The sequence below is a fragment of the Chanodichthys erythropterus genome, chromosome 16, assembly GCF_024489055.1.
Source record: "Chanodichthys erythropterus isolate Z2021 chromosome 16, ASM2448905v1, whole genome shotgun sequence".
In the NCBI taxonomy this organism is placed as follows: Eukaryota; Metazoa; Chordata; class Actinopteri; order Cypriniformes; family Xenocyprididae; genus Chanodichthys; species Chanodichthys erythropterus.
In genome coordinates this window covers 22,444,236-22,588,414 of record NC_090236.1, presented here as the reverse complement: position 1 = coordinate 22,588,414, position 144,179 = coordinate 22,444,236, and the positions used below count along the sequence as shown (strand labels likewise).

Below are 144,179 nucleotides of genomic sequence, written 5' to 3'. Positions count from 1 at the left end.
GTCGGACACATTCTGCTTTCCTTAGTGACGCTCGGTTTGCATACTTTATCACAGCTGAAGTGAAATGAATGCAATATTTGACTAATACACTGATGTTTCAGAGACCTTTTCATTCAAAACTTTATGTACTGCTTACAGCGTCTGTTTTTACAAGAATAAAGTTCAACATAAGCATATGTTATTTAAATAGCAATGTAGTGGGGTCTTTGTTTTTTATCCGTTTTATCTTGATAAACATGACACAATACAACATCGCGACTACATGAAAAGAGCTTTAATTGTTATAAAAACACAGATTTTTGAACATTAGTGGAGGTGGAGGCGTGACAATAAACACGAAACACACGTGATCGTTGTCATGTGGTGAATCCGGCCGATCATGAAACAGCTGTGTCGTCATCAGCGCTCGTGCAGCTCCTCTTGAGAAACTGCGCTGGCTAACTCCAGTGCCCAAGGAAGTCGACCGGAAGTTGAAGTCGGCCGTGTGCCGCCATCTTGTAGCAGAACTTCACTTGCGTTAGCATCTCATTGACCCCCATTCATTTTGGCGTCACTTTGACAGTGAATAACTTTACATCTGAGGCGTTTAAAGACTCCATTTGTCCATTATTTATTTCTAAAGATACACGACAATGTATAAAGGGCTCCATTACCTTCTATGTTACATTATGGCCCCGTAAAAACAGTTTTTGTAAAAATAAGCTAACGATTGCGTCATAACCACTCGACTCTCTGTCGCACAGTAGAGAAATTACCGTACAGACAGGAGGAGAAGCTCGCAGGCAATAGTATGCATTAACTTAATATGGCGTATTGGCGTTACATTTTAAAATACTATACTAAATAATTAATCAGAATACTTACTCCTGCTCACTCACGCAAAAGAACTCCCCGCTCAAGCTCGCCGTCTCTGCAAGATTAATGATGGCAGTTTCATGCACAGCTGCTAGAAGATTTACATCTGTCAGACAGGTTGCTGACGTCATCAAGCTTAGTTTGAGTCTGCGAGTCAGAAACAGAAGTGCTAAAAATCGCTAAAAATGGGCTTCACTTGTCTCAATTGAGTTCCAATGGGGTCGCTGTGTCCATTTCTTGTACTGTCTATGGCTAACTCAGGCGGCTGATGTCGAATCGCTCTCGCGGTACTTTAAAGCCATACGTCACAGTCACATGACTTCAGCGCTATCTCAAGTCGGACAACATTTCTTACCGGCATGCACTGCTTCAAGTCAGCCGCCGATCGGTCTTTGCGGCGCTGCATCAAGTCGAACAAGCCTAAAGACTATTCGGTTGTTAAGTCTGACGTCACACGGCAGCGCTTCCGGGTCCTAACGCTCTATCTCATACCACAAGAAAACAACAAATAGTGCTAATATACACACACGATGTGGTGTAATACTACAAAAATATGTAATTATAACCTTTATGTCCACACCAAAATTCCAGATGGCCAGACAATGATGCATCTTTTATAAATCGTTAAAATATTAATATCTGTGACGCTGTGAGCACAGAGACTATTGTGTAGACTGTAAGTATCTAAAATGTTTAAGTTTTTAAAATGATTGATGTTTAAAATGAATAAATAGCGCTCATAAACGGCCGTCGATGGCATTCTCAAGTGAAACGAGGCTTGGACCCGGAAACAACATTTCTTACGTCACGACTTAACAAGCGGATAGAATAACACAAGATTATTGTGTTGTCACTCCTATTGTTTTGAATGGGAGAAAGTGTAACGCGCAATATGGCTGAATAAATACCGCCTTCTAAATAAGAGCCAATCGCCTACTGGTAAAGTCATCGCGTCACTGCAGCAGCCATTAGAAGTGCCGGTTTCTATAGAAACAGTCAGACGCGCGCCTCTGAAACATGGCAGAAGAGACGCGCATTTAGGTCTGCGCATGGGCATTAGCTTGATCCAGCCTAAAAAATAGTTTTTTTTGTCATGATTCGAGCGTTTGGATAAAACATTTATAAGACAGCTGTTGTCAGATTTCATTGGTGATTTCCAATATGAAATGTAATTGTAAGGTTGGCGAACAGTTTTGGAGAATTTGATGTTTCCCTATTCAAAGAGATAGGGCATGATGCCCAGAATGCCCGAGAGGCGTTTCAAAGATGGCCGCCGAGTGAAATGACTTGTCTTAAAGGGACTTTGACGTAGCACCTTGGGTTAATCGGAGTCGGAATGAACCCAGAACATCCAAATCTCAAACCTTTTATCCTGTTTACAGTTCACCATTCTTCATGTAAATGTAGTTTCTCATGTTTTACCAGTTGTGGTCTGTATGTTAATGAAGTTGACACCTCATTGTCTGAGATGGTTCTCTGTGTCCCACACCCATTCCCATTCTTTTGATTACCATTTGCTCAGGATTTGATCAACCAAATGGTACATAAACAATTTACCAGTTGACTTGTAAATCTTATCTGTGATAATTAAGACATTTTGGGGATGAGCTCATTCTAAAATATACTTCGGAGTGGAATCTGGGTTTCTATATGTAAATGTATAAAGTATACTCTGCATAGCATAAATGAGTACACCCCCTCTGTACAAATATAAAAGATCTATTTTCTTTATGATCACTAATACAATTCATGAAAAGATAACTAAAACTAAAATGTATTAAACATATACATAATAAAAACTAAGAAATATATGTTATTAATAGCCATAAAATAAGTAAATTAGCCAATTTTGTTTAAATTAAGGATTGCAGAAATGAGTACACCCTAGATTTAATTCAACAAATGTATAATATTCTAGCACTTAGTATGCCCTCCATAATTTTAAATATACTGCACTGACCCTTCTTGGCATGGAGTGCACAAGTTGATGACAAATTGTCACATCTGTCCTGTTTAACTCCTAGATGATGAGCTCCTTAAATGCCCTGATCTTTAATGGGGAGTGTTGCTCAACTCGTCTGCATATCTTCATTGTCATGTTGACAAAATGCCCAACAATGCAGGAAATGAGGAAAGGGTATAACATCTTTCAAGTTTGTGTATTAAATTACACAGTGGTGTGGGAATTCATGACAGCATTGATAAAGCACAAGCCCTCACACCTTCAGCACTCATACATCCCTATATAAAAGCTTTACTATCACTGAACTTTACTGTGGGAACCAGGCACTTCTCACTGTACTCCTCCTCTAGCAACACCATAACATTTTGGATGCTGTTAGATCCCAAATGATTGATTTGGTCTCACTGTCTCCTGACAGTTCTCTCCCAAGTGGTTCCACTGTTGTCAGCATTAAGTCTGAGAATGCTATATAACACTTTTAATTGTCAAGAAATTACTTCTCTTTAAATTATTATTATTATTATTAAATTTATTTAGTAACGTTTCGGAGGGTGCACTCATTTTTGCTACACAACATTTTATCACCTTGATAAGAAAATCTTAATTTCCTGAATAATTTTGACATGCCTCTTTGGTAATTGATTAAGCAGGCTTGCTGGAACATTATATCTCTAAAGAACCCTAACATGTCTTCTAAGTAATTGAGTAATTGCTGACTTTCAGAAGTTTAATAGGGGGTGTGCTCATTTATGCTGTGCACTGTTATGCACTGCAGACAGCATTTATGCTGTCTACACAGGTTTGTGTAAAATTCTGAGATTGAATTTCACTGTTTGTATTCATTTTGAAGAATACTGAATGTTTTTGTGCAAGTGAGATTAGTAAATGCATCTTCAGATTTAGTGTAGAACTATGATAACCATCATGTTGACACAGCGCACACAAAACCTCTGCACTATTTCTCTCAACATGGGGACAGGAGAGCTGTCAGTCAATAAACGTGAAAAAGTAACTTAGATATTTTGTTGTAAATTGAAAAAGTAATGCATTACTTTACTAGTTACTTGGAAAAGTAATATGATTACGTAAATCAAGTTACTTGTAATGAGTTACCCCAACAATGGCAATGACTTTGATAACTTATTTTGTGTTCCACAGGGTGTAAAGTCATATGTTGAGCGACGTGAGGTAGATGAAAACCAAATTTTCAGTTTTATACAGGAAAAAGTGGTAACACTTTACAATGAGGCTAATAATGAACTGCACTTCTACAGCATTTATTAATCTTTATTAATTTCAACATTTACTAATACATTATTAAAGAGTTGTATTTGATAACATTAGTTAATACGCTGTGATCTAACATGAACAATGAACTGCTGTATTAACAAAGATTAACAAATGTATTGCTCATGGTTAATTCATATTACTTAATACATTAACTAATGTTAACAAATTAACCTTATTTTAAAGTATATACCGAAAATGTTTAAATCCAAATGTAGACATGAGAATTAATGATTTCGGGTCACTGAATTTCTTTTTGTTCCATTTAAAGTCACCATGGAACAAAAATCTTTTTTTTTTTTTTTTTTTTTTCTTCATTGAATGTTGCAGTGTTCATTATATCTTATATGTGCTTTTTTTAAATTCACATCTGCCCCCATTTAGTTAGCAACGCCCAACTTCCTGCGATTCCTATGACAGCTGACTTTTCTCCACTCAAAGAACTGGCAAAAACGGTCAAGAACGTCCATCAAGTGCATGTTTACATTGAAAAACAATGGAAGAAATAGCGCAGAGAAATGCAAAAACGCGTTCTGTGTGAACAGGCCTAGGAATTCATGTGTCTTGTTAACAGCCGCAAGACATTGCTATACTTATAGTTACCAACTTACCACTATGACAATAAACCGGGATCTCCATTAATTCATCAGTGCATTGATTCAACACAATTCTAGTTACCGGTGTTCTGCTCGAAAACGGCACGATCATAAAAGATTCACTTCTCACATTTAAATACAGGTTTTCATTTACAATAAGGTATTCCACTAGTGATTTTCTCTAAATTTGAAGCAGGGTTTTTTTTTTTTTTTTTTACTATTTTTTGCCACCTCAATGAAATCACTTGGTCTTACCTGGTCATCCTTGAACAAAAGTTCTGGCTACCCCCCTGGTTTGATCTAAACTCTGCAGGCCACCTGATTTGAGGAACCCTGGAACTGAAAACCACTACTTTATGATTGTTACAGCACATGGTCTCTCAGTGCATGGGAAGCTCATGTATTTAGACCAGTCATTACTTAAACATCCGTTAGCTTCTCTTTTGTATTGCTCAGGAAGTGAATTCTGAAGCGGTGTCGTCTTCTCAAACAGTAATTAGACACGCTTGGCATTAAGACACAAACAGAGCAGAGCTGCAATGAAAGCTGTATTGGCTTTTAACTGAGGAGCATGTATACAGGCAAATCACATCTGTTTTGACTGACACACAGATGCTTTATTGTGATTGCAATGCAATAAATTGGTATTGACATATCAGATAACCTGCGTAAAGCACTATGTTGTACCTTTCATGAACACAGGCTTTGAGCCAGCTGGGTTGAAAATGGTCATACCAGTCAATGAACAGTGTGGTTGTATGCTATAAATAAAGCATGTTATGAACTATAATAAGAATGTTAACCTGCTGAGTGTGCACTTGGTGAATGCTGACTGCACTAGTATTCCTGAGTGTTTGTGTACTAACACACTGTGATTGTTTACCTTTGATTTGAACATATCAGCACATTAAAAGTAAAGGAATATGAGATGCCTTTGATAGAATTATAAGGTCTATATACATCTTGTTTTACATATATTGTGCTAAATGAGATTAAAGACTTTAGTTAGGGTGATATTAGATTTGATTCATGATTCAAATGAAAACTAGACTGTGAGGGACAGACATTCTCTTTCAATGTCTTAGGTCAGGTTAGCTTAGGTTTAACAGTGGAATTTTTGCTAGTGTTAAAAGGTGAAATTGAACATCTTGGGTTTAACATCTAGTAAGCCTCAGCTCATGACTGGCACACTCAGGCCAGATTTTGTCTTAAAGGGTTAGTTATCCCAAAAAATGAAAATTCTGTCATTAAGTATTCGCCCTCATGTCGTTCCACGCCCGTAAGACCTTCGTTCATCTTCAGAACACACAATTTACACTTTCAGATGCCCAGAAAGCTACTAAAGATATATTTAAAACAGTTCATGTGACTAAAGTGGTTCAACCTTAATGTTATGAAGCGATGCGAATACTTTGTGCGCCAAAAAAATCAAATAACGACTTTATTCAACAATATCTAGTGATGGGCGATTTCAAAACACTGCTTCATGAAGCTTCTAAGCTTGATGAATCTTTTGTTTTGAATCAGTGGTTCGGAGAGCGTATCAAACTGTCAAAGTCACCGGATTTTAGTAAACGAGGTTTCGTTATGTGTTAAGTGTTTCGAAATTTCAATGGTTCACCACTGGGGGGGCGTGACTTTGGCAGTTTGATTCACGCTCCGAACCACTGATTCAAAACAAAAGATTCATTAAGCTTAGAAGCTTCATGAAGCAGTGCTTTGAAATTGCCCATCACTAGATATTGTTGAATAAAGTTATTTGATTACTTTGCGTTATGCGAATACTTTGTGCACCAAAAAAATCAAATAACGACTTTATTCAACAATATCTAGTGATGGGCGATTTCAAAACACTGCTTCATGAAGCTTCTAAGCTTAATGAATCTTTTTTTTGAATCAGTGGTTCGGAAAGCGTATCAAACTGTCAAAGTCACCTGATTTTAGTAAACGAGGTTTCGTTACGTGATAAGTGTTTCGAAATTTCAATGGTTCACCACTGGGGGGGGCGTGACTTTGGCAGTTTGATTCACGCTCCGAACCACTGATTCAAAACAAAAGATTTGTAAAGCTTCAAGCTTCATGAAGCAGTGCTTTAAAGTCACCCATCACAAGATATTAGTTGAATAAAGTCATTATTTGTTTTTTGTTTTTTTTGGTGCACAAAAAGTATTCTCGTCGCTTCATAGCATTAAAGTTGAACCACTGTAGTCACATGAACTGTTTAAATATGTCTTTAGTCGCTTTCTGGACATTGAAAGTGTTAACTGTCTTGCTTGCAATGCAGGCCTCACTGAGACATCGGATTTCATCAAAAATATTCCGAAGATGAACGAAGGTTTTACGGGTGTGGAATGACATGAGGGTGAGTATTAAAATGAGTATTTGGGTGAACCTGCTTTGATCCATTGAGGTAGGGTGCAGGGGCTTTGCAGGATATTCTCCACATTCACTCAGTCTCCTTGGTATTAGAGGGTTGCAAGAAATAAGAGAGACTGAAAACATCATGGGGAAAAGCTTCAGTTGGATCAAGAGTGATCCATGGTGTGGTGCGCTACTTGGGTCCCCCAGGCGAAGGTGTCTAATGATCTAAAACCTGTAACGACCTTGGGTTCATCAGTGATGATGAGTCCAATTTAGAGCCATTGGGTTTTTCGGAAATGGCTAATATTTCAAATTCTAGGTCAGTAATAAAAGTAAATTTGTGACATTGATCAGGTGAACTTGTTTGGGCTGATGTACTTTCTTATGTAACAAGATACTGGAGAACAAGATCAGCAGGTTTTCGACAAACTTGTCGAGTTCATGCAGCTTACGTGCCATTTTCAAAAAGAGCAAAAGAAGAACAAATCAAATACTGATATTATGTTTTTATGATATGATTATGAAACATTCAGTATTTTGTCTGTATAATCGATCAAGGCCCACAATGATGGTGTATGTCTGTCCCTCACCTTGTTTTCATCTGTCAAAATACATTACAGTGTCTTTCTGACTAAAGGAATGCAATACTGTAGTTTGTGTTCTTTCCAAGTGGCTTAACTTCAAGCATGCTTTGTAAATTACTGACTGTATTTTTTTTTTTGTCTATTTCCTCAACTTCTTAAAATCAAATGTAGATACTTCTTTTGAGCTCCAGTGCTGTATTAAGTCATAGTAATGCTCTTAGGCATATGGCTTGCCACTCATATTTGTGCCACACTGGTATAGTGATATGGTACGTATTATTCAAATATAATTGATCTTTTATTTATTTCAACATTTGTCTGCCACTATCTAAACACTAATTTTACTGTTTCATTTGAAACGCATGAAAGAAACTACTGCATATTATATCAAATATTGATATAATATGCTTTCTGTATTTCTCAGAACATGGTGAGGGTGGAAACACAGTTTATGCGGTAAGATTATTTCTCATTCTTCTTAAAAATATGTGATGCGAAATATCCAATGCTATTTGGCTGAAACTATTGGAACTAAGCATTTCTGCAGGCACACTGTGTCTTTGCAATACAACCACTCTGTTCTCATTCTTTGTGTGCAGTCTTTAATCTCCAGGGGCGTAAGCAGCTCAAGAGCCTTGTGGGGATCACATGGGGGTCAGATGATCAACAGTGAAGACCCTCTGGTGTTCCTCATTTGGGAGTCACACTCATGGGGTGCGTCTCAATCAGCTCCCTGGTTCAGTACTTAGGGCACTGATCAGGGAGTCAGCCATTTTAAGGGCTGACTATTTCATGCATTCTGACTTATTTACACTGTTAAAGACTTGCATTCTCATTGTCACGTTCCTGTTCATTCCGGACTCCATTTCCCATAATCCTCCCTTGCCTATCACATGCACTCACTCCACCAATCACCTATTGCCACATACTCCTGAAGCTCTTTACCTGGACTATAAAGGACTCTCACTCACACACACACGTTTCGAGGTCTTGTTTACCCTGTGTAGCAATTCTGAGCGTTTGTATCATGTCTGCCTGCCTGTTATTGATCCTGCCTGTTTCCTGTTTATGATTCTCTGCCTTCTGCCTTTGGACTGTTTATTGTTATCTGGACTGTGAACGACATCTGCCTGCCCTGATCTACTGCCTGTATCCTGACCACGACTCTGCCTGTCCCTTGCTGTTCCTGTTTGCCCCTGCTTTGACCCTGACTGTACGACCACGCTCACCTTTCAATAAAGCTTGCAAATGGATCTCTGCCTGAGTCCCGTCGTTTCGTTACACTCATGCTAAACATGGCCAAAGTTTCAAAACACAAGTTGGACGTATGACAGAGTATTTCTGTGCCAAATCCACTACTTCCGGTTTCAGGATTCTGAGAATTTTTTTTTTTTTTGAGTGTGTCCTGTAAAGAGAGCGGAATTCCTATCTGAAATAAGTTTAGATGAAGAGCATATTTAAATGTTTCATGAAATCTGCATCTTTGCGTTGGCACTGTGCTTTATTACTGTGAAAATATTCTGAAGTACCATCCTCTCATCATGTTTGTATGTACACACACACACATTTATGAAGGCACTGAGACGAAAATAAGGGATTGCTGCGGGGAAGGGTGACTCACATTCCATTTACAGGTGAAAACATCCACTGAACAAGCTTAATTTAATAATCTAGCTTAATTTAATAATAATTAATAATATATCATATAGTCTACTATATTCACCAATCCCCACCCATTAAGGTGCTACTCCTGTCGTCTCTTGGTTTATAATTGATTTATTGTCGGTAACATTATTGTTTATATTCTATCAAGAGTGTGTCTGCATTTTGTATTTATAATACTTATTTAAAAAATACTAAAAACTACAAACTAGACTGTACTTAGGCTGGTATTGGCAAAGCTGGCAGAACATTCTTAAAGTCAGTCCAAGAGTGAAGGAGTTATTTCCTGGCAGTGTGGAAACTATGTGCTGCTCAAAAGCTCATTCAGCAAAGCTCTAGTCGACTGTCCATTTTCCTTCATATTTTATATTAATATTTCATAATTATGTGCCTCAAATTCTAAAATAAAGAGGTCTGCAGGTTTAAGGTGGTCCTAAGCAACTAGCTCCAGCTCAGGACCAACTTAAACCAACTCATGACCAACTAAGGACCAGAATAAATCAGCTCACAACAGCTGCATATGCTTCAAAACTGCCAGCATATTCTGTTTTTTCAACAGGGTATTAAATTCAATTCAATAAATCATCTAATTTGATCATCTAAGCTCTCTCTTTGCAACCACATTTATGCCAATAAACTGCAAACTGCAAATTGCCACACTAACATAATTATGTATTGATCGCGAAAGTGAAAGTGCCCTTTGTGGTCGCATCGCGGTGCCCCCACGTTCCTTTTTTTCTCCCCCCTGGAATGCGATTTCTACCGAGGGAGGCCCACAACCACAGCCCCCTAGAGGTCTGTGCACGCTACTGCTTACATAAGTACAATAACATTAACTTTCATTGTATGCAAGTAGCCAAAAGTCATAGCAACTACCTTTCTGAACATAATCTGCACTGGAGGCTGGAGCAGTACTCGCCTCTCAACTTCAGAGGTATTCAGCAAACACATACCCTTTTGATGAGGCTCCAGTGGGTATGACAGCACAGATTATTCATAAAATTATATTATAAAGTTATTTATTTTACACTTATAAAACACTATTGATGATCCATTGACAATATATGCGTTTCAATTTGCATACTAGTAGTTTTTTTACACTGAAAATTCCAAACAGAAAAGTGAACTTTAAATACCTGGATGATGCACTTAATTAACTGAAGAAGAAAAAAAAAAAACAAAGTGTGGAATGTCCGACACTCAACTGTTGCATCTTTAATTACATAGCAGAAGGGGAAGGGCTATCAGACTCCAATGTTGACTGACAAAATAACCTTATTAACTTCATACATCACATGCTTATGTCACATGTATGCTCTGTTTTGTTTAGTTTCTGTGTTCCCATTTTCCTTAGTTCCTTGTTAATCCCTCCTTGGTTAATCTCCAGCAAATGCAATGAGTATGCTTCCTTTTTTTCTGAGAAGATCACTGATATCAGAAATGTGATCAGCACATCCTCAAGTTGCGCAGAGGTCAGACAGAGCCAACCACAACTTCAGAAATTGTTACTATGTCTGATTTTGAAGCAATTTGTGCCAAAATTTTGGAAGAAACAGTACAGAACCTTAAAACGTCAACTTGCTGCCGTAACACACTTCCCACATCTTTTTTTCAAAAGTGTCTTTAACTGTTTAGAAGTGAATTTCTTAGAAGTGGTAAATGCCTTGCTTCTTTCTGGGACATTTTCCAAACTCCCTGAAAGCTGTAGTGGTTAAGCCTCTCTTGAAAAAGAGCAATCTGGATAACACCATATTAAGAGACTACCAATCTCAAATCTGCCTTCAATAGGCAAGGTCTCTGACAAAGTTTTTTTCAATAAGCTGAACAACTTCTTAAACTCATATTGATAACTGGCCCATTTTCAGTCTGATTTCCAACAGCATCACAGCAGAGACTACTACGTGCTAATAAAGATAATAAATTACATTTGCTTAAATACTAATACAGGCAAAATATCAGTGCTGGTACTCAATCTCAGTGCTGCACTGTTGATCACAACACTTCTCGAAAGGCTGGAAAACTGGTCCTCAAATGCTTCAGGTCATACTCAGAAGGGAGAGGTTACTATGCAGGAATGAGTGGAGGGAACATCCATGACATGCAGAGTCCCTGAGTTCTCAATTCTTGCACCACTCTTATTTAACCTGTATATGCTCCCACTAAGCCAAATAATGACCAAAAAACAAATTGCCTATCACAGCTATGCAGATGACACCCAAATTTAATGTGAGAACATGAGAGAAACATGTACATGCTTTTATCACCAGCAGGGTAGACTACTGTAATGGACTCCTCACCGGCCTTCCCAAAATTACCATAGACAGCTGCAGCTCATAGAGAACGCTGCTGCCAAATCTGAGAATATGACACCAGTCCACCAGTCTTTACACTGGCTTCCAGTTACATTTAGAATTGTTTAAAGCATTTTTGCTTGTAGATCACTTAATGGCCTCAGACCTCAGTACATTTCAGATATGCACCTGCAGTTGGAACCAGCTTAGAAGAGCTCAGATGTGCTCCAACAGTCCACATTAAAATCTAGAATCAAAACATATCCGTTTAGCTGTGCATTTACTGAATGAGCACTGTGCTACGTCCAGCTGATTGCACTGTATTTTATTCATGTATGCTTTTTTTTATATTCTTAACTGCTTTTTTTGCTACCAAACTAGAAAACATGAAAAAGGACAACCCACTTTGTCTTGGTAAGTCTTTCTCTGCAAGCATGTGAAAAAATTAGCCGTTCTGATTTTGCTCCCCCTTTTGACGTAGGAAGGGGATCTTATTATAATATATGTTTCCACCCACGGCGCCGCCATTTTGTTTTCGCAAGCGACAACGGTGTACCAGTAACACTGGTCCAGGAGTGCAGCTCTCCTGCACAGTTTAGCTAAAACCCTGATCAAACACAATTGAATGTCCTCAGGATTACTAAAGCTATGTGAAGGAAGGTGAGTAGGGTCGGGGTAAAAAACTCTGCAGGACAGAGCTTGTGATATGTCTGAGCTTTGTGAACATTATCACTGATCTGTGATGCGATCTGGGAAAACCCGTTGGATGTCGTGAAGGAACGTTTTCAGTAAAGTCCAAAAATAGGTTGAATGTCATTTTTTTTTTTTTTTTTTTGTCAATATTGGGTTTTCATTAAATGATTATTCTATAACATCTTGTCTATAATCTCTGAAAATATCTTGGCAAAATTCCTCCTAAGTGCAGAAAAATAGCGATATATTGGTAAGGATGTCTTTCTCTAACGTTACTATTTAAGAGCACACCCAGCAGAGATAAAAACAAAACAAAACAAAACAAAACAAAACAAAAAAACAGCCATAGCTTTCCCTCTCTTAACACAAAAAAGACAGTTCACCTATCAAAATAAACCACATAACATGTAGAATGAAGGTGTATTAAAGCAAATTTCCCGCCAGTCCTGTATAAACTACGGCACGCAAATATTTTTTTTTTCGAATACAACAATATCGTTAGAAGGCGGAGCACAAGAACAACGGAGCTATAATGAACATACATGTTCTAATTATGTGTTTATTAGAGCTTGAATTCAAATCAAATACGGTTAAACTGCCTATACTACTGAATCGGATGTCTACTTAATAAAATGTATGAAAATATGGAAAATATGGTTTAGATCACTCAAATAAATGGAGGCACCCTTAAATGGTCAGTAATGAGCTTGGGTGTCATCTAGTGAAAAAGTTTGGTAGGCTACTGCGCCCAATCAAAATCTTACTGAAAGCTAATTTTTGAAATATTTCAACCTAAAATTTGGAATGAATTTCTTGCAGTTTAAGAGTAAAACATGCTTTGTAATATATTATTATAAAATATAAACAATTTTATAATTTTCAGAAACTTAAACTTCTATAACTTTTTTTTTTTTTTTTTTCACTTTCATAATTTTTTTCACTTCTACAATAATCTGTCTTCTTTAAAACAAGACCAACTTTAGGTTTATATTCCAAAGCATTCTTGAATTACAACCATTTATGTTTGGATAGTGCATTTTTATGTCTATGTGACAAAGGGGGTTACAGTTATTTAAACCTGTTTTTCTTAAAATTCCGTTCCTGAAAATCATAGTGATCAGCCGACTTCAGATAACCATAACTTCTGTTACAGACAAGCTATGAAATAAATAAAGATTTGGAAAGGGCTCATATGGTATTGAAAACTGTGATAAATGTCTGGAAACTGTAAAATTTCACCATGTGATGGGTTTTCGCAGATCACATCACATAGTATTAGTCTCCATAAACTCCTGGCATCTGAGCCACTAAGGACACAGCGGTGTAATTGTATTTATGAAGGGAATGTGTCCAGATAAATTCATATACCAGTATGTGCAAGTCATTTTAGACTGCTTTTCACACGAGGGTCAGTAAAACACAGGATTTGCACATAATTTGATTCTCAAAGATGGATTGATACCAACTGTTCATGACCCAATTTCATATATAGCCTATTTCCTGATGTTTGCAAATTGTCTTTCTGAATGTGTTTCATTTGCATGTTGCTAATGTACTGTTAAATGTGGCTAAAGTTACCATATTTTCTTACTGTATTCACAGAGACCAGAGCTATATTGTTATTTTCATTTTTAACCCTAAAACGCTTGCAGTCTGTATAATTCATAAACATTTCTCCATTCATATTGAATCTCTCCAACAGTATGTAGCTTTAGCCACATTAGCCATGCAGCACGTTGTCAAACTAATTCAGAATCTAATGTTATCAAACATCCACAAAATACATGCCATGCCTACGTGATCTGATATGCTGCATCACTAACAGTTTATAATGATCCATTTTGAGACTTATATTTGCTGTGCGAGTTTCTCCTGTATTGTTTATGCCTCAGTGAATGAATCGTGAGCTTGGGGGGCAGGGAGCATGAGCTCATTTGCATTTAAAGGTACACATACCAAATCAGCACATTTTTTCTACCACCTAAAAATTAACATGGTATAGTAAAAACCCATGGGGTATTTTGAGCTTGCTGGGGCTATAGCCGCCCAAGAAATGTGCTTAGCACTAGCGCAGCCCCCCCCAAGGATTTCCTAATGATTTTCCTGTTTGTTACTCTGTGTCACTTAAAGTCAATAAACACCTAAAAATATAATAAAAATAAAATAAAAGTTAATAAATGTTGTAAATGCAGCATTGTTCTTTCTTTTTTTCTTTTTAGATCTTTTTAGACTTTTTAGATCTGGTGTGCCTAACTCACTATCCGGGCCACTCAGTGTGTTTTTTACCAGCCTTAGTCCAAGGCACACCTTCCAGTGAACCGTCCCAGAGAGGATTTGTGGAGTGGGTGCCCCACTCCGGACCCAGAGCCCAACCAGCCATAACCCGTTGCATGGATATGATGCCAGAGCCCACCACAGACAGAGAGCCTGGGCCTGCCACGATGCATGAGTCAGCGCCAGAGAAAAGGACTGAGCCAAGGATCGCCCCAGAGCCTGAGCTCCACAGAGTGTCTGACCAGGTGCGTGAGCCGGCAACACCATGTGTCATCTTGGGACTTTGAGTTTGATGGAGTTTGAAGGAATGGAGGAAGACCCACCCACATTCCCACCACTGAGAGTGAGCTGCTGCTGACCTCTGCAAGATAATTTGATTTGGAAGAGGATATTTCTATTCATTTTCTGTCCCCACTGGATCTGTCCAGCTCAAAGTCTCCTATGCCCCTACTGGTTCCACCTAGCTTGAAGTTTTCTGTGCCCCCTCTGGTTCCACCCAGCTTCAAGTCTCCTTTGTCTCCAGATTCCCCACCCAGCCTCCTCTTTCAAAATTAGCCAGTTCCTCAGCCCTGCCTCCGCTGGTTCCCTTCAGCCCCTTGACTTCTCTAATGGCACTCTGTTGTGTGGATCTGCCTCAGGTCTTTCAGGCTCCAGCTCTGCCCAGTCAAGAGGATCCGCCTCCAGCCATTGATCCCATCATTCCACCTCAGCTCATAGACCTGTCGGAGTACTGTCACATGAATGCTCTGTTTGTTTAGTTTCTGTGTTCCTATATTCCTGAGTTCCTTATTAATCTCTTTGGTACATTGTGTATAGTGCATCATTTAGGATTGGGACACAACTAATGCCTTTATGTACTCAGCATGAGTTAACAATGGGTTACTAATTGGAGGTTGATTGTACTAAATCTTCAAAGGCATTTTGGAACCAACATCCCCCGAGTAAGCAAGGTTTAGGTTAAACAAACTAGAGTTCAGTGTATATGTGATGGTAAGTCAACCTTGCTTCTGGGATACCCCCTGGTATGGCTTTCTATCATATAGTATGTGAAGAGAGGTCAGAGGATGGTTGGGACATCCACTTGTAATAAGCAATATTGCACAGTTGGATGGAAATTGATTCAATTAGAAAAAGTGAGCACTAAATATCCAATAGGCAGTATGGATGAAATAATGTCAGTGGAAAGGTCATTATGGGGGAAGAGCAATTTGGTTTTGGTTAAATATTAAGAAATAAACACACATGAATGGTTCACAATAAGACTTGGAATGTTCATTAAGAAAGAATATCAAAAACAACTGCAGGCAGTTGAAACTTTTCCTATTCAGCAATTAGCACCCAAACTCTGGAACAGTCTTCCTAGTCTTCGGGAAGCAGGCACAACCTGTCAGTTTAAATCAAGACTAAAAACGCATCTCTTTAACCTGGCATACACATAAGACATCATGTTTCTATAATTCACATCCATTAAAGGATTGTTAGGCTGCATAAATTAGGTCAAAAATTAGACTAACACTTCCCATAACACCCAGTGTACTTGTTACATGTTAAGAAGCATGGCATCTACGCTAATATTAGTCTCTATGTTTATCCCGAGATTACTCAGCCATATCCAGTCCGTATCCAGATCAGATGGTGGACCTGCACCTAGACACAACCATAATGCTGAATGTCAGCAGAGATCCTGTCAACTACAATCCCCTGCAAAGGCCTCGTCGTCACGACAGCCATCAGCACAGAAAAGCACAAAGGAACCAGACAAGCCCTACACAGACCTTTGACCAGCTCTGTCTCTATACTGGTGTGATGAATCCGAACCTCAAGCTAAAGGGCCACAATACGACTTCTGACCTGTGATGCAGCCTGAATCATAACTGCAAATAACATGCAATTAAGTGTAAAAAAATTACATTCAGGTCAAACTTTTGTATTCTTTTAAAGTAGGCCTACTCTTTTTAAAATTATGTTAAAGTGTACTTTTTCACAAGGGTTAATTTCAAGAGTTATCCATAAAGTTTAGTGTTGTTGGAAAGCAATTGTTTTGGCAGAAATATGTACATAAGAGAAACTGCACTCAGTGCGTTGTTACACAAGAGCACAAATGTTTACAGTTTTTGAACAGAGGAAATTTAAGACCATTGGTTGGCTTTCCATCTAAAATAACAGTACAAACTAGAGATTTGTACTTTTCAGGATATATGTAATCTTATACTGAATTCATGACGTCACAACCAATCCCAGTTAAGAATCTACTGACTTCCGTTGTCTTGGCTAAAGTCAGTAAGGGACAATACATTGTGTAATATAGTAATACACATACCATTCAAAATCATAATATGTTTACAAACTCATACACTCCCAAAATGTACAACCAAATAGCAAGAGATTGAAATGCATGTATAAATGTGGATGACCCAAATTATTCAGCAAACAACATATATTAAATATTTATGGTCATTTTGTAAAATACAGGGATAATCAACAGGGAAGATATTCCAGATAACACTATAAATAGTCAAAGCATTCGACATATGGCAAACCCAGCTCACGGTTAAAGGCTCACGGTGAACAAGTCATTGCTGTTGGAGGTTACAGTACTACATTTACAGGTTGACATACTTAGGTTTACCACCAACATGAATGTTCTTATTGTCATTTTCATGAATAACAAAAGACGTGAATAACATCTACTGTATCAAATGTCATTGTTATTCATACTTTTGTTTAAACAAAATGGAAACAAAATGAATCTCACCCCAAGTCGAAAGGCCTATTGGGAATCCCCAACCCCCATGGCTCTTGAGAAATCCACCTCCGTGTGTGTGTGCTGTCAAGCACGTAGTAAATGCAACATGATATTTATTTAAATGGTGGAAACTCTATATTATTAATTTTTTTTTTTTTTTTTTTTTTTTTTAAGTATAATCCTCAGGTGCACTGTTTATATAAAACTAGCTCCATGAATCAACCAAATAGAGAGGAACATACAAAATCTCACCTAAAGTATCACATTCTGGATATAGACAAAACGAGCACTAATGAGTTAATTACTAAAAGAAGACTTAACATTGATTATTTCGGTAGCATAAAAAAAGCTTTTTTAAACTAGGAATATAGCCATTACATTAAAGTTTGCATGAACCGGAAGTTGCAAACGACTTTCTCCAGTGTTGTGACGTATTTCCAAGTGAAACAGAATACTGAATAGAGGGCAGAGTTTTATTTTAGTGCTCCTCCTCTCCATCTCTCGCTCATAGCAGACTAACCGTTGGAGGGGAGTGGTTTAAGCGATTTCAACCCAAGCCGTCAAACTGACGTCATTAGAGAAGGGGCACTGTTACAGAGGGGAGGAGCATTTTCAGATTTTGATTAAATATGAAGCCAAACTGTATTTTTTGTGTGGATTGACTTGCATGGATGAATTGTTCACCACAAAACTAGCAATTTGAGCTAACAAAATAAATAAGGTTGATTTTGATTTCATGTGTACTTTAAGGAAGCGATCAATTTTTCATATTTATAGGTAACGTTTCATATTATGGGACTAGGCCTACTTTCTTTGACCTCCACAGCATTTTTTTTTTTTTTTTGTCCTTCAGGGTTCAAGCCTTCATTAGGGGGATCAGAACCCTTAAATGTGCAAAAAAATTAAAAGTTCTATTGCAAATGGAGCAACAAGGAAGCCCCTGGATCATGATTTAAAAAATCTAATTGGCATTCATAGTTTGGTTTCATACTTTCGCCTGCTCACCAAGGGTGCATTTGCTTAATTAAAAATAAAGTAAAAACAGTAATATTGTGAAATATTATTACAATTTAAAATGACTGTTTTCTATTTGAAAATATTTGAAAATATAATTTATCCATGTGTTGGCAAAGCTGAATTTTCAGCATCGTTAATCCAGTCTTCAGTCACATGATCCTTCAGAAATCATTCTAATGTCAATTTGCTGCTCAAGAAACATTTAATGTTTACAATTGTACAAAATATTTGTGTACAATATTTTTTTTTCAGGATTCTTTGATGAATAGAAAGTTCAAAAGAACAGTGTTTATCTGAAATCTAATCTTTTGTAACATTATAAATGTCTTTACTGTCACTTTTGATTGATTTAATGCATCCTTGCTGAATAAAAGTATTAATTTCTTTAATTTCTTTTCAAAAAAATAAAAATAAAAATTCTTACTGACCCGCAAACTTTTGAACATTAGTGTAAAATGTTACAAAAGCATTGTATTTTAGATAAATACTGTTCTTTTGAATTTTCTATTCATCAAGGAATCCTGAAAAAAAGTACTGAAAAAAAAGTAACTGTTTTCAACATTGATAATAATAACAAATATTTCTTGAGGAACTAATCATCATATTAGAATGATTTCTGAAGGATCATGTGACACTGAAGACTGGAGTAATGATGCTAAAATTTCAGCTTTACCAACACGAGAATAAATTACTTTGTAAAATATATATTCAAATAGAAAACAGTTATTTTAAATTGTAATAATTTTTCACAATATTACTGTTTTTATTGTATTTTTAATTAAATAAATTAAGCCTTGGTGAGCAGACAAAACTTCTTTTAAAAACATTAAAAATCTTACCGATCCCAAACTTTTGAGCGGTAGTGTATATAAAGAGAGAAGACTGGGCGTCATTGCTTGAGTCTGTTCCAAAAGAATCTTGCTAAATCAATTAAACCAATATACGGTTTGCTTGCCTTTATTGATGTGCAGTAAAGTCTTTAAATCTTTACTTTACAATACAATATTAAAAATGTTTAGCATTCAAAATGTCCTTAAAAACCAGGATTGCATTGAATTAATATGCAAAATTATTAACATGACAGGCTGAATTGGAAAACTGATGGTTTTTGTTTTCTAAATGTCTCTACAACAGCAGTAGTTTCATGCTCTAGTCTAGACAGTCAACAGTTCACAAAACACATTAAATGTGGTTGACGCAACTCATGTTTACACTCACTGAACCTGTATTTTATGTCTCCTGGGTTATACTTTCCTGCCTTGCAAAGTTTTGTTCTTTTGACATCAAACTCAAAAGCAATGAGATGTATTTTCTCCATTCTTAAAATTTAGATGCATTTTTATAGTTTGCAGTGTTGTTGTTTCCCCTGATGTCAGTGACCAGATCAGAGCAAACTTCTGATCCATTTTTGGACCCAGCAATTGAGAACTTTGAAAAATTAAAAATTGCATATTAATTTTTTTTTTTCTTACAAAAATGAGGAGAAAATTTGTGTGGACTTTGATCTTCTCTGTAGTGCATCATGTTCACCAATCTTTTTTTTTTTTTTTTATGTTCGCAGCAGAACATCCTAAAATGTATAATAATTTTGCTGTCTCTGCAAGAGTTATGTTATACATTAAATGTGTTTGTGTGTTAAACATACAAGAAGTCATTTGGGTGTGACTCACACCTCTTTTCTAAATGTCTCCCCTCCCCTAATGCAAGTTCACTCACTCACTCCCACAAAGTTAACATCCCTTTAGCCAATAATGCTTCTGAGGATTGTGATCACTGCTGTTCTCATGCTGGGACAGAGGTTGGATAATTAGCAGTCCCTTATTAGCAAATGTATTCATTGCAATGTGTTCATGTTAACCGTATTAACAAGTGGACAGTAGTTTGCACATGAAAGTCATGAATCAAAAAGTTTTTTGTCTGCTAACAACAAATCATCACAAACATGTGTTGTCATTTCAAACTATGTTTATACTCACTGCAATTAACCCATATTTAATGTAGTCTGGGTCATATTTTTCATACTCGCCAAAGTTTTGCTCATGGTTTTAGAGGATGAGGGCATGTCACATCATGTGTATGTTGGCATCTGACTAACTTTCTAATATTATATTATATTATATTATATTATATTATATTATATTATATTATATTATATTATATTATATTATATTATATTATACTATATTATATATTAGTAATATTTAGATTAAACCTATTGATTGGGCTGCCCATCTATCCTGTCTGTTTCAAAAACTTTAGAGTTCAACAATATTTGCATTATCATTTGCATTATTGAACCTGTAGAAACTTCAGCATGGATAAAGCACAGGGGTTGTGTGTTGCGTGCATAATACAATATGACTGGTCCAGGTGTGTTGACCTAGAACACAAAATATCACATTGCATTTGTTTATTTTTGTAAGCAGTCATTTAGCAGACACTTTTACAGAGAGGAATGTATAGTATATCTATTACAGGGACAATTCCCCTGGAGCCAATCTGGTGTTACATGTCTTCATCAAGGGAACAACAATAATAATCCATTGGGAATTAAACAAACAACCCTCCAACAACTTAATGTGGTGTATATATAGTTGTTATAAATACCCACATGTATCATTTGCAATTATGTGAAAAAAGGGATGATTAGCAGGATGTTCATGCTATCTAAGTGGATGGTGGCCAGGAGCAGTCAAGCTCAAAAAATGAACTATATGAAGATAGTGTACTTGTGCATTATTTTCCAAGATTTATGATAGATTTTTGTGAAGAAGAGATGGAAATAAAAGTTGTATTGACTGAAAATATTCCTCCTTTTGTCACATTTATAAGCTGCTTCTTGGAAAAAACTTGTATGGCTTCAGAAGAAATGTAACGTGCTGTGACAGCACCTTGTCATAATTCACTTTCTTTATATTAACTTAACTCTATAGAAACTTATTGAAAGAAAATTTCCCCAAAGGGATAATAAACCTCCTCCTCTTGCTCTAGGCCTACTATGAAGTAGAGAACTTACAGTGTCTCCTGCCTTGAAAAGAAAACAACTGGCTTTAACTGTTACATAATCAGGGGAATATACTGTAGCAACAAATCTACCTAAAATTTCTAGTCTTATTATTAGCAAAATATCAGTGACTTCATTTTTATTATTCCTATACACCTGAAAATATCTCATAAGTGAGTAGCCCTATTTATTTTCTCTTGGCCCATGTTAGCGTTCCAATGTATCTTATGATGTGGTTTTTATAGCAAAGTCATTCTGAAACACATGGACAGGACCATTTCAAATGAATGTGCAGTTTGCCGTTAGAAACTTTATTTGCCTGAAGAATTTATCCTTTTCATTTTTATAATTATGACTTAATTTCTTTAAACTTAAGTTAATGTGTAATGTGGCTGTTAGAGCACAAACAACATCTGCAAAGTTAGGATGCTCAAAGTTCAAAGCAAAGGGAGATATTTTCTTTTTAAAGAAATTGCTTTTTAAGGACTACAACAAACGGCTGATAGGGACTACAACAAGCTTCTTCCCGGGGTAGTGACATCACTAACCCTACAATTTACATAAACCCTGCCCCTGAGAACACGCAACAATAACATGAGTCCATATTATTGCAATACAGTATGCAACACAAATGCAGAAGCATGTCATAAAAGCAAGATGACAACTTAAGTTTTAACCGTAATTAAACTAAATTATACCTGTTCAATCTTCATGCAGCATATATTCTCTGGCTCTGTGTGATCATACAATAGTTCCCACATGAGAAATTTATAGATTATCATGACAGAATATGCTAATCAATGACTTTAACCCTTATGCACAACATGGGTCAAAAATGACCCGGCTGAATTTTTATTTTCTATATCTTTGCATGAAATTAATTTTATCATTCAGCATTCCAGTTATTCCTCAGTTAACTTGTTTTTGATCATCACAAATCCTCATTTTCATTTTTTCTTTCTTACTTTTTGAATAAAAATAATTTTTGTATCACTACCCTTCTAATGCACAACATGGGTCAAAAATGACCCGTATTCATTTCCTATGTAATTTCAATCATGGTTGAGTGTTTCTTTGCTGAATCTTTCAAAGAAATGTATTTCATCATTCATTTATTCCATGTATTTCCTTAAATATCTTGTTTTTGTTTGTCAAAAATCATTATGTTCATTTTTTCTTTCTTACTTTTTACGTACTTTCTTACGTTTTTGTATGTCTACATCAATTTTACACACATGGGTCAAACGTGACCCGTATTCATTTCCTATGTAATTTCACGTCTCAACATGGCTGCTTTTGTATATTTGATGGATGAAAGTTAAGAATTATATTTTATTATTTTCATTATTTTCTAAGAATTAAACAGCCCATCATCAATTATTCCTTATGAAGTAAATAATAATAATCATAAAAATTTGTTTTGCTATTGTTGGGGATTAAAGCATGAATTCAGAAGAAACAAGAATTTTAATTGGTTGCAGTTATTAGCTAAATGTAAGGTTGCTTTTTGTAGCACCACCTTGAGGCTTGTAACAGTATAGGCTGTTCAGATTTGCTGTTATTAGCCACTGAAATTTAACTGCCTTGCCTGTTTTTTGAAGTATCCGAGTCATATTAGAGAATATGTTATATCATATATGATAGGCTTGGGCATTGCGTTCAGCAGCTATAGGTCAACTCCTAAAAATGGGCATTGCCTCACCAATTAATTAATTATATCTTTGCAATGCTCCAACAATCAAAGTTCTTTTGAAAACTTTTTGCCTGCACTCTCTCTAGTGTGCCTATTTTGGTGAGGATCAGACCAACGGCCTATGAGGAGTTTGAAAAAGTAGCTTAAGAAAATAACAAAATAATGTAGCCTATATGTGGCTTATGTATGTAGGGCTTGACTCAAGGATTCAGTAGCGGTGTACGATTGGGACCATACTGTTGAGTTTAGGGTCTATTAGGACAGAAAAATAAGAAACAAGAAAATCAATACAAACACAATAGGGTTCCAGGACCTTTGGTGCTTAGATCCCTAAGAATAGCAATTTCCAGCAAAAAGGCCTAAAACATAGAGCTGCTTCAAACAATGGTGGAACTAAAATGCTGCCCAGTAGCATATATAAAAGACAAACAAGGCCCATCATGTGTACAACAACTGCAAAGATATAATGCTGACGAGGAGAGACTACCACGTGAGAAACAGAAAGACAAAACGCCTATGAAAAGATGCATTCATTGCGAAACTGCCAGATAACACTATAAATAGTCAAAGCATTCGACATATGGCAAACCCAGCTCACGGTTAAAGGCACTGACATGTAATGTAAACTTGACCCTCAAATCTGATTGGATGATTTTATGTTGTTCCAGGATCAACAAAAAAGTTGACCCAGGAACATGTTGAACTCAGCAATATCAGATTATGCAGCCTATATGGGAAGTCGGACTCTTTTCCGCGAATCGGTTCTTTCAAATATAGCTGCGTTCCGTTCGACAGGGTCCCTACGCAGTTTTCAGTGCTCCCTACTACCTGAGCACGGTATATCAGTTGAAGTGGACTACGCTGACAATAATCGTTCATTTGGAACGCCCTGCAAACGTCATCAAAGAAAGTCGACAGTGTCGCGGAGATTGATGACATAAATAAATAAATAAATAAAAGATAGATAGATATTTTAATTTACTTTCGAATTTAAAATCGACTCTTAACAGAATTGAAGCTGTAACTGTCATGCCATATGAAAATAAATTCTCATTTGGTTAACTGTATAAATGTATTCTTAATCCATGGTCTCATTCGCTTTCTTTTCCACGCGCAGCCGCATAAACACTCCTGAGGTAACATTAAATTAAATAAAATAAAATAAATGATAGAGCCTTAGCTGCTTTTCAACACTTTTACTTTGTCATGCCTATTCATACAATAAAATACAAATGTAACACTCATTACCATAAGCATTCATACTTTCGTTCGTATAAAATGTATGAATACTCAAAACCAGAGAGCCGTTAAACTCTTTCAACAGCTCTGCTTCGTCGTAGTTCTGGTGACGTGGTGCGCAATGACAGTTGGGTAATTTTACCTCTCTACTTCCTGTGAAGCGATGTATCGATGTTCCCTTATTCCCTATGCCGTTCGCAGTGCCCTTCGAACGGAACATGTTCGCTCCCTTCGGAATGGAATCTCACTTAAGATGGCGAAATACAGTGTGAAGTCCACTTCGCAGTCCACTTACGGTCGAATGGAACGCACCTCTAGTGTTTCAAAGAATCCTTTCTTCTTTTTTTTCAAAGAATCCTTTCAGAAACTGATTCAGTGATTAACATGACGTACATCATCACGCATGCGGTGTGACATACAGGGGCGGTTTCTTCAAGTGAGAAAGGGACAGATTTTTTCAATCACATTCAACCACAGAGTTATGCTAGCTGTCACTGCTAGACTGTTTGTTCTGCCTCTGGATCATAGACTGTAAAAAAATGTATGTATCTGGATGTAGTCCAATCAGCGTCGAGTCACGCTCTGTGGAGTACCGCCTCTTTTTGGGCATTTCAGTCTGGCGGAGATTTGCCCCGAGTGCTCCCATAGACTTCCATTCAAATAACTTTTTTTTCGAACTGCAGGCACTGCAATGCAATCTCTATTGGTTCCGGGAGGGCTGACGGAGCAGTCAAACAGACGGAGTTCAATCTGAGTAAAATACATTTTTTTTTTTTTTTTTGGCGAACATAATAATTATAATAATTATGCCATATGTAGAATTTCGAACCTACAACTAAGTGTATTTGTATGATAGCAGTAGCTGTGTAAAGTGACTGTTGTAGGGTAATCAAAATAGCCTAATAATTAGTCTGTTATTTTGTTTTTATTTATTTTCATTTTTAGTTTAGTGTATTTAACTTCTGCTTTAAAAAACATTTTAAATTTTAGAATATAGCCTAGGCCTAATGTGATTTGACCCCTTTTTTGCACATAATATAGCATATACATTCATGTTTTGTATTTTTAATATAGCCTCCAATATGAACATTGTTTCAAGGACAATATTGGGCAGGATGTGAAATAACATTTTTTTTAATTAAATACAGATTTTTTTTTTTTTTTTTTTTAGATCCCAGCCCTATGGCATGCTTTAAATACTGAATTTTCCCTGTTTTAGATAAGCAGTAATGATACATTATTATATCACTTGTTAAATGGTTATTCAACAATTAGCCTATTCATTCCTGCATTTCTAAATTGTTTTTTTTTTTTTTTTTTTTTTGCGCCCCCCCCAAAAAAAATGTTCTAATTGTAGACACATATTGTTTTCCGATTTAGTTTTATTATATTAATAAATGTGTTTATTGTAACTTCAAGGACTGGATGATTGGCTCATTTAAACAAATTCATTCAGAAACATATAGCATAATCTGCATTGACATTAGAATTTACGGTGACCGGGAGGGGACATGTTCGGTTCACTTAGTTTTGTCGTGGCCACGACATAGGCTGCGTCCAAAAACATAGCTGTCTTGCTGCCTCGCTATCTTATAAGAGAATGACTTGTACGGCAGCATTTGTGCATGAAGGTACCTCACGAAATTGATTTCGGACAGACTTCTGAGGCAGCGTAACAGTTTAATGATCTACAGCAATATAGCACGAGCTTTGGTGAGAACTAAACAAATATTTAATTACTACAGTAGTAATTTCTCGATATAAATGATATCAAAATTGAAATATGTTGATCAAAATTGTACATTTACACACAAACTGAGCAGCAAACGCAACTTTCGGACATCTTTATTTTTCTAGCTCAACTGTCACAGAATGGAAAGCACAGGATTGTGGGATACCAAAGGCAGCTAAGGATACATCCATGCTTCCTTCAAAAATCGATCTGAGGAAGGTATCTCATGAGACAGTAAGTGAAGCTAACATTGGATTCGGACGTGCCTTGATGCCTTAGTACCTTGAAATGTGTCCTCCGAAGGCAGCATTTTCCAGTTTTCGGACGCAGCCTAATTTATACTTGCTCCCTTTAGCCAAAGTAAAATAACTCCAAATCAGCTGCTAGCTACTCGGTTCTCCATATTCCAGAAAGAGTTGAGTCGGAAAAACCCGGACTTTTTGTGAACTAGTTCACTCGATTCGGTATTTTGGGAATTACATGTAGTCAGACATTCACATTTGAAAACGTAGGCACGTAGCAAAATGCAAATTTGTAATGCGTCTTCATGCCGTCTATGTAGTCGGCTCAATAACATTTGAGACACGGCCGTGCTAGGACCAGACCTCCCACTTAAACGGTGCGGAGTAGAGAGAGAGAGAGAGAGAGTCAGAGAGGGGAGCAAAGCGAAGCGGAGAGTGATTCCCAAATAAGCCACCACGCACACGCAGCTTCACTCTGGTTGCTTTGAGGAGGTGATAAAGTATCCTCGCAATTTTTTACTGAAAATGGATGGACGGTAACGGCGGAGGAAAAGGAAAAATGTGGTCGATAACGTTTTAACCAGAGGGTTTTACGACTGGTGGGGACAGGTAATGTGAAAGTAGACCGGTTGAAGGGGGATATTATCGTTATAACGTTATACCGGACGGTTGTTTTACCTCAGAGCTACTGTTCAATCTGCGCGACTAACTCACTCGGCTGTGTGCTAAACATTTAATGTACGATATTTTTTAAATTCTTTTAAAATTGTACCAAATGTTGTGTGCTTGAGCATGAGTTTTAGCCGTCTGGACTGTGTTTGTGTGTGACTGGCTGGCTAGCTGAATGAGCGCAAAGAGGCTGCTTTGCTTTAGGCCCATGAGCGCGTATTATCCATTGCGTTTCACTCATATTTTCCATCATGTGTGTTTTAGTCAGATTTTCTAAACATGTTCTCCTTCGAGACTCGGGTGACGTGTCGAAATGTGTCGGCGATGTTGTGTTTATCTTGAGAGCTGGCCGTTGGTTTGTGTGTGAAGTAAAGGGGATGGTAAACCGTTAGCCTGTCTGCGCTCTCAGTCTGAGAAATGCAAACATGCAGTATCTGGACATCACTGTGCCTTTATCACACAGAGGTCTGCATACTTTTGGATAGATAAAACATTTATCGCACTGTGCTGTTGCTGCAAGTCCGTTGTGTTTGACGAATTGAATAGCCAGATAAAACCGAGGAGTGACTTTCCAGTCGTTCAGTTGTTTAAAACGCCACGTTACATTAGACTGAATTACTGGTATACAGTGTGACAAAGTATATATTCTTAAGCTAAGTTATATGTATATAACATATGACGGATGGAATAAGGAAGGCTGTTGACAGTGGTACATTTTGTGGGGTGGTTTTGTTGGTCCTTAAAAAGGCATTTAATGCTGTATATCATTCTATTTTATTGTATAAATTAAAGGCAATGGGAAAACTATTAGGTGGGTATACAGTCCTATCTTGAAGATGGAAGTCATTGAGTTGATATTAAGGGTATAATGTCTAGCTTATTACCAAGTACTTGTGGAGTTCCTCAAGGGAGTTTAAGTCCCCTATTTTTCTATTATATATAAATGATCTAGAAATAGCATAAAAGTGGCAAAAAAGTGGCTTTTCAATTTCAGTAGTTTTTTTTTGATAATAAACTTTACACTTAGGTAAAACCTGAGGTCATTATTTTTGCTTCTAGAAGGGAATTTAGCAAGGATGCTTTTTTTTTCAGGGATATTGTAATAGAATCAAAGAATGTTGTAAATTGTTTGTGTTGTCTTAATAATAATAAATGAATAGGTGATTTTTATGGCTAGAAAGGTCTTAACTAAAATATGTGGTCATTTAGCAAGGCAAGCTGATTTATTGGATGTCCATACCTGAAATTTGTTGGCTGGTGCTTTGATTCAACCATATTTTGATTATGCAACCTCCTTTTGGTATAGTAGCTGTTCCCAAGGTATGAAAGATAAGCTTCAGAAGGCTCAAAATAAATGGGTTAGAATAATAGGTTCATCTTTTGTAAACTTCTGAGTAGTGGATGTTTTATAGGGGTAGGCTTGTTGACTGTGGGAAAAAAAGAGGACTTTTTTTTTTTTTTTTTTATATTGAGTGACACAATTTTTAATAATATAGTTCCTAGTTATTTAAGACATAGTTTTTTGCTGGTGAGAGAGCAACATATGACACTAGGAGCAGGAATTACAATATTTGTCCATGTAAATTTAAATTTTTGGTGGGCAAAAGCATGCTTTTGTATACTAGTGCAATTGATTGGAATAGATTACCTTGGACAGTAAAGAGATTAAAGGACAATGGTTTTAAAAGAGTGGTAAAAAGATGGCTGTTTGGTGAGTTTAATTAGGTTTGTTGTGTGTGTTTAATGTAATTATTATTTGTATTTAGAAGATATTGCCTTCATTTGTACATGTCTCCATCCATTTTAAATAACAACGAGAACCACAATGGAAAAAGACATAAGGCTTTATTGTGTTTTTATCCTCAACAGTTTTTTTAAGTGTATGGGACACTGGAATTCTTTTGTACAGTTTGTAAACTTGTCAAATAAATTAAAATCAAATGACATTTCAACATGTTTAGATGTCATTGTTATCAAACCAAGTGGTATTTAATCTTTTAAAACAGAGCATTAAAAATAGGTTTTAACTTTTCAAAATGAAAATAAAGGTATTGAGACACTTTCTGGTTGTCAAGTGTTGGTGGAACATGTTTATTTACATATTATGAAGAACTTCCCCTGGGAAACCTGTGCGAACTTGAGGAAAAAGATGCTATCACCTTCTATATTATATTTACTTTATTTGTATGTTTTTTGTGGACTTGCATTCATCCTGTGTAATACAGGGGAACATAAACTCTATAGCACTTTATGAAGTTTAAAATTATTGTTGTGCTGCTCATCTTAACTAATTTTAGTGAATTTGACCAATTATCATGACAGACTTTGATCCACCTTAAACTATTCCCTTGATAGGCTATACCATGCAAGCCTGTATGATTTCCAATCATTTCAAAAAGGGATAGTTGGCAGGATGTTCATGCTTCTCTTTTCCATATACAATCTAATTGGATGGTGACCATGAGCAGTCAAGCTTCAAAAATGAACCACAAAAGATATATATATATATATATTTTGTTTATATTTTTTACCAACTCCTCTTTCCTCATACTTTCATGTTTGTATTTTCAATAAATACCTTTTATTTACTGAAAATTTTCCCCCTGCTGTCACATTTGAATGTGCACACAAACATGAATGAGACTTTATAGCTGTTTCTCACACAAAGACAAACAAAACTTATAAGTAGAATGGACTACTTTTATGACACATTTGACAGCTTCTGGTCATCATTCACTTTCATAGACGAAACAAAAGCAGTGTGCAGTCTGTGCACATTCTGATAAACTTCTTGGTGATGAAAGAATGAAGTCATACAGGCTTGTAACGACATATTTATATATTAAGTATTATCAGTGCTTCCCACACATAGACTACTTGGACGGGCCACCCCAGGGATATTAACGGCCGCCCAAGATTATTTGGGGAGACATTTTTTGCTTTTTAATATTTTTATCCTGTTATACTTTTTTTTTTATCCACAGATGTGTTAAAAACAACACAACTTGCGTTATATCTTAACACACCTGTGTGTCTAGTTAAGGACAACACATTTTGTGTTACTTTTAACTCAACCATGTGTTATTTCTGCTCATTTTCTACACACTAATGTGTTATATTTACACAATTTGTGTCGATTATGTACACAAAATGACACAAAACGTGTCATAAAAAAAGAACGCAAAAAATGTGTTATTAATTAACAAATCTTTTTTGAGAGTATAATGAAACCATTCGCGATCGATTAACTAGTGAAAAAATCTCCCCTTGCCCTACGTGTTTCTTACCTGCTGTTTTTTTTTTTTTTTTACTAAACAACATACAGGGGATACAACAGTGACATGGCTCACACAACAGTGCTTCAGACTGTTTCAAAGTGATTCCCAATCAATGAACAGCGCACAATTATGCCAAGCGATTGCTTTTATATAATATGATTTAGAGACGGTTGAAGGAAATCATATCTTTCTCATCTGAAGAATCAGCCCGTAATATTGTAGACATTTCAAAATAAGAGTCCCGGTGTATGTCAGAATTGTTTATAATTTAAAGTCACACTCTTAAGTTTTTTTTTTTTTTTTTTTTTGGGTATCATTGGTATTTTGGTTACACAATAAATTGTATTTATTTTGATATCCATTTAATTTATAGTAAACTGTTGTAGTCTCTGGCTGTGAAAAGCCTAAGAACATTATTTGACACATTCAATAATATTAGTATTTAATTAAATGTAATAGTAGCCTATGTAATTAAAAAGAATTTCAATAAATAAAAATATTGTTAAAAATACGGCCCTTGATTTATGCAGTTGATGAAGTAGTTTTAACTCTTGAATGTGGTAGTTTTGGATGGTGGGTCAGTTTGCTTGCATCTCTTATTTTCTTGATGTTCATTTCTTAAATATTATGGTAACATGAAGTATGTTCTTTTAGACATAAGTATTTCGCTTTTTCCATGTCAGCATACAAATGTTTTTAGTCACTCACTTCTCGTTACATAGTAACTTCTGCTTCTGTTTAGAATGAATACACCATGCTACTTACATAACAATAGTATATACAGTCAAACCAAAAAATATTCAGACATTTTTGACATAATTTTATTAGTGGGTGCAGGACACTATTGTTCATTTATGTTAGTGAGGATAGCACATAAAGTAAACTGTGACATATTATACCCAAAAATCTGTATATTCTTTGGAACCAAAAATTATTCAGACACTTTGACCTGACCATGTTTTGCTTAAGTGTTATCTGACATAATTAAGATAATTTTTTCTGACACAGTTTAACTCTGAGATCTTGTCATATTTTATTATTAAATATTTTAATATTTTTCATATTTTGTATAATATATATATATAAGCACAATATTATTATTTTTTTTTTGTTAAACTTTTTGTTTTACAATGTAAGTTAAAAAAGATTGGTTTGGAACAATGTAAGTGACTTTACTGTCACTTTTAATCATTTTATGCATTGCTGAATAAAAACAAATAAAAAACAAATATGCGTGTGTGTGTGTGTGTGTGTGTGTGTGTGTGTGTAATTTTTTTTCTCTCAGCTGACAAACTGACTTTGCTTGTGTACTTTTAATAATGAGAGTCTGTCTGCTTGAATGCATGCTGTGATCATGTGATTCATTTTCCCTGGCTTTTCTGTCCTGTTCTTAGGTGATGTAAAAACACGGTACCATGTGAATGGTTGAGGAACATGAAGCCTGCACACAAACTACTGTTCGTCCTGTGTCCCATGCTGGTCTTGGGGTTCATCTACTACTCTTCTGGGAAGCTCCATTTGCACGTATGGGGCCAGAAGCCACGTGAGTAGTTCTCAGGCCTCGTATTGCCATCTATCTGTTAATGTGAGTCCGGTTGTGACCTCTCTGTACGTGGGCACTTTTTGCTCAGTCAATATGTATGTTTGCCACAGTTTGTTTGTTAGACCCTCTGTCAGTTGAATTATTAAGCTTAACAGTCTGCTTGTGTGCTTGCCTTACTACTGGTTGTTTAGGTCAGATCACGTCTCAAAGTGATTATTCTCATGTGGGTTCACAGGGTTTGCAGTTGTTTTCAAAGAGCTCACGTTTTGTAATTGTTTGCTCAAAGTAGTGTTTTTATTTTTATTTTAGTTTTATTATAGTTTTATTTTTGATTAACTAAAATTATAAAAAAAAATAATTTGTTTAACTTTTTATAATATTATGTGCTTTTGTCATTATTACTTTTTTAACATAATAAAATGCTTTTGTCATTTTGTTACTTTTTTTTAACATTACTATTTAGCTTTAATTTATTTTAGTTTAGTTTTAGTTTTTATTTATTTTCAGTTAATAATTTTAGTGCCTCCACTTAAAATTATTTCAGTATTTGCCAAGGCAACATTTCTAATATCCATTTAGTTTTTTCAACTAATATTTATATTTTATTTTATTTCAGTTTCAGTTAACACAAATGTTTTTAATAGTCTGTGATAACACTGACTCAAAGTAAATAATTCAGGGTACATTTGACCATAGGGCAAGAATTAAAAAAAAAAATGCTAAATGCAAGATATCCTCATTTTCAATTCCATGGTTTAGAGGTACTTTAGGCATTTGTATGGCTAAATATTTGCTGTTCAAATGTTTGTGCAGGCATTAGCTCATGGACTTTAGTAGCTGGTCTAGGGTTGTCACAGTTCTAAAATTTCAGTAGTCAGTCCCAATACTAGTACAATTTTGCAGTTTCATAATATCAGTTTTGGCACCAAAGCAAAAACTGATGAATTAAGTACATTTAAAAAATATTGTTCCATTATGTCTCTCCTTTTGTCTTTTTCCTATTGAATCATGCATAGTGTACTTAGCAGCATGAAAAACTTAACGTAATCAAGTTGTGAATGGGTAATAAACTAAAAAAGAGAAGAGCCCTCTCTTTACTTTTCTCTAAAGCGCAAGCTCACTGAATTCTGCACTGGCCTGAAAATTTAGCTGCACGATTCTGGATAAATTGAGAATCACTTTTTTTTCTTTTTTTTTTTCTTTTTTTTTTTAAATAGAGATCACAATTCTCCCATGATTCTGAACAGGCAACTAAACAAAATAACATGCAAATGATTAGATTCTGATAAAATGTTAATTGCTGCAGTCTTTTTCAAAGTTTAATTAATTTGAATGAATCATTTAAAAAAAAATCTGTTTGAATGAATGATTCAATGACTCACTCATAAATACTTCACTTGTTTTATTACTGTATGAATCCACATTTTTAAATGAATCTCTTGAATTAATTATTCAGTGACAAATACATTTTTAACAGTTACTTGTCCTGTCTTAGTGGCATAACAAGGTAATCAACGGAGTCGTTATTTGAAGTGCCAAGTAACTTTCAAAAGGTGATTTGCTCTATTTTGATACTGTAGACATCAGTGGTTATGTCCGAACTATCAACTTTTATCCCAGTACTTCTGTGATAATTTGAATATTTGTAGCACAGAAATAATGATACTGTGTGGTTGAAAAGATTTTGTGAAGCGGTTTAATACCTAACTGCTTTCTATGGGTCAGTGGCAACCACAACACAGATCTGAATGTTCCGATGTGATTTTGTCAGAGGTTTAATCGGAGTTGCCAAGGTTTAATTGAGATCGCATTTTTTTAATGATTAATCATCATCAGTTGTAAAATTAATCTCTTATTTACATTGTTTACATTTTGTTGGTTATAATGAAAGGATTCTCGAGCTGTTTAACAAAACAAAACGTTTTCAGCAGTGTTAAGTGGATTCTGACTAACTTACTGACTACCACCTCTGATAGGCCATTGCGTTCACATGCTCAACAGATATGATTGTAATTGTCTACAATGCTCATCACTTGTAAAAACTCGCTGTAAATCAGTGGTTCTCAAACTTTTTTGGTCATGTACCTTTAATTATGCAATTTTTTTTCAATTTTACTGTATCTATAACTGATTGAGCATATGTTTTTTTTTTAAACATAAACATCTTTCACATAGACATTAAACATTGTGAATTAGCTTGAGTAAAGTGAGCAAAGTACAATTAAAAGCAAGTCAATAACTGGGTAAATCAAAACAGCTTCCACAACTTTAACCTCAGATATTTTTACTTTCAACTTTTTTGTATTTTCAAAATACGTTTTTTTTTTTTTTTTTTTTTTTTTAAGCATTAACACTAATATTGGGCAATTTTTTTTTTTTTTTTTTTTTTTTTTATGTTGTTAAATGCTTTTAGATTTGTTTTTTTGCATGTTTTAGATGTTTTAGTTTTTCTAAAGTGAGTAAAAAATATGTAATTGTAAATGTTATAGATGTTGTATTCCAGATAAAGGGGACAAGAGATTTTTTTTAAGCCACTCAAAAATTCAAACGTTTAAAAACAAATGTGTGTAAAATAATAGTCAAACCATTTCACATGATGTTAGGTTTTTAGAATTATTTTAGATTGAGGTTTCCTTTGAATTTATTTTCATGACTGAATAGTCACGTTTGTCATATTCTGAGAATGACCCAGATGTGATTCTATCAAAAAAAAAAAAAACACTATTAAATATTAGTATGATTTTATTTTTAAATGTATATATTATTTATGATTTAATTATTTGAAAAGTTGATTATCATGCACTGAAGCAGAAATCATGCTAGCTGACAGCAACAAAGTTTATTAAGTAAGGCTCTGGTACTTTCCCCAGAACAAGAACAATTTAGCACCACTGATGCCAGGTCATTATATTTCTGTTTCATCTGTTATTTCTGTAGGTGGATCAGAGCAGATATATTATAGTCAGGGATGTGCGAGACTATTCGAGTAGTCAATTAAATGATACTGCACATTTAAGGCTCCGGTATACTTCAAACAAACTTCTTTTTTTTTTGTTCTTTGTTTAGGGGTAAAACGAAGTTCGAAATGCATGACCAGCGATATACTGTAAACGAACATCTGACACCGCCCACACTGCTGAGAGCGATTGTTAGATGAATATGTAAATATGTACTGTGCATTTTCTTCTCATTAACAAAATAAACACAACAAAAATAATAAAACAACAAGCATTTATTATAGAAAGCATAAGAACAGCATCTGATCATAACAGCATGGGAATGTTAGCACGAGCTCTGCAATGTAGCACTCCAGTCACATCACGTCTTCATATAGTACGTTATTCAATAGATTGCTTAAAATCAAGCAGCTTTACAGTATCAAACATGGAAAACAGTGTTACTGCCTCATTTTTTTACAAGCACAACCTCATTTTGTACTATAAAGCAGCTATCTAGTGTGTTCATGTTTTTACCAGCGAGATCTTAAATCAACAAAATCTACAGACGAAATGAGTCAGAGACGCGGTCCACGTGAGTGAAGGCGGAGCCTCAGCGCACACCTCCTGTTAAGTTATAGTCACTGACCAATGGTAGTACGAAGGTGTTTTGGTGCTGGAACGAACTTTTCATGAAAGTTCGCTTTGGCAAGCCATTTCGAACTTCCAAAAAGAACACAAAACGAACTTCGTTTTGGCCTGATTTTGTTCGAAATGACGTCACATCAGTTCTTTCTTCGATTTCGTTGGAAGTATACCGGGGCCTTTAATAACTTGCTTTATATTTTTACAGAGACTACGTTTCAAATACTGTCATGTTAATGTTACATTTTACAATTAATATATTATTTTGAAAAATGTATCTCTGGAGCAGAAAAGGAGAAACCTGGACATGCAAGTGGTTGCTGTGGTATCAAACAACAATACATTAACAGTCTGCTGACTTATGCTGACTAACTTTTATTTAAGGAAATCTGTTTATAATATACTATTGGGTTCGACTTCATTAGACAGCGCATTGATTCAGTTGATTGAATAAATTGCTTATGTTTATAATGGCTAACAGTGCACGGGGGTTAGACTAGTCAACTAGTCGGTTGCAAAATTTAAACGTCATTGAAATTAGTCATTGCACACATTGCTAATTATAGTATGGCATTCCTGTAGCATCTTTAAATAGACTCGCCTTCATTGTTGATAAAAATCGAAATGCTTTAAAATAATCTCTTCTCGCTTCTTTATTCAGGGGACAAATCAGGCATATGAAAAACAAGTCATTATCATTTTCTAGCAGGGTCTTTAAATTAGATCCGTAGTGTCAGCAAAGGGTTTTAGGGTACATTAACACAACAACAATTTACTAAAAATGTAAAAAAAAAAAAATTCCTTTGTGTTTTTCGTGTACAGACGACAACGTTGTAAGAAGTTGATGATCTCACTTTGTAAAGAAACATGCCTATAGACTTTTACAAATTTAGATGATGATGGTATCTTTTCCAGAAACCTGCACTTTGACATCTGAAATCAGGCCCCCAAAACACTGTTGTTGTGTAAATGAACGACCAAAACGCATAAAGTTTTCTGTTTTCAGTTGAAAAGGGTGTTGTGTAAACGGCTCCTTAGATTTAAAGATGAAGTTTTGCACGAGAAAAATATACTTTATGAAATAAGTTTCAGGTGGAGTGAATTCAGTTGTTATCTAGAGGCTCCTTGATTGTTTAGGCTTATCAGATTGACTTAAGTGGAGGACATGTTGTGTGTCTCAAAAAATAATTGTGTGTAAATTATAAAGTGTGTATTGCATGCCAAATGATGCATACAAAATTATTTTGGAAATAACTCTTAGTGATCAGCTCCATTTACTTTTATGCATCTAGAGAGGGCATACTGTACATTTAAATGTTTTGTTAAATCCAGCACAGTTAATACAGTATTAAAGAGTCCACCAAGCAAATGTTTCAGTGTATGTTGAAGTTTTTATTTTATTTTTTTCTAAATGGGATTGTTTTAGCCTTTATTTATAGGACCAGAATCAGGAAAGTTGATTGCCAGTAAGGTGAATGAGATCAAGACATGTAGGACTCGAAGCATGAGTCAACAGCTCTTATGTCACGAGCAGGCATGTGACGGTATTACATTTTCATGTTGTGATAATTGCTGAAGCTTTTATCATGGTATACGGTATTATCACGATATTGAAATAAGTTGCAAAAAAGTGTTATAGTAAACAGGTTAAAGAACTCTTTTTTTTTTCTTATAACAAAAATAACATTTAAATACAATAACGCAGTACACGCACACAAAACAATTTAGTAAAATGTTTCAAACAGATTTAAATTGCAAAAGAATTAATGATTTTCAATCATTATAAGACATGTTGTTGTCCAGATTAAAATAAAAAATGTTTGTTTAGAAATAAATGGCCTATTAAGTATTTGGTGCTGTGATGAACATTTTGAATACAAAAAAACTGAATGGCTGTTTGAAGCATTTTAAAAACTGGTCAGTAGCACAGCTGCTTTGTTTATTGGGTTTCCGGGGTAACCGCTGCATTTCTTCTGCTCCATCAGCACCCTATGCTGTCAGAGAGTGAACGTGTACTTTCATTAAGTGCGTCTCCTTCACTTGTTCCACCATGTGCTTCTCGTGCATGTTGTGCTTGTTTACATGAGTGCGTGTGTCCCTTTGATGCTGCATACAGTGGTGATGTGCATTTTATACGGTTGATGGGGAAAAATGTATTCCTTAAATGCATTATAAAAATTTGAATAATTTGTAATACATAATTATTCACAGTATTTTGAAGTGCCCACGATAACAATATTCAGTGCATATTCATTATTGTGATATATCGTATTACCGAATATCAGCACATGTCTAGTCACGAGTGCTTTACAGTACTAAGACATCATGGTTTTGATGCAAGCACTTATTGTTATAGTACATGTTTTCTGACAACACTGAAATAGCCTAGGTTTTGGACATATAAAGTAATAAAAATTAAATAAAAAAAAAACCCTTAAAGTAACTACAAATGAGCATGTAAAGCAAATATCTTTAAAAAAAACTCCCCGCCCCATACAATGTTCTCCCCCTTACCTGTTTGCATCCCTGGTTTTTCATTGGATGAATCCAAATAAGGTACATTTATTTGCGCTTCCACTTGGCTGCAACCTTTTTTCAGTCACTAGAGGGAGGGAGAGCACCACACTACAGGGTCAGATTTACAGAGGCTGCTGGTGGGTGATGATGGGTCTCACTTCTCTAAGAAAGTAAGGTCTTTACTTGCTTTGAGAAGTGAGACCCATGCTTGCATGGAGTTAGATCTGCTTGCATGGAGTCAGATGGCAGGTTCTATTGGATAATAGACATTAGTGGATATTATTTATGCCTGTGGTTTCCAGTACATGACAGAGCCAAAACCAAAGTCCAAAGAACCTTTGTTTAGTCATGAAAGATAGGATTGATTTAAGGGAAGTTTGTGAAGTCAATTTGGAGTCCTGTATTAAAAAATATATATATTTTGCTGATGTTGGCTCTGTTTTTCACTCAATGGAATTTATATATTTTTTTTATATATATACTATTGTGCTGAAGCGTAGCGCTTGTGCTTAGGCTGTGTGCACTCAATGAGTAATAACTACTACATTAATGTCAGTACTGACACCAGTCTTTTCTTATTTGTTCATTATACCAACCATATAATTATTCGCTGCTAGACCACTTGTTAAAAATATAAGATTAGTGAAGATCAAAGTGAGAATTTCCAATACTTTTCACTATTTCTGCAAAATGGGCAGCAATGAATATTTATGTTAGAATCAATAAATATTTTTTTGAAGTAATTATTTTACATTTGAGTAGTTGTTTACATTATATAGCCCTGAAAACCTATTATGTTTTTTCTGTCATTTGTTTTGTGTGGATATTTTTATGTTTCGTTCATTTTATCATGGTGAATAAGCGGAGGATAATGGCTGCTTCACAAATGATTTGAAAGGTCCATGCAACTGCCACTAGGGGGCAAAATGCGACAATCAAATGTTGAATTTTGGAGATAGTGGAAAGGCAGCTTCAGTCCACACACACACACCGCTGTAGCAGGATGTTTATCATGTACAACACTAACACTAAAGTACTTTAGCATGCTGTTGGAAAACGGGTCGGTCCTGGTGCAGACAAGTCAGAACGGTCCCCGTGTTTCTGATCTGCAAAAGGGCCCGAAATGTGTAAATAGTGTAAATATGATTGATGTTCTACTTGATAAGACAGAAGAAAGTGTTTTCATCCCATGTGGAAAAGAGTCTGTGGTACAGACTGATGATGAAGCAAATAACTATTTGGTTGCTGCAATTATTTTGAAGTTTTATTGATTAATGGTTTCTTATTGGCTCTTAGAAACGCAGCTGAGGAAATGGATTTGGCAGGTTTCTTCATTCATTCCACTCCTTATGTACAGTCTCCGAGATTATTTAGTGTTCAGCAGGCAAGTTATTCTCAGTTTGTTCAATTCATGTTTGCCTTCGCTGACTTCGGTATCTTGAACCTCTGTGGAAAAACTTAGATTAATTATAAACGGCACATTTCGACAGCTGCGCCCAGTTTATTTTGGAAAAATTTTGTGAACCTGGGATGGGTTTTTTTGAACCTAACCCCTGTTATGAAAGGCACTTCAGGACACATTGTAAAGACAAATCACAATAAATGGCTCTGAAACGGGTACGAGGGAAGGAAACACAACCCTATTTTGATGATAAAAGACAAAGAGAGGGCAAGAACAATTTTTTTACTTTTTTTTTTTTTTATAGAAATGCTCTTTATAAATCATGTTACTGAGCTTTAGTGGATCTGCAGAGAGGAATGAGAGAACCCACCCAAATCCAGGTTCATAGTAGGGATGGGCATTTTTGGCAGTTTTTCATTTTGATCATCAATAGGTTTCAAAAACGAGTAATCGAGTACTCGGGGGTGGGGCGGGGGCGGGGCAGGGCATGGACGTCATGGAGATAATGAAAAATCTGAAGACTGTTAGGAAAATGAATGTTAAAAATAAAAATATAACATAAAAACCTGTCTATGAAAACATGAACACGTGATTAGATTATGATTATGATGAGGTGAAGAATGACTTTATGCCAATAAACTGAAGCCTGTTCAATGACACATCCTGTGATATTAATCATATAACTTTGATACATAATATAGACGTAACATTACAACTGGTATCTGCACAAAAGCATGCAAATGCCAGTGAACTTTAAGTTGCGCGCTATAGAAAGAGTAAGAGAGAGAGAGAGAGAGAGAGAGAGAGAGAGAGAGCTCCTGCCGTGATGCGCTTTCATGACAGCACAATGAAACATGGGCAAGGACAGAATTTACTATAGATTTCTATAAAGTTCTCAATATAATGCCATGTTTGTGGCAGATTTGTGCTATATTTTCATTTCAATTTCATTTTATGAAGTGATTCCTTAAATCGCCTGTGCGTTTTCAAAGCCATACAAATTATATGAATTATGCCATTGAACATATATGACAAAAAAAGCACTGCTGCATTATTATAACATCATGCAGCACATTCAGCATGTTAATAAATATTGATATCCCAACGCATGCTGTATTAGATTAATCAGATGTAGCTATTACAACTTTCATCTGCAAAAGGTTTGCGAATGCAAACGAGAGCTTGACTGAAAGTGTAACTCCGATTTGGCTTTAAAACCACAGCCAACGAAAGCACAACAAATTCACAATCTATTAGCAGGGTCCTGATTGGTTGTGGTTGTACCTTTGTACCTATAGAGGGGTCCGGGGGCGTACATTTTAAAGATAAATTCATTAGTCTGGTGCACTTTGAGAGTTCAAAATGAAAGGATCAGCTCTAACATCACCTAAATCCGCTGTTAAAAATAAATCATCCATCCGCCAACTTCCCAAACCTACGATATTCTCTGATTTAGATATCTGCACCTGATCATCACATATAGTTATTCAATAATAATTCTCAGTGGTAAGCACGGTGATATAATAACATATGACACGTAAGTAGGCTGCTTTTAAATAAATATCTAAAATAAAAGTTCTTCTTTGGCAAAATTACATTTCCTTAATATAAAATAATATAAAAATATGTTGTCGTTCAAAACTAAAGTAAAAGAGTGACGCACATTCCTTGCATTTTACCAAATTATAGTTCTGTGTCTTTTTATTAAAATCAACACATTAATGATTTATCTCTCATCCACCCGCGACCCACCCTCAATTACTTGGAATGTTTTTTTGTATTTCTTGACCGGCCCAACCCGTGGATTATCTGACGCGGATATAATCGCAATCCGCGCATCACTTTCGTGTGCTCTCGCAGAATGTCCTGAGTGGCTCCGTTCGAGGCCAGCAAGTTGTAGGGCCGGAGTGAAAGTGATCTTTTCGGCACAGAACCCCATTTTCTGTGGTGGGGATGAGCGGAACGGTTTGAGAATGGACACATGCCGTGGTAAAGTGGTATCTGAGCATGTGACTGCTGAGTTTTGTCAACACTCGACAGATGGAGGCGGCACGATATTTGACGGAGGCGGCCACCTCGTAATTCTCTATGCAGGAAAAACCCTGTATTAGACTACAATAGTGTAACTATTGTAATTTTTTTAATTTATTCTAATATTTCAGCAGTTTTGCAGTATGAAAATCACTGATTATTGCTTAATTAATTATGAATGGACTTTAAAGGATATTTTCAGCACAAGATAAAAGCTTGGCGCTGCACAGCTTGCATTTAACTGTGTTTTCATCTTGTCAAAGTGAAGCCAGGCATCACTACGTGACTTCAAGTCCATTCTCTCTTATCACGTCTTTTGACGCATGCTGTGGAAAGCTAAACAATCAGAGCTCAGGGCGCCACCCAAAGTGCTGCTATAACCAATCAGGAGAAGAAGAAAAAACATTTCGATAATGATCAATGGTCGCTGTCACGGTCGAGTACTCTATCGCTGTTGCACATCCCTAGTTCATAGCTGAGCTATTACACTGTTTGCACACCGGACACGAGCCTCATGATGCATCCAGACAAAAAAGAACCCATAATAATCAATGAAGATGCCTGCTTTGAAAGTTCAGTTGGTTAAAGTAACTGATTTTTTTTTTTCTTTTGATGAGCTGCAGAGCTGCACTATATTTTCTTGTTCATGTCAAATAAAATTGTTTCAATTATAAATATTAAGTTTTTACTTAAAGGCACAGTATGTAAGTTTCGCTGCTAGAGGTCGAGAAAACAATCTTAGGTCTTATTCAAAACGATAACAAAGGCGTAGCTTGATAACGCTGTGAATTAGCGTGGAATCATGAGAGTTGTCATCTTCACCTCCACAGCCAATGGAAAGCAATTCGATGGGACTCAAAGCAGAAATCATGTTCATGAATTAGCTAATGTATTAAAGTTTTATTAATGTTGTGGTATGAAGCGGGGTGGGGCCAAGAGCCGTGGGAGCAGAATGAGGCCCGTGGAATGAATACTAATCATTTAAAATTCACATTATTTTCTTCTTCTAATTAAGTAGCCGCAAGTGCTGCATTACTACTCATCACTTTATTTGACAAATTAAAATTGTGGGGTAACACAGTGCTATTTTACGTGATGTATTGCAAAAATCTTACATATATTGTGCCTTTTAATTAAAATTAAATATCTTCTTACCATTATTTCAAACTGAGCTTGTGAATAATTATTTATTTATTTATTTTTATTTTTTTTCTCTCTGGCTTTCTAATTTAAATCATCTTTGTTTTGAGCTATATATGCAGTAATAGCAGTAATAAATGGTGTTATATATGCTAATCTAATAAAACTTTTTAAAAAGTCTGTTTTTATAGGCTCACAAATGGATTTCTGTTAAAACAATAACGTAGGAATGTTTTAATTTTACTGTTGCATCAAACTTACAGCTGACTGGTCCATGTTAGAGAATATTGTGAGTTGGGGTGGGCGATATATTTAGGTAGACATGATTAACCGGTAGAAATTTGTCGACCAGTAGAGATTTTGGACTTTCGTCTCTATCGCGGTTATGCTCATGTGACATTGCCGTGCTGCTCCTTCACAAAGGCTTATCATTTGCATGTGTTTTGCACAGTGAAGACTAGCCTATGGAGTGTTTTTTGTACATTTAATTACTTTATACAATTTATGTAGTATTTATTCTTATTTAGTTCTCTAAGTTTTTCAGGTACGTCTATTTCATTTTTGTCTTTGTCCTATTGTAGTTTTTTTTTTTTTTGTCCCATTGTAATTTTTTGCTTAGGATTTTTTTGTTTATTATTGAAAATGGTGATGAGAATTATGAAATTTCAATGGTATTAAAATTGTGATGTAAAAAAACGTATTTAAAGCAAAAATAAATATATTGTGATCTATATCGTTATCGTGAAATAAAATGACTCCTATAGAGATATACGATTTTGATCATATCGCCTACCCCTAAATGTGAGATGACATGCTGCTTTGACGCAGTGGAGACGTAGTGTTAAAAGTTATAATACAATCAATGTAGTAATTGTCAAAAGCTGGTTTTGTCCATTTTGAAAGAAGATCTGTGGCATCAAACCTGAAAACTTTCTGATGGCACTGTTTGCTATTGTGTGTTTTGGTTTCCACATGTGCATAAAGTTTACCCTCATTATCATATTCTGTTTGACTGTGCACATATTTAGCAGGTCTGCTAATGTTTAACTCTTTTGTTTCACAGACAAAGATGTGGCGGCCATAATAAAAGTCAGTAAGGTCACTAAAAATACTGTCAAATCCCCTGTGACCAAAGGTAGAAACTCTCCACCGCTCGTTCTGTTGTGGCAATTTTTGGGGACTGGTGAAATAATCAATGGGCTCGCTGGTGGGCACTAACATTCTTAACATCCATCTGGGTTTGTTTGTTTGTTTTTGTTTTTTTGTTTTCTTTTTTCATTCATTTCTTTAATAATAAATTGCACAGGCAGCTAATGGTATCAGCTGGAAATTACGGTGATGGGCATCCTGAAAATTTCAACCTCATGAAATGTAATTTCTGGAACTAATGCAACTTTCTAGTTCATACTGTTTGAAATAGGTTGGCGATTGAGGGTTTGGCCTGAGGGTCATTCAGCATGACCTCCAGAAGATTGTGTCAAGGACAGAATCACCGGGCCTAATTGATGGTCTTGTGTTTCAGAGCCGGTGGTGGAGGGTCCTGTCTCCGTGGGACGAATAGTAGGCTCAGGTACAGCCTTACTGCAAAGAGTGCACTCTGGTCAACATGAGAACCCCAGCAGTTATTATGGGAGGCCTAGTAGTCCAGAGATGATGTCCTCCACTACATTACACACAAAAGACCCTTTCACACCAAATGCAATATGGGAACAAGCAAAAAATGAACCAACAAAAATAGTGAATTCGCCAGTACAGCAGGTGGTGCTGAATGACAGCAAAGCTCACACAAGCCAGGACAGATAACTGAAAGGTGTCCCGATTTGTGCCTGACAAGTCCCATAAGGGTTATTCATCAGTTACTCACTCTCATGTCGTTCAAAACCCGTAAGACTTTTGTTCATCTTCAAAAAACAAATTAAGACATTTTAAATGAAATCTGTGAGATTTCTGTCCCTCCATTGACAGTCCATGCAACTTTGATGCTTCAAATAGTTCATAAAGAGATCGTAAAATTAGTCCATATGAAGCAAGTAGTTTAATCCAAATTTTTCTGAAGAGACACAATCGCTTTATGGGCCTGTTTACACCTGGTCACTTCATGTTTTTTCTCTGATCGGATAGCTATCCGATCGTGAAAAGACCAGGTCTAAATGCCCTCCGAAATGCATTTGAGACGGTTATAAATCCAATTGCTCAAACCACTTCAGGAGGTGGTCTGGGACACATTCCAGTCAAAATTGAACAGGTCTAAATGCATCTGGTTGTTGAAACCACATATGTAAATTTAACTCCTCCAAAAAATACTAAAAGATAAACATGTGAGAGCGTGTTATAGGCTAAATAGCCAGATATGACAGCGCTACTGCATGAAATCTGCATATAGCGCAGGAATTGAAGATCGGATCTATATCCGTTTTGCGGAGACACGTTTATGTGGCCAAGTGTAAATGCAATCGTTTTTATAAATCCGATAGCTATCCGATCAGAGAAAACGCATGAAGTGACCAGGTGTAAGCAGGCCCTATATGATGAACAGATTTCAATCCCTGCTATAAATAGCTACTTAAGAATCTTTCTAATTTATCCCCCACACACTCACCCATCTCATTTAAAAATGTTACTGCTGAACTTTTAAGAAATCTTGTTTCTCTGACCACCAGGGCCATAACCACCATAAAGTGAATTTCAGTTAATTTCAGTAGTATTTTGCTTTTGTGCAAAATCTTTTTTTTTCATAACAGAGTTGAACTTCAACTTAAGGAGACAGGTGTAAGTGTGAACACTAAAAAGTCTCCAAGAGAAACTTATAAATACCTATAAAAATGACCAAATTTTTAAATATGACATCACAGATTATTTTAATGATATTATTTTTAAGAGGAAATTGTGGTGGCAGAGACAGGGTTGAACAGACAGTGAAGTCTCAGAAAGTACATAAAGCATTTTAGAAAAATTACATAATATTTTAATTAAGTAAATCCATTAAAAAGTAAACCAAGTTCAATTTATAAATAATGTAACCAACTTCAGTATCTTGTTAATTATAGGAGTTATTTTATAGTCATGGAGATACTTGAAGAGTTCAGATGCAAAAGCCTATAAACGCCAACTTCGTCAAAAATGAGATGATGATATTGACATTGAGTGAATGTCACATGCCACCAACATTCAGTACACTGTGAATGAAAAACACATCTTAGACTTCATACTTTAGAATGATGTCTTTATGGCTATGGCAGAATGTGTTAGTTATAATATAAATGGGTTTCACCCTTCAAAGACTTGCATTAAAAATCACAGCGATTTGATTTGTAGGCTGTCAGTGTCACACTGTTAAACCAGCCTAAACCTACCAATCCTCAGAGACACTTAAATTGTCAGTTTTTGGTGTTTTTTTTTCTTTTCTTTTTTCTGCAACCTAGTTTACATCCCTGTGAAATTGTAATCAAAGACTTGGGCCACCATCTGAAAGGGATCAGGTCTGACCCCAGCGGTTATCTAAGAGTTTGCTTGCTGTGATTCCACAGTTAAGACACCCTTGGAGGGTCTGTCTGCGAATTGCCAACTTTGAATAATAGCATCTGTTAAACACTCCTTTTGTTTTCAGCAGTGGTCACTTTCTAACCAGTTCCTCCTCTCCATTCTGCAGCATCTGTCTGGAGAGCATCAGTGGAGTTCTCAAACTCTCCTTTCCATGCCTTAGTGCCATATGATTAGCAATGCCGTCCACGCTGATGCCTTATTCACGCTGTGAATGCCACAAGTTTTGCTAATGAGAATGTAGTAGCTGAATTAATGTTTTGATCCACATTTACCTGTTCATCAGTCGTTTTACTGCAGCATATTATTTTATTTGTTTTGTCTTTTGTTAAATGTTTATTGTGTCTAGCTGCACTGCTCTGGCTATCACGTTAAGCATGCTTAAATTCAAACATGTTACTTTATTTATTAAAAAAAAAAAAAATGAAGTAGGCATTCTTAAGTATGCATAGAAGTTTTGGTTTACTGCTTTTTCATTTCCCCCCTGCTCACACTTCTTGTTTTTCCCTCTTCTTTTTTTAAGGCTTAACATCATCTTTACCTCATAGACACACCTATGGTCTAATGAAGCCCGCATAGGTGGAGAACTGCTTTTTAACAATTTCCCAGCTGAAATGTGGAATGTTTTGGCTGGGCTAATCTAATATTGCTGCTGCCTTCCACATGCACTAAAATCCTTTAGATGATGACCTAACCTTATGGATGTTAACGTATTATTAACATGTTTAGTGGTACAAAATGCACCAGTGATGCATTTTGACATGATGATGGCATAGCAAGTAAGAATTTACTTTTGTGTTTTTGTTTGGCTTGTGATGTTCTGAGTTAATTTCCATTTTTCTCTTCACAGTGTTTGATAAGCAAGGATTCTTGCTGAATCTGGAAACAAAGCTGTAAGTATTCTGTGTGATACAATTCTTTCCTTAGGACTGGTTCACACAGAACGCGTTTTTGCTTTGAAAAAACACAAGGTCTGGAGACATGTTTTTTTTTTTTTTTTTTTAAGTTGAACTGATTTTAACCTGAGTGTTGCTTTTTTAGAATGCTGTGTCATGCGGAGACTCAGTGGAATGGAAAAACGTGTTTTGTGTGAACGGCCTCTTATACGTTTCACCAATAGAGAGAAAATTTACATAATGAAAATGTTATTACAGTGATCAAGAGCAAAGTGCCTTTTTTTATTTTATCTGCATTATTCAATTTATTTTTATTTTTTATTATTAAAATCGTGATTTTTAGATTACATAAAGAATTTGTATTATAGATATTAGATGGTAACACTGGTCACCATTTCTTTTTCACCACATTATCTTTCGACTTTCACTTGTGCAGTTCAGTTGTCCTTTACAAATGTTATTGTATTTCCAGAATATATTGCTTATGCTCACCAAGGCTGTATTTATTGGAGAAAAAAAAAAGTAAAAAACAGTAATATTGCGAAATATAAATACATTTTAAACTGATCAGTGTACATTTCTTTTTCAGGATTCTTTGATGAATAGAAACTTTAAAAGAACAGCATATTTGCCAACTTACATTTTAAAATATATTTCAAACACAAAAAAAATATTTTAAATTGTAATAATATTTCTCAATATTACTGTTTTGATAGATAAATAGATAGATAGATAGATAGATAGATAGATAGATAGATAGATAGATAGATAGATAGATAGATCGATAGATCGATAGATCGATAGATAGATAGATAGATAGATAGATAGATAGATCGATCGATAGATAGATAATATGAAGTCTAAGAGATCAATTTGCATCTTTGCTGAATTTCTTTAAAAAAAAAAAACTTTTCAATGATAGTGTATAATATATCAGGTGGTTGTAACAATACAAATAGAGTGAAATATAAATAAAAATAATATCGAGGGGGCTAAAAAGTCTTAAAAGCAATAAAGGCTTTTGACCTCATTCAGTGCCATCAGTGTCTTTGAGCAATCTATTCCAGCAACCTTGTGTGACGTGTTGTGATGTATTATAGGTCTGTGTGTGGTAGGTATATGTTTACATTTCATCTTTGAAGCAGCCATACTCTCAGACTCTCACCTCGCCCTAATTTCTGTGTTGAGCATCAGAGAAGGCATGTCTGTCCACACCATTCACACGTACAATAAGCAAAGCCTTCGACAGGTTTAGATTTCATTGACGCTGTGAGCAAAAACTGTCTGTGTGGTGCACTTCATCATTCAGCTGGCCTCAATCCACCATCCACTCTGCTTCTTAAAGACTCAGAGCTGTCACGACAACAAAATACGACACTGTCCCATTGGGCCAACCACTTTATCAAAGTGAAGGTTTCAGCAAATAAGTGTCTTGTGGCTTTTATGTTAACTGTTGAAAAGGCACTTAGTGTAGGACATTGTGATTTGATGTGAAAACCTGGGGTTGCAGCATTTTATCAACGATGTAAATTCAGAGAACATGGTTTTGTTTTTTAATGTGTTACTGTCACTTTAGTCTAATAGTGATTTTTAATCCAGTATTGAGATTAATACAGTTAATACTTTAGATGCCATTTAACAAGGTGGTCCAGCTAGCATGTGTCCATTGTCACCCACCTCCAGTCTCTGATAGTCCTGATTTCTCTCTCACACACAAACCCATTGGCCTCTCAGACCTGACCTGTGTCCTCTTCACCTGTTTATTTGAACTTCTCTCATTGTGAGCTGCAGGTTATTAATCACACTGCTCAGTTTAGGTGGTAGGAGCATGTCTACTTCCCCCATCCATTTAGATGATTTCTCAATATTTCATTATTGTTACAACCACTTGATATATTATACCTATATGTCCAAAACTTTGGGGTCGGTAAGATATATATAAAAAAAAAAAATGTTTGTTTTAGAAAGAAATCTTGTGCTCATATAGGCTAAATTTTCTATGTTAATATATTTTAAAATGTAATTTATTCCTGTGATAAGCTGAATTTTCAGCATCATTACTCCCAGTCTTCAATATCACATGATCCTTCAGAAATCCTTCTAATATGCTGATTTGCTGCTCAAGAAACATTGTGCTGCTAATATTTCCAGGGATATTTTTTTATTATTATTGAACAAAGTTCAAAAGAACAGCATTTATTTTGAAATATAATTTTTTGTAACAATGTAAAAGTCATCATATTTAATCAATTTAATGCATTCTTGCTGAATAAAAGTATTAATTTCTTTCTCTTTTTTTTAAGTCTTACTGACCCCATCAATTTTGAATGATGGTGTAAATATATCTATAAATAACAGAATACTGTAGGTGTTTTAAAAAGGGTCCTGATTGTTCCAGTTCTGTGCAAGTTTTTAACTTTTTTGTGTTATAGTGACTAAATATTTTTGACTCTTGTATAACCCTACCCTCATAATTAAAACTTTTAAATGAAAAAAAATATATATATATTATAGTAAGGCTCCTACAATGGAGGCAAAAACATTAAAATACAGTTTTTAAAAGTATAACCACAAGATTCTAAGCATTACGGATTTTAACAACAGACACGAGTTACATGGCATAACTGTCTGTAAAGCATTGTTTGCATTGAGAAAACTTCTGTCACGCATAACCAGATGTTTATTCATCTAGAAAAGTAGACAGTTTTATAGTTAGAAAAATAAACTGGCTTTATGGAATAATTAGCGTAATTACTTCACATTTCAGCTTTTAAACAACCCGGAACGCTGGCCCTGTTAAGTTCCATTGTGAGTGTGTAACCGGGTTTTTGCCTTTTTCCTATAAAAACAAAACAAAACTGAGGGGCAAGTCAAAATTGTTTTCTGTGGTAACATCATGCCACAAATGCTTTCTTTAGATCGCTAGCTGTTTTGAGCTTGGAACATTCTTTCAGAACAAAAGTATGCAATAAACACACTCACTGTTTGTGTAGCCAGCAAAATGTGTTGCATTCCTAATGTTTGATTATTTCATTTATTTAACACATCAGCGATAAATGAAGTTTCACAAAGTAATCCATCACATCCTGATCTAGATGTCATTTATCATGTGCCAGGCTAGATAAAAACAATATACCTCAAATTTACCATTACCCCGTAGCATAGTTATGCTGCGTGATATTCCTGTCAGGTTTAACATTTACAATCCAAAATTAATGCCTGCTCTTTCTCCTCCCCTCTAACTGTCTACAGGCCTCCAGAGTTGGTGTACAAGTATGGAAACCTCAGTGAAGGATCCTGCAGACCTGGTTATGCAGCTGCCAAAATGACTGCTATCTATCCAAAGTATGAACAATATAGCTATACATTTTTTTGAATTAACATAATACTTCGGGTTCAACAATAAGAATGGCTCACAGTCTTTTTTGTAACGTATTGAACATGTTGTTGCACAATCTGCTATTTTAAATTAGTGATGCACTGATATTTCGACCACTAGAAAAAAAATTTCCGTTTCGCCTGAAATTATTTAATTGTGCCAGTGTCTTTCTCCTGCACACAACGTGTATAAGCTATAAATATGCTCTCTATAACATATACGTTATATTTAACATATTAATGATTATTTAAAGTGCATGCAGTGTTTTAATATAGCTGTTTGTGAATGTAATAGGTCTGCAAAGTTTTAAAGATGGACGACAAATAGTTGTCTCCTAAATGAACGAAGTGACAAGTCGTCAGCAATTCCAGTTTAACTGCCTGTTACATACATATCAGTGCTTCCCACACATAGACTTTACTTGGGCGGGCCACCCACGTATAATAACGGCCGCCCAAGTATGTTTGGAGACACATTTTTGCTTTTATTCTTTTTATCCTCTTATACTTTTATATCTGCGCAAGATAATGAAACCATCCACGATTGATAAACTAGTCGTTTCATACCTGCTCATTATGTGTGCGTCAGAACTGTTTACTCCTGCTGACATTCCCATGTGCGCTGCATTTTGCAAAGTCACAAGGCGGCGCTGTTGCGCGTTCTACAAGCTCGCGCAACAGCGCTTCAGTCTGCTTCAAAGTGATTCTCAATCAATGAAAAGCGCAGATTTATGCTAAGCGATTGCTAATGAACTCAAGTTGATGAATTATTACAAAGTCTACTTCATGGCCTTCATATAAAATGTTTTATACAATTCTAAGAATCTGAAGGATCAGCCTGCAATAGTACAGACATTTCAAAATAAGAGTACCTGTGTATGTCGCACTTGTTTATAATTAAAATCACACGCTAAGATTATTCTTTTTCTTTTGGGCATTATTGGTATTTTGGTTACACAATAAATTTTATTTAATTTGATTTCCATTTAATTCATAGTAAATTATTGTAGTCTCCCCCACAGGAAAAAAAAAGACTAAGAACATTATTTGACATATATATTATTCATTTTATAAATTTTACTAGTAAAATATGTGTCCCATTCACTGAGAGAGACACTATATGACAACAAGGAGAACATAGGAAAAGGTGAACCATTTAAATCACACATTATTTGTTTGTCACATGTAGTAGACCATTTTTGTGCCGTGGGTCGCCCGGCTACCACCGCAAGTATATTTCAAACCTGTGGGAAGCACTGCATATGTAACACTGTAACAAATTTGGTCTTCATTGACTGCCCACAAACATCTATTTTGACCCTGTACAAAACACTGTACCTGTAGTTGAGACTTGGAAGCGTTTGGTTCGTGTTGTCGACATGTTGAGAAGACACTGTTTTCAGCGCTGTGAGTCCACTTGCAGAGGATGAGGACTTGGGCTGGAATTGATATGGAAAAAACTGACAGCATCATTACTGTTTGTATCACTGTGTATACAAGTGCTGTCGAAGACTCCAGAGCTGAAATTCAGATATGGTAATAGGCGTTTTGTTTCCAACACAGCGGTAGAAAAATCACAAAGGACTGGGCCATCAGAGCGGAGTAGGCTCATGGAAAGGAGGGGTTTAGAGAGACTGAATATTCGAACAAACTGTTTTCAGAGAGTTTGAGAAAAGAGATGATGTGAAATTTATTTTATGAGAAAAGTAAAGTGATTTTTGACTTTGGATGCTTGTAAACTTGTTGTAGGAGATCTCCAAAACAAAACTAGGAACCTTTCAAATAAATTAATTTAAAATTTATATATATATATATATATATATATATATATATATATATATATATATATATATATATATATATATATATATATAAATATATAAATATATATATATATATATATAAAATATATATTCTCTGTTTAATTGTTTACATAACAACAAATTTGAGCAGAAACATAATTTGATTATTTAAAAAAAACTGCCTTGCATGAAGTTTAAAAGTTTGTACATATTGGGTTTTATTTGACTTTGATTATTACATTAAATACGAGTATTAAATAAACTTTAATTTAGGTGTTGGTGTTTCAGTAAAAAAATAAATTAGGTGCATCATAACTTTAAATATGTCATCAAGTTAAAGTTAGCTGTCTGAGATGGGTATAATTTTGAAATTATTAACACAAATGTAAATATAAAATTAATTGTTTATCAAAGTGGCGACTGACAGAAAAACATTCTTATTGTTGAGTCCTGATTCATGAATTATCTATTGGTCTGTTGCAGTTTCACATGAATTGGTTGCTTTGCTAGATGTGGTTGTTTTTTTTTTAAAAAAAAAAAAAAAGTATTCCATATTTCAAAAGAAGGATAATTGAAGATGGCAGATGGGATGGATGTTTGGTTGAAAGAACATAAAGAAGCTTTGGCTGAATGCTCAGTTTTTATTCACCTTTTTATTTTCATCAGTTCAGCTTTTTTAAAGCTGTTTTTCATCTGCACGGCTTTGCAATATTGTGCTCTCTGACGTCTTCAGAATTAAGTACAAACTCTGTGAATGCAGGACCACTTTGTTAAAGATTTACTTCCTTAGCCCTGATTTACCAAGTTCCTCATGTATTCAACTCTCCGTGGTTTCACCCATCACCATTCAAGAGACACTATGTCACTTCTCAGCTACGAAGCCCCTGAGGCCAGTCTCATAATATCTCTGACTGAACAGAAAGCTGCTCCTCTGATCCTTTTAGTCCTTGTTAATTTGTGACCTACCACAACAAACAACCACTTCCGCATGTTCGCCAGCTCCACAATGCGCCTGTTGTAACTCTTTTGGAAGTGGACAGTAATTCTGTCTTTGCGGCTGAGAGGAACAAGCTCTGTATAGCAGCCACTGTGGATGACTGAATGAGTCAACTTCTTCCATTTGACTAAATCCTCAGAGCGCTCCTCGACCCTCGATGATGTCACACAATACTCAGGGACCCTCAGTGATGTCATGGGCCTTTGATGGAACTTTCCGTCTTTGCTGGCATCCGTATTCCATTGTTCCCACATCTTTAGGATAATTCTCTGGCTGGCAGAAGTCATTGTAAGCAGAAGTCATTTTTCCACTACAGCATGCCCAACGATGATAAACATTAAGCATCACGCTTTGGTTTGTTCATGGATATTTCTCTCATCGCCATAAGATTGTTTAGAAATAGCTTTTCCACCAATCAAGCAAGATTATTTTGGAAGGGATTTTAGAAGCTATCACAAAACCGTAACTATCACACAATAGCAACAGCAATATTTTGTGCAAGTCAGATGGTTGCCCTGAATTGATTTTAAACAAAAACTGACTAAACAAAAATATTAATTTATATAACCTTTTAAAGAAGAAAGAGTATAAAGAACTTGAAAAGTTCATGTTGGAGTAGATTTGTTGTGTCGTTATTTGTCTAGAGGCAGTACAAGCATCAAGAGGCCCATAAAGCAGAGCAGTGACTGAATTGGTGCCTGAAACTTTTTAACAGGTCTCCCAATTAACGGCATATGTGTTAACAGTGTCTACAATGTGCCTCTAATTAACATGTGATGGATCAATGTTCTCAGGGTCTCTGTTTATCTTTTGGGGTCAAAAGGCACTGCTGCCACATCATTACAACACAAATATTTGAGCTTTTTTATTGCATGATAAATTATTTGTAATGATGTTTAGGATACATTGATTCAGTTTAGATATTGCCAAAATCTTGATGAAGTTGAAACATTTTATGTACTTTTTGAATACAACAGATTATATGTTTCATGAACTGACATTGTACAACAGTAATAATGAGTGATAAATATACTTGCGTTCAATAATGCGTACATTTTTAAACGTTTAAAAACTACAAAGTATATGTAGACAGTATATGTAGTAACATTACATTAATACATGCTGTGTTAGTGCATGTCCTTCATATCTAATGCATTCATGTACATGAATTGAACTTTGTTGTAAAGTGTTTCCATTGAATGAATCAATAATTATATTAGTTTTGTAATTGGACATTTTTTATTTAGCATCTTAGAGGAATAATTGTGTCCATGTTTGGATAAAGAACCTTAAGACTCAAATTTAAGAATATCACCTAGTATAATTAAAAAGTAAAACAGTGCGGCATTACCCTGCAATTTTATTTAATAAAATAAAGTGACCTGTATGAATAGTAATTCAGCACTTGTGGCTGTTTTCATTAGAATTAAATAAAATAATGTGCATTTAATTGATCAAACATAACTGTAACAAAGTTCAAGTTCGGTTAAGGACGCTAAACGTAACTTTAATCGTAAAATAAACATAAACAACAAAACGAAAGAGGTGGCAGCGGCCGACTGCAACATAAGCACAGCAACTAAAAAATGTCATAGGGTCTTGGGCCCGCCCTGATTTATACCACAGTAACGTTAATAAAACTTGAATACATTAGCTCATCCATGAACATGATTTCTGCCTGAGTTCCATTGGATTGCATTCCATTGGCTGTGGAGGTGAAAATGACAACTCCCATGATTCCACTCTCATTCACGGCATCATAAAGTTACACCTTTGTTGTTGTTTTTAATAAGTGACCTCTAGCGGTGAAACTAACATACTGTGCCTTTAAATTTACTTTTACCCTTGTGCAGTTTTATATTAAATTTCTTCATTAATTAGAAAAGTCTGGATCTGAAAAGTTTTTAATGCGCAAAACCACATATTTTAAAGTGAACATTTTAAATACATTTTTAAATGGTTTTACATGCTTTTAAAATGAAATCATGTTCTTGAAATGCTGTACTCGTGGTGAAATTCAAACAATTAATTTTTTTAAATCTAGAAAAGCTTTTCAGCCTCATTATTCAGTTGTTGGATAAAGTAGGAATGGTCCTATTAGAGTTAAATCCCACTTGGCATGTTCAGAATGTGGTCATTTGGGCAATCGCTTATTTCTCCCTTTAATCAAATCAAAAAAATTCTCCCAGTTTAATTTTATTAGAAAATCCTTGCATGTGTAGAATACCACCTGAAGCCCTGTGATACCAACCTCTGTTAGTTCAGTCGTTGACTAACCCTTGGAATCCACTTTATTTTCAACACCTCCACTCCTTTCCCAAAATTGTTTGTATTGGACTCTTAAATCAAATGTCTTGGTTGAACTTGAGCGGGCGGTTATGAAAATACAGCCCCCAGTGAGAGATAGCCATGAGGAAATGAGCACAATGTGCACAGGCCTCCTGTTCAAGACCCCTTTATGACAAGCAGACCCCTGTCTGTCTTTAGACCTAAAGCTCTCTCTTCCAGTTATTTATAATGCGAGTTAGTCCACACCCCACAAGCCACAAGTTAATTAATCACAGTTTGTTTTGGCAAGGTCTCGCTTTGTCTGCCTTTATCAGGTGGTGTAAGAAGAGGATCTGATGCGACCGCTTTTTCCCTTTTTTTTGACATTGTCGGACATCCTCTGGCCTCAAGTGATTAGTACATGAAATAGACACACTTTTATCTGAGTCTGTTAAACAGTTGCCAATAGTGAGCCCATTCATTTCCTCATCTCATTTCCTGCAGTTGCTCTGACACTTTCTTCAATTGACATCTTCTTTGTCCTAATTTTCCACACATTTCGGACATTTGTTGTAGATTTAGATGGTTTAAAAGCAACTGGAGTTACCAAAAGTTACCAAAAAGGCTTGTTAAAATTTTCTTTTTAATGTGAATTTTGAAGGCCATGAACTCATGACGCTCTGTTCTATGGAAAGTATGTTGGGAAAGGGGTTCTGCTGCTTTTTCTTCCCAAAAGCAAGACCTGTATTTTTAAATGACCCCTGTGTTCTCTTTACTGACTCGTGATTAGTCTTTTAAGTTTTCTTAAGGGGGCCTAATTTTTTCAAACCATCTGTACCTCTCGACAAGCTTTCCTTGTTAGTCATCCGCTTCAACCAATCTACTGCAATTTTCTTACTTAATCGTAAAAGACCTAAGAAAGAAGGAAAAAACCTGAAAAATGATCCAATATCCTCATGTTTGTAAATGAATAATGATCCTGTTGAGTTGGGAGGGTCGTAAAAACAGACATTGTGTGGCCACACTTACGGAAGCAGAAAAGAGGCAGCGTTCACAACATGTTTGTGGAAAATGCTTCTGCTGTCTGAGACTTGCTCAGTTCTTATAAAATGAAAACATTAAATGACCCCTGAAAGTGATCTGGTATTGAAACATTTTTTGATTGTTTGATGGCTTCTGAAAATTCAGACTGTCTACCGGCACCTTTGAGCAGCTCAATGCTCCACTTCCTGGAGATTTCACATTTGAATTGCTTTAAATGTTGTCGAAATGCCCTTTGGTAGCAGGCGGAATAGATAAGAAATGACAGCGAGGATCTGCGGGTCAGAGGCACAGGCATTCATCGTTGCATTTACACATCTAGCTTTAAGAGGGGAGTGTGCTGGGAAATGGCCTCCGGGTAGGGTATCCCCTGACTCCTCTTGAGAAGGGGTGAACGGAGGCCTGAGTTCATGATTGATTGGTGCTGGTTCAGCCACACTGTTTTAAACTTTAACCACAGGTCAAAGCAGAGATGAAGTGAGACCTCTCACAGACAAAAGCCCCCTTTGACTCCCCAAACTCCTGATGTCCGGGAAGGGAATGTGTTGTTTGGCTATATGTAATTAGCCCTTTTGATATGGAATTGACATGTTGATAGGGAGATGTTTTTGGTACTGTGCAAAATTTGTAATGTTCTATTAGATCTGCAGAATGTCTACATCTAAATGTTAGTTGTCCATAGAATATGCATTCATTATATTATTTTCTTATGCTATTGCAGGTTTAGTAAGCCAGCTTCCATGTTTCTGGACCGAAACTTTAAGCGGCTTGCAAAAGTTACCAACTATTTACCTCCATTTGGATTTAAAACACAAGGTATGTATGCATTTTAAATAGATTCATTAAGGTGGACTTTTGCCCTTTAACAACAATGTTCTCCAAATGCTTTAAAACGAGTTAATGGCATGAATCATTCTGAAGCACTTCTCTAGAGGACTACACGGGATGGATTTTTATATTGTATCCCGCTTCCGCCTTCTATTTTGTCCTCTTTCTGTCCTCAAAAGCATGCAGGTAGAGGACTGTGGAGGGTTTTATTTTTCTTCCTCTCCCTTAAGATACGGTCTTGTTTCATTGCCACAGACTAGATTAGATTATTAGGGGGGGGGGGGGGGGGATTTGCGATATTTGGTTTTTCTGCAATAAATATTGTGATATGAAAACGATTTCACCAGATGACTTCAATAGCTCTATTTATAAAGAATTAATCATTCTAGAATGATTGGTGTGAATACAATAAAACAAAGATTCAAATTAAATAAACAGTGCTTTATGTTTTTCAGATAAGTCTAACAGAATTCAGATACAGAACTTGAATACATTTATGTAAATGTAAAATAACACTGCATAGTTTTCGTTGTATAAATTACATATAAATAATCTTTGTTAAAGCTACAAAAGTGATTTTTTTTTTCTTTGTATTTTGTTGTTTGATTAACATTAATTACAGACAGGATTAACTACAATCCCTATACTTGACATTGCATATTCCTGCGATGTGACTATTGCTGGGTTCAGACTACACAATATCAGCCCAGTTTTGGCACAATGTGTTTGACGTAGGGTGTCATAAATAACAATTGCTGTCTGGATACAATTATCGATCGTTTCATCTCGTATACTGTGTCATAGTGGACGACAACCACTTCTGTCACATCTATGACATTGACCAATAAGAGCACAGAAGCTCTTCCGTACACAGCTTTCAAACATGGCAAAACGAAAGAGAGACAGTCGTATTGGTGCTGCTAGGTGGAATTAATAATTAATTGGCAACAATATTTTGACACTTTACGATCCCATGAGGCCACGTGAGAGGGTTTAAGAATGGAGGTGAAGCGACGCAACTCATGCTGGTAGGTCACATGATAATGACAACATGGCGGATACACACATTCATACTATATAGAACATTATTTTTCCCTCCCCAATCCACACAATGCTAAACTGTTTAGTTTTGGTTGCTTGATAGACAAATACCACAAATAACATTTTGTATCTTAAAAAAAAATTATAAAGTTTATATTTTGAAGAAGTCTTGCTGTCATTCTTTCTCCCGCATACTGCGCACATTAATATCTTTCCTCTTGCGCCCCCACTTGTCACTTGTCCCGCAGAAGACTCTCGAAAATATTTAAGCAAAATGGACAAAATAGACCCAAATGAAATGAAACTGAATCAGAATCTAATGGAGAGCTTGTGAATCAGATTTGAATCAAATCTGGAATTCTGTTATTCTTATACAGGGCTTACAGTTGCATTTTCTAAGCAAATTCACTCCCGTAAAGTCAAGAGAAAGCAGAAGCCTAATAATATGTCACTGTTCGCAAAAATGAATCCCATCATAAACTTCAAATGCTTTAAACTGTTAGCATTCATGTTACTTTATAGTCGTAGGATGCCAAACTATGATCTTTCTTACTATGATCGACCATTGCAGGTTCAGGAGTGACTCTGATATTGCTGTAGTATCTGAGAGAAAACCTCTGTAGTGTGTACGTGGCCAGATGTAATGCACAGTATGGCAGACATTTATGTACTTCAGTGATGTGGGGATTTTATCCCATTCAACAGAGAACAAGAACTTCATTCTACTGAGCTTTGTGAATGTATCAAAGAGAATGAGACCTTTGGAAAAGACCTGTAGATAAGGAAACCAATTGGTTGCTAATGTAATCCTCCGTTGTCTATTCAGTCTTTTTTCCCCTCCATCTGAAAAGATGATTACATCTTAGATTTCAGCACATTGTCAAATGTTCCAGCACTTGAGGGCAACGGGCACATAAGGGTACCTTGAATGTAACCTTTGTGTTCTGTTAAGGGCTGCCGTGTCCACACACATGAAGACTTTCAAAAGAGCAGGTCCCATGTTTACATTACACCTGGTTTCTGTTTTCTGCACGGATCGTGAGCCTAGCGTGACTTCGCTTTTAACTTTATTCATTTGGATAGGTGATACGTGTGGTTCTTGAATAGAGCTTGACAAAGGTTCTCGAGTCGTGGGCCAGAAAGGCATAAAAATAGATGTCTTATTTATGCACTACCAATTCTGATATAAGCGATCCCTGCGGCCACCTACGACTTTGTGATTTCTGCTCTTGATTACGTCGCCCTCAGTGGAAAACATTCAGTCAAAGCATTGCAGATGGTCGTGTCGACCGTAAGGTAATCCCAACATCCTTTATAGACGGGAGAACCAAATACCTCAAAGGAGAATAAACCATTAGGGCTGTTTTGACTGTAAGTTTGGCCTTTTAAGTGCCTTACAGTATTAAGTAGCCTCTTAAATGTCTCCAGTGACTCAGGATGAAGTGTCACTCTAGTTCCGCTAATACTCACAATGAATTGTTTAAATAGTTTTTGAGCGTGTTTGATCAGTTTTTAAACTAAAAAGCTTCTTGACAAACATTACATGAAAGAAATGTCATTATGTGACTCGTTCTCTTAGAAGTCATGCTCCAGATGTTTTTTTGCAATATTAGCCCCTCATGTTCTCAAAGTATTTGCATCATTTCTACTTTATTTCAGAGCATAATTTCCTCTTGCCAAAACAGTGTATGTTAAAGATGAGGGGCTTGTTTGTTTAAACTGCCAAGAGTGATACTTGGCTGAAATGTTTATGGCGTTTCTCTGAAAACAATTCGAACCTATTGCTCTTCCCATTTCTTTACGAAACCCTGATATATACATTATATATCTTTTTTTTCCCGTTTCTTATTCCAGTGTGGTCCCGCCGCTGTTTTTGCAGTGTGTGGTGATGCTTGATGTGAGCCGTCAGCGCTTTGTCCAAACAATGACGGCTACTCCCTGATGCTTTTTAATCATTCAGGTCACAGTTTAGGGTCAATGCAGATTTCAAGCTCTTACGTTAGCTTTCGCACTACACCGACTGTTGCATTTCTGGAGGATGAATCAATTTACAGGTCTTCACATGCTGTATTGTTGTAATCACAACCATTCACTTCAAACCAAACCACAGGACTACATTGGTACATCCTATTATGTTTGCCTCTCAATAACATACTGTCTATGGCAATAAAAAAGATAATCTCACATGTGAGCTCTTTGTTGTCAGGAACAGTAATGGTAGTCATTAGGGTAGATGCTTTCAAACCACCGGACGAGGAAAAAAAGGAATTATGTACAGATGTAGATTTGGCGCCTCACACGTACAGCAAAGTGCCTAGCAGACCTCCCAAAGTGTTTCCCTCCATGTTATGCCGTCTTGATTTTTATTCATTGGAATATAGCTAAGGTCAAAAAGGTACGTTGGGAACATGGGCAAGTCCGTATATATTTGTGCTTATTGAATTAGAAACCTGTCTTCTCATCTTTGGCCTTTTATAGTATGCATACTGATGCTTTAGTCAATTCAATGGGTTACACTAATGCATCCTTACTAGGAAATCCGGTGTCTTCGCTGATATCAGGCGGCATAATCTGTGGCTTCCATGAATGCCTTCGAGGGTATCAGAGGAATGATCGCTATGACCAAACAGCTTTGTAAATTTATATCACGAGGTGACATACTGAGAGCATTAAATTGAAGTCCATGGCACAGGAATTTTACTTGTTTGCAAATGGCATTCCATTTTTACAGACTGTTTTTTCCAAGGTGTCAGTAACCTATTTTCAGTTGCTAATACAACTTCCAGGAGCCTCCAAGTAAATAACACAATCATGCTTCTCCATCAGACCACCAGGAGAAAATCATTTGAGTCAGATGAGAGCCGTAACCATCTAGAGATGTTTTTGTTTCATCTTTTTGTTCTTCCTTGTTCATCTCTCTCTACAGAAAGAATCATAGATGTTATATTATCTGCCACAAAGAATTTTGGACTGGGACCAGATTTGGATAGGTATGTTTTTGAAATAATGCTTATGCTCACCAAGGCTGCATTTCAGTAAAATATTAATAATATGAATATTATTACAATTTAAAATAACTTTTTTTTTTAAATTTATTTATTTCTGTGATGGTAAAGCTGAATTTTCAGCATCATTACTCCAGTCTTCAGTGTCACATGATCCTTCAGAAATCATTATAATATGCTGATTTCATACTCCACAAACATGTATTATTATTATTGTCAATGTTGAGCAGTTGATATGGATTCCAGGATGAAATGGAAATCTTTTTTTAACAATGTAAATGTCTTTAAAGTCACTTTCGATCAGTTTAATGCATCCTTGCTGAATAAAAGTATTAATTTCTTTCAAAAAAAATCTTATTGACTGTTTGTATATTTTGATGTGTATTGTGCTTAAAATGTTCTGAATGTCATGGTTTGCATAACGCATGTATATAGTGCATCATCTTTTTACCTGACCTTTTTAAAACTGCAGTTATAGGCAATATCAGGCTAGACTTGTGTCAGTTCTAATAGCTGAATATGGTTGTAAAGATGTATGCAGGTTTTGGAGTAATGCCACCTGTTTTCTCATATGTTCTCTTTGCAGTTTGAGTTGTAAAAGATGTATAATAGTAGGTAATGGCGGCATCCTTAGCAACAAGTCTTTAGGATCCCGCATCGATGAATATGATGTTGTAGTAAGGTGAGTGTCCACAAGGTCATCTTGTTCTGCCTTTTTAATGACCAAATCAATAAACTGAACAAAAAAAGGATTGTAGAGACAAATGCAGCTGATTTGTTTTTTGTTTTTTTTAGGCTCAACGAGGCCCCAGTGAATGGTTACACCAGGGATGTTGGTACTAAGACCACCATGAGGATAACCTATCCCGAGGGGGCCATCCAGAAGCCTGAACGCTATGAAAAAGATTCCCTCTTTGTCTTTTCTGCTTTCAAACCTCTCGACTTTAAATGGTTGAGACAGATGGTCTTCAGAGAGAAGCTGGTAAGACCTTGTTTCCCTCAGTAAAATCTGTACTTATTTATTTTTTACTTATTTGTTAAGGTCTCCTTATTCATTTGAGTTTGAGGAACAAAGATTCCAGTTGTTTTTATAGACTCATTTTCTGCACTAACTTTTTTCTGTACCTTTTATTATACTTGAAGTCATTTATGAATTCAGAGTAATGTTAATATTGCCCTCTAACAAAAAATACTGCATTGAAATTTTTGTGGTTAAAGGATTTTGATTGGGAATAGTTATTGAAGAAGAGGCTTTTATTGTTCAAGGTCTTTCATCTCATTTTTAGCGTGTGGTAAAACATTCTCCTTCCAGGTTTGACTGACATCTAGTGAATTAGCCTCTTAATCAGGAGGGTCGGCCCGTCTGAATGAGCTCTCTCTTATCTCACACAGTTTTAATGACTCTGCCTCCATCCCATTTCTTATCACACAAAGAGCAAGCACAAGCACTCCGTTCTCCTCTGGAGTTGGCTGACTCGGCTACTCAAGGACATGTTTTTTTCTTTTCTAGTCGTCTGTCATGTAATCGTGGTCAAGGCGTTTGGTTCAGTGTGTGTGGTTTCCCCCATAATCTCCCTTTTCCAATATACTTGTCTTCCTCAACCACACACCTGCTTGTTTTCCCCTGTTGTCAAATGGGAATCTGGCGGCAATGTGCCCCAGGAGCTCCTGTCCAACACAGCTGCTGGGCTTTCAGGGGACCAGCGCTGGATTTTTTTACAGGGTGACATTTGTCAATGTGCAAGAGACTCAGCGGAGCTATTTGATTACCTCCCTCCCCTCTGGCCCATGAAAAGAGCCAGATTTGTCTGAACATCTGATCGTAACAAGCTGGACAGTGGAAAGTGCTCAGATAATTGATCTGCCCTCTGGCTTCTGGTACATTGGCTTTGATCTCATGGAAGGAAGAATTTCCTTCACCAAATGAGGGGTCAAGAAAACTCCAATGTGTCTGCCATAATGTTAGAAACAGCATTCAGAGGATGATGACTGGTGAAAACCATAGTATTGGTTAACAAAATACTAATAGGAAAAAGGAAAATTGAATGTTCATGCCATACTGGAGTCTAACAGGGAGATTCTTGGTTGTAAAAATGGTTGTAAATGGGCAGTATTTAGTAGGGCTGGGTAAAAAAATATTGATTGCTCAATTTTAATCGATTCTCATTTTTACGAACCGATATCGATTCTTAAATCCCAAGAATTGATTCGTCTAGTTTTCAGTTGATGAATGAGCAGAATATGTAGCGCCTCCCATCCAATAAATCGCAATAATCTTTGTGCTTTGTTTCTTTTGATATGAAGCAAAGTCTCAGATTTCAAATGACGTCCATCTTATTATGAGATTCAAAAAATAAATACTATTGTTTTGGCACAGTTTAATGTGATGAGACAGATCATTTTAGAGCCTCAGTTAAAGAGAAGCGGCAGCACGGAGTGCATGTGAACATCCTCTCCTCCACTTTAATACCAGTTACAGCGCGAAATAAACATGACTAAACATCTGGTATGTTAAAATATACAGTACATCTTACCGAAACCTGTATCATGTAATAGCTCAATCAGTGTTTCAACCTCGGAAAGACGTCAATAAAACAGCTTGTAAACAATGTCACGTAACGTCACATTTACCTCAGAAAAACATATTCAGTGACCACACAGTAAAATCCTCAGAGTTATATCAACTCTGCTCAGAGTACATATGGTCATACATAAAGTACATAAAGTAACACTGAAGCAGAGTTAAAGTTAATGAGATAATTAAGCAATTAATACGGCTGTAACTGAAGTCAGTTGTAGTTCTTGTGTTTCTCTTTTCTTCAGTGATTCTGCTTGTTAACAGCAGGTGTTCATCACTAATGCACAATCATCACTTAATTAATTGCTTAATTATCTCATTAACTTTAACTCTGCTTCAATTTTATTTTAACACTATTTAGAGAGGGACCATATGTACTCTGAGCAAAGTTGATTTAACTCTGGAGATTTTGCTGTGCATAAAGTCATTAGTCAGCTAGAAAAGTGAACTCTAGAAAGCAACATTCTGATAAATGTAGCTATGCACCATTACATATTCATGATCATTTTTAATGTTCTTCAATATTTAATGCATGTTTGAATAAATCAGTTATGACAGCCACGATTTAAATGTTTATATTTCAAAAAAACGAACTGGAGTAGAAATATGATTATGTAATTCTAAACTTTATAATAAAACATCATTGAGTGTAATTTAAGTGTTTGTATATAAATAAGTTAATTTAACCTTCAATAATATTATAGTCGTACCTACTGACTCCCATGTGTAGTTTACAGCATTAGTTGAGAGATTTTTTCCTCTAGAAAATTTGCCATGTACTTTAACTGAAATACTACATCCAAAATAATCGAAATCGAATCGAATCGAAAGCATGTGAATAGTAATCGAATCGTGAAAACTGTCAATACCCAGCCCTAGTATTTAGACATATAATACCCAACATAGCTATTTGTTAATAAAAAAAAAGACAACACGACTGCTCGTCATATAAAGCTTTGGTGTGTAACTTGTCCACAGTGAATTAGGTTTTAGGTTTTCTGCAAACCAGAAATCTGCTTATTGGAAGGTTTACATGCACTGGTTGCCGGCTTATTATAAACTTGCACGTATATGTGTCTCCTTCAATAAGAATCTTTCCATTACTTTACTTCTCCCACACAATGCATGCTCTTCAAAATCCTGTAAAAATGGTGCTTATGCTTTTACATGACCACTTAATTTACATTCTCCAGCTGAAACTCATGTGTTAAACTGCTTTCTCTCGGTGTTAGGATGTATTGAGAATGTTTTTGCATTTACTTTGCTGGAGAGCCTTCTGTGAATGCAAGCTGGAATGCTGGAAAATTCGATCCTTGCATCAGAATCAAGAAACCGTGCCAGAATTAATCCTGGAATTTTGGGAAATTTTCCAAAAATTTTCTCGAATCTTTGTATGAAAGAGGCTAATAATTCCTCAGATCACGTAACTCGTTGAAGAAAGATTTGCTTTAACTTTTCTAAGCAATCACAATAAAACAGTTGGATTTTTGTCCGATGGATAGTAAAATAGGCCTTACGATGAAGGAGGGACCCAAGCCATATCTAGAAACAGAATATCACATAGACCACCCAGAATACCCTAGCAACCACATAGCAATTGACATAAACCACTAAGAACACCTTAGCAACTGCATAAAAACCCCTGGCAGCGATTTTTGTTCAGGCAAGCAGCACTCAGATTTTCTTCCGAAAATGTAAAAATGCCGTTCCTGATTGTTTTTCTTCCTCCGGCAGACAGCCACAGCTGTAAAAGATGTTTATATCCAGCTAGTCTACGTGACCTCCCGTGTATGTATGAAGTTGTAAGAGTATCATGTTTAAAGAGGGGTTTTTAACCGATTGTCACTTGACAAATGAAGCCTATCACTATTGTGAATTCTTACAGATGAAAAACGACTGACTTCTATTCTTCTCTCTTGATCAACGTCAGACTCCGAGAGCCCCTCGCATTCCCTCGCTCCCTTCTCAAACAGTTTAACTTTGGCTGTGTTTATTTTTAACTGGCGAAGGATGGTATTTTAGGGCCCGATGAAAATCTGACTAAGCGTTTATCTAGTTTATGCGCTCTATACGTACCACAGATGTTTCTTTGAGTAATCTCTAAACAATAACAGCCGTTCATCACCATGCTTAATCACACATAATCTTATCAAACACTGTGTCCCTAACAACAGTATACAGTTCATCTCATGGTTGAAAACAAATACATTCCCTGCAGGCCGCTTCCAAGTCTTATTTAGATCTTACGACATATCATCGCTGCAATGAAAATCCCGTTGAGTGACTTGTGGTGATGTTGCTGCTGCTTTGCCAAAATATAAACGCTTCCTTTTATTGGCAGAAACCTGGTGGCGAAATGGAAAACACTTTGTTTTTGTAAGCGGTGACAACAGCGATTGAGATCCATTGTGTGGCGACTTCTTTCATTTGGAGATGAACGCATAAAGACATGTGTGACTGTGTGGGCAGTTGGCTTTAGAAAGGCACATAGCTTTAGACTTTAGTGTAATCCTCAACTAGCACTGACTCCTCACTCTCTTCATCTCAAACAGTCACACTGATGTAACTTTGAACAGTGGCTGCTCGCTGCTTTGAAGGTTTTTTTTCCTCTCTGCTGCTCTTTTGTACATTGTGGACACTCACGGGTGGAAAGAATGCCAACCTATTCAGTTCGTATTGACAGAACAGTAGACGGATGCCTTCCCAGCATTGAAGAACCTTGCTGGAGTTCACCTGAATATTTTGCCATGAGGCATGAGCGCACATTGGAAAGCAATGACCTGTTAGTCAAATTATTGCATTTTGATGAAAGATTGACATATTTATTAGGACATATTCATTATCTTAATGCATGTTATTGGTCTTATACAGTGCTTCAGTCATAACATATATTTGTAGGCCAAAAAAACAGGAACAAATTGGCATTTTAGCACTTTCAGTTCCATCATTCTGAAGTCAATGGAAGTCAATTTTTAAATGAGTTTTTAATCTGTGGTGAACACAAACTCTTATTCTACAACATAAAATACAGCGGCATTAAAAATCACTAGTCCACTTATTGTTACAACCACCGGTTCCTGCACTACACTTCCCAGCATCCCCTCTGCCCTGCACCTGCACGTCATCATCATCACACGCACCTGAGGACAATCATCATCATTAGCACTCATTGGGACTTGTATATATTCACTCACCCTTCACTCTTGTGTTTGTCGGTTATAAGTTGTATGTTAGTGTGTGTATATCGCCTGTGTTCCTGTATGCTCCTTTGGATTATCTAGTAAAGTTGGACTTTGATCCTATTCTCCTTGTCGTGCGTGTTCCTACACACCAGAGAACGTAACACTTATAGCCCCATTGCCTTTATAATCACGCTTTTTGCAAACTTATATATATATAATATACAGTACGTTCCAAAAGTTTGGAACCACTAAGATTTTTAATGTTTTTAAAAGTTTCGTCTGCTCACCAAGGCTACATTTATTTAATTAAAAATACAGTAAAAACAGTAATATTGTGAAATATTATTACAATTTAAAATAACTGTTTTCTATTTGAATATATTTCACAAAGTAATTTATTCCTGTGATGGCAAAGCTGAATTTTCAGCATCATTACTCCAATCTTCAGTGTCACATGATCCTTCAGAAATCATTCTAATATGCTGATCTGCTGCTCAAGAAACATTTAATGTGTACAATTGTACAAAATATTTGTGTACAATTTTTTTTTTTCAGGATTATTTGATGAATAGAAAGTTCAAAAGAACAGTGTTTATCTGAAATATAATCTTTTGTAACATTATAAATGTCTTTACTGCCACTTTTGATTGATTTAATGCATCCTTGCTGAATAAAAGTATTCATTTCTTTAATTTCTTTTCAAAAAAATAAAAATAAAAATTCTTACTGACCCCAAACTTTTGAACGGTAGTGTATAATGCTACAGAAGCTTTGTATTTCACATAAACACTGTTCTTTTGAACTTTCTATTCATCAAGGAATCCTGAAAAAAAAGTACACAACTGTTTTCAACATTGAAAATAATCATAAATGTTTATTGAGCAGCAAATCAGCATATTAGAATGATCTTCTGAAGGATCATGTGACACTGAAGACTGGAGTAACGATGCTGAAAATTCAGCTTTGCATCACAGGAATAAATTAATTTGTCAAATATATTTAAATAGTACACAGTTATTTTAAATTGTAATAATATTTCACAATATTACTGTTTTTTACTGTATTTTTAATTAAATAAATGTAGCCTTGATGAGCAGATGAAACTTCTTTTAAAAACATTAAAAATCTTAGTGATTCCAAACTTTTGGACGGTACTGTATATATATATATATATATATATATATATATATATATATATATATATATATATATATATATATATATATATATATATATATATATATATATATATATCATTAACTTTTGTTGATTACAGAGTTTTTTGCTTCTGCAATAATCCAAAAGCCTATTTGTTTTTTGTCAATGGGAACCAGGGTGATTATGACTTTCAGGTTGACTGACAAAAATACTGTATGTCATCACTGCGGCAATCTATAGTGAACAGTTTATACATACGTTCATTTCTATTTTTTACCTTGTAATCTTGAGTTTAAAAGTCACATCTTGATATTCGTGACAAGTCAAAATTATTTTCTTTTACACTCAACACGATTTGTTAACTTCAGTCTACTCCAGAAACGTGTCACACTTTTCTCTTAATTTCACCTATTTTAGTCATTCAAAATGGATTAACGCTTCAGAGGTCACTGATGTAAGAACACATGAAGGAGCCTGATTTGAAAATAGGCAACGGGCCAGCCGTCATGTGCGATAAGAGCGTACTAAATTAACAAGTACTAGAGGTCGCAGAGGAGCATGTGGCTCCCACGATAATTATTTTCATTCAGAATACCATTGACTAGGTAATCCTCTGGCTTCTCTTTGAATATATTTACCCATCACTTCCTTCTTCCATATGTCTTAATCCCTTATTATTTCAGCCTTACATGGTAAGAGCGAGGCAAAAGTGTGTCACTTATCAGACACTCCTTCAGGCTCCTGCTTTTGGCATTTATTGAAGGTACTTTCCGTGTCGGCGTGTTGCATAGCATTGCCAGTTGTATAATGGTTGCCTGTTGTATTTTGTGGTTTAGTCTGTAGTAGCTTTATTTGCATGCCAAAATTCAGCTCTTGGAATACACACTGTTGTGTGCATGACTTTATCTCTGTTGATGCCTGTGGAGAGCGTGCCTTTGTTTACTCATAAAACCTTCAGAAAAGGTGACTCATGTCACTTTTGCATAATCTTAAAGGCATAGTTCACCCAAAAATGAAATTTGTGATCATTTGCTCATCCTGGGGAAATTAAAAACAATCCTGGGCAGTCTTTTTGATATAAAGAGGACCAAAACAAGCAAAAAGCAACATAAGTACTACTAATAAAAAGTACTAAGGCTTGTTCACTATACTCAAGTCTTCAAAGTCGATAGCTTTGTGTGAGAAATGGACTGACATTTGTTTCTATAGCCTGAAATTGTTGCCATCTGCCCTACCTGGTGTTCATGAGAGAAATAGCGATTACTGATTCATGAAGGAGTCATTCTTTGCATTCTTTGCAATGAATCCGTTGATCCAGTCCACAAAACTGCTCTAAATGAGTCATTCATTGATTTGAACAGCCCACTAGAAGGGAAGATTATCAGGGAATAATGATGTATAATGAATAATAATCAGGGAATAATAGTGTATTCTTTTTGAAGCTTGAAATAGGTTTCATGAAACCTTTCATTATTTGTCAGTTTTTTTTTTGTTTTTGTTTTTTGACTTTTGATTATTGAGAGTCAGCACTTTTGATCTCTTTGTAGCTTGATTGCAAGTCAGCATTTTCATGCCCTTTGTAGTGGTGTTTTTGTAAAAACGTGTCTGTTTTTAGAGTTTGATGCAGGTGTTGTCTCTCCTTTTGACCCAATGGGACAGCAAGCCAGGGGTTAACAAGGGGACATGGATGTTTGCTTCTGAACATGCCAACAACCAGTCTTTCATCTACCAAACAGTCACTTGTATGTATCTGTATTACATTTGAGGTAATAAAAGGGTACCAGACCTTTAACCAGTCATTTGACATGCTTAGGGTAGTCTCAGTCTCAGATGACATGGCCATGGAACATCCACAGGCCATTTGCAGACCATTTCATAATCACTCTCTCTAATCAGATTGGCTGACTTTTCACAGTCTACCCAGAACCAAGTTGACTTTACAAGAAGCCAATTTTAGGATGAAATATTACTGGATTTGCCAAGGTTAGTAGCACCAAGAGTTGAGTTGCAGAGTTTTGTTTGAGGAACTGTATATTCTGCTTTGTGTTCTGACGGATGGCTGTGAAATCAGTAGTTGTTGCTTTTAGAGAACATACTTGGGCTATTTTAGGACTTAAGACAAGACCCATACCTAAATGGCACATAATGATGAGATCAATTTTGATTGTTCATATGCATTGTGAATACATTCTTATACTTTATGCTCAATGCTCTGGCAACACAAGATACAGTATTAGTCCCATGTGAATCGGCATCTCTGTGATTTGGCCAGAATTTGGTGGGGTCGTATATCATTTTTTGCAAGGTTTTTGTTTCCTGTGCGCCTTTTATCCATCTTTTGCAAAGAATGGAGGCTTTGTTGGAGTGTTTTAATAGTATTTCGGGTGTTGGGTCATATCGCTATACACCATACAACTGTACAATTTGCAGAAAGAGAAAGCTGAAAATCATCAGAAGAACATGTGGTAAGGAACATTCTTCTGTTTATGAGATATCATACAGCTAGAACTATAACATGTTACGCAAAGCCTTGAGATCATGTCCGGGAGATGAGATTTATGAGATTTCCTTCTATAACAAGCTTTTTCTAAAGCCTGAGTGGGGTCAGTTGACCCAGTTGTCCTGTTTGCTGGCTCAAAGTGTGAAGATGCATACACAGGATGACCCAAGTATGTCTGTAAAGCAGAAAGTCATGGCTCTCAAGGCAAAGAAAGGTCAGAACAAGGACAAAGGCAACAAAAATGAGCAAATAGCTCAGATTCTTGCTAACAAAAGGAGTGTCATCTGAGTATCCTATAGAGTTTGGATTCCTGACCCGGTCAAGAGCAACGGGATCTAGATTTCGTGAACCTGACCTGCTCTGGATGAGTGCTTCACGAAATGTGCACATTTCTGCTGGGGCCCTCAGAGTAAACCTTCAGCGCTTTATATACAAACTGAAGTTCATATGAATCATACAGAGCCTGGAGTGAAATGGTTTGCCAGTGCAGGTTTACACTTCTTATCAGGCTTCAGCTCTGACTGTGGTGGTATAAATTTGCATGTTGATATGTCACAGCCTAGCTGCAGTTGCAAATTTGTCATCCGGCCTGATATGTTTATAGGCATTCAGAGCATGGCAACTAGAGCAGCAGGAACAACATCTGTCCGACAGCGTGCCTGAGCCTCTAGAAGACGGGCTTTGATTGCAGCTCAGTCGGCTAGAGCACACACCATAAAAAAGATCATTTCACTTTAACGGTGTACCTCCCAAGTTTATTGACCTTTTAAATATAACCCTAAAGATAAACAGGAAACTTTTTCAAAATAGCCTGTTTTCCTCTGCTTGAACTATGTGTATGCAGTATCTTGAGATACGGAGAGAAAGGATTGCGATTATTTAGAGGAGAACAGCTACATTTTTCACACAAGACAAAGGAACCCTTGGCTATTTTCTCGCGAGCACCTGTGGAATGGTCCATTGACAACCTGTTGCCCCTCTGTGACCAGATAAGATTTCCTTGCACATCATTTTTGAAAGGAAGTCCCAGTGCAGAAGTTTCTCATCGAATCTGACCATGTCAAGTCAGTGTAAACCTGATCAAAGCAATGCTTGAGGTCCCCCTCCCCTCTTTAAAGGAGTAAGCATTAAATTACACGGATACAGTTTCTTATCCGTTAGGAATGCAGAGAAAGTTTTTGATCTTTAGTATTTCTAAGGGCCTATTTACACCTGGTCACTTTATGCATTTTCTCTGATTGGATAGCTATCTGATTGTGAAAAGACCAGGCGTAAATGCCCTCCGAAACACTTTCGAGATGGATTTAAATTTGATTGCTCAAACCACTTTAGTAGGTGGTTTGAGATGCATTCCAACGTATTTAAATTTTACTCCTCCCAAAATATTAAAAAATAAATGTTTGAGTATTTTAAAGGCTATATATGACATGTTATAGCCTAATGAAACGGTAAATAAAAACTGCCACAAATGAAATGTCGCTGACGTCATCTTCATTAAAAGTAGTTTAACTAAATGATCTTATCAGTTCTAATCGCCGCTCTTTCTCCTATTGTGGTCTTGGATCTTGAAATTATCTGATAAATAAAATGCAGCTCATATCAGTTGCTTTTGTTGACGTGAACTCAGTTAAATTTTGCATGGAGTGCAGGAATTGAAGATCAGTTTTATATCTGTTTTGCGGAGACACATTTATGTGGCCAAGTGTAAAAGGAACCGTTTTAACAAATCAGATAGATATCCATTAAAACACATGAAGTGACCAAGTGTAAAATGGCCCTATGTGTTTTCTGCATGCTATGTCTGTGACAGTTTTGCTGGGGTCTGAGGTCTGACGGTATCGCCGGCGATACCACCGTGGTTTTTTTCTTATCAGTGTGAAAGAGACTCAAAATACTCCGTCAATGTTGCACATACAATTAAGAGTTATACACCATTTTAATCTGTGGAATATCTTCTTTCATTTGTGTACACTCAGAGTAAAAACACAATGTTGTGCTTTTTGTAAAATAAAGAAAACTAACATGATGCGTGATCTCTCCTCTCCCTCTGAACGAACTCCAATCTGATAGTTCTCAGAAAATGAACTGTAACTTAGTGAATACTAATGACAAAAAAATTACACTTATGTCTAAAAAAACGTTAAGATGTCAGGTTTTAAATCATGTAAGTCAAATCGAAAACAAACCTTCTTTGTTTATGTAATCTGTATGAAAAGAGAGCCATGTCAGAAATCCGTGATTCAGCTCATTATCTGCTAATGCGGCCATGCCCACGGAGCAAGCGCTATTCAGACGCAAATTCAGTCAATACATGCATTCATTATCTCAATCGTGTATTTATTGTCTTGAAAAGTGTTTATCTGGATGTAAAAGTCATGGTTAGCGATCTCTAGAAGACATGCAGTTACTTCCTGTTTACTTGTCTTCTACAGATTAAGTTTAGATGAGTTTTTGTTTCTTTAGCGCGCTCCGGCTGCAGTATGTGTTGGAAACTCCATTCATGGAATAGCCTCTTCTTCTTTTAGATGAATTTGTGGACTAAAATGCACAGAGCGCCCTCCGACTTCAAGGATGAATTGAAAACACCAGCGCTCATAGTAATGACAATGAATATTAAGTTAATATAACTCCTCTGTATAGAAAATTGACATAGGCATATGAGAATCCAATATTTCTCCAAATGTGCATGCTTTTAAACTAAAAGTCTATATTCAGACTCTTTGCATCACAGAAATACATTATATTTTAAAGTATAATATAAAACCATTACTTTATATTGTAATAATATTTTTCTGTATGTTTCATATATCATAATGAGCTTGAGACATCACAGAAGGTTTTTTTTCACAGCCTACCTGACTGAAATGCCTCATTAATATGCAAGTCATTTCAGCTCATTACTATCCAATTCTTTTGTCTTCTCAGGTGAGAATGGCCCATTTTCAGTGGTGATTCACGCCTCCTCGCATACTGTGTTTCTTGGCAAAAAGTGTCTTACAAAAACTAAATCAATATATTGTTTTATATGAAGGAGTAGGCAGCATAATTTTTACATAATTTTGAAGCAAAAACTCTAGTCTACAACCTCCAATACCCTAAAGTCTTATGAACACAGATTTATTATACTTTTTTTGGCCTTATTTCAGTGACTTAAGTTTTTTGTTTTTTCAACAACCACGCATAAATGTTATTCCTTCAAAAACACAAACATGTACATACATGTTCCTCACATATTATTGTAGCCTAGTTTGTGCTGAATACAGTGTAATGACACTTTTTCCATTAATATGTTTATGAACAACTGAAAAAAGCACAAATGTCAGGGCATGTCAAAAGTTCTCCAGGCCCCAAATCAGCCTCAGACTCCAGAGGGTTAAAAAAACAACAACAAAACACTCATTTCTAGGTTGTATGCCTTCTATACAACTGATCTAGAGCACTTTCCTTGTTGTGTTTAACTAAAACTATAAAAAATTGTTTTCATTGTTTGAAATAAATCTGAAATGAACTATTAATATTAGATGAAAAACTTCAATTTAAATGATAGTTAGAAATGTTGCCATAGCAGCTAATTGAAATAATATAAGTTTAAGTTGTGCAAAACTGAAATAAAAAATATAAATATATTTACATTACCTTTTAAAATAAGGTTAAATAAAAATAATTTAACTTATAAAAATGCAAAAGCACAAAACAAATATTGCTAACACTTAAACTAAAAGTAAAACTGAAAATATAAAAAAAGTTCATTTTAAAAATATTAGTAAATACTGTAGTAATATATAAATAATTCTAAACTAACTTTTTCCATGGTAGTTGATGTACTGTCTACTATATTTAAAGGGTCATGAAACACAAAAACAACACAATATTTGTAATATAAATATTTTGATATATTTTTGGACTATTTTCCTCTGGTTTTGACCCTTCACATTTTTGAAAACTGTACTGAGAATTGACCTGTACTTCTGAAATACAATGTTTTGTTACACTCCATCCCCCTGCATTTGATTGCACAGCACTGAGCCCTGAAGACGCCAGATTTCTCTTCTCATTGTGCATTAACTTTTTGGCTTTATAATGAAGTTTGGCTTTTATAGTTGTTGCTTTTTCTCACTATCTAAGCCATACGTTTGCATAACATGGAAGAAATCAGAAGTGTTTATACTGATGTCAAAATAAAACCAATCAGATACCTTTCACACTGTTTCAAACTTCAGTGCAGATAACATCAACTACCACATACCTGTACTCCTCCCTGAAACTTAAGATCTTAAATGAAAATTTGTCAAGCACTAAATGTAATTTTGTGTTTTGACAAATATTACATGTAATTTCCATGTTTTTCTGTTTTGTTTTGTGTTTTCTTTTTTGATAATCCGTTTCATTTGGATGTACGTCACAATACGAAAGAAAAGATCTCCGGTTTCATCACGGCTTGTCATAAAAATACCATTGGAAAACATGGTGGCTTATTTTTGCATGTTAAATGCTGTAATTGAAGTTCAGCCTCTGTACTCCTTGTTTGTCAATGCTAATTTTTTTGTCATCAGAAAACTCTACACTAATGTTCCTGGGAAGATTTTTCTCACCGCACATCTGCAGTCAGGAACAGGTTTTCCCAGCCACCGCTGAACATTCACCCTGACCTCTCGTTTCCAGCAGCTGACAGAGGGAGCGGTCGGCGATGTGGCCTGTGATTTTTATGGAGTGATTTAACACTCGGCGGCCATGCTAGAAGCTTGTTAAGGGCGTGCTGAGGCTGCGTTCGGGAATTGAGAGGCCTCTCTCACCTGCTGCTTTATTGGATAGATCAGTTACAGAGGCCGTCCTGTTTGACAAGAGTGTGGCGGTTGTTAAAGTTCCTGCAATGCAGACGACTTGTGGTTTTGAGGGTTTGGAGAGGTGATCAATCAGGGTATCTCACTCACTTTTTCTTTCTCTGCACTCCTGACTGTGATTCCCTGGAATGCCAATGAGAGGTCTGGAGTAAAGCCAGGCGGAACCAGTGTAGATGATGTCAACAATGGAGCTATGTTTAGAATGACCTTGTCTAACTTTGGTGGGATTGTAATGCAAACCAGAATCAGGCTGGTGCAGTGCTCTGAAAACAGTTGTCAATAAGAGAATCTAGACAAGGCAAAATGTAAAAATTTTACATTTCATACATTCCACAATAATGCTGAATAATTCCTTGAATTAACTGTGGTGATGATGGAGACATGGCCTAGTGGGTAGCTCTGACTTTTTGTCACCTCTTTTCTCTCCTATAAAATGAAAGTCACACAAATTAAATAAAAATTGAGCATTGAAATTGAACATTTAATCTTTTTGTATCAATGAGGTACATTTACATATATGCTTTTGGCAGATACTTTTTGATCCAAAATGAATTTGCATTTAAGGCACACTACTGTTCAAGTATTTGGGGTCGTGAGATTTTTATTTTTTTTTTCTGTTTTTTAACAAACAAACAAAAAAAAAAATGAAAAAGTCTTGTCTGTTCTCCAAGGCTGCATTTATGTAATCAAATATGCAGCAAAAACGGTAATATTGTGAAATATTTTCACAATTTAAAATAATGTGTTTTTTTGATTACTTAAAAATGTTTAATTCTTCATTTCTTTCAAAAAAAAAAAAATATAATAATATGTAATAATATAAATATATATATATATATATATATATATATATATATATATATATATATATATATATATATATATATATATATATATATATAATTTCAATGATCTCTGTGTTATCGCCATGCTCTACTGTTTGAGCTACAGGAAAATTCCTGGCTTATATAAAGACTTACATTATTCACTTTATTAAGTACTTCTATCTTCTATTTAACCTGTTTAACTAGACTAACTCTTGGGTTGGGCTTTTTCAGATGTTTTGATGACATCTTACTGTGCACTTTGTATTTCCAGTTTAGATTTTCCAGTAACGATTATTACTTTAGCTATTATGTGAAATGTATTTTTGAAATTTAGCAGTGAGAACAGCAGTCATTTATTTGGCTAACCGCTGGTCTTCAAGCCACTGTGTATCTAGTAAACATTTAGTGTTTTATTGTCCCACTGAACACAAGAGTGTTTGTCTGGGACATTTAATACCTGCTTATAAAAGTTAAAGTCCTCATCACGTCTGGCCAAGAGTAGTAGTGCTTGCAGCTTTTAGTACTTGATATCTAATGAATATATGAATAGTGAATAAATAGACTAGCAGATCAATACAGTATTCTGTGTTGTTTGAAGGGATTTGGAGTAAGCTGTACCTAAGCTTCTCTAGACACTCAGTGATTTTGATGAAAGATTGATCCTAGTCTTAATGTCATTATGTACTGTTTAGCCAGGAGTATTCTTGTTTTTCCATAGCAACTTGGTTATGTAAGTCACAAGAGTAACTCCTGTATAGTATTAAACCTGTCCTTCGAGAAGGAAACGACCTTACCATATCTGCGAGACGACTGATCCAATGGAAGGAATGTCTAAGCTTACAGAGACATCCTCACTTGTGCTAAGTGATTTTAAAAGAATCAATCAGGGACTTCCTGTTTTATTTCTTCTTCAAACAACCTATGACTCTTAAACCAAACACTACTGGCCAGCATATTTCCTATGCGTTTACTTGTACTCTTTTTCAGATACTGTTATATTCTGAATGGAGGCTTACTTCAGCTTGGCAAAATATGTCCAATATATACTTTACACTGGATGTTGGTGGTTTCATAGATGCATTGGTTGTGAATTCATGATTTTATTGCTGTTGTCGATTTTTTTTTTTTTTTTTTTTTTTTTTTTTCCCTCTTTACACCTGCTTGTGGTTTCAGCATTCCCCAGAATTTCTGCTTCTGTTCAGCAAAACCGTGCTGTTGACAGAAGAGATGATGTTTTCTTGCCATGGCTTGCTGTGGGCGCGGGGGCCTCCAAAACTGCTTCAAAGCCGTTTGTTTGGCTCAATAGCTGCTCCTATTGTTGGGCTATATCAAAGGCAGTCTGCTTATTTGAACAGGTGACTCCCATTAAGTCCGATGACCTGGCTGGCTGTTTGCCAGCAGTGCTGCCGTGGCTTCGCAGAGCTCGTCTAGTCAGGACGCTAATACCTGATGATCTCGGTGCCAGGTCGCAGATTGAATAATTGCTGAGCTATGGCACTCTGCAGGTCTCCTGAGTAATTGTTATGGGAGAAGCTGGGGGCCGTTGCTCCCCAAATGCTCGTGGAGGTCAGGATTTCATTTGTCCACTTCCTGTGGGCTCGTCCAACCTGGGCGGCTTGCTTCACTTTTAATGAAAGCCATCTATGCTTGCGCCATCAGTATGCAGTGATGGCACCTTATAGGCTTTGTGCCTGAACTCATGATTATGGAATAGATTATTTCCTTACTTCTGCTGTAAGATGAAACACAAATGTTCCATACATTTTTCATGATGCATTTGGTGATCAAACATGGATGTGTAGTCTCATTTGTCCATATCATAATTCCTCTTTTTTTTTTTTTTTTAGCAAGGAACAGAGGGCTTCTGGAAGTCTGTAGCGCACTATGTGCCCCGGGAACCCTCTGAGATACGTATCCTCAACCCCTACTTCATACAAGAGGCTGCCTTCCAGTTTATTGGCCTTCCACAGAACAATGGCCTCATGGGTAAAGGGGTAAGTAACAAGCTCATTAAGTTTCAGTACTTTTCATAACATTGTTTACATTAAACTCACTGAGTGCAAGAGGATCTGACTCTGCTAAAACCGGTAGCTCTTCGAAATGAACTGTTGGACTGCCCCCGTTTATTGAACCAAAATGGCAGGCAATGCTTTTAGTCAATCTTATGTTAATAGGGGTCACAGGAAGCCTTAGACACGTGTTTCCTCAATTAGCCTGTAATTATCATAAAGATCACCATAGGTCAAAGGCAGCTTGACTAATCTAATAGGTGGGGAGAGCTTACGCCATTTATTTTGTCCAAACCTGGACAAAGCTGTGTTTAAATCCTCATTATCCAGTGCCTAACATTAAAAATCTCAAATAATGCAGCAGGTGTTGTTAGATTAAAAAAAAAATAAATAAAAACTGTCAGTAGCCAGGTTTCCATCCAAGGATTTTATTTTGCAAAAGAAAAGGTTTAGCGTTTTAAAATGTTTAGCGATATAGCTGAAGGAAATGCCATTTGTCGATTAAAATTTCTCAAATGTCGACACAATCTTTTTAAGGTTATTTTTAGCGTATAACATCTATATCAATAGTTCAGATGTCACAAAGATGAATTGGGAAAAAAATTTTCTTTTGTCAAGAAAAGGGGATTTAATGCAAATAAATGTGGTGTCACATGACAGAATTAGCCTATACATGCAGCGTCCACGTGTTTGTGTGTTGTTCCCGTTAGTGTTGTCAAAACTACTGGTACTTCGGTACCAAGTCGGTACTGAAATTTTGAAAATGTGACGATACCCGCATTTCTGTAGTACCGGTAGTACATAGAATCCGGGTATATTCGGTAGCCACTGATAGGACTGTGGCAGTATTTACTTGAATATGACACGAGGGAAGCACAAAGCTTTGTTTACAAAAGAAATAATAGGTTAGCAATTAAATGTGACATCGCAGCCATGTTTCCATTTTGGTTCATGCCGAATGAGAGAGGTACGTGAGTCCATACATTTAAGCTTTGTATTCTGTTCTGCGAATCGTGATCTGGTCACCCCAGATCATTAGCAGAGAATTTAACAATATTCCATTAGTTATTCCACTGAACATGGAATCTCGGTTTCTTTTCCCAAATCTTCAATCAAGAAGGGGATTATAAACGTTTCTTTCTTTCGTTTGCATTTAGGCCTATTATAGGCTATTCGCATTCTTTACTGTGGTAAAGTAGAAAAAACACCGTAGTACAGAAACTTTTTTGCTTGCACGTCAATTTCTATTTAACACAGTTTGACTTTATAAGGCGCGTCAAGTTTATTTGTCTATAGCGTGTTTCACACACTGGTGATTTTTACTTTCGCTTTTTTCTGGCAGCGCAAAATCAAACATGGCCTGAATGTCTTGCCCCTGCGGAGGATAAAACTCGCTCTTCAGACCTTTTACAAAAAGTGTCTTTGTGTGGAAATAAAAAAACCCAAATGTTTTTAAATACTATTTAACTTTCTTATTATTTAGGTTACCATTATTTACCGATATTTATTTAATAGTTTTACTGGCAGTAGTGTATTGTTTCGTTGACGGAATAGCTAAAATAAACACGCACGTCTGTTAGCCCTGTTGAAAAAAACAGCATATGCTGGTAAGGTAGGTTTTGAAGCTTTGAAGCTGTCCTGGACCAGCATAGGACCAGCTTAGGACCAGCTTAGGACCAGCACCAGCATAGGACCAGATTTGGTACAGAGAATCATAAAATTTTCATGGTGTTGGTACTGACTACTGGAATTTTGGTACCATGACAACACTAGCTCCCGTTAAAGCACCGTTTCTCATTAGATCGTGGTTCAAAGGTTCATCACAAGGATGAGGAAAATAGGCCTTCTAATCACAAACATGACACTTGTAAATATATATTATTTATATATAGTATTATAGTATATATAACTTATTAATATAGAATTTTATACCAAATAAATTAGGAAAATAAAGTAGTTGACTCCAAAAAGCTCTAATAAAATTTTAGAAATGTTATGTGAGAATAAGCTTCAGTTAAGCTAATGCAGACCACTTAAAAAAGGTTAAATATAAAAAAAGTTTTAGTACACAGCTCCATCTGTTGCTGGAAAAAAAAAAATCAACAGTGATTTGATGTTTTTGATGGGTTTGATGTTGTTGAACTATGAAACCAGAACAAATAACTTTTTTTGCTTTGAATGCGTTCTCGGCCACGTCAAACCACGACTGTATATTCAAGACGTTAAAGACTGTTGCAACAAGCAAAGACTGAATATTTCACAGTACCAGTGTTTTTATGGACCCTAATAATTTTTGCATACCGGACAAATGAGTATATTATTGTATAATAACATTATATGTGGAAATACGCAGTAGGCTACTGGTGAATTTCAATTGTCTCATTATACTCTGTAGCTACATTTTACAAATGGGATGCAAAAGATATGAATTTGCAATATACACAAAATTATGTATAGAAACGTCTCAAAGGCGTTTTTTTTTTTTATATATATATATTATATATATATATATATATATATATATATAACAAAATGCGACAATGCATTTTTTTAGGGATGACGTCATTACGTGCACCATTTTATCGATAAAAGGCCAACTGGATGGAAACAGCCTTGAGACAGCAAATTTCGCAATTTTTTTTGCGCATAAAACACAAAACAGTGCAAAAACTGGATGGAAACTTGCCTATTATGAATCACAATTGAGGTAGCAACCTGGATGCAAAATTGGTATTTAAATTAGAATGCAAGCAGAATTAAAATGAATTGAAAGACAGCTAACTTTTAATGCTAAATGTAAAAAAAATGTAAAAAATGCCATCTATAGAAATTTGTGTTTGGTTTATATATTTCACCATATTTAATAAATTATTGTTTGTCGACAAGGTGAAAGAGCACTTCCTTTACCATTACCTGTGTTCAGTTTTTTTGAATTGCTGTTAATATTTAAAAACTTGTAAATTGAAAAGAAGGTCATTCTAAAATAATGATGGTGATTGTTTTTGTTGTTGTTGTTGTTGTTGTTGTTGTTGTTGTTGTTGTTGTTGTTGTTGTTGTTGTTGTTGTTGTTGTTGTTGTTGTTGTTGTTGTTGTTTTGAGTAGGTTCTTTAAATCTAACTGACTTGTTGGTGAATATGTCCAAATTTGGGGGGAAAATCCTTATCCAATAATCACAAATAAATGGAAATTTCATTGAAATTATTTGTGTTCCCACCTTGTATATAATTTCATTATATAAAGGTGGGAACCTTGTATTTGGTTTGGCATGCTAAATTCTACTATAAAAATTCATCACGAATGCTGTGGCCACACTTAGAACACCATTAGCAAACACATTTTATTCAGACATGGGTGTTGGGTGTGCAGTAGCCCACGGGAGGACTGGGAATCAGCACTGTCAAAAAAATTGTGTGACATGCCTCAGATCTCACACATGGGCTGCAACAAAGAGTACTTGCCTACTAAGAGCTCATAAACAACACACTTTCCTTTCAGTCCCAGGAAATTGGACTTGAGAAAGTAGATAAATGCCACTAGCATCATAGCCTGATGAAGCTCTCAGCCATCCCATCATGGCACGAGTACAGACAAGGGTCTGTGTGTGAGCTTGGCCACCGCCTGAAAACTCAAACCTCCTCTGAATTGTAGAACATGTGCAGTGCACGTGGAGCAGAGCCCAGGCCCCTAAGGTTTGTGTAGGTAGGGGGGCAGCACAGCAGGGAAGCTGTCCCATACGGTACTGATCAAGGTGGGATACATTTTGACACCGCCTCCCCCTTTGAGCACTCCAAACACCCACCTGCTTAAGGCTGCATACACTGACACAATCTTAATACTAATCTGTGTGTGTGTGTGTGTGTGTGTGTGTGTGTGTGTGTGGGTGTGGGTGTGGGTGTGGGTGTGTGTGTGTGTGTGTGTGTGTGTGTGTGTGTGTAAACCAGACCCCAGGCCACTGCAAGCTAATGATTTAGAATGGTTGACTTCCCCAGGGAGATGAGGAAGTGAAGGTCTGCCTCCTGAAATTGGTGCGTCAGGGGTGGGGGTCTGTTTTAAGCAAATTGTTAATCACACGCAGCTCAAGATGAGTTAACAACTGTAGACCAGAACTAAGCCAGAACTCCTTCAGGCACAACGCCATCCAGACCTTGAGGAAGAGCTGGACCAGAGCAGACCACAGACAGTGATGTTAAATAGATTAAAATACAGCACAGCAAGCATAGTTATTCTGCTTATCTACTCACACATACTATATAAATATCATTTTAAAGTCATTTTAAAACAGTAACCATTCTGATCGTTAACATCCTTAATTTGAATCCATTAATCGATGATCGATTAATTGTCGATAATACATATAATCGATAAAACTTAAAGCAGACACAAGGAAAAAATTAAGCAAGCAAGCCAGAGTTATGTTTGGGACCATTTCATAGCTAAAGTTATGCCTTCATCATGACTATAAGTTTGCGTATGCATTCGCAGCCTTTTGTTTTGTGCAAATGTAAGTTGTAATACTGTTTATTTTCTGTAGGCCTATCTATATCTGATTTATCTCATATTGGATGCATTTGGTTAAGAATTAACACAGTAGTAAAGCATGTTGTGATCAGCTTCAGCGCATGCAGCCCAAACAGCAACTAATAATGACTATCATATTACATAACATTATAAAGAGAACAATATTGTAATAAAACATTGTGAATTATTTGTGTTTATTTGCTGTGTTTCATCGCTCTAGGAAGAGCACGCCTCCACAACATGACTCACACATTCTGAATAGCACGTACATACATTTGCATCATTTTGTGTAGATATAATTTGTAGTATTATGTTTCTTTTGTATGTATCTGATAAATCTCATATAGGATGCATTTCTTTGAGTTAAATAAAGCGCTAGCAAAGTGCTTCACCGGTGTTCATTCAGCACTTCAGCACGTGCAGCTATAACAGCAATACGTTACTAATAACAACTATGACTGGTACTGTCATATTACATAACATTTATAATGAGAACACTATTTTAATAAATCATTGTGAATTAATTGGGTTTAGTTGCCGTTTTCAGCGCGTTGTTCCAGAAAGTGTGCGTCCACAACTGAGGCAGCATTGGTGACATGTTGTATTAGTTGTTATATTTGATTATTAAACAGTAATTTAATAAATTATCAATCACATTGACTCATTTTACAATCCTAGTAGCCCTTTATTTAAATTAAAAACCCTTCTCATTCATTTGGCGAGGAACATGCCATTTTGGGCAGCATTTGCACACCCTGTCATGCTATTGACCATATGTCACTACAGTAGACGCAATTTAAACGACATTCGATCATGGGAATTTGTGTAAATTGACATCCCTAATTCAAATTATTTGTTAGACTGATTCATACAGATACCTTGAGCTCATGTCATGAGTCTTTTGAACTTATTTTATTGAAAGAACCTGCTCAGAAGAGTCGTATGTTCATTAATCTGATTACAGTGGTCACACTGAATATTTGTTTTTGCATGTTTAAGCTTAAAGCTAAGACAAGGCAATAGACAGTCATGTATACAATAATACAATCTCATAACATTCAATTCAGACTGCAAACTCACAACTTCCAGAATTATTTTATCAAAATATATCATTTCTTTTCATGTAGTTTGATAGCGATGCCAGAAATGTTAATATAGTGCTTTATAGCATGCTAGGACTTCATTTACTATTAAACGAGCAATAAAATGTATTTTCTTGTTTCTTATCTGGTCTAACATATAATTTGAATCAATGTTAAAGTCTAAGGCTCTGGATAAGTGTATTATCTTCAGCTGCTTGCATGCTTAGTACTTGATGGTGAAATTTTAAAATGCTACAGTATCAATTTAAACCTGCGTTCTTTTCCATAGAACATTCCAACGTTGGGCACCGTTGCCATAACGATGGCCCTTCATAACTGCGATGAGGTCGCTGTTGCTGGATTTGGCTATGACATGAACACCCCTCATGCACCCCTGCACTACTACGAAACAGTCAAAATGTCTGCCATAAAAGAGGTAACAGTTTTATATGTTTGTTTGTTTAATTGACAAAATGTCAATTTAACTTCTCAAATTAAACATTTCAGGCAGTACTGTGGATTTTTTTCTTTTTTAGGATGTTTTAATGCATAGACGAAACATTTTGTACAATAAACAACTGTGAGCTCAGTTCTTAGACCATTGTTTGATCAATGTCTTTATCTGTTCACTTTATGGAAAATTACAATGAGCAGCAGAATGTCCTGGGCTACTTGCTGTCCTGTTTTTCTCTCTCTCTCTCTCTCTCTCTCTCTCTCTCGCTCTCTTTGATCAGTCCATATGTAGATAACTTTGTCGTTATGTTTTGTAAATTCCTCTCTGCCCACATTTGCCATGGCTGTAAAAGCACACTCATAAAACAGAGCTGTTAACGCACAGTTAGCTCCTGACTGCTCTGGCACCCATCCTTGTCAAATCACAGTCAGGTACCATTCATGCAGAACTCGCTCGCTTCCTGCTGCCTGTATTCTGTCAGTTTAAGACTTGTGCGCTATGTAATGTCAGCTTAAAGAAATGGGATTTAAGCTGTTGGCCTTGAATAGCTAGTAGCTCACATACTGTAACAGTGTAGAGTATTTGTCTTTGTAGGTTTGACAGGAGTCTTCATCCCAGCTGTGATGTAAGGGATTAATTACTACAGTACTCTATGGCTTCCAGTGGTAAATTCCAGGATTAGAGTAAAAGGTCGCTTTACCAGATTGTTGGGGAAAATGTGAAATTTACATTAATGCACTTCAGAATCCTGTGAGGAAATGACTTATAACCCTATTGTCTCTCTGAGTAGTTTAAGATTATTCTATACAAAATAATAATATATTATGAAAAATGATGTACATTACCATTAAGTTTAGAATTTGTACTTAGTCTACTTACCTAAGAAAGTACTGGGTAATATAAGGTAACTACATGGGTTAAAGGGTTAGTTCACCCAAAAATGAAAATTCTGTCATTTATTATTTACCCTCATGCCGTTCCACACCCGTAAGTCCTTCGTTAATCTTCAGAACACAAATTAAGATATTTTAGTTGAAATCCGATAGCTCCGTGAGGCCTCCATAGGGAGCAATGGACACTTCCTCTCTCAAGATCCATAAAGGTACTAAAAACATATTTAAATCAGTTCATGTGAGTACAGTGGTTCAATATTAATATTACAAAGCGACGAGATTATTTCTGGAGCGCCAAAAAAACCTAAATAACGACTTATTTAGTGATGGCCGATTTCAAGACAATGCTTCAGGAAGCATCGGAGCACAAATGAATCAGTGTGGATCTTGAGAGAGGAAGTGTCCAGAGCTATCGGATTTCGACTAAAATATCTTAATTTGTGTTCTGAAGATTAATGAAGGTCTTGCAGGTGTGGAATGACATGAGGGTGAGTAATAAATGACAGAATTTTCATTTTTGGGTGAACTAACCCTTTAAGGTTAGGTTTATTGGTAGGTTCAGGGTTAGTACCTTGTTATTACCCAGTTATTGCAATTACTATAATAAGTAAAAAAATAAAGTGCTGTTTTGAGCTACATTCATGTGGATTATTTTACTTTTTTACGCCACATAAAACGTAAATGTGTCAGACGTTGTTACACGAAAACATGATGAAAGTCACTTGCAGAAACAAGGTTGTGTTGTTACAAAGTGAAAAATTTCGAACCCGCGGTGACGACAACATGGAATAAAGCCACCCATACCATCGTGCCAACGCCTCATATGACACAGTAGTCCAGTGCAGCGGCTACACATTGTCATGTTGTAAATAAGACAAACCCCTCCATGTTGCGTTTGTTGTTTTTTGGTGTATGTCTACCTACACAACGTCATTGCCATAGAAAGCAATGCAGATATTCCAGAAAACTAAAAAGCGGCATGGGACACACAAAACTGATCTGAACAATTGTATCCATTCTATAGTTTTAGAACAGAGTCTAATCGGATACACACATAATCAGAGACTTCTTTCAATAACTTAAACAAATCCGACCCCAGATGCTGAGAGCTGTCTCTCTAAGTATTGAGGCATTGTTTCAGATCCTCTCTCCCTAAGGCAGTTTGGCCTTAGGAGACTCTTAACCCAGCTTTCATTTTGGGCTGTGCCCTTTTCTCTCTTGTGTGAAACTACACTCCTGGATCTGTTGGGTTTTCTGTGAATGTGATCCGTCACAAGGGCTGAGCAGGCTGAAGCAGACAGCTCAGAGACTCTGACGAGAGGTTTTTGGCATGGTATAATGGCCCCAGCAGGCCCAGAACCTCCTGTCAGGGGCAGTTGTGGGGTCCCGCCCGTTCGGACCGAGAGCCTCTCACAGGAACCCAAAGCTCTGGTTTCATCCAACATTACCAGGCCAGTAGTTCCTCTGCTGTGCCGTACTGCATCTGAAAATCACATTGAAGAACAATAGGATATTAAAAGAAAACTGGAGAGGATGGTTTTTACAGGAGTCAATACAGCTCCAGTTCTCTGATCCCAGACCACACTATATCCCTCTCCTGTGGCTCAGAGCTCTGTTATTGTTGTAATAAAAGATAGTAGTAAATGTGAAGTGCTGTGGAACTAAGAATTAATGTAACTTTTTTTATCATGACTAATTCTGACCTTTTCTAAACCACAAATCTGTGGAGGAAAAAAAAAAACAATACTGACCAACCACATTTAGCAGCTGTTTTCATCCACCATTTTTCAGTAACACTTTATTTTAGGGTTCAATTCTCACTATTAACTACTGTAGTTGCTTATTAGCCTGCATACTACTAGGATATTGGCTGTTTATTACTACTTATTATTGATTGCCTTGACCATATTCTATGTACATCTCTTAAAGGGATAGTTCACCCAAAAATTTTAATTCTGTCATCATTTACTCCCCCTCAAGTTCTAAACCTGTATAAATGTATTTGCTCTACTGTACAAAAAGGAAGATATTTGGAAGAATTTGACTACCATAGTAGGAAAAATAAATACTATGGCAGTTAATGGGGGGCAAAATCTGCTTGGCTATAAACATTCTTCCAAATATCTTCCTTTTTGTACAGCCTAACAAATAAATGTATACAGTTTTTAACTACCTTACCAATTATTAATAAGCAGTAATTAGGAATTGTAGGCAAAAGTTTTTGTTAATAGTTAGTTAATAGTGAAAATTGGACCCTGATCTAAAGTGTGATCATCTTTTCTAATATAAGTCTGTGGAGGATGTACATGTTTGGATTTTAATGCAATTTCAGAGAAATTACCTAAAGATACAATAAAATGTTTTTGGGTCAGTAATAAAACAAGCTGTTTTTATTTGTACTTTTTTCTTAAATCTTTAATCCACAGCATGAACTTCTCAAGATTTTTTTAAACTATGCGTCACCCTCAGCGAGGTAAATTACGGATGATTTCAGGTTATTGTTGTGTGGATTTAGTTTACAGTATTACAGTGAATGTGTTGTAAAAACATTAGGAACAGTTCATTTCACTAATGTAAGCAGCTCTAATTACTTTCGAATGAAGCTTTTCTCTTGTCACCCAATTCACAGTCTCTGCTGTTTTAATTACGCACCTGCATAAAAAAATAAAAATAAAATTAAAAAAACAGCCAAAAATGTTTTATGATATCAGTTTCTACCAGGCCATATAAAAATAATATTCAATCATTTATAGCACTTTAGGAGTGCATTCAACACACTATGAAGGCAATTTTTTGCATTTTGGCGAGTTGGTGGCTAAATTGTACATTTTTGCTTACGCCCCTTTCACGGTTAGTTTTAATGGTAGATTTTCATGCTTACATTTTTTTTATACATATATAAAAATCATACGTTTTTGTACAAATTCATGAAAAATGTGACCTCGTAAAATATGTATGTTTTCTCATGAAATCGGAATGGCACATTTTTCTGAAATAAGGGGGTGGAGCTTGGCGTTATACATCCCATCAGTCACAGACAAGATATCCATAAGTGATCATGCCTGAAATGTCTCGTACAAATGAAGTGTGATTGGTTGTTTATGATGTCAGATGCCCTTTTATATTTGAATGGATGCTTTGCGACCATTTTAAGTTGCTGTATTCACCAAATTTAATGCTAATAGTCAAAATCTCTGCTTCCAAGACTGACATGCTTGGTATACTGAGAATAAAAGGGCAGACTGTCGTGTCAAGAGTCAGCCACATACAGTAAGAAATGACTGCTGTTTGTTTCCCCCACAGTCATGGACTCACAACATCTCAAAGGAAAAGGAATTTCTCCGCAAGTTGGTGAAGGCCAACATCATCACAGACTTAACCAATGGGATTTGAACCTCCCAAGGTGGGTGCCTTTCTTGGAGGACTTGAAAACGCAGGATCCTGGGAAACCCTGGACCAGACAACACTGAAGAGCGTGATTTCAGAGGTGGGAGCGATGGCTCACTTAAGATGCACATGTGCCTTCTTACCGACAGGCTTCCTCTGAGCGGGACGTTGAAGGGTTCTTGAATGTCTCCGGAGACAATCCTTGTTGGAAACTATCAGAGACTTTGAGGGACCAACACAATGCGCTTGAGGAATGAGTCGCAACATTAACTGATTGTGCCAAATGTACCTCTATTGGAGGAGATGCCTCTCCTCTCCTGCCTGAATGTATTAACGGTGTAAATATCAAAGATTTTTACAGTGCATTTTAATGCTAAGGCCCCTGCCTTCACACGTGATTCTCCGTCCAGGGCACTCAGTGCGTATCCTGCCCCAGTGTGTGGAAGGGCAGAGGCAGGTCTTTGATTCAGCTTCTGAGCACAGGAGGCTCTTTATCTCCTGAATGTGAGCTTATTATGTTACAGCTTCTTTTGTTGAGGAAAGGAGCTCAATCTCTAAGTTATTTATTTTGGTGCACAGATGAAGGCCTTTTGTTTTTTCGTATTTGAGATACCACATTTCCGAAATGACTTGTGTTATAAATACTCACTACAGTTTACTTGAAATGGGAGACTGAGTACCTATTAGGGATGCACAGATACCATTTTTTTCCAAATTTAAATTCCAATACCTGAATTGTGCATATCGGCCAGTACTTCACGAACTTCCTAAGGGGCCGTTCACATGTCGTGTCTAAAACGCCGGCCACACCACTTTCTCATCTTTTCAAAAACCTTGTGGTCCTGTGGTGTCTGCCGTTGCTAGCAATCATGAGCCGTGTTCTCCATGAAGATGAAGAAGTTTTAGCAAAGGATAAATGGATTTTTAGCCCTTGCATTAGCTCTACTACTAGATATATTCATACCTGCAAACTAGTCGCTTTTCTGCAAAATTCGCCGTTTTGAATCAAAATATTTCATTTATGTGAAGTTATGTGAGTTTGCAGGCACAATAAATCGAAAATGGGCTACTTTCCCATAGACTAGAGTGAGACGATAAACGTGATCTTTTTTGGAGCTCTGTGGTGTGACTGACACTTCGCTGTAGCGCTTCAGTTCAAACAGGGAGAGCGCACATGAACCGATCAACTCTTCCGCTTTACAACACGAAATAAACATGAATGGATGTAGGATGAATGAATACCGAAGGTATGTTGAAAGATGCAGTACAACTTACTGAAATCCGTATCATGTCATATGTAACGTTAATCGATCAATCATTGTTTCAACCGTGGAAAAGCGCCAAATAAAATAGCTTGTAAAAATGTCACATTTACCTCAGAAAAGCCATTCAATGTCAAAAAACTCATTAGTCAGCTACAAAAATGAACGTAGAGAGGAGCATTTTGATATATATCCACTGTGACTAGAGGCCATTGCATATTCATGTACTTAACATGTGCTTCAATACTGAATGTATAAAACCTTTTTTTGACAGCCACCTTTTAAATGTTTAGGCCGATATTAAAAATGAGTAGAAACATAATTGTCATTAAAAATGTATTATAATGTTATTATAAAAACTTCTTTATGTGTAATTTATATGCAAGTAGCTTACAAATCAAGTAATTTTAACCAATATTATAATGATGTACCAGCTGCGGTTCCCTGTATAGTTTACAGTATTAGCTGAGAGATACTTTTTCTTTGAGGAAATTTGCCATGTACTGTACCTGATAAGCCCCAAATTAATCTATATTGAATTGAAGGTAATCAAATCAAAATCATATCGCGAGCTTCTGAATCAAAATCGAATCCAATTGTGAAATTTGTGTCAATGCACAGCTCTAGTGTCAATAATTTTTTTTAGTAGTATTTTAATTTTTAACTTGAAGCTAATTTTTATTTTTATTTTTTAATTTATTTTCTTGTGGGAGTGCAACAGAATACCCCCCCCCACTACTATTTATTCTGTAAACATGTCACCTTTTTCACCACTTTGGAGTTTGCAGGTATGTATATATATGAGGTGAGAAGTAAAAACCTGCCCTGTACAGCTATGTTCGTCCATCTCGGCTGAGCTTTCAGTGTTGTTACGGAAAGGCCAAAGCCGCTTGCCGCGTGTCTACATTTGTGAAATAACGAATTTGAGCATGCAAAAGATGCAACATGTGAACGGCCCCTAAAAATACACAACTTCATTATAGATAAATAGAAAACAGAAAAACTTACACACATTCTATGCTACTGTTCAAAAGTTTGGGGTTCGTAAAAACTAAAAAGATTCAGCAAGGATGCATGAAATTGATCAAAGTCTTTTACATTGTTACATTGTTAATTAATTTCAAATACATTAATGTTTTTACTGTAATTTTGATCAAATCAGTGCAGTCTTGGTGAGCATAAGATACCTTTTTCAAAACCACAAAATTTTACCGATCCCAAAAATGTTCTAATTTAACAAACACCCAGTAACAAGAACCACAACATTCAGAAACTTCAGCAAAATACAGTCCTTTTAAACAAAAACAAAGACCTTTATATACAGATTATGTATAATAATGGGATCATTGGGACATCTCAGGACAGAGTTAGATAATTGATAATGACATCTGACTCTTTTCATGAACTTAATTTTAAAGGGTTAGTTCACCCAAAAATGAAAATGATGTAATTAATGACTCACCCTCTAACCCTTTAACGACTTAAATATCCATATGTTTGTTAAATAAAGCTATAGAATGGCTTTAAGGGACTTGTGATACATTGCAGTAAAACTCACATTAAATAGTTTTTAACAGTAACATCCATGGCAAGCACACAGTATCGGATTTGAATCGCTATCAGATCTGACAAAAAAATATCCGTATCTTTTCAGATACAAGCCAGATCGGTGCATCCCTAGTTAAGACAGACCTCAAAATCACCTGACGTTACGGTACACTGCCATCCTGAATTCTGCCGCTTTCAGAAGGTAGCCATTTAAGACCAATACACCAAGAAGAACCATTTTTAACTTTGGTTTTACTTTTAATACATTTGAAGATGAGCAATGTCACACATATTTACAAAAGAGATCAAGTTTGTTTTGTACTTTTTTTGGTGGTACAGACCATTTTAAGGAGTACTGTGAGCTTTTATTCAAAGCAAAGCTACAACTTAGGCAGAGTACTGGAAACATGCCATTGCACTAGCTATCAGAGTTCATCATGTTACACTACATTATGTTCACTACACCTGGTACTCATCAAGATCCCACAACAGGAAGGAGTCATCATGGCATCATCCTGACTGTCTGAAACACATTTGAAAGAGTTCTTTGCTCTCGTAGAATGGCGTATTTATATTGTGCAGTATGCCACCAATCAGCATTATAATGATGATCATTTGGAGTTAGAAGGAAATACAAAAGTATTGTTTTTTTTTATATGTATATATATAAATATACATATATAATATATCTTCAAGTTCTAATAAAATTAATGTGTTGGGCAGTTTTGGCCCTTAATTGATCTTTTGTGTCATCTTTATTTTTCTCTGCTTTTTTCAAAGACAGTGCTCACTGTATTTGAGGCACACATTGAAGGTATGAGGCTCATTTTAAACTTATTCAACTCAAATCTAGGAGTAATTGTGCTGAAAATTCAGCTTCATCACAGGAATTAACTGCACTTTAATATAAAAAAAAGCAAGCAAAAAAGTTGTAATAATAATTTACAATATTACTGTTTTACTATATATATATTTATTATCAAATGCAGCATAAGCAACTTCTTTTTAGGTACCAGATTATTTTATATTTTGATGTTAATTATTATTTTTTTTTTTTTATTTGTGCCTTTAAGACATTATGATAATAAATGGGAACATTTGTCACCATAAAAATATTTATTTTTACATCACACACTAAACTATCAAATGCAATTAACATGATGATGTTGACAACTACTTCACTATATGATTCATGTCATAGTATCATAATTTGACCATGACTGAATCTGCTGCTCATAGAACCTGATTGTACCTCATAGAAATAGCCCTGTCTTCTCTGGAAAAAACTTTGTCAACCTACTTTTTTTATTATTATTATTATTAATGAACTATAAGACATGAATGCACAAATAAATAAAACTATCAATAAAATATTGTGAGGGGCAAAAATATGGTGATATATTGACATGTAATGGAATCAGCACAATCAGGTTCTCTGAATAGAATCATGCTGATTGATCACTGATGTGATCCAGAAGTTATTAATCACTTTATTATTTAGAGTAGACCATCCTATAATGATGAATTGGGATTTTCCAGGGAGGGAAGTAGATGTCCAGGGCTGCAGCAACTGCACTCAGTATGACCTGCTGTCAAAACAACTGCCAGATCGCCAGTCAACCCGGACATATAGAATGCTGTCTAACCTACATGCTTGTTTTCAAAGCTTAGTACTGGGGGGAAAAAACTATAAAAATAATAAGAAGCTTATTTATAAGCTTCTTGTTCCATGTTACCCTCTATGTCACGTAAAAATGTGGTTTATAACAGCCATTTGTCAAGCTAACTGATAATGCACAATCCTTTAGCTATTGTTTGGTTTCAGAATAGTTAAAGGGATAGTTCACCCAAAACGCCTTCGCGTTTTTCACATGCATAAAGGTTTGTGTATTGCACACGCCCACGACATTCGTGCCACATGGTAGAACTCCTCATTCTGAGCAACTTCGCCTCTAGTCCTACCGCTGTCCATCGAATCGTTCGTTAAATATTGGAGATTATTTAAAAAAAAAACTTTGGCGAACTAGTCCTAGGTTTTTGGCTCAACCTCGATAACTGTTAAAAAGCTTTAAAAAGTTCATATTCCATATGGTAAATTGCCTATATTTGTTGTAAATGGCCTTTTCCATCAATGATTGAGATTTTTACATGCTTGCTAGTTAAAACCTTTATACCTTTTTTTGTGTAAAAAGCCTTGAAACGCTTGAACCCCTATAATTGCTGCTCTCAGCTATAACATTTTTGCAATTGTTCTTTTATTCTAATAGGTTCTTTGATGTTTGTTTTTTTTATTCAAATACAGTTTCATTCACAGCTTAGATCCATCATGAAAATAAGCGACAACCAAGGAGAAAAGCAGAGACCTTCCCTTACCCTACCAGAAAGAGACTGTGTGAAAGAGGGATAATAGTGCTTTATTTGATTCTCTCCTCTATTTCTTTTAATGCTCAAGTGTAATGTTGACTAGGATCTCATTTCATATGTGTGGCTCTGGAAGAACACCTCTAACAGTGGGACGTGCTCTCAGCTGGGCTTGAGGCAGGAAGAGCGCAGCAGTACAGCTGCTGGATGTTATAACTGTATTCTGATAGGGTGACACTCAGGCCCTTTAAAGTGACTGTGGTAATGTATGTTTCACTGCAAATACAGGCCAGTAATATAACCTTAAATGTTTTGGCACGAAAACTCTCCTCTGTGTTTTGGCAGATCCTTTTAAGATGACTTAACAGTCCCTTTGCAACCACAAATTCTTCAATACAACTCACTCCCATCATTTGGTGCTTTCGCACTGATAGACATAAATTCAGCTGTGTTTCCTCCTAGATAGGCAATCCAACCCGTGATTCTTTGGCTGATACCTCATAAACTAAGAAAGGTGAGAGTAACGGCCCACAGATTGTCCATCAACCACAGAATGGCCCACTGTTGGGCGATTACATTGACCTGTGGTTTGTTCACTTGACGTGACACATGAGATTGGTGCATATTGCATGTTAGTCTGGAAGCTCTCAGCCTGAATGTGTTCAGAGTCAAGTAAATGCTAGATGGAGTTCTGGTGACCCCTTTCTAGTTGAGGCCCAGACCTTCCAAAAAGCAAGTTCCTTATGCCTGATAGAAATAGCTAGTAATCTACACTGGGGGAAAAAAATGGCATAAAAACAATTTTCGCTCAGATATTGCTAGTAAAATTGCAAACAATTACAAAGAAACAAACAGTAACACACTGAATGTAAAACTTTAAAGTAGAAAATCCAAAATGTTTTTTGTTGTAAAAATGTACTTTAATCTTTGCTTTATTTACAACTTCGAAAAGGCATTTTTTACAATGAGAGTTGTTCGACATTTACTGTTAGGAAAAAAAGGGTCAAAGGGGTTCAATATAAAACTCTAGGTTTCTTGACTCAATTTTAAAGAAACTTTTATAAGAAGAAATGTCTTAAATAATTGCATAATACTTTCAAGTTTGATGGGCTATTTTAACATTTTTCTAGTTAAAAAGTATGTTTATAAGCTGTTTAAATCTAAAGTAAATAGTTAAATTTAAATTTAAAGTAAAAAAACAACAAAAAAAGAATGATCCCATGATAGGAACCCCTAAAAGGTTCTATATATGAAGCGCCTGACAGAACCCTTTAAGCTTCTATATATAACCTTTTCTTCTAACAATCTTCTCATATTATTGGCTAGTTTTTATTGAAAATTGTTAAATCTTGAAGTCTGTTAAATTCTCAGTCTTAGTAGAAGAGTCACAAAATGAGAAGCTTGTGGGTTCATTTGAGCAAGTGCGTAACACTGAGAAGATCTAAATGTAAACCAAGTTGCTTGTGAAAGACTTTTACTTGACCTACACATATGGAACCACGTTCCATACCCTGCTCTTGAGAATTAGCTTAATAACTTTTGGGATATCTTGGCGTAAGCCTGATGGTTCATGTCGAAGGAGGTTTTAATAACTTAAAGATACCCAGACGTGAACGTGATGATAAGCATTTTGTTAACTGGCGGATTAGCTGAGCTTACGTTTTCTCCCACTTATGTGAATTTCTGAAGGAAAAATTATCTTGTTTTTACAACACAATTAGAATAATCATGTGTGGTTAGGAAAATAGATGGGTTTTATAGTAGTTTTATTGTAAGAAAATGTTAAAGGAAGAAAGGCCCATGTGTGCACCACTGTTGTGCTGCTCCATTTGTTTTGCTTTGTGTGAGCTTGTTCTGTTAGATGTGGCTGCAAACAGTTTTTTTTACCCTCACTCTTCTCATTACTTTTTTTACAACCTCCAATTGGGTACAGCATGTTCTTACAATGCTTTGAGGGATTAACACAAATGTACTTAAACAATTGAAGACCATTGGAGGAGCAGCCCATCCTGACAGTAAGACATACAAATCACGCTTGGTACAAATAAACTAGTACATTTAGCAATCTACATGTTTTTGTAATATTTTTACTTGAAGCAATAAGTAAAACTGTCTATTTCTAAAAAAAAAAAAAAAAAGATTGTGAATTTAAAATATTGGCTTTTTCCACTCTGAAGAACCTTTCTGTTCTTGTGTTGGATTATTGTTGTGTTGGAATTTACTCTTTTGTTTTAAATTAAATTCACACTGCATTTTAAGATCTCCTACATCTAATCTTTATCATCATCATCCATGACAAGTATGTCTTTAGTTCCCTTTCAGTCGGTCACGTTCGACGTACGTCAGTAGTGACCGACGAATTGGGATATCGCTTAGAGAGCCCTATCATCTTCGTGTAAACTAAAACAAGCCAATGGAATTGGCGTGCGATATTTGCATAATGCGCACCGCCCCCGTCAGGTGTATATAAATAGGAAGCAGATGCAATCGCACTCTGTCTTTCGCTTCGGAGCCATTCACTGGTGTCCTGTTTTAGAAGACTCCTTTCTTCGTTTGTTTTATGCTAAAACATTGCCTCAGAAGAGGATTTACAGCGAGCTTTCAGTGCTGGTGAAAGGGCACGTTCAGCGAGGCCGCGAGTCTCCGAGGAGCTGAGCTATAAGCTCGAAAACTGCTGTTTTCACAGCAACACAAAAGAGTGTGTGCGTGTGTAGCGATTTGGGCCGGTTCCTCGGTGTGTCAGGGAGTGGTGTACCTGACACATCGCGTCGCTCCCTGGGTGCTTCAGCACGAGTGAGTTGACTTCCCCTTCTAAAAGAGCTTTACAGACGAACCCTGACAGTATGTCATTTCGTCTGTGCGTTAATGGGTGCGGTCGTTCCCTGGTCCCTGCTGATGGGCACAATCGTTGCATCTCGTGTTTGGGCATTCTGCACGCTGAAGCAGCTTTTGTGGATGGTTCATGTTCCCATTGCGGGAACATGACTATCGCGATGCTGAGGTCGAGACTCTCCTTCCTGAAGTCTCAGGAAGCGGGGGTCCCCTCTCCTATGCCGCGTACGACCGTTTTTTCCGGCCCCGGGAACCGGAATGACGGTACGGCGCTGTATGGGAAGGGTGACCTGAGGATTACGGTCAGGGCTTCCCCGCCGAGCGGAAACGCTCCTCGGGCCCCTGCCGCCTCATCAGCACCGCAACCCATCGTGCCACCGTTGGTTTCCGCTGGGCCCTCTACGGACTGTCCAGCCGTTACCTTTGGTGTGCCGGCGGCGGATCGGATGTCGATCGCTGCATCGGAAGGTGAGCCTGAGTCCTCGGGGGAGGATTCGGACGCGCTGCCGCCCGGGACGGTAGCGTTGCCCGAGTCGGATCCCGAGCTCACGGCTGTGCTCTCCCGGGCCGCCTTGTGCGTCGGGCTTGAGTGGAACCCTCCACCCTGTCCCGGCCCATCTCGGTTGGACGATTGGTACTTGCGCTGGTCAAATCCAGCGTCCCGCCCCAATGCCTTTCTTCCCGGAGGTACACGATGAGGTGACCAGGTCTTGGCAAGCTCCGCACGGGGCTCGTACAGGGCCTGGTCCCTTGTCCGCCTTCACCTCCCTGGACGGCGGGCTAGCCAGGGGGTACGCGAGGATCCCGCCAGTCGAGCGGTCTGTTGCGACGCAGTTGTGTCCAACGGCCGCTGGCTGGCGCGGTAAGCCGCGTCTCCCGTCCCAGGCCTGTGAATTCTCAGCCGGTCTGACTGAGAAAGCTTACAGTGCCTGTGGGCAGGCTGCCTCTGCCCTGCACGCGATGGCCCTTTTGCTGGTCTATCAGGCAAAAGCACTGTCGCAGATGCCCCAGGAAGGTCCTGACCAACAGCTGCTTGGGGAGCTGCGCGCTGCCACTGACCTTGCCCTTCTGTTGGCCAGGCGATGTCTACTCTGGTAGCCCAGCAACGCCACCTCTGGCTGACCTTGGCAGACATGAGGGAGACCGACAAACGTCGGTTCCTGGATTCCCCCGTGTCTCCGGTCGGCCTTTTCGGCGACGCGGTGGAGAGCTGTGCCCAACAGTTCTCCGCTGCACAGAAGCAGGTTGAGGCTATCAGACATGTCATGCCACGGCGGTCCGCTGCTGCCTCCACCCAGCCGCCCGTGGCTCAGCCTCAGCCCGCTCGTCGCCGAGGGCGCCCGCCTGCGTCTTCCTCCGCCCCTGCTAAGTTGGCAAAGCAGCAGCCTACACCAGCCAAACAGCAGGGTGCCGGTCGCAGACGTGGTGCCCAGCCCGTCTCTGCCAACCAGGTGGCAAGCGGTCGGGGAAAACTCGGCCCGGAGACGGGCGACCTGGAGCGGAAGGTTCCTGCCCTTTGGGAGAGTATTCCATCTGCTCTCCCACCCCCGGAGGAGGGCCGGGGGGATTTTGTGGCGGCTGTCTATCTACCGCCGCTGGCTCTCCGGAGTCCAGCGGTACCCACTTTGCCACAAAAAGAGCAGTTTCCTCAAACTCCAGGTCACAGGAGGGCGCGTTCGCCAGTGTGCCAGGCCCCGCCTCGCCACTCGCAACCCCCTCCCATTCCGCCAGTAGGCGGCAGTGTGATGGCGCAGACCGCGTCCCGTGCGCCGTCTCCCATTCGCACTGCTGCCTCGCAGAGTCCGACCTCACTCCGGGCCGCTTCCATGCCGTCCGAGTCGGGTCCTTCTCTGCCTTGCTGCCCCACCCCCGGTGCGTCTGTGGTGCCTTTGGTCCCGCTGGCTCGGAGTCTGGAGGCGTGGATCACGCTTCCCAGCCCGTCCCGCTGGCTCATTCGCACTGTCAGACTCGGCTATGCGATTCAGTTCGCCCGGCGTCCCCCGGTTTTCAGGGGTGTCCACTTCACTCAGGTGTCGTTGGACAGTGCACCTGTTCTCCGGGCGGAGATTGCTGTCCTGCTGGCGAAGGATGCAATCGAGCCGGTCCCTCCAGCCGATATGAAGTCGGGGTTCTACAGCCCCTACTTCATTGTACCGAAAAAGGGCGGTGGGCTACGGCCAATCCTGGATCTGCGCGTCCTGAACCGGTACCTTCACAAGATGCCGTTCAAGATGCTCACGCAGAAGCGCATTCTCGAATGCGTCCGTCCCCGGGATTGGTTTGCAGCAATAGACCTGAAGGACGCGTACTTTCATGTCTCGATTCTGCCTCGACACAGACCCTTCCTCCGGTTTGCGTTCGAGGGTCGGGCATATCAGTACAAAGTCCTACCCTTCGGGCTGGCCCTGTCACCCCGCGTCTTTACGAAGGTTGCGGAGGCGGCCATTGTTCCCCTCAAGGAACAGGGCGTTCGTATTCTCAACTATCTCGACGACTGGCTGATCCTGGCCAGCTCGCGAGAGCAGTTGTGCGAACACAGGGACATGGTTTTAGCTCACCTCAGCCGGTTGGGTCTTCGGGTCAACTGGGATAAGAGCAAACTCGCCCCCGGGCAGAGGATCTCTTATCTCGGTCTCGAGCTAGACTCGGTTGCACGGACTGCGCGTCTCACCGAGGCGCGCGTCCAGTCGGTGTTGAACTGCCTGAGTTCGCTCAAGCGCAGGACAGCGGCTCCACTGAAAGATTTTCAGAGGCTCCTGGGGCATATGGCATCTGCAGCCGCGGTCACGCCGCTCGGATTGCTTCATATGAGACCGCTTCAACACTGGCTCCGCGGCCGGGTCCCGAGATGGGCGTGGCAGTGCGGCACGCTCCGTGTCCCCGTGACACCGAGCTGCCGTCGCACCCTTGTCCGGTGGTCGGACCCTTCGTTCCTGCGGGCCGGAGTACCCCTCGAACAAGTGTCCAGGCATGCTGTGGTCTCCACAGATGCCTCTGCCACGGGATGGGGGGCCACGTACAACGGGCATGCAGTGGCAGGTCTTTGGACGGGGCCTCAGCTGCATTGGCATATCAATTGCCTCGAGTTGCTAGCGGTACGTCTTGCGTTGGCCCGCTTCAAGAAGCTGTTGTCAGGCAAGCACGTTCTAGTCCGCTCAGACAGCACTGCGGCCGTTGCGTACATCAACCGTCAGGGTGGTCTACGCTCCCGTCGCATGTCGCAACTCGCCCGCCATCTCTTGTTGTGGAGTCAGAAGTATCTGAGGTCCCTTCGGGCCACTCATGTCCCAGGTGTGCTCAACCGTGCAGCCGACGAGCTGTCACGGCAGCCTCCACTTGCGGGCGAGTGGCGGCTCCACCCCCAGGCGGTTCAGCTGATTTGGCAGCATTTCGGCGAGGCTCAGGTTGACCTGTTTGCCTCCCCAGAAACTGCCCACTGCCAGTGGTTTTATTCCCTGACCGGCGGCACGCTCGGCACGGATGCCCTGGCACACAGCTGTCCCCCGGGTCTGCGCAAATATGCGTTTCCCCCAGTGAGCCTTCTCGCACAACTCCTGTGCAAGGTCAGGGAGGACGGGGAGCAGGTTCTGTTAGTGGCTCCATACTGGCCCACTCGGACCTGGTTCTCAGACCTCATCCTCCTCGCGACAGCCCCTCCCTGGCCGATTCCTCTGAGGAAGGACCTCCTGACTCAGAGACGGGGCACCCTGTGGCACCCGCGTCCCGATCTGTGGAACCTCCACGTGTGGTCCCTGGACGGGATGCGGAGGTTCTGAGTGATCTCCCGCAAGCGGTTGTAGACACCTTCACTTCCGCTAGAGCTCCTTCCACTAGGAATCTCTATCCGTTGAAGTGGAACCTGTTCGTCGAATGGTGCGCCTCTCGCGAGAGGACCCCCGATCATGTTCGGTCGGATCCGTGCTTTCCTTTCTGCAAGATGGGTTGGAGCGAAGGCTGTCTCCCTCCACCCTCTAGGTGCATGTTGCCGCTATTGCCGCACATCACCATGCAGTTGTGGGTAAGTCCCTGGGGAAACACGATCTGATATGCATGCTTTTTCGGTCGACGAAACGTGCCTAGAATTCGGGCCCGGTGATTCTCACGTCATCCTGAGACCCCGGCCTGGATACGTGCCCAAGGTTCCTACCACTCCCTTCAGAGATCAGGTAGTGAACCTGCAAGCGCTGCTCTCGGAGGAGGCAGACCCAGCCCTAGCTTTGCTCTGTCCCGTCCGCGCTCTGCGCGTTTACGTGGACAGAACGCGAAGCTTCAGGACCTCAGATCAGCTCTTCATCTGTTACGGAGGCCAGCAGAAGGGAAAGGCTGTCTCCAAGCAGAGGATGGCCCACTGGATAGTGGATGCCATCGCCTTGGCGTACGAATCCCAGGGCGTGCCTTGCCCGCTCGGGTTAAGAACCCACTCCACCAGAGGGGTGGCCTCTTCCTGGGCGCTGGCTCATGGCGCCTCGCTGACAGATATCTGTAGAGCTGCGGGCTGGGCGACACCTAACACGTTCGCTAGGTTTTATAGCCTACGTGTAGAGCCGGTATCCTCACGTGTACTCGCATCCACTAGTCGGTAGACGTGTTGTACCCACTCTAAGTGTCGGCTTGCAATGCCATTCCCGCCACTGGCCGGATACGTGCATACTTTCTCTCCAGTCGTGTTCCCCGCTTGGCGAACCCTGTCGAGTTCCTCCGCCTCCCCCTTCGGCTCGGACATTGCGGAGTGTCTGATGCCAGGCCTACATCCGTCGCTGACGCTGTCTGTTGGCTGGGGCCCATATGTCGTGACCCCTCTACGTGAGCGGTCCCATATGTGTATTTTCCACGGTTTAAAACTCCCTACGGGCCGAGTCCGTGTCTTTCCCTTAGCAGAGCCAGCTCTGCTGTCACCTGTCAGATGAGTCTCCCCCTAACCAGGTGGAGCCATCCCAGGGACTCCATATGCGTACTGCCCCCCGGGCCAGTCCATATGTGTATTCCCACGTAAACTCCTCCCCCATTGGGTAGGTAGTGGTCTCCGCAGCGTCCCTTCGGGTTTGCTTTCCCAGTGTGTCTAGTTTACTTAGTGGGTAGTGGTAGACAGCAGTAGACTCTCTCGGTGTAAGCTCGCCCCCTTCACCGCCAGCCGGTGCTATGGGCGGCTGAACTTGCGCTGGGCACTGGAAGGGGTTTCGTAACTGTGGCGCTTTAGTTGGGATCCCAATTCGTCGGTCACTACTGACGTACGTCGAACGTGACCGACTGAAAGGGAACGTCTCGGTTACGTATGTAACCCTCGTTCCCTGAAGGAGGGAACGGAGACGTACGTCCCGTCGCCACAGTTTCTGTACCCTCGCTGTAGCGCGGACACCAGTTGTCTCCTCAGCGAAAAACAGAGTGCGATTGCATCTGCTTCCTATTTATATACACCTGACGGGGGCGGTGCGCATTATGCAAATATCGCACGCCAATTCCATTGGCTTGTTTTAGTTTACACGAAGATGATAGGGCTCTCTAAGCGATATCCCAATTCGTCGGTCACTACTGACGTACGTCTCCGTTCCCTCCTTCAGGGAACGAGGGTTACATACGTAACCGAGACGATCTCAGTTGAGACTTTATAACTAACATGGCTTTATATCTTGCAACCATGTCTTTAAATCTCTGATTTGAGTCTATAAATACTCTGTGACTTTAAATCTCATAAATGTAACTTTATAACTAATGTGAGACTACATTTCACATTTGAGACTTTAACTAACAATATGACTTTAAATGTCACAATTGTGACTTTATAACTAATAATGCGACTTTAAATCTTGTAATTGTGACTTTTTCAACTAATAATGACTACATCTCGCATTTGAGACTAACAAATTGCAACTATTTTAACTAATAATGTGACTTTAAATCTTACAAATTGCGACTTTATAACTACTAATATGACTACATCTCACATGAGACTAATAATGTGATTTTAAAGTCTTGTAATTGTGACTTTTTCAACTAATAATATCTTGCATTTGTGACTAACAAATTGCACTATTTTAACTAATAATGTGACAGTGAAATCTTGCAATTGCGACTTTATAACTACTAATGTGACACTACATCTCGCTTTTGAGACTTTAACAATGTGACTTTAAATGTTGCGATTGTAACTAATAATGCGACTTTAAATCTTGTAATTGTGACTTTTTCAACTAATAATGACTACATCTTGCATTTTGAGACTAACGAATTGCAACTATTTTAACTAATAATGTGACTTCAAATCTTACAAATTGCGACTTTATAACTACTAATGTGACTACATCTCACATGAGACCAATAATGTGATTTTAAAGTCTTGTAATTGTGACTTTTTCAACTAATAATATCTTGCATTTGTGACTAACAAATTGCAACTATTTTAACTAATAATGTGACAGTGAAATCTTGCAATGGCGACTTTATAACTAATAATGTGACACTACATCTCGCTTTTGAGACTTTAACAATGTGACTTTAAATGTTGCGATTGTAACTTTATAACTAATAATGCGACTGTAATCTTGTAATTGCAACTTTTTCAACTAATAGTGACTACATCTCGCATTTGAGACTAACAAATTGCAACTATTTTAACTAATAATGTGACTTCAAATCTTACAAATTGCAACTTTATAACTACTAATGTGACTACATCTCACATTTGAGACTAATAATGTGATTTTAAAGTTTGTAATTGTGGCTTTTTCAACTAATAATGTAACTACATCTTGCATTTGTGACTAACAAATTGCAACAATTTTAATTAATAATGTAAAATATTAGTTAATTTGAGACTAATAATGTGATTTTAAAATCTTGCATATTGCGACTTTATAACTACTAATGTGACTACATCTCACATTTGAGACTAATAATGTGATTTTAAAATCTTGTAATTGTAACTTTTTCAACTAATAATATACTGTAATTACATCTTGCATTTGTGACTAACAAATTGCAACTATTTAACTAATAATGTGACTTCAAATCCTGCAATTGCGACTTTATAACTACTAATGTGACACTACATCTCGCTTTTGAGACTTTAACAATGTGACTTTAAATGTTGCGATTGTGACTTTAAAACTAATAATGCGACTTTAAATCTTGTAATTGTGACTTTTTCAACTAATAATGATTACATCTTGCATTTTGAGACTAACAAATTGCAACTATTTTAACTAATAATGTGACTTCAAATCTTACAAATTGCGACTTTATAACTACAAATGTGACATCTCACATTTGATGCAAGATGTAGTTATAATAATATAACTACATCTTGCATTTGTGACTAACAAATTGCAACTATTTAACTAATAATGTGTTTTTTAAATCTTAATCACATTTTAAATCACAAAAAAACTATATTGTGATGAGACTTTAACTAATTGTATGATATTTAAATACTATTACAACTATACATACAACTTTGACTTTTTACTTTAAATCTTGCTATTATGACTTATTAACTATTACACTGAAGGGCTGTTGAATGCTGGAATCTGACTGGTTGACCAATGTTTATCTTGCTAATGTGACTAAATCGAGCGATTGTGACAAAGTGTAACTTTTATAACAAACTTTTTCTTTTTCTTTTTTTTTTACTCTGATACAGGCTTTCACATGAGACATATGGTGTCTGAGATTATATATGATAGTTTCAAGTGATTTTGAGGATGTTCAGTAGGACAACCTTCCAGTATGGTGTTTTGACAATGCTGAACCTGGACCTAAAAACTGAAGCTGTGACGGTAAGCAGACTGCAAGGCTTATACGCTGAGAGCATGGATGCTGTTGGGAGGGGATGCATGACAAGTGTGAGTTGTGTTTGTCATAGCTCAGTCACCCTTGATGGTATTTGAGCAGTTTGTTTACTGGGTGCCTGTATCTGTTGTTCATGTGCTCATGGGCTTAGCCGTGAGTACACACAGGACGTGTTCTTCAACCCTACACAATAGCGCACGTTCACATTCATCACTCAAACAGACAGTCACATATTATGTCAAAGAAGGTGTGCACTCAGGGCTCTTATTATGAATTTTTAGCTATATTACTTTAGTAAGTTCATTTTCATGCCCAATTGTTCATTTTGACAGGCTGAAGGCTTCTGTGCGTGTATTTTATGCTTTCTTTCATCGAGATATGAGATGTGGTGTCCTCCAGCTGTTTAATAGCCAGTAATCAACTCTTAAAAACATTGTAAGTAATAAATCTTTGAACTATAAATAAAGAGCACAAATGAAACAGCAGCTGAGCACTGCCTCAGGACATTAGAAAAACTGAATGTTCTAGTTTGGAAAATACCTAGAGTGCACCTGGTGAAACCCTGTGTGGGACATGCTGTGGTGCTCATGAAAAGGAACTTCGGAAAATCATGATGGCTACATACTCAGCAATGTTATCTGTTTAAATCAAATTGCCATCTATTGTGAATCAAGCAGGGTTACCTGAGGGGAAACCCTAGTTGCAATGAGAGATTTCCCAATCAATCTTTTTGAACTTGAACTTTACACTGCTATGGATCATCTGTAGGACCAGTGGTGATTCACACTCCTCCATTCCTCACTCAGTTTTGTGTATTGTTGGTTTGGTCTATAAATAGAGCTCAAGAGAACCTCCCAGAATTTGTTTTAATGTTTTGTGAAAGCCTAAAGCGAGCAAGGCCCTGTTTGGCCAGTCTTTGTGCTTTGAGCATGGTGTTTGTAGTGGAAGGAGTGCCAAAGTTAGCGCATGCATGTCTGTGGGCGGAGGGAACTCCACTGAAGACATTCGGAGAGGAGAGGGCAGGTTTCCCAGAGAGCTTTTCATCTCTGCCATCTATATGCAGATATATCAACTGTCAAAATCAGCAGTGTATGTTCTGAAGCATGTTTTTGTTTAAATAAGCATGCTTTGAGTTTGACTGCATGAAACATGATGAAAATCATGATACTTGATATCTGACATTTAAATTTAACATTAAAAATTAGAGTTTATGCAGGAACTCAGTGACCTAAACTGGCTGATCTAAAGTGACGGAATGAAAATGTGTAGTCTAGTACTGCCCCTGACCCAGAAATGAGCATTCTGTCATCATTTACTCGCCCTCGATGGCGTTATGTGAGAGACTGACAGTCTCAGTCACCATTCACTTATGTTGCTTTTTTTTTTCATACTGTGAAGGTGAATGGTGACTGGGGCTGTCATTCATCTCCTTTTGTGATCCACAGTGCAAAGAAGAAAGAAAGTAGGCTAACAAAAACATAAGGGTGAGTAGCCTAAATGATTTTCCTTTCTGGGTGTCCCTCTAATTACTTGGTACCTATGTCTTTTTTTAATTCATTTATTTTGCATACGTTTGTGCATCATTAATTCAACTTGTGCTCTTTATATTACTTAAATAGCCTACTTGCGCGTAATACGGGTTGCGAATTCTTATGTTTTATCTAATCACACGCAATGTGGACACGTGTTTTGTTTTTTATGGGGGGGTCAATTGATTAGTTTATGATAATGTTCTGTGTCTCATTCAACATAGTATGAATGGCTAAACATAATATGAAAAAAAGATATTAAGATAAATTGTAACCATACGCAAGAGAAGCGATCCTCACTTGACGCACCGGGTGAAAATCGTGTTAATTTTTAGGCTAATGATCACACCGAAAACATTTGTCTTCTTTTGCACGTTGAAACATTTCTGTTATGAAATGTGGGGGGAAATAAGTGAATTATGATGCCCGGTAGGCTATTGGACATTTGAAGTAGGTAGCATTTTACAGAACAATATGTCCATATTACACACATTTCTAGCTTCAATTCTAACAATAACAATGTGTAAACCGCTCCAGGAAATAATTAGATAAATTACACATTGCTAAAATTATAGTCTACAACTGTTAATTCGTAATTTGTATTATGTTATCACCCTAACGCTAAAAGAAGCATGCAGACAAAGTAGGCTAAATGTGACGTGCTGGATTTCATTTCTAAATGTCCAGTCTATAGAAAACAGAGTTATTAACATTTATATTTTCTTTTCATAAATAATCATTTTTATTTATAAAGTTTCGAGGCTGAGGAGGTTAAGAAAGGATGTTCTTTCACATTCACTTTCACAGACTCGACTGATTCAAATCACAGCAGCGTTTGAAGTGGCTTTTATCACCATTATTATAATTCTTAAATGAGCCACTGACGTTATCATGTTTCAAACTAAAACGACAAGTTGGAGTTTAGATTTTGGAGGGTAGGCTATATTTCCTATTAAAACTATCAACTTTTTCTTTAGGCTATGTGAGAAAAGGGAAAGTTATGTTTTAAAACGAATAGGAAAATTATATGACTCGATAGAAATATGGCTTAACGAAACCAATACCTGTCCTGCTTTAACTAGGCTACTTAAAATATAGTAGAAATTACGACAAAATATTAGCTGTTATTGTTAGGCTACTAATAGCCTATTATTTAAATAATTATCATTATTATTTTTACTGTAGCTGCTAAGCCGGTCATGGTCATTAGCTTTGATTTTCATTCCTCTCAGGATCATCTGTCGAGGTGCTCACAAGAAGAAGAGAGAGAGGCTTGGTCACGGAGGGAGGCGCCTTTCCGTCTTCCTCGCCTTTGAAGAGTTTGTTCTCTCGCTTTTAGAAGAGGACATACCCGTGAGAAAGTCAGTTGCTCTAAAGGGGCGCGTGTGGATTTTACCCGCGAAGACACGCTCAAGCTGCCTGCGAGAAGCGCGAGGCAGTAAGGATTTGGCGCGCTCAAGCACTCCATACGCACGGTAACGCGCACAACTTCAACTTCATGACATATCGGCTGCCTTTGAATTGATAGAGTTATAGACTGTCGGCTTTGGATCTGATTCAGACCTCTGTAATATGTCCCCTCGGGTAATAAACATTAGACGGCTGGTGTGTAATTGAAACTTTTACTAGTCGGGTGTCATCAGGTGTGGTCTGAGAGGCATTGTAAGCTACCTGTCATTCTGTTCTCACAGCCTGCTGAACATATTCTTGAAAACAAACATAGTTTGGTTTATGGCTTTTTTATTTAGAGAGGTTAGCAGTAGATATTGAGCTGCAATTGGATTGAGGGAGACTGTCAAAAGTTGTTTTATTAGAGGCGAATGGAATGTTTTCATCAGCACTATTGTAGCGTAAATAGTGAAAGATGACATTAAATCGTTCTGATTAAAGTGAAAGTCGTTTTTTAAATTTTAAAGCTGTTTAAGTTGATCCAAAGGGGATTTTTTTCTTGTGGTAAAATGTTTAAATTAAAAAAAAAAAAAAAATGTTAATTATTATTTTATCCTCTAATAAAAGAGAGAGAGAGCTATTTGGATTGAATAGAAAACTGTTAACATCAAACACACTTTTTAAACTTTTTAAAAAGAAAAAAAAAAACATTGTTTTCTTGTTGCTGTTTGATTGGCTTTAGATAGCCTACTTAGTATTAACTATCGTTAATACATTTTATGATTAACATACATTTCAGAAAAGCATGTGAGCTAATCTCAATTTATTCAAATTATTTCAAATTTCAGATTCCACTGAAGGATTGGATTACATTTTTTGTGCACTGATTTCCATTTTCAGGGCTGTCATTCTGGATTCTTTGCTTTCAGATCAGCCCTGGACTACCGCCGCACCTACCTCAATGACATGTCCATGTGTGTTTTTGCATAGCTTACATGCTTTGTATATTACTTGGGCTCAATGTAAAGCAATGGTTTTTATTTGGGGTCCTTGAGGACCCCAACACTGAACATATTGGATGTCTCACTTACCTGACACACCCAATTCAGTTCAGCTAATAAGCTGATGATACTATCAGGTGTTTTCAAAAAAGGATACATCCAAAATTTGCAGTGCTGAGGTCCTTCCACGAATGAGAACCACTGACAAGGAGAGCCAAAAGAGCAACTTTAATGTAATATCACGGATGAGTTTTTTTTCCTCCAATTCTTTGGTCACTCATGTGTTAGTTGACCTGGCTCTCACCTCTGAGGGTTTTACTTCTTCATGTCATTTAATGATCTCTCAAACCCCCGGCGTAGATGTGGCACCTCCTGCTTTGTGTTTTCTTGAGCACATTCCCGAACCTCAGCAGCATGTAGGGACGGTTTAAATGATGACACATTCATGCACAGGACAAAGCTACTGGCCTCTAGCGCAGCAGAACCTATCTGCTATCAAGATGATAACTGGCATGCACAATAAATGAGATGTGTTCAGAATCTGACAGAAATGTGTGTGAATAAGAGATTATATGACTGCTTTTGAGGAGAATGTTGAGATATCTCACAGTGTCCTGCAACTCCACCGCAGGGTCCACATCCCTTGGCCTTAGCTGACCTGAGTCTGTTCTCTCTAAGGGTCAGTGCAACTGTCTGTGTTCCATCTGAATGGGCCTCTGTGTCAGTTTCTTGAAAATTCATCATGGTGCCAACTAGTGTGATTTTGAAAAGGAATGTCAGGAAATGTTTAGGGGTTCATCTCAAGCGAGCCACATTGTCATTTTGGGACCCCTAGAATAGTTAGCTAAATGTCAACCATCTAAAGACTTTTTAAACATACTCTTTATTTTGTGGTATATTTAAAATGTGATAAATAATGACTTATTTACTGATGTTTTGTCAGTGTTGTGATCTCAAGTGCACTACTGTGTCTATAGTTACCTCCTCAGGTGAAGATGATTTCATTTTGCAAGTGTTGTAGATCGGCATGTGAAAATATTCATCCTGACTAACTTGTCACTTAAATTTTTTGTGGTTTACTGAAATGTTTGAAACCTCAACTGAAGCACATGTAATCTTAAAGGGAGGTTCACCAAAAACTGAAAATTCTGTCATCATTTACTCACACCCTCAGGTCATTTCAAACTTTCTTTCTCCTGCGAAAGGAAAGTACTTTGGGTGCAAAACTATACATATATTGTGTTCCACAGAAGAAAGAAATTCATACAGGTTTGGAAAGACATGAGGGAATTTTATTTTGGCAAATGATTATGCTTACCTTACATTCAGGATCATCCACACAGTTTTCCCCTTGTAAAATGGATTGAACATTCTCCCTCTTGTGGTTACCAAAATCATTAGCAAAAGCTATTCATTTTGATACATAGCACCATTGTTGCATTCCTCATACTCTGCAGATTTTACAACCCAGTCTTTTTATACAAGCAAATTGTTTTTTTTTTCGACAGAGCTCGTTCATTTGCCTTGATTGTGGCACAAAGAAAATCAGATATTGTGATTGTTTATATCTCGACCCTCAGACTCAGTCATTCAGACTATTGCTCATACAATAAAACCAAATTTATAAATGCACACAAATGTTTTACCAGGTCTGACCCTTGGTTTTCGCTTAATTGTTGGTGTTTTTGCCAGATGAAATGCATGTACGCTCAAGACTTCATTCATGACACTGATGAGGGATATTACCTTTTTCTCTTTATCTGAACATCTCTTACCAAACTTTTGATAGCGAAGAATGTTAAGTGGACTTATTGTACACCCATGTTTGTGGCTGGAAGCAGTCTTTAATACAATAAGCTGTATTCTTCTGAAATTGCCAGGTCAGATGCATTAATCATGGTGGCGTCGGTGCCTTTGAAAGAGCGGGCCAGGTCATTACTTGAAGCCTGTCTGGGGCTCAACTGGGCGACATGGAAACGCTTTGGATGTCGTTAGTTCATCCAGACACACTAATAGCTGGTTTTTCCCCCTCCCTGAGCTTAATTTGAACAAATGAGACGTGAGCTACAGTATAAAGGCCTATGAGGATGTGCTGGCCTCTGTGCCCGAGCGCTGCCCCGGTTGAAATAATTTCCTGTGGATTCATTTAGAAAGCAAAAGGCTGCTAGAGTAGGGTTGAGGTGGTCTTTTACCCATGCAGGTCGATGGTTTAGAAAGTCGACTGAGTGCGTAGAATAGCTGAAGGCTATCTGGTTTGTATATGATACGTGAATTCAGCTTCTCTCTTTTAAGCCACCAACTCTTATCTCAAGGGTAACTGTTCTGGCTTCCTTTTATAGAGTATTTAGTTGCTTAGTCTATCCCTCTCTTTCTCTTTCTCTCTTTAGAGGTCGCTGTGACTGCTCAGGCTAAGCCTCGGGAGTGAAATACTATCTTCACCATTACCCTCTCTTCCCTAATTTATTCCCATTTAAGGACTTGTTCATCCAAGTGTTCTCGCTCTGTCGATCCCTTTTAAATGTATTTAATCTGGCTGTATTTGGTTATCAAAGCAAAAGGAATGACACTTTAATGAAGAGAAGGTAAAGCTGTTGTTCAGGATGGGTTTCAGACAGGAAACGACATTAGCTACTGCATCTGAACTGCTTGACATAGAGTTTATGAATCTGGAACTATAAAGTTTGTACTCTAATAATCTTACAGCTCAAATTTATGACCACTGCTGGCTGTCAGCTCAGATCATCTTCTCAGAGAAGATGCAAATCCCAATGGTGACCCGCTTTATACTGGTCCTTTGTATAAAATCAGCCCATTAACAATGTTTTGCTAGTTGAATGATAGCTGATTTTCTTTAGATCTAGAGAAACGTGACTAACGTAACTTTTTTTTTTTTTATAAGGGGTGTGAAGTAGATGAGTGAATGCGGAAATATATTGCTCATCAATAATGAGGAAGGACTTTACAGATTTTACTGCTGAACGTCAAGTAGAAAGACATTGTTTTTTAATAATGGGGGTAATTACTGTTACTGATCTTTAATGAAGAAGACCAACAAATATTTATCACTGATCATCACCCCAAAATTGGTCCTCTTTTCTTGTCTTTTAAATGTAGCAGGGTTGACTATTGAATACATTCTCATTCTCATCTGAAAACCCCATTTGTTTTGTTCTTTAGATTAAGCAAAATAAGCTTTAAAGCGTGGATGCACTGATATTAAAAATGTTGGCCAATACCAAAAACTGATAGTTGTTTTGATGTCATGGCTGATGATAAATGGCCAATATTAAAATTCTGGGGCCCACTTTATATTAAGTGTCTTTAATTACAATTTAGTACCATTTAATGCAATTGACACAATATACTTATTGTGTACTAACATGTTTTATGTTGTACGTATAGTTAAAAAATACCTGCATGTAATTACTATCTGTAATTTCTATATACTGTACATCTATAATTACATTGTTGATGCTTCCCTTAGGGGGTTAGTTCATCCAAAAATGAAATTTTGGTCATTAATTACTCACCCTCATGTCGTTCCAAACCATCAAACCATCTTTGAAATGCAAATTAAGATATTTTTTTAAGAAATCTGAGGGGTTTTTTTTGTCTCCCATAAAAAGCAACGAAATTACCACATTGAAGGTCCAGAGAAGTAATAAAGACATGGTTAAAATAGTTAACGTGACTGCAGTGGTTCAACCTTAATGTTATGAAGCGAGGCGATAACCAATATTTTAATGCTATATTGTGCAGAACTAATGAAATCATTTTAGAGTCAAGAACGAAACTATTTTGCGGGTTTGAAATGCATGAGTGGGTAAGATGCATGAGACCGTTTTTAGTAATAGACATCTGAACATGTTGGGAGGCATTAATGTAGTAGATCCTTAACAAAAAGCTTTTCAAACTGTTTTTACATGAGATGAGAAAAACATCAAAATGGAATTAAATAATGATAATAATAATAATGATAAAATAATGAGCCTAATCTGAGCCATTTGTATTGTGATATACATGTGCATTCATGCACGCTTCTAGGTGCTTGGGCGAGCTGTTTGTGTGGTCCACGCCTGTGCCTCAGTTGAGGATCTGGTGGGGAAGGGACGCGCTCTCGTGCTCCGTCCGACAGGCTCGTGATGCAGCCGCGTGGTGTGGAATGCAAACAGTGGCCACTGCATTTGCGTAGCAAAAATAAAGCCTGCCAACCAACCTGCCTCTTTTGTCAAGGCTCACAGCCTCTAACTCGAACACTGCTGATTTCATTGCTGATGTACCGTGAATTCAGGAATTTAGTGCCGTAAGAAGTCAAAAGGGAACGACCCAGGACGTGCGCACATCACTGATGTTGATTTGACTGCATCATTATTGTGTTGACAAATTAAACTCATTAAAAGGTCTTTTCAGATGAAACTGATTACAAGAGATGCTATAAACAGTATCTGACCTTCTAATTGAATAAACTCTTAAAAATAAAGGTTTCAAAAGGGGGTTTCACAGCGATAACATAGAAGAACCATTTTTGGTTCCTATGGGTGTTTTTACACTTTGTCCTTTTCAGGCGTCTGAGCGCGGTTTGCGTGATTTTTGGCCAATATGTGAACACTCCAAAAGAGCTCAGACCCCTTAAAAAAACGAACCGAACCGAACCGAGACCATCTTGGGAGGTGGTCTGGGTACGGTTCGATTTCATCTTATGGTATGGTTCGCTAAAAACACGCAATCTGAACACAAACCACCCTGGGCTCACTTGATTTTTCCATTCGTGAATTCCAATGTAGTTTGGTAATTTGGTGAAAGTGAACTTCGTCCTTTTTCACTTGGTTCACCTCTTGGTCCACTTAAAGGGGTTTCAGTTTGATTCTTTTAAAGAGGACTCAAGTGTGAAAACACCCTTGAACTTTTCAGTGAATTTTTTAAAACTCAAAATAACCTTCTTCCACTATAATGAAGCTTTTGTGCAATGGAAAGCCTCCATGGATGTTAAAGGTTCTTCATGGAACCATTGATACCAATAATGATCCTGTATTTTTGAGAATGTTCTTATTTTGAGGCCCTGATGTTAGGTTTGCTGTATTGTGCGCATTTGCTGTTCAGGTTTGTATTTCCATTACACACTACAATCTATGGATATGAGTATGCTGTACTGGAATAAGAGTCTTTCTGTAGACATCACAAGAAAGTGTAAATCAACAAAAAAGTTTCTTCTAAGAGAGAAACTGAAAGCAGCAGAAACTTAAATGATGGATCTTAGCAATTAATGGAAGTTGTTTTTGCTATCATGTTCACTCAATGACATGAATGGTGGTCTGAAAACCACATGTGTTCACAATCCAATAATCAGTGTATATGTGTGTTTTTTTTTTTGGATCTTGGAACAAAAGAGTAAATGGTTTCAAACAGGTAATGCTGGTTTTCTTGGCAGCGTATGCTCTCTCTTCACCTCTCCAGTGGCTGGACTCTGACAGTAATGAGAACTTACCTTTTGCCAGAGAAGGATTATTGAATTATACGCTTGGATGTCACGCACTCAGACATGCTGCGATTGAACTCGAGTTCTGGAGCATAAGCACATTAAAATGTCATAAAACCAGTGTCTCGGATATCTGCAAATAGCCAAAATGCAGTCTGTTGTAACAGGTCCAATACGTTATATACGGGGTGTATGTAATAAGTACTGTTCGAAGAAAAGACCTATGAACTTGAAAGGACATGCACGCTGCTGCTCTTTGCATCTGCCAATTCTGGATTGGAGATTGAAGTCGATGGAGTTTAGCGAGCCGGAGGGAACACGGATAGATATATTACACGGACCTCACGGCTGAAGTTCACACCCCCCAGATAAAAGCATGTCTGGCAATGATCAAGCAGTCCGGGCTGGTGAAGTGTACTTTGCATCTCTGCTTTCACCAGGTGTCTTTTATTGGCTGGCTGATTTAGTGTGGCCTATCCCACACCACTGCTCCTCATCATTAATGACAGCTAGACCTGGCACATCAAACACCTCTAATGGTTCTGACCGAGATGGAAGGGGGACAGTGAAATAACCCAGGGGTCTCTCTTGAGACTTGCTTATGCCCCATGTTGAGTCCAGTCTAGACAGTTTACAGCTCAACTTCCAGGAAAATATTTTCATGTCAGCTTTCACTTTTAAACATCATAATTCCCAAATCATCTGCTTTATCATGTATATTTATGATATAGTTTTTCCATCACACATCACAGAAGTCAACACCCATGCAACAGCTCTAAAACGACAGCCCCCTCATTTGCATCTGCCATCACGAATGAGTAGTTTGCATCCACGTTAGTCACAATGACGCCACTGTGATACTCTCGTATTCTTTAACGGTGGCATGTATGTGCCTAAGGGCAGGTTGTTGTGCTTTTGAAGCATGCCTTTAATCAATGAGTCCCAGTACGGAGGCCGTCAGCACTGCTCTGCAGTTCCTCAAGAGTGCAGCCGCATGGTCCCGTCCCTCAGGCACCCTCAGCTCACATGTTACCAGCCATGATGCAGGAGACACAGAGCGACTGGCCAACAAAGACACTGCTCAGGGCATTTAAACACAACCAGGTGCACTGTGTGATAGACTGTGGGAGATGCTTCTCACTGCGTCGAAAGATTCGGACAGTTTGGGTCATTGTGGGTTTCCACTTCCACTTCGCACTTTCTTGAGTTTATGTCCTTCGAGGAACATGTGGGTTTCCCTAACCAAATTTGAAACCAAATCTAGAGGGTTCTTATGTCTCATTTGTAATGATGTAAATAAGCTGCTTTTAGGCAAATCAGGTTGCCTGCTTAAGAGCTGCTAATTATATTGACAAGTGATTATCTGTTCAGACAAGATAAAGAAAAGTCTTTTAAAAATACAGAAACACTGCTACTGAATCTAGAGCACGAAGAGTGTAGTGCAGGGGTGACAAACTCAGAATTGGAACTCCTGGAGTTGCGATTCTGCTTCAACGCACCTGTAGTTTTCAAATAAGATTAAAGGACTTGATTAGCTGGATCAGGTGTGTTTAATTAAGGTTGAAGCTAAACTCTGCAGGGCTGTGGCCTTCCAGGAACTGGGTTTGACACCTCTGCTGTAGTGTGACCAAAAGAATGTTCTTTTTATTTTTTTTTACACTTGTTACTGTGGAACAAGTGTAGTCTGATTCCTCACTTCTGAAACTATTGACTCTTTATTTGGTTACACACCGCGCACACACTTAACGATTGTAAGGCCGATTATGAATGTAAATTGATACTTATGACTGATCGCGCTCAAACGTGTCCAGTCAGAGCCAGTTGCGTTCAGTCTGCGATTACAGTCGGTGTTCAAATTCCATGTGTAAGTATTTAAATCTGCTTCAGTCGCAGGAAACAATCGCTGTATGTTGAGCACAGTCTTAGAATGTTTTAGCTAGTCGTTAAATGTGTGAATCCAAGTGAATCCAACACAGCTTTCTGTGAGACCTAAATCAGTGAAGTTCCTGACTGGTCATTCACATGACAATATGTTTTTAAAAATGAATATTTTAGTATTTTATAAAAATGTATGAAAAATGTAACCACTTTTTTTGACTGTTTAATATTACTATGTAGTTAATTGGATTGCATTTTTCCTGTCTCTAAAAAACTTTCATTTAAAAGTCATGTAAACACTTTTTGCTAGAAGTGATTTAAATGTATTTGTAATTGAAATTCTCATCATTTGGCAATGGATTTGAATTTGCATTTTTTGTTGTTGTTTTTTCCCCAAATATATATATATATTTTTTTAATAAATTCTAAAAGAATCGTTCATGGAACCATTAAGAAACTGGAATTATTAAGATGACTCAGAACCAGAATAATTAATGATCCTCATCTCTATTATTCATGCAAACCTCACTTAAAAGGTGTTGTTAACCCAAAAATTTAAATTTTGTCATCATTTACTCACTCTCAAGCAGTTTCAAACTTGTATGAATTTCTTTGTTCTACTGAACACAAAGGAATATATTTGGAAGAATGTTAGTAGCCAAATAGATCTCGCCCCCTATTGACTACTATAGTATTCTTTTTCCTACTATGGTGGTCAATGAGGGGTTGGTTACTGACATTCTTCCAAATATCTTCCTTTCTGTTCAGCAGAACATAGAAATTCATACAGGTTTAGAACTACCTGAGGGTGAGTAAATGATGGCAGAATTTTAATTTATGGGTGAACTATCTCTTTAACAATAGGTATGTTTACATGCACTCATGTTCATCAATCGGAACGAATCTGATCCAATTTTCTGAAAATTCTCTTTATGTGAACCCTAAATTATACTATCTGATTGAAGGCTTTTTCAATCGAGCCATGAATCTGATTACTAATGGATTATTTGGCTGCATGTAAACATAGCCAATGATAGAGTGTTCAATGTGGTTGCAAGGGCATTACTATGCAGTTTCTAGGTGGATGCTTACTGGCCTAAGTCAAAAGAGCCCACCGCTAAGTCTCAGGGTGTGTCTCAATCAGCTCATACAGTATTAAGGGCACCGATCAGGGAGCCAGCCATTTTAAGGGCTGTCTCAATCGCAAAGTCCTACCAGAGCACTGAAACATTCGCTCTCTAAAAAGTCCCACAATGAACCATGAAAAACAGGGAGCATCGATGATCATTACTTTCCCTTAACAAAAGTTCTTAAGCACGAAACATAAGTCACTACATAATAACGCAATAATTTTTTTTTTTTTTTTTAAATACAAATCATTATTTAATTATATGTGAGCATAAACATACATGGCTAGATATGTTATGGACATGATCTAACTAACATGTATAATTTATTTATGGCTGAAATGTTGCATGTATATGTAACAAGCAAAGTACTTATCATAATGTACTTTTAAATAACATTAAAAACTAATGTCAGAATGTTAAGTTCTTCCGTTCATAAATACCAGTAATGATGATGTACAATGAAGACGTTATGTTGCCAGAAATAGAGTCATAAGTGTACCAATGTGTAGTGAGCCAGGATCCTTACTGTCCTTACCAGTGTCTGAATTCGTGTACACTGACCTATACTGAAACACGACCTCTGAAGCTAGGCTCAGACGCACCCTCTGAATCCCAAATATGGCTTCGGTGTAAATTCAATGGATTTTTATTTTTCACCCATTTTCGCACCTGCCAAGTGCTTAGAACAGTTTTGATATGCTTGATTAGAAGTATCATTCGTATCTGTAGCATTAACTGTGTGGGAGAGGTTATGCACCGAAGCTGAATACTTAGTGTTGGAAGTTTAGAATAAACCCCTGATATTTAGTGTGTAGTGATAGTGATGCCTGCCTTATCGAGAGGCGGCAACTAATAATTTGCATAATAAGTGTGAATTTGTTGTGCCGTAAACCATTTTCATTGCTTATCTGGCTGTAAAGGCCCGCTGTGTGTTTGAGGGGCAGGTAGTGCTCTTATCATAACCTCTGGCCTGCGCCCCCAGCATGCCAGCTCAGCTTACAGGAAGCAGTGAGGTGGGGGGTCGTCAGGGAAAGAGAGGCCAAGGGGCTTATTTAGAAACTGACAGCACGAAATGAGCCGCACCGACCCCGAGTGCAGGCCAACCTATTAGCCAGATTGCACCTCCATAGTCTACAATGCATAGATTTCCGAATTCTTGTGGTGGAGCTGGTCTTGTTTCTCTGTAGGTGTCTGATATTGATTTGCTTGTTACAGTCAGCCTGGTTTTTCTGCATTAGGTTTACACATACAGCTGGATAGAAGCTGAAGAGTGAAAGAGGGAAGCCAGCCAGACTGTAAGAATGATTGTTGTGGTCAGGAACACAGATGTGTACGCTCACAGAGTCACAGCCATAACACTCATACACACGCACAAAAACCATTTATAAACAAACAATCACATATGCAGCTCAGGGCGTGTGCTTTTATGTCACTTATGATCAAAGCAATTATGGCAGTTTAGATGAAGTGCCACATATTTAAGGAGATTCGGATATGTATACAATTATAATTAGAAAATCATCAGAATACAATAAATCCTTGCGCATAAACAACACTTCGATTTTAATGCAACACATGCAGGAGTTAGAAGGAGGGTAGAAGTCACATTTCAATAGGAATCTATGCCATAAACCCTCTTGACAGCATGTCCACATTCATCTCTGGTCATATGTGGTCTTTCTCAGCTGAAGCCGGCCTCCAGAGAAGCCATAAATATGTCCTGAAGCTGTTGAAACCGGGTTCATATTTATTTGGCTGGATTTAGAAGACATAAATTCTACATTTGCCTTAAGCAGCCAATAAACCAAGATGACTGAAGATCTTAAGATACAGCATTAGACATCTTTAATGCTCCTGAGGAGCACATGAGATACTACTTTTTATTTTTTGCGGCTGTAAAGATTTATTCTGTATATAATTCAAGAGTACTTGCGTCTAAAGGTGAGCTTGTGAGTAGATCAGGAGTCTGGATGATTTGACTTAAATGGCTTCCTACTGAATGAGAAAAGATCCACTGACCCTTAAAACTTTACTCTGACATTTCTTTAACATTATGGGAATCATCGTAAATCATCCAGAATGAACAGAACAGGTACATTGAGTGTCCAGGCGATTTGAAATTAGAGTATGCCTCACATTTTCTAAATATTTCCATAATGCAGGCATGAAGGGATAGATAGTTTCACCCAGAAATGAAAAATCATTTCATCATTTATTTACCCTCATGTATTTCCCCATCCGTATTGTCTCCTTTTTTCCATTGAACAACAAATGAGATAAAAATGAAAGTGGATAGGGAGCAAGAACAGTTGTCTTGTGGAAAAGAGCAGCTTGATTATTATGCTTTAGGAATGAATAGTATAATTGGTACCATTTTGGTTATTTGCCAGTATTAGAGATTTATTTAATTTATCAGTTTAAATTCTACATTTAATTGTGCATGCTCATGTCCCATAAGGATTACGTTTACTGACATCTAACACTCAACTTAAATCTTTAAAAACAATCACAGTTTAATATATGTCAAATATCAAAATGAATATCCATTTTTCATACTGTACATTATAATGTTGTGATGGTTCGTAGCATTTCAAATGAGTGATTTTACATTTTTGTGTTTTATTTTAAATTGATTTAGCCAGAATTGTAGAATTTTATATCTGCAATTTGTTCGTTTTTATATACATTTGTGTATATAGAAATAATTAAAATATGATAAATATTGGCTTATAAATATATCGCCCCGAATCTATCGGCACATCCCTATACTCTGCAACAAACTTCTTTTGTTTCAATAAAAAAAGCCATTCAGATTAAAAAATTACATGGCTAAAAATTCGTAATTATTGAGTGAACTTTTCCTTGAATAACATCTTGCTAAAATGACACAATAGTTTGCAGTTATTATTAATTGGCTCTTCATAAGCAACTTCACACCACTAACATGAACATGTGTCTAACAACACCCTGTAACCATGCTTAAATTAAGGCACATCCTCTTGTAGCTAACTGCTTTATCATGAGTTAATTATTGTAAATTGGGCTTAAGAGTGCCATCAGTTCAGTTCCACCTGAAGCAGATCTCTCAGAGGTTAGCGAGAGAAAGGAATCCAGCCTCAGTCATCTCCACACAACTGGAACGCTATAAAACTATGCCAAAATATAAGCACAGCATGCTCTGTTGTGCTGCCTGCCATCTCTTTTCCCCTAGCAAATAATTGGTCTGTCCTCATCAATCATTTTCGGGTTGCCGTGTTTGACTGAGTCCTGCTGTTTGAATGGTGTTAACTGAGACACTGTGCCCCGTTCCTGACCCTGATATAAATCAAGCCCCCAGCACAGGTTACACAGTCACACACTGCAATGAGTCAATAAACATCTGCATTGCTCAGAGTTCTTATCAACCTCTCTGTATCTCTGTGGCTTGTAGGACCCCCTGAATGCACAAGGCTCCTTCTACACGATGCAATCTAACCACGTCAAGAATGCTTTTGACAGCGTTTGCTTCAAGGCAGTTTATTTGATGGACAACGGCTCTTTTTAACACTGTAGCTTTGTCCGCAGGCAAGTCGGCACCGGTCGTGCTCAAAGATTGTACTGGTCTCTCTCTATAACAACAATGAGCATGTTTCTAAAGGCATTATGACCATGATGAATGGGACACCTTTGATTATACGTTTGTATGTATGTGTATGTGTCACCCGCATGTTGCGCTCTGGAGTTTACATTACCTGCCTTGGTATGTACTTGTACAACTGTACGTCGCTGTATAATAAAGCCATTCCTTGTTCTTTCCATGCAGGTGGGAGTTTGGTGGAGGCCGAGGAGTTGGATCAGAGCAATGCCAGCCATGCCATCAGTCACAAACGCACCATGTCACAGGAAACGCTGGCAGGTGTGTATAAACGGCCGAATTCTTTGCTAGGACATCCATTGATTCAAGTAACCTGGAGATGCTCTAATTACTGTGAAAACTGTCCTTTCAAGTGGCATCCACCTTTGCTTTGTTTGCTCAGGTGCTTGTATGGGTTGTGATGTCTCTACTGCCCCTAGTGGCAGGAGGCAGGTCGCGCTTCCAAGCAGAATCCGAAGCTGCGGTTGGATTTGCTGGTGCTGGGGTGGAGGAGCCACCTTTAGAGGCTTTTCCAAACATTGAGGAAGAGCTTGAGGAGGGCAGTGACTCCCCGTGGCATGGCCTGTATGGTGAGTCGGATGTCTGGGAATGATTTCTACAATGAATGAATCAATAAGGAATTATTCAAGCCTGAAAAGGGTGAGAAACGTCTCTTTCTTTTTGTCCATTTCCGTCTCCTGCAGAGCCATCTGTTCTCGTCGAGGACGACCAGCAGCCAGCACGATGGGAACGCTCCCCCCGCTCACCGGATACCTCTGACATACAGACCAAAGGTGCACGCAAGAAAAAGAAGAAAAAAGAGAAGGAGGAAAAGAAAAAGAAAGAGAAGAGCAGCAGGGGACGGCATAGCAGTCGGGACTGTCGCGTGGAGAAACGTGAGATGCGCGTTCGGGACCTGGGCATGGGATTCGACTCAGACGAGATTGTCCTCTTCAAGTTTTGCGTCGGCTCCTGCCAGAGGTCTCGTGGGAACTACGACTTGGCTCTGCGCGCTCTGCTGGCCAATGGTAGTCTGCCCAAGCGCACCGCCAGGAAGGTTAGCGCACACCCTTGCTGCCGCCCCACAGGCTATGAACCGGTCTCCTTCATGGATGCTACAACAACCTGGAGAACTATCAAGTCCCTCTCCGCAGCGGACTGTGAGTGCGTGGGATGAGGCAACCTGAAAGAGGGGAAGGGGAGCATGACCTGAAGAAATTGTGCAATGGTCAAAGACTGGAAAGGAGGAATCAGGAAGCCTCCTGGGCCATGGCTACAGAACGAGGTCAGACGGGTTGGCCGTGGTGAAACACTGTGAGGAAATTTGGTTTGGCTGTGAGTGATTCAGAACAACAGCCTGTGCTCGACAGCCCAAACCTCGACAGAAAAGCTTGAGTGGCGCTAGAATATGATTCTACCACGTCGGAGACAACAAGAGACTCTTTGGACTTGGAAAGAGTTTGCAGATGGAAGAACTGCAACTTTGGACTGTCCATCTGAATGGCTAAATAAACAAAAACTACATGTTATAACTCGACGAGCATTTGCTTACTAGGAGTTTCATCAGACTTGGATACAGCACGAAACCCTGTTTCATTTGTCAGACTGATTTGTTGATCCTGGATGTCAGTGCCCATTTTCCTGGCCTTCAATCTGGCATGTAATATTTCAGCCAGATTAGCAACGTTTGGATCGTTCATTATTAACAGCACATTAATTGTGTAATTACAATGTAATTGCACAAACATATGTGGAGTATTATTAAAAGTTGAGCCCATAGAAAACACACAGGCCAGTTAGTATTACCCTTTCAGCTGGAAGCACTGAAGGTTGATTGTATTTGCAGTAGGATTTTCATTTCTCAGGATTTTTACAGGACAGATATGAACTCTTTTTCTTACATTTTTAATCCTTTTTAATACTATAAATAAAGTAAGAGGTATTAAAGGGGTCATGTTCAAAGAGGCCAGGTTTTTATTTACAAAGTTGATGAAAGATTAACATGAATAAAATGAATAAAATTTAAAAATACAAATGAATATTTGATGCTTAACCAATAGGGACTGTCTAGTCCGATTGTACAATGCAATAGTTGTTGTTTTTTTTATTTATGGTGGTACATCAAATATTAAGATACAAATTACATATGATATAAAATTATTATCATTAAGTTACATTAGGTAAACAAATAAATTGTCGATCTATGTGAAAAGATAGTTGGATTCATTCAGCTATATACCAGGCTAAAAGTCTTTTCTTGATACATCTTGCTTGACATATTTAGCATTTATGTATTGATTTAGTAATAAAATGACATTGATTGCACCATAGTTATTTGGCCTTACAGGGTTTTCCCTGTTCTAGTTATCAACAAAAAGAAATTAGAGTAGTGCGACGTCTACCAGACTGTGCTTTAGCAGGCTCATTAGCATTCTCTTTTATCAACGCAGATGATGACCACAATGCATTTGTCATTGTTTAACTTTTTGTTACCAAATGGATGCCATGCATCCCTTAACATTTACTGTACACCTAGCAGATATCATATTTATTTTTTCATTTAAGTTATTTATTTATTACTATGTCTACACATGTGTCTTATGGATGTTTATATTTATTGTTTATACCTTGGCCTGTGTTCTTCAATCCCTGTCATCTCACGATGAACCAGCATGGATAACAACAAGGCTTTGAAAAAGGTCAGCTGTAAAATATCTCGGTTGCGGAAAAACTGATCTGTTTAACTCAAATGTTTTCACAGAGTAGGAAGATAACTTTGTCATGATCTGATGAGGGATTTCATTGGGTGCTTTATTGTGTCCTCCAAGGGTTATAAAACTCTCAGAGCACTTACCGGGAAGTCCCAGATTCAATTTATGAAAAGGAAATTAAAATAGTTTTCTTCCAAAACACTAAGGATAAGGGGGAGAAGGATTGTGTTCCGACGAGTCCATCTGTCTGCCCAATCTGCTGACCTTAAGAGTCTTGATGTTGTATTCAGTTTCAATATTAAAAGCTGCTCCAAAAGACATTTAGAAATATTGTTTTAAAAAGCTGATAACAATAACTGGCTTTGCTTCAGTATTTTACATGTTTTATTTATCAATTATAATTGTTATTGATGTTGGCAAAGTTACTCTTTATTTTTGTACTTCATATTTTTTTTGTATAGGAATAAAGCTGTTTATACATAATGTGAATTAGGATTCTTGTCCTTTCATTAACGTGCAGCAATAAACACTTATGAGGGTGTTACATCTTTCTCCAAACTCTTTAAAAGAGGTTTAAAAGGTTTGAGTTTGGGTACATAACATGTGCAATTTTATTTGTATGCTTCCATATTTTGTATAATAATCAGGCTTTGAAAAAAGAGCTAACTTCTAAATAGCTAATGAGTAAGGATAACTCTAAGTGTATTAAACACCTTAAAATCATCAAAAAGTTCATCCGCACCACAGAGCTTTTCCCTCCATTGACCTCTTGTCTCAGTTCAGCTAATGGCAATCATCAGGTAGTCAGGTAGACTGCTTGGAGACATGTATGTACATTATAGCACCATTAGGCCCTAGGTGAACCTCTCATCTGCTAAAGTGCAAAGAACGTTTCCATCTGTTGTCGGGCTGCTAATGAGCACAGCCCTCACAGACCAGCCTGGCTGTGGCTCAGGGGCCTCTGTGCTGTGAGTCTGCACCTCTCACATTGTGGGTGAACTTAATTAACAGGAGATTGGAGCCTCTTCTGCATTTTTAAGGTATAACTGCACTACAAGGACCAGATGCTCGCAATAGTGTGATCACAATATATTAGTACTCTTCAGTGGTCTGTAGTTTAAAGATTAGTTTGTGCAAAAAGAAAATCCTTTGACCTTCATATCATTATAAAACCATACTTCTTTCTTAATTGGAGCACTGTAGATATTTTGCGTACTGTTTCAGCTGCTTATGTTTACATTGTGTGGGAAACGAACTTACTGCCATTATTCACAGAAGCACAAATCAGAAAAATGCAAGATTATATTGTATTAAAATAATAGTTCGTCCAAATATGAAAGTTCTGTCATCATTCACTCACCTCCATGTCGTTCTAAACTTGTAGGCCTATGAAACAAAATTGAGAAACTGTAATTTCCTGGATACGCCTTATGAAAGTGAATGAACTGGAGGTCCACATTATATGACACAAAAGCATCATTAAAGTGGTTCACATTCCATTGTATTCCAACTCTCCTGATGCCATATTATATCGTAAATCAAGCTGTGCACTGAAAATCTCGGCATAGAGAGAGTTGATCTTGTTCACAAAACCTGTCTGAACGATTCATTTACGAGTTCAACTGATTGATTCAGTGACGATGACTCAAGGATCCGTTCGCTGCTCAATGGAATGAAGATAATCAAGATTAGGCTAATAACTTGTTGTTTGTCGCAAAATGTATGTTCTCAGACATGGAATTAAGGCATATGTCGTGGATTTTGTGGCATTTATGGTAACATTTTAGTTATTTTGATCCTCATTCAATTTCATTGTCTGGAAAAGAGTGGGATATTGTTTAAAAATCGTGACAGGTGCTAACTAAAGTGCTAGGTAAGTAACTTACGTTGTCTGTCAGTTCGGCAGAATGTAAAATTGTATTCGTTTAGTTTAGTCAACATTTTAGTGTTCGATTTAAAAACTGTGCGGCATTGACCTCTGCTGGTCAATATAAGATACGACAAAGCTTAATGTTCAACAGGTTTATTTCGGTTCAAACACTTGTGAATCCACTGGTGGATCAACTAAATAAACAAGACCAGGTCTAAAATACTCTACAAATAAGTTTTTAACTGCTTTTAGTCACACATTTATAATTCACTGATGGGAACTATCCAACATGTCTGTTTGTGATATGTGTATTGTGTCATTAAGTTAGCAATTTTCAGTATGCCTGTAGTCTACATCTTTTTATAAAAGCCTATAACCTATATGATTTTGAAAGTAAAATATTCACAGGGACCAAAATTACTTTTAGACTTTAGAGACAATCCACATTTACCTGATCTGTAATCAACTTTATTTTCTGTTAGTTTTACAATCCAGATGACTGCAATGCTCTACATATTACACAGTAAAATCCCCAGAGTTAAATCAACTCTGCTCAGAGTACATATGGTCCCTCTCTAAATAGTGTTAAAGTAACACTGAAGCAGAGTTAAAGTTAATGAGATAATTAAGCAATTAATAAGACTGTGACTGAAGTCAGTTGTAGTTCTTGTGTTTCTCTTTTCTTCAGTGATTCTGCTTGTTAACAGCAGGTGTTCATCACTAATGCACAATCATCACTTAATTAATTGCTTAATTATCTGATTAACTTTAACTCTGCTTTAGTGTTATTTTAACACTATTTAGAGAGGGATCATATGTACTCTGAGCAGAGTTGATTTAACTCTGGAGATTTTGCTGTGTATCAAACAACAACCTGAAAGAAAATGTATCTCATTGTCAACCGCTGTTACATTCAGCAGTGAGTGTTCTTCATGTTTCGTTCAATAAGACAGTCTTTTACATCCTGGCAGATAGAGTTACCATGAGAAATCTGTTTGCCCACTGACACTGCAGCACTGAAATCAATAGACATGTTGAGTCCAATGCCTCCATTTGTGTGTTAATGAAGGACTAGGATCAGTGTGATCTGAGGTATTTCCTCCAAAATAGTTGCAGTAAGATGAAACTCTAATGTAAATTCTGTGTTTTGTTAGCCACACTATTACATGGGAATTAATGCACAGTGGCACTGACAAAAATGTCAAATGTTATTACAAATCTGTAAGCAAAACCTTGTTGTAAAAGCAGCCCAAATTTAAAAGGTGAAGTGTTACATTTTTCTATTGTCTCATATCCTAGATTAGTTAAGTAGGGAACAAGTCAAAGTTTGGCTGGTTACACTGGTCAACAATTTTTAAAAGTCATCTTCTTCAGAGATCAAATGTGCTATTTATTATGTATTTTGATGTGCTGAATTCAAATATGACAATTAAAACAACTGATTGGCTACTGTTTCCAAGATATTTAACTTTTTACATCTATGTATATTGTGTAACTGTCACCTGTCCTGTTTATGTAACACTTTAAAAATCAGCAAAAGGGTTATAAAAATCAAATTTATTAGGAAACAAAACACAAAAAAACTATTATGTACATAGTTAAGTCCTATTCAGTGTTTAATCTGCGCATCATGTCTTGTCTCTTTTATTCATTAAAGGGTTAGTTCAACAAAAAATTAAAAAATTCTGTCATTAATTACTCACCCTCATGTCGTTCCACACTCATAAGACCTTCGTTCATCTTCGGAACACAAATTAAGATATTTTTGTTGAAATCCAAGAGATGTCTGACTCCTCAATAGATAGCAATTTAACCACCACTTTCAAGGTCCAGAAAGGTACTAAAGATATCGTTAAAACAGTCGACATGACTACAGTGGTTCAACCTTAATGTTATGGAGTGATGAGAATACTTTTTGTGCGCAAAAACGAAACAAAAATAGCGACTTTATTCAACAATCTCTTTTCTTCTGTGTCATTCTCTTACACTGTTTACGTCCAGCGCTTCCAGGTTCTACGTCATGTGATGCTGGTGCAGGAGCTGGCCAATACTGAAGATGAACGAAGGACTTACAGGTGTGGAACGGCATGAGGGTGAGTGATTAATGGCAGAATTTTCATTTTTGGGTGAACTAACCCTTTAAATGGAGCATCTCTTGTCACTGTCCAGCAATAGTCTGCAAGCACTGATAGGCTTCTTATGCTCCATTTGAAGTGATCTGCACTGTTCACACAAGTATGAGGCATCTTTCTTCGATTTGGTTAAAGGTGCAATATGTAATATTTTCTGTCCGCAAGAGGCCTATTCAAAACAAAGGCGTAGCTTGATGACGCCAAGTTTGAGCGCGGAATCTTGGGACATGTGGTCTTCACCTCAATGGACTGTGGAATATAATTGGAATAGGACTCGGGAAGAAATCATGTTCATAGATGCGATTATTAACGTTACTGTAGTATGAAGCAGAGCAGGGCAAAGTGTTGTGGGAGCTGAACGAGGCCGCTGGAGTGATTGCGCAACACGCCTCACGAGCAGCGGAACTTTTATTATGCCGGTCACGAGTGTGAGGCAACACAGCTCACACGTCCCGGAGCCTAAAATTGCAATTTCCTCATGATTTACAAATAGTTGCAAACATTTGGGATATTGTAAGTACTCAACTGAACAAAATATATAACACTGGCCTAGCGGTTTGGATATTTTACTGCAAAATCTTACATATTGCACCTTTAAACAGAAATGTGTCCATTTGTAAAATCAAACAGTGACAAATAAGAGAGCAGCCCCAATTAAACACTCCTGATCCAGCTAATCAGGTCCTTCAGACTGTTAAAGCAGGGTTGTGCAGGGCTGTGGCCCTCCAGGAATTAGTTTTGCACCCCTGCTGTATAATATTTTGAGCTGATATAGGGCAATTTGTTCAGCAGAAAGATGTAAGCTTCATTAGGATTGCATCATCGGTGATTTCTAGGAATATGATGCAATTCATATCATGTATGATAAAATACCAGCTTCAGATTGCATCACTCATTATTTTGCCTAAAAAGCAAGTACTGTCCACTGTTCATCCAGTCAAAGATGAATTTTAATCATTTCTGGTTTAAATTAGATGATGCCTTCCCTTTGTTACCCACTTATTTTCCACCATTCCCAAGTCAAGGTATATACTGACCCAATAGCATAGTGACCGAGTAAAGTTTGACATTTTTTTCAGAAGAATTTTGGCTGTAGACCAGAGTTTTCAAGAGCTAGTTTGCCCCTGCTGGTGGATGTTTTAACTACACCATCTGGCTGCAAACAGTGTTTTTCTCTTGCTTCAAATGTACATTGTTTGTGTATTATCACATCCTTATTTATTTAGTTTTTTAAAAGACATTTAAATATTGTCAAGTATTTTATTCTGTTTTTGAATTCTATGGAAATACAACATTTTTAAGATGGATATCAAAAATATCAATGCTGTAATTTTAGTCATAAATGAAGAGTAATGAAGATGAAGAGTATTGGGATGTTAAAAATATTTATATATTAAGCACCAAAATTCAAGTATCACTGAGTTATCATTCTTGACTGTTGTTAAATCTATTAGATACAAGGTCATTCTATGTTTTAATTCAATTGTTTTTATTATTTTATCTGAAAGAATTTTTTAGATTGTTTTAGGGTTGTTGAATTGTTAGAGTTTTTCAGTCAGTTGTACTCTTGCATATGATGAAAATAAATTGCACCTTTAATAAATTATTCACAGTTTTACAAGTCACATTTCAAGTACAACCCATCATGCAACTGGCACAGCACAGTAGAAGGAAGCAGCATATCCATAACCATATATCAAACACATCCATGTCATCTAACAAAACATAGATATACAAGTGTTATGATTTAATCCTAAAATCAGGATCATTCGGAATCAAAATGAAGCAAATTCACAGAATTTCTTGTGAATGTAAAATAACAGAAAAGAGAAAAAGTTTTTTTTTTCTCACAGTGCTTTACAGAATGAATCTCTATTGGCATCATTGTCTCATGCACTTTTCTGATATACATGAACTTGGTGTACTGAAAGTGCAGGTCACTATTTCAGCTTTGTTTTCTAATATTTCAGCAGCTGGTAGCACTACAACAGTCTTGGTGTGGAGTTTGGGGCTTGATGCTCCTTCGTCTTCATCAAAACCCATGACACCGTTCTGCTCGACGCTGAAAGGATGAAACTCAGCCAGGGCTGTATCAAAGTCCCATGCCTGGCGAAGGGTTAAGTCCACATAAGATTTAGTGTTCGTGCAGGACTGTTTACCCACATCGTTTCTACAGCTGGCTGTGCGCAAGGATGCATAACTTGTGCAATTGCTTTGCGCAAATGACGGAGGTGAGTGCTGACCATCCATCCAAACCAAAACATGACTATGATCCCCTTTCCTCAGTCCGATAATACGCTTGAGTTGCGTGCAACCTTTCGTTAATAAGTTTTTCCTGCACAGAATATACACCCATGGATCCAGTATAGGGTTGAAGGAGGCAAATCTAATAGCCAGGAGATCACTGCGATAGTCTGGACTTTTGCCTGATGATATGTAAGCAGGATCATACAGCTGGTTGACAAAAATGCGAACCTGTTAAGTTGAACAAAAATAACATCCCATTAAAATTAGAAAAGATGTAATAACGATGGTGTCAATATTACACATTATATACATGTAGCCTATATATGCATAGAAACGAGAATATTTTCATTGCACCTTGAATACACATTATTGTACATAACTTAATCATTAATTCATTTAAAATCTCAAATAATATCAAGTTTTCTTGAGGTTACTCCATTTGACGTCATTAAAACCTAATAATAATATTAATAAACAGACAGTCATGAGAGTCCGAGACATTTTTACTTTAAGTCCCAAGTATTCATTTTAGTAAGAAGTGCATTCTTATTATATTTTTGAATATTAATAAAATCCAGACAAAAAACAGAAGTCCAACATGCTCCTATAATCCCTCAGTATAATAAAAATTGGATTTCGCTTGATTGGAGTCTGGGACTCTCTAAATAGCCATAATGAACTATAATGATGATTAAGAGACTAATGAAAATAGTAATTCATTTTTATATATAAAAGTGGAACTTAAGTTGTGGTTGGGTGCAGGTAAGTTATGTTGCGTTGATGATTGGCAGGATTAAATGAACAAGCTCCACTGGAATAGCGCTTATTCATAAATAATATGTAATAAACAAAGAACAAATAATATGAACACTCACTGAGTGGACTGTAGGACTGAATAACTTACCACTAAAGGGATGGAGCATATCAGGAACACGATGGTCATGAAAATTAACAGCCAGAACATCTGGATCTCCGCCGCAGATGTTAATTTGAATCTGCGCCTGGACCCTGTGTGCCTCTGTGATACCTCTGCCCTCACCATGCGACTCATTTTACTCATCCCGACCAGTGAACGGCACACAGCGAAATTACACAGGACGGTGATGGCGATCAACAGCAGCATGAAACCTCCGTACAGAAACGTGTACGATGCGCCGACGGGGTCCATGGCGCGCCAGTCCAAGAAGCACCAAGTTCCGGGAAAGTGTCTTTTGTGTTTTCCGAAACCAAAACTGGGCATGATGCACAGCACGATATTGGCCAGATACGTCGCCATCAGCGCGAACCGAGCCATGGCTCTGTCCACATGCTGAGAGTAGAAGTACGCGTGGTTTATGGCCAGATATCTCTCCACTGACATGGCGCACAGAATAGACATCCCAGCCGAGCCGAAGAACAGCATGGAGAAGGAGAAGAAGTGGCATAGGAGCGCTCCGCCCGGCCACCTGCCCGCGATGTATGTGGCGATGACCACCGGACTGGTGAAACAGGTGCCCAGCAGGTCCGTGATGGCCATCCCGCACACCAGAGTGTAAAAGGTGGTCTCTTTCTGCTCCTTCTTGGAGATGCATAGCACCACGATCGCCACGAGGTTTCCGAGGACTCCGATGCCAAACATAGTGGCCGAAGTGATGAGAGAGCGATAGTCCAGGCGCACTTCTGACACATTGAAATTCAGTGAATCATTCATGTCTGACAGGTTAACAGGTGCGAGTGGCTCCACAAACTAAAAAGTGTACGCTTCGTTTTTCCATAAGGACAGTGTGCATCTACTGCACATACAGAGAGTTACGAACAGATTTCTATACCTCTTAAGTTTATTTAATCTCTCTGTGGCATTGATTGGACTCAAAGGTGTCACTGCTTTTATAGACACCCACAGCTCCTCTTTCCCACCATGTGATGTCAGCAGTAGAGAGTGACGTCAAGTGCAATCCCATGCAGCCAAATATAGCTAATATAGTAAACGCAGGTGTGTAGTTTGTTCAATTCAGTGAGGAATTGCAAGAATAGTGGCAGATGTTTTGAATGTTTAATAGCATTATTTTGCAGAACAATATCTTTCTCTGTTGCTCACTGTGTCTAAATGTATGAATAGAAAATAATAATAATATATGCTGTGACTTGATTACATAACCATATTTGTTTCATGTGAATATTGCTTAATAACTGAGCATTCAACTGAAAAGACAATTTATCCTCTGACATTTTTTCTCAGTATTGTCAAATCATCCTTAACCAGTCAGTATATTTCTTGAAACAATTCATACAAAGCACCACAAAATAGATTACACAAAAAGCCTGTGACACAAAATCCTTAGTTCATCTCTCAAAAGTATTTATGTCAGTGAACATATCATAATATATGTACAGTTGCAAGAAAAAGTATGTGAACCACTTGCAGAATCTGTGAAAAAGTGAATAATTTTAATAAAAAAGAGAGATCATACAAAAATTGCATGTTATTTTTTATTTAGTACACTCTAAGAAGAAAAGGTTCAAAAATGAACCTTTTAAGGTTCCTGGCGATTGCAACTGTGGGGGAACCTTAAAGGTTCATTTTTGAACCTTTTTAAAAAGGTTCTAATTGGAACCTTCACTTAAAGGTGCATTAAAGCCTCATTAAGGTTCCACTTTGAACCTTTTCCTTTTAGATAGCAATAACATATATTAATAATAATTATTAAAATATAATATAAATTATACATTAACTATATGTCTTATATATAACTTATATAACTATATCTTAATCCCATTTCAAAACATTGAATACAGAACACAATGATTGTCTATAAAATGTTTAATACATAAATATAATGAGCACAGGCACCAATGGACAGAGAAAAAAGGAATATTGTTTTTTATCATTCAAATAAATAAATAATCAAATAAATCATTTCATTCATTAATCTATAAATTTCCATCAACCTTTAACAGAATGTAGCTGAATATCTATAATTTTTATATTATTTTTAATCATTTAATTTTTAATTTATATATAATTTTTAAGATAATGTTTAAACAGGACATTAAACAGGACATTTTTATTTTTTCAAAGAATGTTAGAGTGTTTCTCGGCTTTGAAGCATATTCAAGGTTGAAGATGAAGTACATTGTGGTGACCTGGTCATATCGTCTAATTAACAGACCTTCTCCCCTTGCATCATTATTTCTAAAACAGACTGCATCCAAGGCACATCCATTTACAGTATATACAGCACAGGGTTAGGTGTACGTGGTTCCTAAACAAGAAGAGAATAATGTTATATTCAATATAATATGTATGTATTCAATATAAACGTATTAAATGATACATAATTTCCATTATTATTTGCTTTTAAGTCATAATTTGAAACACAATTTTACTCACAACTGAGGGGACATTTAGGGCTGGATATCATGATAATATTTCCTTTGTGGAGTGATGTTTCATATAGTCTGTCCTCTCACTCTTTGTCCGTGTCATTTAGTCCTCTAAAAGGATTTGGTGATCTCCAAGCATTTGGTTTTCATTTTATCCAAGTGGATCCCAATGCGTTAATCATCTTCTCCTGAATAAATCTACCCACAAAAACATGTCTGCTATTCTTAAAAAACTTAAGTTGATTCTGTCTGGGACACTTACCCCTACTGCCCTTGACCTCTTTTGATACACATCTTGGTAAGACAGATTGTCCATCTACAAAAACAAAAGAAATATATTATTAAGCAAGTGCGTAATTTTAGAGAATGCTGGAGAGTAAAAACAGTTCTCTATATTTCCAGGTCTCCAACAAGCGAACAATTCAACAAGGTGTGTTCAGCCATTGTTACAAAATACCAGTGCCCAGTTGCATAAAGCACCTTAAGTGTAATTTTCCCATAAGATCGCCCTTATGTTTCCCTTAAACTTAACGGTTATTTTCTGCAACACCCTTAAGTGTTACTTAAGGGTTTCTTTAGGTGAAACATCATAAACCCTAAGAATTTCCCTTAAGTTTTCCTTTTAAAAATGGTGTTGCATAAAGCCCCTTAACTGTCATTTCCCTAAGTATAACATAAGGTTTGGAAAACTTCACCTTAAGTGTTACAAGGAGTGAGCAGGTTCAAAGAGCTTTAAATGATACCAGATGAGGAATAAGGGTCTTATCTAGCTAAACGATCGGTCATTTTCTAATTTGTTTTTAAAATGTATATGCTTTTATATAAACAAATGATCTCCTTCAAGTGGTTCTGCCACTTCCGTATTCTTCAAACAGCATACCCTGTACGTCCTTCGCCTTCCCTATTCAACTTATGGAACCAATGCAGCGCCAGTTCCGTTTTTTTTTCCGTAAGTAGAATAGGGAAGGCGTAGGACATACAGCATACAGCTTTTCGACTGAAAGAAAGACATGAACATCTTGGATGACATGGGGGTGAGTAAATTATCAGGAACATTTTATTTGAAAGTGGACTAATTTAAGATATTTTTGTTGAAATCCGATGGCTCAGTGAGGCCTGCATAGCCAGCAATGACATTTCCTCTCTCAAGATCCATAAATATACTAAAAACATATTTAAATCAGTTCATGTGAGTACAATGGTTCAATATTAATATTATAAAGTGACAAAAATATTTTTGGTGTGCCAGAAAAACAAAATAAGGACTTAAAATAGTGATGTTGAGTGTGTCGAATCAGCGGTTCGGAGTGCCAAAGTCACATGATTTCAGCAGTTTGGTAGTTTGACACGCAATCCGAATCATGATTCGACACGGGTATAATGCTATATTCTGACTTATTTACACTGTTAAAGAATTGGATTCTCATGCTAAACGTGGCCAAAGTTTCAAAACACAAGTTGGACGAATGACGGAGTACTGTATTTCTGTGCCAAAAATACTACACAGGCTTGTAGTAAGTGTTTTGAATTCGGCCATCACTAAATAAGTTGTTATTTAGTTTTTTTTTTGGCGCACCAAAAATATTCTCGTGGCCTTATAATATTAATATTGAACCACTGTACTCACATGAACTGATTTAAATATGTTTTTAGTACATTAATGGATCTTGAGAGAGGAAATGTCATTGCTGGCTATGAAGGCCTCACTGAGCCATCGGATTTCAACAAAAATATCTTAATTTGCATTTCGAAGATGAACGAAGGTCTTACAGGTGTAGAACGGCATGAGGGTAAGTAATAAATGACATTATTTTCATTTAAGGTGCTTTATGCGACCGGGCACAGTTCTTAAGAGACAAGACTGGAAGATTGTATGTAAGAACATGTCAAAGAGACCTTCAGTTTATATATATTAGCTATGTAAGTGAAAAGGTGTTCTTTCATTTGACATACTTACATTTACAATACTTGCCATATTTTTAGTGTCACAAGTCCTTGGACCCTTGGTAAAATAACCCATTTCCTTACTTTGCTAAACCTGCTACGAACTTCATTTAGTTTTTCAATACCAGTCAAATGTGATCTTTCTTGAATTAGTTTTTAAGTATCTCATGCCATGTGTCACTTACCTGGCTTCTTACCTGTTCGTCTCATAATTGAGATTCCTCACCTTCATCGTCCTTTGTCTTCAGTCCAGACCAATCCGCTTACCATCATCTACAAATACAAAGAGACTGTTATCATCCAGCTAAGTTCATTCAACCTGTCATCATTCAATCTACTAACCTGTTTATTCTCCCCATCTCTGCCACCTGCAATAATAAACCTTTATGAACTGTATTACCTCTGTTGTCTCCTTCTGTCCGTGACACCATGACTCCTTTAAAAATAATATTATTTAAAATACTATCAAAGGCTTTATGAAACTGCAGGGCTCTTTGACACGTTCTTACATAAACTCTTCCAGTCTTGTCACTTAAGACTTTTTGCTAACCAGGGCTAAACTAACCTTGTTGTGTTGTTTGCTTGTTTTACCTGAAATTAAAGAAAGGCAATTTTACCCTCCATCTTTCTTTAAAATTATGCACTTACCTGTACTTCACTGTGGGAATTAACATATATATGTGCACATCTGATCAAACAGATTATTTTTTAACTCCATTTGCTTTGTGATAAAAAAGTAATAAATACATTTTATAAAGAAAAAAATCTCCACTCTCCTCAAGTTTTTTTGTATTGCTAGTGGGGTAGCTGATACATTTCTGGTCACCCTGTTTGAGTAATACGTTGTGTTGAGATTGATCCATGTGAAATACCAAATCAAGTCCTACAGAAACAAAAAACTGCAGAGAGGCACATGTTATAATGGTAATAACAGCTCAGTAATTTGTAATGATAGCAATATAGTTTAGCTAAAAGTATGTGGAAACCTAACCATCACACCTATACAAGTTGATGGGCATCCCATTCCAAAACGGGAATGCAATATAAGTTTAAAGCAATGTAAGTTGTTTTGGATAACAGTGTCAACTAAATACATACATGTGAGAAAATGCTAGTCACTGAAATCTTCAGTACAACCTATTAAGTAATTAAAAAATGTTAATAATAATTAATAGAGGTCTCCACAAACTTTTTAAAACTTTAAGAGTAGATGTAATAAACTTACACATGAATGGTGTGTGTGGTCTTGGTAGGCATCTAGGTCTTTAGGTTTTCTTCTAATCTTATGAATTTAACTTGATCCTTCAATTTAAGGAATATTTTAGGTATCATAGTTTTCAGTTAGGTTCATTCAAGTGTCCGCATCAATTCCATTGTCTGTTAAAACAACAGGATTCAATAGGAGAATGTCATATCTGCTTAATTGTGAAAATGTCTGTTTTGCTGCAATGGGGAAGTTAAACAGAGCGTGCATTTTTGTGAGATAAACCTTGAAATGTAGGGATGATCACCTGGAAACTGTTGCCATCAACCAGTCAGCCACATGGATTTTCCAGTGAATCAGCTCTGAGCTCATTCTTGCATCTATATGCAGAGAAATATTGCAATTTAGAAAACAATGCGTTATAAAATATGAATAAATATAAACTTTTCATTTTTACTAAATTCTCTCTCTCTCTCTCTCTCTCGGGCGCGCGAGCACACACACGCGCACACACAGTAAGGATAAAAAACGGGAAATATCTTGAAATAGTAACATGTGGAAAAGGTGTAGTAAGTGGTACACCCGGAATTATTTCTCCAGGCCGTTAAATTGACAATATTGTGGCCGCATTAACACGACGTGTCTGCTTAGGCCCATCGTCATGTATTCATTACCACACACCTTAAAGTTATTATGACATTAAATAGGTGTTTCATAGCTTTTTCAAAAAGTTAATAGTTTATTTGAGACGTTATGTTGTCTTACCTCAGATTTTTGTGTCGTTCCGCTCTTTCCCACTCGGTCCCGCTGCTGCCGCTTCAAAATTTGTAACGGTTTTTTCCACGTGACCACTGACATCATTGCGCGAGAGAGACTTGTGGAGATTCAGTGCATTGCGTTGCGTACCAAAGCCCAGATGAAAGCATTTAAAGCATTTTGAAGGATTTGCTTATTCATGCTTAAAAACGAAACAATATTAATAATCTCGTTTACTTTTAGTGAAAATAATGTACTTTTGAATTGCTAGTTATTTGTCAGTATTCTTATTTTGTAAAAACGTTTAGGCACAAGCAATCTCAGCACATAAATGATTAACAACAGTTGTAGTAAAAGCAATAGTAGTAGTAGTAGTAGCAGGCTAGTAATGATGATAATAATAAACTAAATAAAGATAAAATAATCTTCCTGATGAAACCTTGTACAATACAATTATGAAATGTTTTCTAAAACATGAGCTAATAACAAAGTAGATAAAGTTGGAACAGAAGGAGAGATAAAACACGTAAAATAAATTGCCTGTGCATCACACCTTACTTGTGATTTTTGCTCCAAAACTGCATAGTGTCCTTTTCAATTGGGGAATATTTAAGCGGAAGATATTGAACACAGTCTATTTTTAGGGCTAAGATTTTCACGTCACCTCTCCATTTGACATTGAACAGCTTCTTGTCCATTTATGAATGTAAAACTGAATTTTTATTCTTGGTCTTCTTAGTTTATGCTTTAAAAATGGACAAAAAACATGGTGTCTTTCAATGTTAAGATGCAATTTATAGAAATGTGCGGGGAGGTCGGGGGTACAGATGAAACACTGTATCGACTGTACACTCCATAGAATCCAATCATATTAGAAAAGGTTCATAAATGAACCTTAACTACAAACAGGTTCTAATATGAACCCTGTTACCACAACAAAGGTTCTAAAAAGAACTTCCAAATACCTGTAAGTTCAACTTTGAACCTTTTTGATAGTTAGAAGTTCATATTTGCACTATAAAGTTCTTTATTGAACTCCAAAGGTTCGACCTCTTTTAAGAGTGTACTGCCCTGAGTAAGATATTTTACATAAAAGATGTTTGCATTTAGTCCACAAGATTAAAAAAAATAGCTGAATTTATTAAAATGGCCCCGTTCAAAAGTATGCGAACCATTGATTCTCAATACTGTGTGTGGTTACCTGATGATCCACGACTGTTTTCTTGTTTTGTGATGGTTGTTCATGAGTCTCTTGTTTGTCCTGAGCAGTTAAACTGAGCTCTGTTCTTCAGAAAAATCATCAGTTTTCAAGCATTTTTTGCATATTTAAACCCTTTCCAACAGTGACTGTATGATTTTGAGATCCGCCTTTTCACACCGAGCACAACTGAGGGACTCAAACTCAACTATTAAAAAAGGATCAAACATTCAATGATCAATGAATGAGTAAAGTATTTATTTAGATGGTTACGTTTGATTCTGTGTGAGTTTGAGGCTGTGCTCCGTGGCTAACGTCTAATTCTACACTGTTGGAGAGATTTATAAAGAATGAAGTTGTTTATGAATTATACAGACTGCACGTGTTTAAAAATGAAAATAGCAACGACTCTCGTCTCCGTGAATACAGTAAGAAACAATGGTAACTTTAACCACATTTAACAGTATTAGCAACATGCTAATGAAACATTTAGAAAGACAATTTACAAATATCACTAAAAATATCATGATATCATGGATCATGTCAGTTATTATTGCTCCATCTGCCATTTTTCGCTGTTGTTCTTGCTTGCTTACCTTGTCTGTGCACAGATCCAGACGTTAATACTGCCTTTCCTTGTCTAATGCGTCAAATGGGCTGGCATTATGCAAATATTGGGGTCATACATATTAATGATCCCGACTGTTACGTAACAGTCGGTGTTATGTTGAGATCCGAGTGTTTTCCGGAAGTCTTTGAAACAAATGAGATTTACATAAGAAGGAGGAAACAATGGAGTTTGAAACTCAATGTATGTCTTTTCCATGTGCTGAACTCTTGTTATTCAACTATGCCGAGGTAAATTCAAATTCTGATTCTAGGGCACCTTTAATCATTATAATTTAGTTAATGTGTTTTAATATACTAATTTGAGTAATGTGTTTGTTTATAACTGATACCAGTTACTGTGAAACAAGTTGATGAAATGGAGAGAATAAAGTGTTTATTTGCATTTCTTTCAAAATGTAATAATTAAAAATAGAATGATTAATTATCAATTATAATGAAATTATCATTAATTTAAAAGAAGGTATAAAAGGCAGAACCCCCAAACTATCGGTATGAGCAGATATCACTGAGTAATCGGCTATCGATATCGGTGGAGATATTTAGTATCAGTGCATCTCATATATATACACACACACACACACACATATATATATTTTAGAGATGCTCCTATACTACATTTTTCCATTACATATACTAAATTATATATATATATTATATATATTTGTGTGTGTTTTACAAATTGTTTTGTCTTCTCAGGGCCAAAGTTTGTCAAACAATTATTCTTTGTTTCTCTCACTTCTATTGTTTTCCCCTCACCTTGGAATGTCATGTGACAAAGCCAGTATTCTTATGCATCCTTCATCACTGCACCTGTAAAAACTAAAAAAAATATTTATGTCGTAGTGAAGCAGATGTCATTATTATGTATTAAAAAGTCTTGTTAGTCACCCTAATAAAGTCTTCTTATATAATCAATGATTGTGATTAAATTTTACAAATTCATTGCAAATTTCATGAAGATGAACAAAAAGTCCCTCACACACACTGCACATCCTGAGCTGATGTATAGGCAGTGGAGAGGTATTGATCTCAGTGTTTGGACTGAGAAAATCTTTGCATCCATCTCCTAATCCATTTGGGAGTATTTTGGCACAGGGAGGGTAATGAATCTGCAGGAATCTATATGAAGCCATGCATGCTGCTGTACCTATGGGAGTGTGTAAGATGACAGCAGAGCCTTTCTCAACACAGGATCTCGTTAAAGCTCTTCCTCTGTCCTCCACAGGTATCTGATAGCAGTCGTGAACCCAGGGCTTGAGGTCTAATGGAGGTAATGAAAGAATTCATCATCTCAAGGGAGTTAAAGAGCAATGCTACCATGTGACGGCTCTGCTAGGTCTCTGTCTCTGTAAGTAGATTCTGCCCTGATGCAAGCAGCAGTCAGTGTGTGCGCGGCCGGCACCCCGGGCAAACGTCTCACTCAGCCTTTCATATCTTTCTACAATAACCTTTTGGCCATAGACGCCAACACTCACACGCCCACATCATTACACAGAGAGGAGGCGTTTATACCCTGCTCTTTTAGAGCTTGACTGGCTGAGTGTGTGCGTGGAAGTATATATACAGATACCTATTTTATCAGCAAACACATACTATAAATGTCTGTGGAGAATCATTTATAGCACAAATAGTGGCGCATAAATCTTTCACCTTGATCATCTCCCATTTGGTATGAAATCAATATTTAATATAATACATCTCAGAAGTGTTGGGGAAAGTTATACAATACTGCATTACTCCCTAAAAAGTAACTATTTGCGTTGGTTACTTTTTATGGAAAGTAATGTTATGTTACTTTTTTTGTTCCTTTTTCTGACCTGGGCTTGTTTGTTTGCACACAACACCTTATGTGTGATTTTTGTTGTAGTAGGAACTTGCAAACGTTTTTCTCCTTCGGGAGAAATCACATGTCAGTTGTCGATGCTCGTATGGTCATGGCTTACATCATGTGAGAGGAAGTCGGGTACCTTAGGAGCACCTCCCAAGCTCCTGGTCATTTTTAAACATGTTTTTAAAAATTCGGGGAGTCTGCCTCGAATTTGACCATTTATAGGCCTAGGCTCTCCCCTAGACCCAAATCATACAATGTACGTACATACAGGCTACATATATCATGCAATCTCATCACATATGCTTCTAGCAACCCTAGTGTGCGCATAGTCAACACTCTTTAGTTGTTTTTGTTGAACTGAATAACCATGCTGTTCTCTGCTATTCACCTAATCACCTGCACAGCCATCTTTTCAGGCCTGTTTAGGGCCCGAGCACCGATGGTGTGATTGCTTGGTCAATTATTATTCTTCTCCGAAATGAATTGCATTTTGAGGGCCTGAACATGCTCGAAAACTCATGAAACTTTGCACATGCGTTAGAAGTGGTGAAACTTTAAGTCTGATATGTGTTTCAGAATTGGGTGTGGCAAAATGGCATGATAGCGCCACCTACAAAATTTCAATTAAGCGCCCTTCGTGCTACGTTTCATGTACAGGTATGAAATTCCATAGACACATGTGACAGCCCAATACCTACAAAAATGTATGGGTGCAAAATCTGAAAACCCATATTTTGAATTTTCTCTGCAAAATTTGTGCAGTTTTTGCCATTTCCAGACGTTGTACTTTAACGAACTCCCCCTAGAGATTTTTATCAGATAAACGTCATATTTGGTCAGTCTAATCTAAAGGCCTTTGCGACATTAAATTGTGAAGATCTTGAGTTTTCCCTGAAGGGTGTGTCCGTGGCGGCCTGACAAATTTCAATGTTTCGCCATGAAACAGGAAGTTGTTGTAACTCAGGCATACAGTGTCTGATCTGCCCCAAACTTCACATGTTTTATTAGAGTCCTGACCTGAAGACATCTATATGACAATATTCAGTTACAGTTATAGCGCCACCAGTGGGTAACCGGAAATGACATGTTTGACACTGTGATTAACTCCTCATTGAGATTTAACCAGATCAACATCATATTTGGTCAGTCTAATCCTAAGGCCTTAGTGATGTTAAATTGCAAAGTGTGGCAAGGGGGGCGTGGTTCAGCGAACGCTGCAGCGGGGGAGAGCGTCAGGAGACGCGCGGTGAATGAGCGGGTTAAGTGCAAATAACAAACACCTGTCTCTTTGCAGTAACTGGCGTGGAGAGAGTACTTAACGCCAGGAGAAACAGGAGTGAGGGAGAGAGAGAAGGACTGCTGGCTGCCACACGTACCAGAAGGACTGAAGTGCCGGAGGATTTGTTTTGTTTGGTTGTTGATTGTTTTGTGCCTGTTTGCACCTTTTCTTTATTATTAAAATAAAAGCAGCCAGCAGTCATACCCGACCCTTGTCGTCTTCCTTCCTAAACCCTACGAACAGTATTACAGTGGTGCCGAAACCCGGGAAGGAAGACGGAAGCCGCCGCCATGCAGACGCCCTCTGCTACTGCACCATTTGCGGAACTAATTGCATCTCTCGCGGTCATGCAGCAAGAACAACACCAGGCCCTGCTGGACTTGCGTCAGGATCAGGAGAGGCGGTTCCAGGCCCTCCTCCGAGTCCAGCAGGAGGACCGCGAGACGTTCCGGAGCTGGATTGACCAGGAGGTTCGGCCGGAAGCCCCGGTCCAACAAGCTGCGCCCGCCCACCTCCCTCTCAACAAAATGGGGCCTGAGGACGACCCGGAGGCATTTCTGGATCTTTTTGAGAAGACGGCCGGGATCTGTGGTTGGCCGCGGGACCAGTGGCCGATGCGCCTGGTCCCACTGCTCTCCGGGGAGTCCCAAGTAGCGGCGCGGCAGCTTCCGGTGCAGAGCCTCCTGGAGTTCGACGATCTCAAGAGGGCCATCATCCAGCGGGTCGGCCGGAGCCCCGAACAACATCGCCAGCGCTTCTGGTCTTTGGAGCTGGCAGAGGCCGGCCGGCCCTTCGTGATGGCCCAACAGCTCCGGGACTCATGCCGCAAATGGTTGCTGGCCGATGGAAGTGACGTGGAGAGCATCATCGATCGTGTGGTACTGGAGCAGTTTATCACTCGGCTTCCCGAAGAACAGCCGAGTGGGTCCAGTGCCACCGCCCCACGTCGCTGGAATTGGCCATCCATCTCGCAGAGGACCACATGGTGGCGTGCCCAGGGGTCGGCGAATCTCTCCCATCTGTCTCTCTCTCTCCTTCTCTTCCCCCTCCTTCTCTCTCTCGGCCTGTCCCTTTGCCTAGGTCCCGTCCACCCGGCCCTCCTCGAGTCCCGCCCCGAGGGCGGGGCGGGAATAACCAACACTCGTACTCGGCGCCTCGAGTCCCGCCACCACCGGCCGGGTTGGACCCCGCTCCTGTTTCTCCGCTCTCTCCACGTCAGCCACTTAACCCGCTCTCTGCCACCGGAGCGGCGGGGAGGTCTGGGCCGGCCTGCTGGCGTTGCGGGGACCCGGACCATTTTGTGGACAGGTGTCCTGTGATGGAGGTGGGGACAATGATCCGGGTCCCGGATGACCCGCAGGCTGCCCCTGGTCAGGCTGGGTGGTACCAAATACCTGTGAGTATTAAGGGGGGTACCTTTCAGGCTTTGGTGGATTCAGGATGTAACCAAACCTCAATCCATCAAAGTCTGATACAATCCGGGGCATTGGATACGAGCCGCATGGTTAAGGTGCGGTGTGTACACGGGGATGTGGTGGAATATCCTATTGTGCCACTTATTATTCAATTTCGGGGTCAAAAACATAGTGTTGAGGTGGCAGTTAATCCGCACCTCTGGCATCCGTTAATTTTGGGAACGAATTGGCCAGTATTTACAGAATTATTGGGGGTTTTATGTACGGATGCCTCTTGGGGAAAAAATGCACGGGAGGCGAGTGTGAGTGTACAGGCGGGAGAGACTGATCCGGGACCACTGGGTGCTGCTTCAGGGGAACAGAGCGAGATCGAGAGAATGATTCTCTCGGAGCGTGATGATTTTCCCCTGGAGCAGTCTCAGGATGAGACGCTGAAACGCGCATTTGAACAGGTCAAGACCATCGACGGTCAGCCTCTCCATCCTGGACAGCCACTTACCTATCCATATTTTGCAATAATTAAAGATAGGTTGTATCGAGTGACCCAAGACACTCAGACAAAAGAAGATACAACACAGTTATTAGTTCCTACGAGCCGCCGGGAAATGCTTTTTCAGGCGGCTCATTCTAATCCAATGGCTGGTCATTTAGGACAGGGAACGACACTAAATCGCCTCATGACCCGATTTTTTTGGCCGGGCATTCATGAGAATGTGCGTAGGTGGTGCGCTGCTTGTCGTGAATGTCAGTTGGTTAACCCACCGGCCACCCCAAAAGCGCCGTTGCGCCCCCTCCCATTAATGCAGGTACCCTTCGAGAGAATTGGTATGGACCTCATCGGGCCATTAGAGCGATCAGCACGAGGACATTGTTTTGCATTAGTCATTGTGGATTATGCAACACGATATCCAGAAGCAGTGGCTCTCCGCAACATTTCCGCTAAGAGTGTTGCTGACGCACTGTTTTCTTTAATCTCCCGAGTGGGGATTCCTAAGGAAATCCTCACTGATCAGGGCACGGCGTTTATGTCGCGGACGTTACGCGAACTTTACGAATTATTGGGCATTAAATCGATTCGGACCAGCGTTTTTCACCCACAAACGGACGGACTGGTCGAACGTTTTAATCGCACGCTTAAGACAATGATTCGTAAATTCGTTCAAGAAGACG

The 144,179-nt window shown here is 37.7% G+C and overlaps 3 protein-coding genes across 10 annotated transcripts; 2 read left to right on the top strand and 1 right to left on the bottom strand.

Annotated features, from left to right (window-relative positions):
• Positions 1 to 26,660: 26,660 nt before the first annotated feature.
• Positions 26,661 to 92,161, top strand: st3gal3b (ST3 beta-galactoside alpha-2,3-sialyltransferase 3b). Of its 8 annotated transcripts, none has more exons than XR_010892033.1 (13): positions 26,661 to 26,848; positions 31,581 to 31,729; positions 43,464 to 43,535; positions 43,923 to 43,970; positions 46,791 to 46,833; positions 50,089 to 50,181; positions 57,044 to 57,138; positions 61,118 to 61,181; positions 61,783 to 61,878; positions 61,992 to 62,178; positions 78,130 to 78,276; positions 81,787 to 82,039; positions 84,181 to 84,311. XR_010892033.1 is itself a non-coding variant. In XM_067364001.1 (13 exons), exons 2-13 carry the CDS (start codon positions 31,621 to 31,623, stop codon positions 88,629 to 88,631), a joined length of 1,191 nt encoding a protein of 396 aa, XP_067220102.1. In that variant the 5' UTR covers positions 26,661 to 26,848; positions 31,581 to 31,620; the 3' UTR covers positions 88,632 to 92,161. The 8 variants fall into 8 exon arrangements, 7 of the variants coding, with proteins under 7 accessions (XP_067220102.1, XP_067220103.1, XP_067220106.1 ...); XM_067364001.1 differs by lacking the exon at positions 81,787 to 82,039 and adding an exon at positions 88,542 to 92,161 and having other exon boundaries at positions 84,181 to 84,327; XM_067364002.1 differs by lacking the exons at positions 43,464 to 43,535; positions 81,787 to 82,039 and adding an exon at positions 88,542 to 92,161 and having other exon boundaries at positions 84,181 to 84,327.
• Positions 92,162 to 95,754: 3,593 nt separating this feature from the next.
• On the top strand, positions 95,755 to 123,554 carry LOC137002730 (artemin). The gene is made up of 5 exons (XM_067362570.1): positions 95,755 to 95,811; positions 104,265 to 104,400; positions 120,619 to 120,711; positions 120,833 to 121,019; positions 121,134 to 123,554. Exons 2-5 carry the CDS (start codon positions 104,326 to 104,328, stop codon positions 121,604 to 121,606), a joined length of 828 nt encoding a protein of 275 aa, XP_067218671.1. The 5' UTR covers positions 95,755 to 95,811; positions 104,265 to 104,325; the 3' UTR covers positions 121,607 to 123,554.
• Positions 123,555 to 129,023: 5,469 nt separating this feature from the next.
• On the bottom strand, positions 129,024 to 136,758 carry ptger4c (prostaglandin E receptor 4 (subtype EP4) c). Its single transcript, XM_067364058.1, has 4 exons — positions 136,666 to 136,758; positions 133,015 to 133,068; positions 130,294 to 131,115; positions 129,024 to 129,617 (listed from the first exon to the last, which is right to left on the bottom strand). Exons 1-4 carry the CDS (start codon positions 136,756 to 136,758, stop codon positions 129,024 to 129,026), a joined length of 1,563 nt encoding a protein of 520 aa, XP_067220159.1.
• Between the last annotated feature and the right edge of the window lie 7,421 nt (positions 136,759 to 144,179).

Bases quoted from the DNA above. Each gene is read 5' to 3' on its own strand.
- st3gal3b (XM_067364001.1), top strand. From the start codon at position 31,621: ATGAAGCCTGCACACAAACTACTGTTCGTCCTGTGTCCCATGCTGGTC. The intron at 43,536-43,922 runs GTAGAAACTCTC...CTTGTGTTTCAG, and splicing joins CAAATCCCCTGTGACCAAAG to AGCCGGTGGTGGAGGGTCCT. The intron at 61,879-61,991 runs GTGAGTGTCCAC...TGTTTTTTTTAG, and splicing joins GAATATGATGTTGTAGTAAG to GCTCAACGAGGCCCCAGTGA.
- LOC137002730 (XM_067362570.1), top strand. From the start codon at position 104,326: ATGTTCAGTAGGACAACCTTCCAGTATGGTGTTTTGACAATGCTGAAC. The intron at 104,401-120,618 runs GTAAGCAGACTG...CTTTCCATGCAG, and splicing joins TAAAAACTGAAGCTGTGACG to GTGGGAGTTTGGTGGAGGCC. The intron at 120,712-120,832 runs GTGTGTATAAAC...TTGTTTGCTCAG, and splicing joins GTCACAGGAAACGCTGGCAG to GTGCTTGTATGGGTTGTGAT.
- ptger4c (XM_067364058.1), bottom strand. From the start codon at position 136,758: ATGTCAGTGGTCACGTGGAAAAAACCGTTACAAATTTTGAAGCGGCAG. The intron at 133,069-136,665 runs GTAAGACAACAT...TTGTTTTTGTAG, and splicing joins GAACGACACAAAAATCTGAG to ATGGACAATCTGTCTTACCA. The intron at 131,116-133,014 runs GTAAGTGTCCCA...TACACTTTTTAG, and splicing joins AGAGGTCAAGGGCAGTAGGG to TTTGTGGAGCCACTCGCACC.